The 140966-nt window shown below is 44.2% G+C and overlaps 11 protein-coding genes and 2 long non-coding RNA genes across 20 annotated transcripts in view; 8 read left to right on the plus strand and 5 right to left on the minus strand.

Moving 5' to 3' along the window:
- Positions 1–477, plus strand: part of LOC116322128 (RNA-binding protein 39-like) — a 14104-nt gene extending 13627 nt beyond the window's left edge. For all 4 annotated transcript variants that reach the window (XM_031742136.2, XM_031742139.2, XM_031742137.2 and 1 more), the window contains one exon: positions 42–477. In XM_031742136.2, coding sequence (XP_031597996.1) covers positions 42–145 — 104 coding nt within the window. In that variant the 3' untranslated portion in view covers positions 146–477. The remainder of the gene's footprint in view (positions 1–41) is intronic.
- A 1688-nt stretch (positions 478–2165) lies between these two features.
- On the minus strand, positions 2166–9020 carry LOC116322138 (pyruvate dehydrogenase [acetyl-transferring]-phosphatase 1, mitochondrial-like). Of its 4 annotated transcripts, XM_031742150.2 has the most exons (8): positions 8478–9020; positions 8105–8251; positions 7933–8008; positions 6885–7089; positions 6408–6815; positions 6105–6205; positions 5457–6022; positions 2166–2995 (listed from the first exon to the last, which is right to left on the minus strand). In XM_031742150.2, exons 4-8 carry the CDS (start codon positions 7071–7073, stop codon positions 2727–2729), a joined length of 1533 nt encoding a protein of 510 aa, XP_031598010.1. In that variant the 5' UTR covers positions 7074–7089; positions 7933–8008; positions 8105–8251; positions 8478–9020; the 3' UTR covers positions 2166–2726. The 4 variants fall into 4 exon arrangements, with proteins under 4 accessions (XP_031598010.1, XP_039468113.1, XP_039468112.1 ...); XM_039612179.1 differs by having other exon boundaries at positions 7933–8005; positions 8105–9020; XM_039612178.1 differs by having other exon boundaries at positions 7933–8035; positions 8105–9020.
- A 520-nt stretch (positions 9021–9540) lies between these two features.
- On the minus strand, positions 9541–11582 carry LOC116320681. Its single transcript, XR_005613079.1, has 2 exons — positions 10542–11582; positions 9541–10460 (listed from the first exon to the last, which is right to left on the minus strand). It is a non-coding gene; the product is annotated as an uncharacterized LOC116320681 (long non-coding RNA).
- A 10098-nt stretch (positions 11583–21680) lies between these two features.
- On the plus strand, positions 21681–24795 carry cnbpb (CCHC-type zinc finger, nucleic acid binding protein b). The gene is made up of 6 exons (XM_031742142.2): positions 21681–21760; positions 21856–21972; positions 22159–22224; positions 22294–22492; positions 22566–23293; positions 24700–24795. The coding sequence occupies exons 1-5, from the start codon at positions 21712–21714 to the stop codon at positions 22681–22683; spliced, it is 549 nt and encodes a 182-aa protein (XP_031598002.1). The 5' UTR covers positions 21681–21711; the 3' UTR covers positions 22684–23293; positions 24700–24795.
- On the plus strand, positions 24732–32098 carry isy1 (ISY1 splicing factor homolog). Its single transcript, XM_039612180.1, has 11 exons — positions 24732–24864; positions 25893–25915; positions 26058–26109; positions 26505–26570; positions 26656–26698; positions 26785–26897; positions 28230–28347; positions 28424–28546; positions 28723–28835; positions 29669–29758; positions 31920–32098. Exons 1-11 carry the CDS (start codon positions 24862–24864, stop codon positions 32025–32027), a joined length of 852 nt encoding a protein of 283 aa, XP_039468114.1. The 5' UTR covers positions 24732–24861; the 3' UTR covers positions 32028–32098.
- Positions 32099–67619: 35521 nt separating this feature from the next.
- pcif1 (phosphorylated CTD interacting factor 1) lies at positions 67620–75111 on the plus strand. The gene is made up of 16 exons (XM_031742143.2): positions 67620–67741; positions 69222–69381; positions 69458–69582; positions 69662–69787; positions 69984–70117; positions 70184–70341; positions 70539–70686; positions 70869–70952; positions 71036–71135; positions 71231–71390; positions 71472–71641; positions 71862–71948; positions 72049–72233; positions 72316–72409; positions 72488–72663; positions 72774–75111. The coding sequence occupies exons 2-16, from the start codon at positions 69255–69257 to the stop codon at positions 73099–73101; spliced, it is 2202 nt and encodes a 733-aa protein (XP_031598003.1). The 5' UTR covers positions 67620–67741; positions 69222–69254; the 3' UTR covers positions 73102–75111.
- A 6981-nt stretch (positions 75112–82092) lies between these two features.
- LOC116322146 (deoxynucleotidyltransferase terminal-interacting protein 1) lies at positions 82093–90915 on the plus strand. The gene is made up of 13 exons (XM_039612835.1): positions 82093–82386; positions 82865–82935; positions 85095–85191; positions 85277–85375; positions 85505–85564; positions 85632–85688; positions 85765–85820; positions 85900–85942; positions 86132–86190; positions 87753–87813; positions 87956–88027; positions 88828–88883; positions 90656–90915. Exons 1-13 carry the CDS (start codon positions 82303–82305, stop codon positions 90762–90764), a joined length of 924 nt encoding a protein of 307 aa, XP_039468769.1. The 5' UTR covers positions 82093–82302; the 3' UTR covers positions 90765–90915.
- A 7630-nt stretch (positions 90916–98545) lies between these two features.
- Positions 98546–100353, minus strand: polr2j (RNA polymerase II subunit J). The gene is made up of 3 exons (XM_031742145.2): positions 100160–100353; positions 99528–99636; positions 98546–98731 (listed from the first exon to the last, which is right to left on the minus strand). Exons 1-3 carry the CDS (start codon positions 100300–100302, stop codon positions 98630–98632), a joined length of 354 nt encoding a protein of 117 aa, XP_031598005.1. The 5' UTR covers positions 100303–100353; the 3' UTR covers positions 98546–98629.
- Positions 100354–105026: 4673 nt separating this feature from the next.
- On the plus strand, positions 105027–107792 carry ube2c (ubiquitin-conjugating enzyme E2C). 2 transcript variants are annotated; one of them, XM_031742146.2, is made up of 7 exons: positions 105027–105178; positions 105515–105639; positions 106930–106957; positions 107073–107159; positions 107233–107437; positions 107518–107577; positions 107673–107792. In XM_031742146.2, exons 2-7 carry the CDS (start codon positions 105533–105535, stop codon positions 107708–107710), a joined length of 525 nt encoding a protein of 174 aa, XP_031598006.1. In that variant the 5' UTR covers positions 105027–105178; positions 105515–105532; the 3' UTR covers positions 107711–107792. The 2 variants fall into 2 exon arrangements, with proteins under 2 accessions (XP_031598006.1, XP_031598007.1); XM_031742147.2 differs by having other exon boundaries at positions 105060–105178; positions 105512–105639.
- Positions 107793–118204: 10412 nt separating this feature from the next.
- zgc:109913 (regulator of G-protein signaling 9-binding protein) lies at positions 118205–121912 on the minus strand. Its single transcript, XM_031742135.2, has 4 exons — positions 121697–121912; positions 121387–121590; positions 118658–118800; positions 118205–118490 (listed from the first exon to the last, which is right to left on the minus strand). Exons 1-4 carry the CDS (start codon positions 121893–121895, stop codon positions 118329–118331), a joined length of 708 nt encoding a protein of 235 aa, XP_031597995.1. The 5' UTR covers positions 121896–121912; the 3' UTR covers positions 118205–118328.
- Positions 121913–122080: 168 nt separating this feature from the next.
- On the minus strand, positions 122081–124488 carry LOC116322136 (E3 ubiquitin-protein ligase RNF182). Its single transcript, XM_031742148.2, has 6 exons — positions 124382–124488; positions 124081–124234; positions 123893–123960; positions 123687–123813; positions 123116–123354; positions 122081–123030 (listed from the first exon to the last, which is right to left on the minus strand). The coding sequence occupies exons 1-6, from the start codon at positions 124427–124429 to the stop codon at positions 122848–122850; spliced, it is 819 nt and encodes a 272-aa protein (XP_031598008.1). The 5' UTR covers positions 124430–124488; the 3' UTR covers positions 122081–122847.
- On the plus strand, positions 124198–124690 carry LOC120440327. The gene is made up of 3 exons (XR_005613173.1): positions 124198–124255; positions 124359–124466; positions 124593–124690. It is a non-coding gene; the product is annotated as an uncharacterized LOC120440327 (long non-coding RNA).
- Positions 124691–127024: 2334 nt separating this feature from the next.
- On the plus strand, positions 127025–131738 carry snrpb (small nuclear ribonucleoprotein polypeptides B and B1). The gene is made up of 7 exons (XM_039612653.1): positions 127025–127167; positions 128566–128717; positions 130209–130320; positions 130405–130557; positions 130647–130776; positions 131372–131503; positions 131586–131738. Exons 1-7 carry the CDS (start codon positions 127165–127167, stop codon positions 131624–131626), a joined length of 723 nt encoding a protein of 240 aa, XP_039468587.1. The 5' UTR covers positions 127025–127164; the 3' UTR covers positions 131627–131738.
- Positions 131739–140966: the final 9228 nt, after the last annotated feature.

Consider the following 140966-nt stretch of genomic DNA (forward strand, 5'->3'; position numbering starts at 1 on the left):
ATCAGAGAGCACCTCTGACGCACTCTCACCTGTCCTTCCAGGTAAAATGATCACCGCGGCATACGTCCCCCTGCCCACTTACCACAACCTGTTCCCGGAGTCTGTCACCGCGACGCAGCTGCTGGCCCCACCCCCACGCCGGTGACTCGCTGTCAGTGCTGCCTTCTGATTGGATACTGTAATTCAGAGCCTGCCCCTTTCCTGCTGGTTGTCTCACATGCTCAGTGTGGTTCCCGAGGTCAAAGGTCGGCAGCCGTTTGTTTGATACAAACTTGTTGCTCACTCTCGATTGGCTGGTTCCCCACGCCATCGTTTCTTCCAGTTGTAGATTCTCTGAGCGCCCCCCCATCCAGTGATTGAGCTCTGTGAGCTGCGAGGGTGTGGCCTGATGACATGATTGGTTTGCCGTTTAAATGTTTTTGTAAACGAGTTTGATTTTGTAAAAATTGTTGATTAAATTTTATTTTCTGTCACTGAGCTGCGGCGTCTCATTCTGACGGGCACAGGCCCGATCTGATTGGCTGTGAGCAGAGCAGGTCATTCAGGAGCAGGTCACAGTATTCAGATTACAGTGGGTCAGTGATGATGGTCTCTATTTACCCAGATATCAGAGTTTGCAGTGTCACCATAACTAATACTGGTCTCTCACTGGACACTGGACTTTAGGGCCCGCCCTCTCCTGCTGGTTCAATAAAACATTGTTCTCTAAGCTTCTCCACAAAGTCCAAAACATGATCTCCATCAGCCAGGAGGGAGCATTAACACCTGTCCGCTCTAGTTGGAATGATTATTCCGGACTGCGCAGCAGTAATCCTTAAAGCTGGACAGCTCCACCCCTCCTCTTCCTCAGTGAGTTGCACTGTTGTTAATGTAACCCGAGCTTTCTGCTGCAAGCGCCTGAAATCAAAAGAGCTGCCATGGAAGGATTTTTATCTTTTCATTCAGTGAGACTGAGGAAGGAAATAGAAAATTAATGGTAATTTCATGGCTTCTCCACTAATAATGAAGCTTCTTTTGGCAGATAAACTGAACAAAAATATAAACACATCACTTTTGTTTTTGCTCCCATTTTTCATGAGCTGAACTCAAAGATCTGAAACATTTTTTACAAACACAAAAGACTCATTACTCTGATATCGTTCACAAATCTAAATCTGTGTGAGTGAGCACTTCTCCTTTGCTGAGATAACCCATCCCACCTCACAGGTGTTCCTTAGACTGCCCACGCTAAAAGGCTGAAATGTGCAGTTTGTCCATATTCCAAGGATCTGTACACAATTCCTGGAAGCTGCAAACTTCCAAGTTCTTGCACGGCCAGCACTCTCGGACACGTCACCCATCAAGCATGTTTGGGATACTCTGGATGCGACAGCGTGTTCCACTTCCTGCCAACATTCAGCAACTTCACACAGCTATTGAAGAGAAGTGGACCAACATTCCCCCACGATCAACAACCTGATCAACTCTGTGACGGAGAGGTGCTGTACTGCGTGAGGCAAATGGTGACCACACCACATACTGACTGGTTTTCTGCCCCCCCATCGACAGTACCTGAGAGTCATGGGTCTTTGTGTTTGTAGAAAATGTTTCAGATCTTTGAGTGTTGCATTTCTATTTTTGTTCAGTGTATATTCCTAAAGTTCTGATCCCATTTAAGGTGGAATTTCTCTGAGTTGTTTTTGTATTCTCTATATCTACCAAACAGATCTGGCAGTAAACTCATAGCATCACTTAACTATATTAACACAACATAAGGTGTTACTTTGTGCTCTTCTACATTTACACAGCTACATTAATGCTAGCTACTGGTCTGCTATTGATCCCTTTATCTTTGCGTTTGGATGGCTTTACGTAGGAAACTTAGAGTTAAAAGCATTGAGGCCGATCACAGAGGCCTGAAGATAATTATGCTGCATATGGTTGTGCGCACTGACTGACATGTGTCCGTCTGATCGTTGTGTTTAAGCTCTGGGACAATCTGAAGTTTGTCCTCTGAAGAACATTTTAGAATTGTTGTGATCAGGGTTACACTCTGGGCATGAAGTCATACCACTCTGAAGGGAAGACACATGTTTGTGTTCAGCCTGTAGATGGCGCTGTTTAACCCAACTCCTCTGCTACAGGCAGGTAAGTTTTCACATCTTTTTTCAATGCTGAAACTCTGGAGAAAAACCAGGCTGGACCTTCTGGAAGTCAAACAGGAACTTTATTAATGAGTAAAAACAGCATCAGTCTGAGAAGCACAGAGAGAAGCCACCATCACCTCCTCACAGGAAGTCCTGCTGTGTCTCCGATTCTCAGGAATTGGGCGGGATAGTTGGCCATGAAAGTCATTGGCTGTATTTTCAGCGTGCCACCAGGGGGTGGCGCCACTTCTCCGCTCCAAGTGGATTCCCCTGAATGTTCACCTGCAGAACATCAACTCACTGAGCATGCTCACTGTGTCGCTCCACACCTGAGGAGTGAGGTTTCAGAAGTGTGAGGTTAGCTCGGGTGTCGTTCGTGGAGCTTTTCTCAGACCTGCATGTGTCTAGTTCTGGTCTTCTTGAGGGCAGACAAAATAACAGAAACACCTGATCAGTGACCTGTCCAGGTGTGTCCCACCCCTCGACCACTCAGAGCTGGGATATGGTTAAGGAAAAGGATGGAGATGAGCTCTGGAATGAGCATGCCTGCTGCTGATTGGTCAGCGGGGTGGTTACCAAGCAGGTAATCTCCTACAGGTGTTAGATCTCATTCAGGTGAATGATGGTGATAGTGATGTCATCACGGTACCTCCGGGCCAGATCCACAGGCAGACTCAGCATCTTGGCGAGACGATTTGGAGCTACTGCTCCGTACCCGTCGTCGCCAAGGGCGTGGCGGATCAGGTGGGTGGCGGTGTTCTGGTCCTCCAGCACCGACAGGACCCGCCCCCTCCTCTCCAGCAGGAGGCGCTGCAGGCCGCCCAGCGTCGTGCCCTCGCCAGGAATTATAGGTCTCTGCTGCTGGAGGCCTGCGCAACGACAAACCCCACACAGAGTCAGGACGATGACAGGAAGTAAAGACAGGTGGACCAGTACTGCCTCAGAGTCCGTCAAACAGTCACAACACTTATTCTGCTATAGACATGTCTGAGCGTGCTCACACCTCGTGCACTTTTTGGAGCACTGTGAGTGATTAGCTGTGACCTCAGTCCTCAGTCTTCAAAAGAATCTCCAACACTGAAAACATGGATTAAACAGGTGAAGACTGGCATGTGATGAGATGCTGGGACAGCTTAATGTAAAAGAAAGGTGGCCAAGAGGGGGCAATGGGACAGTTTCAGAATAAGGTTGTGGTTCAGGGTAAAATATGGATTGAAAAGTGAGTGGAGAAGCAACATAAGTTTTTCTCGTGGGATTATCAGGGCGTTTTTAGGACTTCCTGATAATAAAGAATTACAGTAGTCCAGCCTGGAAGTAATAAATGCATGAACTAGTTTTTCAGCATCACTCTGAGACAGGATATTTCTAATTTTAGAGATGTTGCGCAAATGGAAGAAAGCAGTCTTACATATTTGTTTAATATGCGCGTTGAAGGACATGTCCTGGTCAAAAATGACTCCAAGGTTCCTCACAGTGTTACTGGAGGCCAAGGTAATGCCATCCAGAGTAAGAATCTGCTTAGATACCATATTTCTAAGATTTTCAGGGCCGAGTACAATAACCTCAGTTTGATCTGAATTAAGAAGCAGAAAGTTAGCGGCCATCCAGGTCTTTATGTCTTTAAGACATTCCTGCAGTTTAACTAATTGGTGTGTGTTACCTGGCTTCATGGACAGAGAGCTGCGTGTCATCTGCATAGCAGTGAAAATGTATGCTATGTCTTCTAATGATACTGCCTAAGGGAAGCATGTATAATGTAAACAGAATTGGTCCTAGCACTGAACATCCACACTACCAGGCTATACAGCAATGACATTGGAATGTCGTTCGGACTGGAGAAGTGTAGTCGGATGGTAACAAAGAGAGGGAAGGTAGTCAGAACTGAGGGGATCGCACTACCAGAAGGCAACATTGCAGACATAGAGGACAGTTACAAGTACCTGGGGATCCCGCAGGCGAATGGGAACCATGAAGAGGCCGCTAGGAAAGCTGCAACCACCAAGTACCTGCAGAGGGTCAGGCAAGTCCTGAGGAGTCAGCTGAATGGTAAGAACAAGATCCGGGCTATCAACACCTACGCCCTGCCCGTGATCAGGTACCCTGCTGGGGTAATAGGCTGGCCAAAGGAGGAGATAGAAGCCACTGACATAAAGACAAGAAAGCTCCTTACCATGCATGGAGGGTTTCACCCCAAGTCCAGCACCCTGAGACTGTACGCTAAGCGGAAGGAAGGGGGCCGGGGACTGGTGAGTGTCAGCACCACAGTCCAGGATGAGACAAGAAACATCCACGAATACATCACGAAGATGGCCCCAACTGACAGCGTGCTCAGTGAATACCTCAGGCAGCAGAAACCCAAGAAAGAGGAGGAAGGCGAGGAACCATCATGGAAGGACAGGCCCCTGCACGGTATGTACCACCGGCAGATAGAGGAGGTGGCTGATATCCAGAAATCCTACCAGTGGCTGGACAAAGCTGGACTGAAAGACAGCACAGAGGCACTAATCATGGCAGCACAAGAACAAGCTCTGAGTACAAGATCCATAGAGGCCGGGGTCTATCACACCAGGCAAGACCCCAGGTGCAGGCTGTGTAAAGATGCCCCAGAGACAATCCAGCACATAACAGCAGGGTGCAAGATGCTAGCAGGCAAGGCATACATGGAGCGCCATAACCAAGTGGCCGGCGTAGTGTACAGGAACATCTGTGCAGAGTATAACCTGGAAGTCCCGAGGTCAAAATGGGAAATGCCCCCAAGGGCGATGGAGAATGACCGAGCTAAGATCCTGTGGGACTTCCAGATGCAGACGGACAAAATGGTGGTGGCTAACCAACCGGACATAGTGGTGGTAGACAAACAGAAGAAGGCGGCTGTAGTGATAGATGTAGCGGTTCGAATGACAGCAATATCAGGAAGAAGGAACACGAGAAGCTGGAGAAATACCAAGGGCTCAGAGAAGAGCTCGAGAGGATGTGGAGGGTGAAGGTAACGGTGGTCCCCGTGGTAATCGGAGCACTAGGTGCGGTGACTCCCAAGCTAGGCGAGTGGCTCCAGCAGATCCCGGGAACAACATCGGAGATCTCTGTCCAGAAGAGCGCGGTCCTGGGAACAGCTAAGATACTGCGCAGGACCCTCAAGCTCCCAGGCCTCTGGTAGAGGACCCGAGCTTGAAGGATAAACCGCCCGCAGGGGCGTGCTGGGTGTTGTGTTTTACGTACGTGTGTGTGTGTGTGTGTGTGTGTGTGTGTGTGTGTGTGTGTGTGTGTGTGTGTGTGTGTGTGTGTGTGTGTGTGTGTGTGTGTGTGTGTGTGTTTTTAAAGGACTCTGACCTGTCAGCTGATCCCCCACAAGCTGGATGACTGTCTGGCGATGCATCAGCTCCCACAGTCCATCAGTGGCGAGGACCAGGAACTTGTCTGCTGGTCCAACACAGTGTTGGGTGATTTCTGGTTCAGCGCTCAGATAGGGTGGGGTCAGGTAGTGCGGAGGCATCGTCCGGACTGCCTCACTGACCGCGGACAGGACGTCTGGTCGAGTTTCATAGACCCGACTTAGCATCTCGGCGCTCCATTTGAAGCGGACGTCACCGAACGCCCGGAAGGGCAGCAGAAGGCCCAGTAGGCGGTCGTGGCGGACCACCGTCCTCTGCTCCGCTGGGTGCGCTCCCAGAATCCTTTGCAGCTCTTCCGGATTCTGTGCATTGTGGTCGTTGGTGAGGTTGATCGCAGACCAGCTTCCGTCTGCCTCCTGGACGCCCAGGACTGCCCGACTGTCCCCCAGGTTGGCCACGTGTAGAACGCTGTTGGAGATGTGGACGACACAGGCTGTGCAACCAGACAGCGCCACCCTGAGGGGGGAGGTCACAGACAACCCCTCACCAGGGAGAGACACCCGCCTGTGGGCACAAAGAGAGGCTTAACCTGCTGAAACAAACTCACCTGCAGGTTCTGCTGAAGAAAACACAACTTTGTTCTTACCTGGGGGAGGTCAGGGACAGATGCACCTGGGCTTCTACAGACAGGTCGTAGTCAAGGCGATGGAATGCATTTACCAGAGCCGATGTCATTCTGTTGTCATCCTGCAGCCAATCAGATAGGATAGATAATGATATCACCACAGGTGAACTTTCTGCTGAAACCAAAACAGGAAAATCAGTTTCTGAAAAGTCCACCTGCACCTGGTTGAGACCAGGTGCATTCATTCAGGCACTTTTTAGAAGATGGTTTGGACCTGCACTGTCCGTGGATGTGATTCTGTGATGTGTCAGGACACCTGGTTACCTCCTCCTCCTCCTCGGTCTCCAGCCTCTCCTGCCAGTAGTTCCGGAGGCTATGGAAGGAGGTCACTCCTCCATCGGGGTAGCTGAGGTCTTGGGGGTATTTATGCCATTCCAGCAGCGGTGTTACGGCCCGTTCCTCCTCCACCGCTCGTTCCAGCTCCGCCAGTGTCCTCAGTGGTAGCGCTGCCACGGCGATGTAGTAAAAGAGCCTCTGACTGACAGCATGGGCGCAGGCCAGCCCCGCGTGACCATCGAACACACCAAACAACACGCCTCCACGGCCCGCTAGGCAGGTGGCGCTGCTCTGACGGTCCTCACAGGGGAGGTTGGATGGCAACATGTTGCTATGAAAACCCAGGACACCATGGGAGGCGGGGCCTCTGGGGAGGGTAAGGCTGTATTCATTGGCCTGGAAACAAATGGTCATTAAGATGTGTGATGTCACCACTTAACGCTTTCAGAGTCTGATTTTTGTCACCTTTAAGATCCGGTCGACCTGAGCTGAACTTATCTGCCCCGCCTCCTGCTCCGCCCTCAGCTTCCAGCTCCCACTGCCTGCTGGGTAATGGAGTCTGTGCAGCTCAGGTGGACGGCGAGGTGGCAAGGACAGGAAACAGCACTGCTGAAGTCTGCAGCGTCCAGTAAGGAAGGAAGTTCGCCCCAACATGGCATGAAAGCTGGACCTGCAAGAGGATCAGAGCATTTTGGTTGTCAGGTGTCTAAAGTTTGACCTCCCTACATGACCACTGGTGAAGGCCATTAGTGACTTCCTGTTCCACAGGGGGCGCCCTCGAGCTCATGCAGAATGAATGGGACTCAGTGGAGCTGTTCATGACTCTGATGGAAAGGCTCGGGACATTAGATACTGTTCTATTCTTGACGTTTCTACTGAAATTTGTACTTTTTGTGAGTATCAAGGACATCAGAGCATCACCAGTCACTTTACTGCATCCTCCATGTTGATTTAGGGCATGAAGCCACCAGTGGGTCTCATGATAGCTTCACATTCAACCACCACAACCAGCTGCTTCTGCTGTGCTTTAGCTACGGTCCTGACGTCTGCTGGAGGCATCGTTTAGAAACGGGTGCTATCGAGGGACAACGACGTCCTGCCCTAAGTGACCAATCAGCAGGCAGCAGTAGAAAGCTGAACTGATTCAGCTTCACTGAGAAATAAAATGAATAAAATTCTAGACGCAGTTGGAAATCCTCAGCTCAGAGTTCCCCCTGCTGCACCAACAGCTTAACTGCAGCCAGATTTTTGGAATGGACAGGAAGTGACAGCAGCTCTGTTCAGCAGCTGTTTCAGGTGAATTTTGATTATCAGAGAGTGACATCAAAGGATCAGCAGAAGAATCAGAACAGTGTCCAATAAACAGATTCATTTATCACACTGAAAATAAATCAATGTCCTGTGACTGAGGTTCGGCTCTAACCCAGAAACCAGGTTTAGTTAAACAGGATCAGCTGACGATCAGCTGTGGTTCCAGTGGAAAGTCTGGACTAAGCATGACGCTGAAACTCACCGTGCCTGCCTGACGCCTCGTCTTCCTGATCACTCCTCCCGCTGCTGCGTCTTTGTTCCTGTGACCTTTGACTCTGCTGGTGACGCACTCATTAATCAGTTACCTGTAAACCGTCACCTCACTTTCTTTACCATATTAAACATGCGAGAAAGCAGCCAATGTGTTTAATTACCTGAGAGGGAGGAGGCGGGGTCAGCAGCAGCTCTCAGGTCTGTCTGTGTGCAGGTGTTTTGTGGAGATCAGACACTGTGCTGCTTCATAATTGTGTCAGACAGCAGGTTGTTCCCACTGACCGTACACAGAACCTGCTCAGGTTCTCCTGTTTGTATCAGCGCACAGGTGAGTTCAGCACAGGTGAGCCAAAACATCAGCTTTAGGCTAAAGGTGAGTAAACAAGGTGTGTGTGTGTGTGTGTGTGTGTGTGTGTGTGTGTGTGTGTGTGTGTGTGTGTGTGTGTGTGTGTGTGTGTGTGTGTGTGTGTGTGTGTGCGTGCGCGTGCACGTGCACACAGACCGCATGTGGTGCAGAGCAGCATCCAAACAAACCTCCACAGTTTCGGGTCTGAGGTGAGTCGGAGCTCCGGCGGCTCGATACGCTCTTTTCTGCCCGCAGAGGGCTCACTCCTGCCGGCTCCCCGCTCCGCCCCGGGGAAGAGGCGCTGCTGAGCGGACGGTCTCGGTGTTTCCTCCGCTGCAGAGCGTATGCTAAGCTGCTAGCAAGCTAGCTGCCATGACGGGCTGTTTACAGGCTTACAGGCCGGAGCGGGAAGCCGTGCCCCGGGCAGAACGGAGCTCATCCACCGGGGAGCCTTTGGCTGGTGGCGGCACAGAGTGGCCTGTTAACGGCGTCGGGCTGCCATGAGCCGCGGGAGGCGGTGCAGGTTAGTACAGTTGGTGGGACGGGAGGACCGGAGAGGATCGATACACGATCGATCAGCTGTTGCTCTGTGAAGAGGCAGCTTGTATTACATGATCAACAAGAAGAAGGAGTTTGATCATGGTGAAGACCTGAGACCAAGGGCGTAGATTTGGTTTTGGCGTTGGTGGGGACGGATGATTCAACCACCGAACGCTGCCCTGTTTCTTTTTTTCCTTTTTGTCTTTGCTTCATGATTTAAAAAAAGAAAAAAAAAAGGAAGAAATATACTTGCCTACATATGCTATTCTACATGCTTTTAAACCATTTAAAATCACAATTCATAGTTTTCTATGTGAATTATATAATGTTAAATTACTACTAAACAAATGACTAAGTATTTTAGGCTTTAGTTTACTTCAGCCATATTCCATATAATCAGGTATCATACAAAAATAAAAATAGTCATGACAATAAAAGAATATGACTTTAAGGACTTAACAACATTACTTCAGTTATAGTACACCAACATCTCTGATACATTAGCACTAAGGGAACACTGATTGACCTGGTTGTTTTTTGTCCATAAAACTACTCATCTAAGTGTGACCAAGTGGTCGGCGGGGTTCTAAACGAAATAATAAAAATGACAACGCCACCTGGGGGGAAATTCTAGCCCCCAGGAAATATGAAAAAATAAAATGTAATTAAAACAACGCTCGCACAGGTTCAGGGATGCACACTGAGGCCAACTCAAATATAAACACAATTTTATTTATTAATGTAAAATGAAAAACAAAACAACAGCGCACTGAATATCTAAAACGGTGTCCCAAATTACAATAAAAATAAATACAACTGGGACTTACCAGCAGCGGTGGACCAAAAGAACCACACAAAGAAACCTACTATAGTCTATTCACCTGGTGCTGTACAACAAAAGTAGTGTGGAAAACGACCCACCACCTGAGGTCCCACGGCCGCTGGTAAATCCTCAGTTCGCTGAAATAAAAGCACGAGATAAACACATTAAAAAGGATAAAAACATGGGACATAAACAAGCTCTCAACCTAGAAAACAAAAGAAAGAAACAATTAAAGGAAAACAAAAGTCGGTGATACAACACACCCAGTTATACACCACAGAGCACTGATTAAAAATACTTTCACTCGGCGAACCAGCCCACAACTGGTGCTGGGTCCGATTATCCTTGGTCTGCTCGGTCTCACACAACTTCACAGCTGGGAGAAAGGGGAAAGGCAGTACCAGTTCGTATAACCGGCCCAGTATACGGCCGAGAATCGCCCCGGCCAGCCACAAAAGCTGGAGCGAACAATAGTCCAAAAGGGCGTGGAAAGGCAAGCTACAGGGGAAAACTGGGCCGCCGACAGATTAACCGTAATATAACAAAATCAACAAAACAAGACAGCAGCAGGGCAGGTGCCTCAACTCTTCGCTTAAAAATCAGGCAGTTGATCCCTGAGAGGGTGCGGCAGCAATCAAATCCTACAAATAAGAAAAGGCAAAACTAACCTTAATCTTCTTTAATTTACAAAACTAGCAGCTATAAAATAAGCGGCTTACCCCAGAACTTGGAGGCGCTGTACTGCACGGCGGATGCACTCACGCGTCTCCTCACCACGGCTGGAGCAAAGGAAAGAAAAACAGCCGCGCTGTAGCGGGCCGCAGAAATATAACTACTAATTGCTACGTCGGCACGTTAGGGAGAAATCAGAGGTCAGAAGGAGGCCTACCTGTAGCGGTCACACGATCCGATCGTAAAATTAACCGATAGGCCAGCATTTACTGCTGTGTCGCACCAGAAGCTCGGGAGGAATGATCCAACAAGAAAAACCGGCTTCCCTTTATACAGGTAAACACCACCCTGTAATCAATATACAGGTGGGTTCCTAATTAGCGTAGTTGCGCAGCGAGAGCGAGCGCAGGAGAGAGCGAGCGCAGGAGAGAGCAGTAGAGTGAGCGAGAGAGAAAAGAAAGGCGAGTAGCCCATCCGGCTACATCAGATTACCACAAAGTAAAAGGTCTCTCAGCAAAATTATGCAACATTTTAGGCGCACTGTTGCCCCGATCAAGTCAGTGAGCTGGGATTTTTTATTCTAAACATGAACTACTTGTTATGAGCTCGAGGTAGATGCCAGTGCTTTGGGGGCTGGTGCAGTGCTCCTGCAGGAGGATGAACATGGCCTTGACCATCCCGTCTGTTTCTTTTCAAAAAAATTCATAAAACACCAGCTACATTACAGCACGATTGAAAAGGAGGCTTTAGCCTTGCTGCCCGCCTTGCAGCATTTCGAAGTGTACCTTGGGTCCAATCCTCTTCCAACAATGGTATTTTCTGACCACAACCCCCTTGTGTTCTTATCTCGGATGCAGAACAGCAACCAACGCCTCATGCGCTGGTCTTTACTCCTCCAAGACTTTAACATTGAAATCCGTTACAAGAAGGGCTTAGATAATGTCATGGTTGACGCGCTGTCTAGATCAGTAGCGGTTTTAGATACGGGCGACACGGGCGGTTGCCCAGGGCGGCATCGTGGTGGGGGGCGGCATCACGAGTATCGGCAAAAAAAAAAAAAAAAAAAATGCTCATACTCATGCTGCCCCGACATCAGCCAGCGCATATCGGGAATGTCGTAGGCACCGATCGGGTTTCTATCGCCCATTTGCTGGGAGTAAGGGCGCCCTCCGTTTGCGAGGTGCGCCTGCTGCTTACGGCACAGGGAGGAGAGGGCGGGGCGGCGGGGGATTCTCTGGCTGGCTGGAGCAGCATCTAATAACCAACTCGCAAAACAAAACAAAACAAAAACAAACCAACAAACACGAAAACACCAGACTTATAATTTGCACCGATGTTTTTTCAAAATTCTATAGGCGAAAAGTGAGCGCGAGAGCCCTCGGTGCGCCTGCTTGCTGCTGAAGTCAAAGTAAACTTTATTGTCATCTCTGCTACATACAGTCCAGTATATAGAGAGACGAGACGACGAGGCTCCAGTTACAGCACTGCAAGTAAACGAACAATAAATATTTAAGAGTAAAAAAATAAATATACACCTTAGGACTCGGGGTAAAGGGATCAATAACAATTTAAAATGTATATTTTATGTTTTGTTGATTTAAAGTCTCACACACAACCCGTTTTTAAAGTTTAAAAAAAAGAGAAAAGAAGAGGAGGAGTGTAGCGACTTCCACAGTCGCTAGAGGCCGGGGACTGAGCCTGCCTATTTGCCTGATGCGCTGTCAACTGTATGCAATAATGCGAGAGGTGGAATTGCTTGCTTGTTTATTAAAGTGCTTGAAAAGTTTACAGAGCAATGTGATCGGCTCATGATTCAAACTCTTAAAACATCACAGCTCTAATGCAACAAGGGAAACTCGTTGTGCTGCGCGGTCAACAAAACTACAGCTACCCAGCCCTGCTCTGTCAAAATCAAACCAGTGAAAGACAGACTGACAACGCCCTCTTAATGTCACTGCTAGCACCCACGTGACTCCCGTTACACATCACCATAGCAACCAAACAAATGAAAACCCAGTGATCATTAAAATTCAATACATTTAATTATGGCTCCTACAAGGAGAAATGAGCAAAAGATACAGGTAAGCAGAAGTGTCATTGGATAATGGCAGGTCATGTATCCTAAAACATTAAGAGTCAGAATACTTTCTTAATCTCTAAGGAAATTATGTGGGTTATGTTCCTCCAAGAAGAAATGGTAAAAATAGTAGCAGTAACAGACTAAACTCCAAACAATATATACAATAATATAATATTAATTAGTCAGAGTCAATTGTTGATTTGTCCTGTTCTCATTGTATGACGAATTATGATGTCTGTTTAGTAGCCGTTTGCATGCATACTCTCTCTCTCTTCATATGTGTATGTGTGTGTGTGTGTGTGTGTGTGTGGGGGGGGGGCGCCAAAGGGAGTGTTCGCCCAGGGCGCCAAACAGGCTAGGACTGCTACTGGTCTAGATCATGACTCGAACTTTCTGTTCAGGACGAAAAGTTTGTTCTTGGTTTGGGGGGTATGTTATGATTCAGTGTTATGGATATTTTTGTACTGTGTTTTTTGGTCTGCCACACCAGAGGGTGGCATAGTTTGTGTCCTGTGTTATTGCTGCTATGTGAGTTCCAGGTGGAGGCTGACCATTGGTGGAGGACTGGGAGAGGCCGGCTATAAATGAGGACCCTTCTCAACTGGCACACCCTCCGCCTACTTCCTGTTCCCAACGAACTGTGCATGTGGCTGCGTGTGAATTTGTATTCTGGAAGCTTTTGCCGTGTTGTAAATAGTTTGTTGTAAATAGATGTAAATAGTTGTCAATATTTAATTTTACTCGGTAGCTGTAGGGGTGTGAAGCCATTTTTCTTTGGGAACCTTTTCTCCTGTTTTTGGTTAGGGAGGCAGGTAAGACACCTGTAATTTTCTTTTGGGGTTTTCTGTGAAGGTAAGCCAGCTGCATTTCTTTTCTAGAGTTTTTGGTTTGTTGTTTTGGCCATGCTCACCCTGACGCCCGCTACCTTTTGGGCCTTAGTAAACTGACTGGCTGTTGTGAAATCCGTGGCAGTTGTCTTTTTGGTTCGTCTTCCTTGAGAGCAGGGAGTGTGGGGGCAGTTCTCCTTATTTTTATTTTCCTTATGTTGCACGCCGGGTTTCCCTGGGCTGGGGTGTAACATACTGTTACAGCAAGAGATGTGGACTACTGGTGCCCCACACAACAACTCAATGTCCACTATGTGAAGGAGCCAAACACATGCCTTCTCCTCTCGTTAACGGAGATAAACTGCTGCCATATTTGTTTTACATCTATACTGTCCAGTCACTCCTGGTGGACATGGCATACAGCAGCATTGTTTAATCTCATTGGAGTCACTGTTGACCTTAGCCATGTTTTTAGTCTTCTGAGAGCACTGAAGCTTCTTTCAGCCTCAGTACTTGCGTTTTATCCTCAGATTAAAATTATTATTCTGTGCTTGATGTGCCTCACCTTTTGCCCTGGCTCTTCCCCTCTGACTGCACTAGGACATATTGCCACCTGATAAAATAACACATTGATTGGTGCCATATAAAAAGTGAGACATGTCAATTCAGCTTCTTTGTCAAATATACACTAATGAATCAATTTACATCAGCAGCCTAACAATTGTCATGATAATAAATACTAGTTAATCTATAGCACCAAATCATCAGTCAGTCACCTGTGACCTCGCCTCTCCACCTCTGTCCAAGCTACAACATGGCAGAGCTGCCTCTGTCAGCTGATAAATAACAGTGAGACATTCCAAATACATGCAGTCACACATGTGCTTCAAATACAGTAATGAACCATCAAGTTATCATCCAATGGTTCTTCTGTCCCCTGACAAATAGGACATACATGACAATAAGAATAAAATGTGCAGCTGCTTCAGTGTTTCTGTCAATTTATGCAGATCTTGACTCATCAGTAATGTTTGTAGGGTGAGTGCATTTTTAAAACAATTTGTGCAAACTGCACTACAAGGTGAAATATTTGCAAAATCATGACTACCTCATGATATTTTGTCTCAAAAATCAACCCTATGAATATGTCCGTACCATTAGGATGAAATTATTGTGTCACCAACATTTTAACGTTAGACATGTAATTTTAACAGCCTCTGTAAACTAATATCCTGGCTTGCTCGAGGCTGCCGTTTTCTCTGACAGTTTCAATCAAAATTAGAAATGCTGCTCTGAGACTGAGAGAACTAATAGTGCTGCATGTTGTGCATTTAGTTTCCAACACACGTTATTCATGGTTACATACAATTTTAGAGTGATGTGGGCCAAAGCCTAGCATAGCCTGTAACATTATGAAGACGGACACATTTTATGAGTGAGCTTGACTTTAAGTGACTTAAAGGTTTCTTTGAAAAATACTTTCTTATATCAGGTTCTTCCTTTTTGCTGCCATCCTCCTCTCCTCCTTGCAGGTCCGCGCAGCGCAGGCTTGCCGCTGCTAAAACTAAACAGAGCTCCCTGAAAGGCACAGCCAATCACATTGGCCATATTTGTCACATGAGGTAGGACTCCAGTAGAGAACGTAATTTAACTCTTTCTGCACCGCTACGTGAATGGGACGTTGACGGATCGTTTTTTTCTTTCTATCGGGTTTGTTTTTCTTTACTCGAAGAGATCAAATTATTGGTGGGGACAATTCAATAATTGCTGGATATTGGTGGGGACATGTCCCTTCCGTCCATGCCAAATCTACGCCCTTGCCTGAGACAGTCAGAACCTGTCCTCACCTGTCTTCTTGTGGTCCCCTATCTGTCCGCATTAAAAGCAGTTCTACAGCTTCCACAGGTGTCTCACATGAGGGTGTCAGAGTGAATCTGATGGGACCCTGCTGCTCCATTCAATTCAGTTTATGTATATGACACGAAATCACAACAACAGTGGCCCCAAGGCTCTTTGTGTTGTAAGGTAAAGACCCTACAATAATACAACAGAGACAATCATTTGACCCTTATGAGCAAGTTTGAAGCCTAATGTTAAAAATGGAGACGGTACTACAACTTCATTAAGATAAGATGGGGCCTGATTATTTAAGACCTTGTATGTGAGGAGCAGGATTTTGAATTCTGGATTTAACGGGAAGCCAATGAAGGGAAGCCAAAACAGGAGAAATCTGCTCTCTCTTTCTAGTCCCTGTCAGGACTCTTGCTGCAGCATTTTGGATCAGCTGAAGGCTTTTCAGGGAGTTTTTAGGACATCCTGATAATAATGAATTACAGTAGTCCAGCCTGGAAGTAATGAATGCATGAACTAGTTTTTCAGCGTCAATCTGAGACAGGATATTTCTAATTTTAGAGATGTTGCACAAATGGAAGAAAGCAGTCTTACATATTTGTTTAATATGTGCATTGAAGGACATGTCCTGGTCAAAAATGACTCCAAGGTTCCTCACAGCATTACTGGAGGCCAAGGTAATGCCATCCAGAGTAAGAATCTGCTTAGATACCATATTTCTAAGATTTTCAGGGCCGAGTACAATAACCTCAGTTTGATCTGAATTAAGAAGCAGAAAGTTAGCGGCCATCCAGGTCTTTATGTCTTTAAGACATTCCTGCAGTTTAACTAATTGGTGTGTGTTACCTGGCTTCATGGATAGATAGAGCTGCGTGTCATCTGCATAGCAGTGAAAATGTATGCTATGTCTTCTAATGATGCTGCCTAAGGGAAGCATGTATAATGTAAACAGAATTGGTCCTAGCACTGAACCCTGTGGAACACCATAATTGACCTTAGTGTTAATGCGTAAACAGGCATTCACACTATTGAGTTCCTGTTTCTCTTTATTCTTTATTATTCTAGTTGCTTCCGTACGTTTTTCGCCGTGGAACTAGTCCCACAGTTTTTATCTGATTTTCGCCGTTCAAATCTTAAAAAATTCTGCTATTTCTGCTATGTCTTTTGGTGCTCATATCTTCTATACTTTTTGAGATATTGAATTTTTTTTGCAATATTTTTGCCCATTGAAATGAATGGAACACATTATCAATGTGGTCTCTTATTTCTGCTCACCGGGCTGAGCTGTGGTTTAGCTCAGTTAGATGAGCAGCCGTTCTCAGACTTGGAGGCCCGGGTTCAAATCCCGCTTATGGCAACATTTTTTTCAGTTAACAGTTAAACTTTGTTTTACTCTTTTTAACAGAAATTTTATGTTCTTTATTCCTTTTCAGCACATATCTCAGCTTTTTAGCTGTTTTAAGCAGAAATCTGTTTTCAGCAGAAATTCTGCTGATTCACCTCTTTTCAGCGCAACCTTCTGCTTCTTTACCTCTTTTCTGCAGAAATTCTGCTGATTCAACTCTTTTCAGCAGAATTTTCAGCTTCTTTGCCTGTTTTCAGCGGAATTTTCAGTTTTTCACCTCTGTTCTGCACAAAGTTCAGCTTATTCAACTGTTTTCAGTAAAATTTTCAACTTCTACACATGTTTTCGGTTAACTGAAAGCCAGTTTGGCTCAGTGAGCTGAGTAGGCGTTCTCAGAGTGGGAGGCTTGGATTCAAATCCTGCTTATGGCAAAAAAAATTTTAGTGAATGCTTTGACTTTTTAAACTCTTTTCAACGCAAATTTTAGCTTCTTCACCTCTTCTCAGCAGAATTTTCAGTTTTTCACCTCTTTTCTGCAGAAATTTCAGATTTTTCAGCTGTTTTCAGCACAAACTTCAGCTTCTTCAGCGCTTGTCAGCAGATTGTTCTCCTTTTTCTGCTTTTTTCCCATTCCACTGCGAGGCATTCACACAGCATGCCCTCAAAGGCATCCACACTATTGAGTTCCTGTTTCTCTTTAAACTTTATTCTTCAAGTTGCTCCCCCGTTTTTTGGCACTTAACTACTCCCTCAGTTTTCAGCCGATTTTCTCCATTCAAACTCTAAACTGTTCTGCTATTTCTGCTAATGCCAGCTATATCTTTTGGTGTTTATTACTATTATACTTTTTAAAATATTACACTTTTTTCCTTTTTTTTGTCCCATTGAAATGAATGGAAAACTTCCACAATTCTGCTAAAACTTGCTTGTTTTTCAAACTTAACTACTTTCTCATACTTTCACCTAGAAACTCCATTCAAACTTTAAAATGTTCTCAAATTATTGGGCTATTCCTGTATGATTCAGCTTTTTCAGACCTTCTACCGTTTTAATCTTATCCCTCTTTAAGTTTTCAGTTGCAAAATTGTGATTTTTCAGAAAATACATGCGTTGCTATGGTTGCTATTCAATTAACTCAGAGTGAGCGCCGGTCCGTTCTGAATTTTCTCTTCATGTCTAAACAACTTCTTGCTACTCGCTCAATTTCCACTCAACCCCCACAAATTATACATCAAAACGTAGGTATTTTTGCTGGCTTTCAGAAATTGTCACTATCACTGTTGTGGAAGTTACAGATTTTTATCAAATCGCCTCAGAGCAACACAAAGTCTTAAAACTCTCCATAGAAAGTCAATGGAGAGTCTGTTCAAAATCAGCGCTGGGACTCTCTAATGAGAGGCATTTTCAAATCGTCATATCTCCTTAACGAAACAAAGTTGAGACATGACGCTTGTGCCAATATATCTTCAGACACCCCTGATGCTCACAATTCAAGAATTTTTTTCTCACCTATTACCGTTTGGCCATGAATTACATTTGTTTGAGGGTAGGAAATTCGTGCCTTGCTCAGATCTCTTCAGATTTCAAACTCTGGAAATGAGGCACTTTTTTCTCTCGTCAGATCTTTTTGATGGATTTCCACAGAGACCTGAAAATTCCCATGACTGTTCACCAAAGCCTGCTGTTTCTTATGGTGAAAGAATGATTTTGATGCTCCATATAGATTTAGAGTTACAAAACGTTGTTTGAGGGCAAGTCAAGGCAGTTTTGCTTCGCCTCTACTCAGTTACAGTGTATTACAAGTCATATATCTTCAATGATTTATATTTTATCTCTGAATTAAGAAGACCTGCAGATTCCCCCGTCTCTTCTGAACAAAACGGTGTCAGAATGAGCATTCTAGCCCCTACAGTTAGGAAATTATGGCCATTTGTTCGAGGGGAATCCTGAATGTGAGAAATACACTACAGAAAACTCATACCTCTCTCTGTGTCTGTGTGTGTAAGGGCTGATTACACCAGGTGCAGCTAATTTAACTGACCTAGATATACCAAGCCCAGACTCTTAACAGCCACTGCTCCCTTTAGGCTCTGTGTATGTGTATGTTTGTGTGTGTGTATCAATATTTCTCTCATGTTAAAGTATTACTCCTCCATAATAGTATTTGTGCTAAATCAAAGTACTTCTACTACATCTTAGTACTTCTGCTGAATCATAGTATTTTTGCCAAATCATGGTATTTGTGCCAAAGCATAGTATTTCCACAAAATAACAGTATTTCTGCTGTTATATTATTACTGCTCACAGTATTTCTGCCAAATCACAATATAACTGCAAAAAAAAGGTTTTTGAGCCAAATCATAGTGTTTGTACTAAATCCTAGTAATTCTGCTCAATGATAGAATTTCTGCTATGCTGTAGTGCTTTTTGCTAGATTATAGAATTTCTGCTAAGTCAAAGTATTTCATGTAAATCACAGTATTTCTACCAAGTCCCAGTGTTTCTGCCAAATCATAAATCATAAATAATTTTAACAAAGCAAAGTTAAGACGAGAGGCTTGTGCCAATTCATCTTCAGACACTGCTGACACTCATGGTTGGAGCAGTTTTTACAGTCATCTTACTGTTGAGCCATAAATTACGTTTGTTTGAGGGGTGGAAATCTGTCCTCCTCTCAGTTTTCAAACTCTGAAAATGAAGCCGTTTCTTCTCTCGTCATATCTCCGCGACGGAGGTACAAAGAGCAATGAAAATCGCAGTCAAAGTACACCAAAGTCCGCTGATTCACCCAGTACAAGAATTATGCTTCTATCCCACCTAGTTTTTGAGTTACACGATGTTTTGTAACTCCAAAAAACGGTGTCTTTCGCCTCTTACCGTGATCTATTTCTGACTGCTCATCAATCTTTTTTCCAGCCGCCCGCCCCCTTTCCAGGTGGCGCAATTGGTAATGACACGGGTCTGCAGCTCAAAGGTCGTGGGTTCAATTCCACCTTCGTCCACATGTTTTTTTTCACTACAAATTTATACATTATCACAGACCTGTAATTTATATTGCTAATTTATTACAATTCTGAAAAGTTTTATGATTTTAGCAGTTTGTCTAATATGGACCTCAGATTCTTGTTAACGCTCCATGGCAGAAATACATACAAGTACACAGCCTGATGAAGCAGACAGAAGCAGTACCTCTGATTGCAGAAAGTATTACTCCTCCATAATAGTATTTCTAAGTAGTAGAAGTACTTCTACTACATCTTAGTACTTCTGCTCAATCATAGTATTTTTGCCAAATCATGGTTTTTGTGCCAAACATAACATTTCTGTTATGTTATAGTATTACTAATAAGTGGAGGAATTTCTGTCATGTTATAGTATATGTGCTGATTACAGTATATCTGCCAAATCATAGTATTTATGCCAAATTACAGTATTTCTGCCAAAAAGCAGAAATAGTACCTTTTAGCAGAAATTTCGGTCAAAAGATATTAGTTATGTTAAAACATAGTATTTCTGCTAAATCATAGTATTTCTGCCAAATCAGAGTATTTGTACTAAATCATAGTACTTGTGCCTATTCATAGTATTTGTACCCACTCATAGTATTTCTGCCATATCATCATATTTGTGCCAAATCATGGTATTTGTGCCAAATTAGAGCATTTGTGCCCAATTAAAATTTCTGTTATGTTATAGTATATCTGCTGAATATAGTATGTGTGCCAAATCATAGTATTTATAGCAAATCATTGTATTTGTGCTAAAACATAGTATTTCTGCCACATTATAGTATTTGTGTAAAACCAGAATGTCTGCAAAATCATTATATATCTGTGATGTTATAGTATTACTACTAATGCATAGTATTTCTGCAAAATCATAGTATTTTTGCAGAAACATAGTACTTCTGGTAAATCATAATATTTCTACTAAATCATATTATTTGTTTCAAATCATAGCATTCGAACCAAATCATAGTATTTGTGCCAAAACACTGTATTTGTACAAAGTCATAATATTTCTTCTAAATCATAGTATTTCAATCAAATCTCAGTAGTTGTGCTAAAATGCAGTATTATTGCCAAATCATAGTATTTGTACCCAAACATATCAGTTCAACTTATTTAACTCTTCTCAACAGCCCAACACCTCTTCTTCACCCCGTTTCAGCAGAATTGTGAGTTTTTTCACCCCTTTTCAGCACAAATCCCAGATTTTTCAGGTGTTTTCAACAGAAATCTCTTTTTTAGCAGACATTCTGCTGATTCACCTATTTTAAGCAAAATTTTCAGCCTTTCACCTCTTATCAATACAAATCTCAGTATCTTCTGCTCATTTCAGAAGGAACCTTTTCACCTCTTTTCAGTACAAATTTGAACTTCTGTACCCCTTTTAAGCAGAGTTTTGCCTTTTCACCTCTTGTCAGCAAAAGATTCTGCTTCTTCACTTGTTTTCAGCATAATTTTTCAGTTTCTTTACTGCCATACAATTTTTGCAGCTTTTCATCTTTTTCAGTCATTTTCAGCAGACAGCTTCAGCGTTCCGGCATCCACACAGCATTTTTGCAGGAAATGCAAATTTTCTAGTGGGATATTATGGTCAACAGTATCGAACGCAGCACTGAGGTCTAGCAGGACAAGCACAGAGATGAGTCCACTGTCAGAGGCCATAAGAAGATCATTTGTAACCTTCACTAAAGCTGTTTCTGTGCTGTGATGAGCTCTGAAACCTGACTGAAACGCTTCAAATAAGCCATTCCTCTGCAGATGATCTGTTAGCTGTTTGACAACTACTCTTTCAAGGATTTTTGATATGAAAGGAAGGTTGGAGGTTGGCCTATAATTAGCTAAGACAGCTGGGTCTAGAGATGCTTTTTAAGTAAAGGTTTAACTACAGCCAGCTTGAAGGCCTGTGGTACAGTAGGAAGAGTTCTAAACAAATGTTTGTCGTCCTCCAGAAAATCTTATGTACGCTAAAGGGCGTTGCAACTTCTTATCTGGTGCGCTTCTTTTATTTTGACAGCGAATGCGCACCTGCGGACCACTTATGTGCACCCCTGATTATGAGTCATTTTTTTTCTCTAATGCTTAAAATGTTATTCATGAAGTCATTACTAGTTAACGTAAAACAGTCCTGGAATTAAATCCTTAATCTAGTTACAGCACTTTCAGAAAAATATCTACTGTGTTCAACTCTATTCCTCACTGCTGTGTAATCAATTAATGTAAACTCTACCTGTGTGGGTGGGGCCAGGACTGAGGAGAATTCATCTCAGGTGTTCCTGATGTGTTTTTCCTTTTCCTCCGTGGTTTTTATTCTGCACCTTCATGAAGGTAAAGTTTCACATCTGAATCTCCTGTCTGTGGTTCCATCTGTCTGTGGTTGTGTCTGTGATTCTGTCTGTTGTCGTCTTCGTCTGTGGTTCCAGCCGTGGTCGTGGCGATGAGCAGTAACGAGTGCTTCGGTTGCGGCCACTCAGGCCACTGGGTGAAGAACTGTCCGAGTGGCGGCCGAGGGCGAGGGAAAGGTCGCGGCAGAGGCAAAGGTGACACCCACCATCAAACCTCCATGAGTTTATTTTAAAGTTTATTAAAAACCATGTAGTTTTTACAGAGGTCGCCATGGAGATGTGGAAACCTGTTTCCATTTTCAGCTTCTGCAGAGGTGCTGTTCTTGTGAACAGCTGACCATGTGACACACCCGGCAGTTCACACCTGTCGTATCGTTGCAGACCTGTTCTGTTACCGATGTGGCGAACTCGGGCACGTGGCCAGAGACTGCGAGCGCACAGAGGATGGTGAGGACACACGCTTACAGATCACAACAGTTTAAAGACAGGTGAGCACAGGTGTGATCTCTCCTGCAGCCTGCTACAACTGCGGCAGAGAAGATCACATCTCCAGAGACTGCAAGGAGCCCAAGAAGGAGCGCGAGCAGCTGTGCTACAACTGCGGCAAGGCCGGTCACATGGCGCGCAATTGTAACCACGCCCACGAGCAAAAGTGCTACTCCTGCGGCAGCTTCGGACACATTCAGAAGTGCTGTGAGAAGGTCAAGTGCTACAGGTAAACTAATACTAAAGCTGAGCATGAAAACACAGGTGAACGGTCCAGTGTAACCTGTCCGTGTGCCCTGCAGGTGCGGGGAGATCGGCCATGTTGCGGTGCACTGCAGCAAGGCATCCGAGTTGAACTGTTATAACTATGGGAAGTCAGGTCACCTGGCGAAAGAGTGCACCATCGAAGCCACTGCCTAGCTGGCCTCTGACCCCTGACCCCACGCTCCCAAACCTCTTCTTTAATCTCTCTTCATGCACTCTGATCTTCCTCTTGTCATTGGTCCAGAGGCCTGTTGGTCAGCCTCGTAACAGCAAGTCAGAGCAGACGGAGGGGGGAGGAGAGGGCGGACTATAAAAAACCCTTTTTTCTTCTGTGTTTTAGTTTGGTAGCTGTGTTACGATGTACAGAGCTTTTTTAGACCTGAGAAGAGTGATGTATGAAGGCCAAATTAGGCCCCTCCCCTCTGCCCTTTGGCTGGGCCTAACAGAGCGATGGAAGTTTGTGTCTTGCCAACTTCATTTTTGTCTTTGGACTAAATAAAATGATTGGCCCCGCCTCCAGCAATCATCCAATAGTATCGCAGGATTAACACCTCACGACCATCTCCCGATCATCAATCATATGGTCGCAAGAAAATCAAACCTGTCGGCTGTCGTGAGGGTGTCACTGCAGCCTCTCACACTGCGCACGCGCAAACACAGAAATGAAAGTGAAAAGACGGAGCAGTGCGGCAGTGCAGCGTGTGATCTGGACAAGCGATGGAGGCACAACTTGTTGAACTTTGGCTCATCCGAGCCTTTTCGATGTGTATGGGCTCAAAATGTGGTCATAAATATTTTGTACTTGTAAATCAGTTTTGTATGTGTAAAAAGAATTTGTGTGTGTGTAAAAAAGATTTGTATGTGTAAAAAGAATTTGTGTGTGCGTAAAAAAGATTTGTGTGTGGACTTAGCCAAAAAAAACACCTGCAAGTTACAAGTACGAATTTTGACCCTAGTTTTCTTCCTTTCATCTGATTGGTCAATGTCATGTCAATCACAAATGTAACAATCCAATCAGAGAACAGATGGGTTTGGCTGTCGGAGGGGCGCTTTTTTGAACTGCAGGTCCTCGAAGGGTAATACAGTTTGAAGCTGGAGGATCTCTATATAAATATCCGATAGCAGCTAGGTCCGCTAACTTTCAGCAGCTGTTGAAAGGATAAAGTTGTGGTATGTCAGTGGTTAGAAATACCATTATTACTTTAGGATTAGTTTAACACAAAGTCAGGGCTGACCCGGGACCATTGCTGTGAGTCACAGTGCGCAGCATAAAGGTCCTTTCACAGCACAGCATGTGCTGCTAATGCTAACTGCTAACTAAAAGCCAAGGATCCAGAATTTGTTGCGCTGCCTGCTGAGCTCTGTGGGTTTTTGCAGCAGCTCTACCTGTACTAGATGCACCTGCTCCTTGTCGTTTCTATCTCTGACTTTATGTCCTCTACAAGAGTTTGTTTTTTTGCTAGTTCTTTAGATGTTCAATAAAAACATGTATGCTAATTCATAACGAAGAAAGCTTTGTAGTGAAGACTGTCATTTCCAAAACACTGCCCCCCCCTCCCCTGCGGTCTGCAGCGCTGTTGAAAAGGCTGTGGAAGTCCCTGTATTAAGCACGTAAACCTGTGACACAAAAATCACCAAACTCAGACGACCACAGACTGTTTTCCTTCGTGGTGATGAAGGAAAACGCTGGGTTGGCATGTAAAAGGGCATTTATTCCCTTCGAGGACCTTCAAATCTTTTTTACGCACACACAAATTCTTTTTACACATACAAAACTGATTTACAAGTACAAAATATTTATGACCACATTTTGAGCCGATAGCGCTGTGTTTGTTCAGAGTCACACTCTGTGTACACTTATGTCTGCAGTTTGATTTTGTTACATACGAACACACTGATAGCAGCAGTGCTGTCACGTGTGTGAAGACAGAGGACCAATATGTGTTTGCTTGGTCGTTCACTGAAAGGCTTCAGTTTCGTCTTCTTATACAATATTTGACATTTAAAACAACAAACAAGACATTTTAGGAAATACTTGTGGGCGTTTCCTTGTTTGATTGTTTGGTAGCACTTGAACGCTAAAGTGACCGCCCAATCAGATCTCACACAGATCATGTAAGTTTGAGAGCTCAGCGTGCAACAGTTCTTATTTTATTTTACATGTCGTTGTAGGGGGGCCGCTCGTCCTGCAGGGGGCAGTAGTGCAGACATAAACCCGGATGCAGTGGTGGTGGAGCCGGTGACGTGTTTCCTGTTAGTGTGCGTGCTGTGTTCGTGTGTGTTTGGATGGTTTCTGCTCGGTTGTTGGATTAACGGCTAAACTCCGCAGCAGACATGGTGAGAATCAGCATTTTAATCTGTTATGTTCACTGACATCACAGCCGCGTGCACGTTAATTAATATTCATTATTAATCAGTGATCAGGAAGCGCTCGGCAGGGCTCAGCGGGCTCTGTGAGGAACCACTCCTCCGACTCCAAACCGTGTTAAAACACTCTGAGTTAAAATGGCAAATTTTTTTATGGAGACTGGTGGAGCTGCTGAAACATGGAGACGACTGAGCAACCAGAGCAGACCGCGATCAACTGGTGTATCGATCAGCTGGCTGTATTGAACATTAATGCTCAACTTGATTAAACTGCTGATTTTTTGAATGGAGTCTGGTGGGAGCATCAGTCTGGCTCTTGCCCAGGTGTCATCCTTGCTTGGATAACACCTCCAGGCCCAGCTGCAGGCCAACAAGGAGGGGTTCAGAGGAGGTTCTTGGTGACCTCACGTGTTATTGGTTACCATGACATTGCCTCCTCTTTGAGCTCCATGTTGTTAAATATCCCAATTCTTTTATCTTTGGGCTGAAGGAAGAACAACATTCGGTGTATAAATGCTCAATCAACAATCTCTTTATTCCATACAATTCTCGTTATTCCATACAACACTTTGAGCATAAACGTCCAGGCGGGAGATGTGGACAGGAGGGTGTCCGCCAGATCTCGAAGTGTCTGACCGTTTCTCACATTCTTAAAGCTTCAGCCCCCATCCAAAGTCATAAAACCTAAACATCCACATTCTTTCTCTCTCAGTGAACCTAAGTTACCACCTTGGCTTCCTGTTCAGTATGTTTTGTTCTTTCTAATCAGAAAAGGAAGGCCATGATTCTACACAAACAGCATTTCTTATAACTCAGCAGTATAATGCATCATAAAACAGTGTAATGATTTCACAATCTTTAATCCAAGGCATAATGTGGCCTATAGCCATATAATGATTCAACAATTCTTTGATTAGAAGTAGAGGTTGCATAAGATAGTATAATAATCTCACAACATGTTTCCAGATGTTTCTCACTCTCATCTTCTCTCTGTGCAGGCGAGGAATGCTGAGAAGGCCATGTAAGTACTTCCTGTCAGAGATGTGCTGTATGACCCCCCCCGGTCCTCCTCTTCCTGTCCTCCTCTTCCTGTCCTCCTCTTCCTGTCCTCCACTTCCTGTCTTCCTCCACCGGTAAATGTGTCCCTCTGCTTTGTCTGTCAGGACGGCCCTGGCTCGGTTCAGACAGGCTCAGCTGGAGGAAGGAAAAGTCAAGGTGAGTTTCAAGGTTCAAAGCGTTTATTTTCATGTGTACAAAGAAAAGCTTTTCTCTGAACAATGAAATTATTTCTCTGCTGTCCACAGAAGCCGGTTAATATGTACAGATAGAACAACAACAGATAATATACATGTGCAAAAATTATTACTGTTAAAATAGGTCAGCTGTTCAAGAGTCTGAACCTCCGTCCTGAGGGCAGAAGTGTGAACAGTCCGTGTTGGAGGTGTGTGGGGTCTCCTCTGGACTTTGTGATGGTAGATGCTCTGCAGAGAGGGCAGCGGGGTCCTGATGATCTTCTCCGCAGTTGTTATCACTCTCTGCAGGCGTTTACGGTCCATAGCAGTAGTGCTGCCGTCAGATAAACACCTGTCTCCCTGATCTCTCACCTGTAGGAAAGAAGACCCTTTCTGGCCTCAGAGTGCAGTGAACTTCCTAAAGCTGAAAAATGGAGACGACAGGTAGTCACACTGCAGCACTAGTATCAGTAGTGGTGATGGTACCTGCAGTCAGGTGTGCTGAGTGTGTCCTGTGTGCCTGTTTCAGATTATCAGTGAAATCTCGAAGAAAGTCGCTCAGATCCAGAACGGTGAGTCCAAGTCTCTTACTCACCTGTGTCTCACCTGTGTCTCACCTGCGTCTTACCTGCATCTCACCTACGTCTCACCTGTGCAGCTGGTCTGGGTGAGTTCAGGATTCGGGATCTGAACGATGAGATCAACAAGCTGCTGAGAGAGAAAGGTCACTGGGAGGTCCGCATCAAAGAGCTCGGAGGACCCGACTATGCAGTAAGAGACATACACAGGAGTACACGGCAGTATGCAGAAGTACACGTTTAATCGGAGCCATCAAAGGGTCCGATTAATAGAACTGTAACTGTCGGGGGAAATCTCCCAAATAGAAGGCTGCCAAAGTAAAACAGAGACACAGTGAGACAATATAATCAATCACATGTACATGGGTGAACGTCTCGAGAGAGAGTCACACCAGTACACTTCTTTATTGCAGGTTATATAGGCATGTAGGTTACTCAACAGGGCGGAGGCAGTCTCCGCCTGTTCTCAGAATATAGATTGCAAATGCATATCTTGCTAAAGAATGTAGATTGCTTAACAGGCAAATTCATATCTTGCTAAAACGTTCAGTTCATACTTAGACTAAACATCTGCTTAAGTGGAACTTTCCGTTCCTCTTTACACAGAAACTTGTCTTCACAGGCATTTGATAAGCATAGGCAAGGCTTCATGTTTACCAGGGTGAATCGTCATTCAGAGTTTACACAATCACAAGCAAAGCATATTTGAATAATAAACAAAATCTTTTCACAGTAACCATAGTAACCACTGATTTAAAGCCTGCTGTGATGAGTCATGTGACTTTGAATGTTGTAATCTGTGTAACATCGTGCTGAGAGACTTTTGTCAAATCCTGACTTGATATTGATAATCCCGACTTCTTGATGCATTCTCAATCATCCAGGAAAGTAAATCTCCAAAAGTTGAATCTGTTCATCTGGACGTAGCGTTTTGTGGGAGAAACGTTTCGTCACTCATCCAAGTGACTTCTTCAGTCTCAGCTGACTGCAGGTTTCCCCAAACCTTATAAACAGTACATTTGCATAATGACTGAAACCAGCCCACTGAGGGAACAATGGGCTGTGAGGTCAGTTCCTTAATCATAATTATGCAAATTCCCATGACCATTGATCAACAATCACTGACCAAAACCCACTGATCAAAGAACACTGATCAATGGCCATGAGTCCCATTCACAGAGAGTTGGGGAATGGCTGCAATCACAGCATTGTAAGATGGCGAAAGATGTACCCTTAGGCCCCCTCCTCGATTCAGAGATGGTCTTTCCCTTTTCACGTAACGTGAAAAGGGAAAGGGAAATAATGGGAAATAATGACTGGTTTCAGTCATTATGCAAATGTCCTGTTTATAAGGTTTGGGGAAACCTGCAGTCAGCTGAGACTGAAGAAGTCACTTGGATGAGTGACGAAACGTTTCTCCCACAAAACGCTACGTCCAGATGAACAGAATCAACTTTTGGAGATAATCCCGACTTATTTATTGATCGGTGCGATCGAAGCAGCTGACCGCGTGTTTGTGTCGCAGCGCATTGGGCCAAGGATGTTGGACCACGAGGGGAAGGAGGTGCCCGGAAACCGCGGCTATAAATACTTCGGAGCGGCCAGAGACCTGCCGGGAGTCCGGGAACTGTTCGAGAAGGAGCGTACGTATTCGCATCACTTCCTGTTTGATGTCACACTGTCACACCATCGGTCCTCACCAAGTATGCGATTTCCCAGCTGCCCCAGCGCCGAGGAAGACGAGGGGGGAACTGATGAAGGATGTGGATGCAGAGTATTACGGCTACAGAGACGAAGACGACGGCGTCCTGCTTCCTCTGGAGGCGCAGTACGAGAAACAAGGTTCATAATTCACAGATTATAAAACAATCAAGAGAATATGTGAAAATCCTGGATGATGGAATTATTGGATTATAGTTCAGCAGATATGGAGCTTCTGTTCATGTGTGTGACACTTCAGGTAACCTCACCTGTGTGTGTGTGTGTGTGTGTGTGTGTGTGTGTGCGTGTGTGTGTAGCTGTGCTGGAGGCGGTCCAGAGGTGGAAAACAGAGAGAGAGTCTCGAGTGTCTGGAGAGAAACAGCAGGAGGAGGAAGAGGAGGAGAGCATCTACACCGTCCACAACGAAGAGGTGAACTGTCTCTTTACCTGCTCAGCCAATCAGCTTCTGTCAGCTAACCTCAGCACACCTGAGAGTGGTTCACTCGTAGAAACACACCATCTGGTCTGAACGTGCGACTCTGATGTCGCCGATGAAGCTTCACAGGTCTGGACATATAATCCAGATAAAATGATCCGGGTTTTCCTTCCATGGATCATGTAATCCAGATCACTTTTGTCCCGGTCCTTTATAAAGAACTGAATAGGATCATTTTAATCCGGGTACAGGTTTAAGGATAAATCCAGATTATCAGTACTTGTACTGGGGTGAGATCGTCACGAAATGCGATAAGTTTGATGTTAACAGCTGGATTATTGCATTAGCCATGTTTACCTCGCCTGCTTTATCATGATACAAGTACGAGCTGAAGACACTGAAACATTTTTCAAACGCTGAGGTAGACGTCATCCAGGTGAGGAAGTCCCAGAAGGTTGACTCTGTTCATCGTTTTCAGTGAAACGTTTCAGTGTCAGCTGGTCTTTGATCAGTGGTTATGATAATTTGCATATTAATGATGATGAAACTGACCTCACAGCCCGTTGTTAGTCAGTGCTGCTTGTTCATAGGGTTAGAAACCTGCAGACAGCTGAGACTGAAGAAGTCACATGATGATGATGTTTCAGTGAAACATCATCATCAACGAGATATGGGTTATTTACAGAAACATGGTGGACGTTTTGAGGGTGTCCTGAAATCATCAAAGTTAAATATGTTTAGAGAAGAGAAAAATAAAGACTGATTTACTGACACACACACACATCAGAGACAGGAGATATGCAAACAATCTTTTTTGATCTCTGCAGCCTGATGATGAGGGGAACCAGGAGGAGCAGGAGGGAGAGGATGGAGGACTCTCCTTCATCGCACACGTACCTGTTCCATCTCAGAAAGAGGTGAGACACACAAACACGTTTTCCTGCAACGTGAGGACCGTCACTGCCAAGGATGAAGCCTGATTCTAACCAGAGCCTTGAAAGCAGCTCTGGACTCATACTGTGTCCCACTTCATTTAGTTGTCCAACCTATATAGAGCCAACAACATGGCCTACCTGAGTGGGCGTCACCTGTGCAGGTGGTGTTATATTTATATTTCCCAGGAGGTGCAGGTCAGGCTACCATGCAGGGTTTCAGAGTTTGATCTGTTCAATTCAGTTTTATTTATACAGCGCCAAATCACAACAACAGTCGCCTCAAGGTGCTTTATATTGTAAGGTAGACCCTACAGTAATACAGGGTGGGCCATTTATATGGATACACCGTAATAACATGGGAATGGTTGGTGATATTAAAGTCCTGTTTGTGGCACATTAGTATATGTGAGGGGGCAAACTCCTCAAGATGGGTGGTGACCATGGTGGCCATTTAGAAGTCGGCCATCTTGGATACAACTTTTGTTTTTTCAATAGGAAGAGGGCCATGTGACACATCAAACTTATTGGTAATGTCACAAGAGAAACAATGGTGTGCTTGGTTTCAACGTAACTTTATTCTTTCATGAGTTATTTACAAGTTTCTGACCACTTATAAAATGTGTTCAATGTGCTGCCCATTGTGTTGGATTGTCAATGCAACCCTCTTCTCCCACTCTTCACACACTGATAGCAACACCGCAGGAGAAATGCCAGCACAGGCATCCAGTATCTGTAGTTTCAGGTGCTGCACATCTCGTATCTTCACACCATAGACAATTGCCTTCAGATGACCCCAAAGATAAAAGTCTAAGGGGGTCAGATCGGGAGATCTTGGGGGCCATTCAACCTACCCACGACGACCAATCCACTTTCCAGGAAACTGTTCATCTAGGAATGCTCAGACCTGGCACCCATAATGTGGTGGTGCACCATCTTGCTGGAAAAACTCAGGGAACGTGCCAGCTTCAGTGCATAAAGAGGGAAACACATCATCATGTAGCAATTTCAAATATCCAGTGGCCTTGAGGTTTCCATTGATGAAGAATGGACCCACTATCGTTGTACCCCATATACCACACCAAACCATCACTTTTGTTGTTCCAACAGTCTTGGAGGGATCCATCCAATGTGGGTTAGTGTCAGACCAATAGCGGTGGTTTTGTTTGTTAACTTCACCATTCACATAAAAGTTTGCCTCATCACTGAACAAAATCTTCTGCGTGAACTGAGGGTCCTGTTCCAATTTTTGTTTTGCCCATTCTGCAAATTCTGTGCGCTGATCTGGGTCATCCTCGTTGAGATGCTGCAGTAGCTGGAGTTTGTCGTGAACCAGTTTCACGAAACTTAGCAAACTGCTTGCTAACTGTAGCATGGGAGATGGGTGGTCTCGTAGGGTGTCTTGCATTGAAATCTGCTGCAATGACCCGGTTACTGCGTTCACCAGATATCAACACAATTTCGATCCGCTCCTCACGTGTTAACCTCTTCGACATGTCAATGGCTGTGAACAAAGAGAAACTTGTAAATAACTCATGAAAGAATAAAGTTACGTTGAAACCAAGCACACCATTGTTTTTCTTGTGACATTACCAATAAGTTTGATGTGTCCCATGGCCCTCTTCCTATTGAAAAAAACAAAAGTTGTATCCAAGATGGCCGACTTCTAAATGACCACCATCATGGTCACCACCCATCTCGAGGAGTTTGCCCCCTCACATATACTAATGTGCCACAAACAGGACTTTACTATCACCAACCATTCCCATTTTATTACGGTGTATCCATATAAATGGTCCCCCTGTAGATACAGAGAAAAACCCAACAATCATATGACCCCCTATGAGCAAGCACTTTGGCGACAGTGGGAAGGAAAAACTCCCTTTAACAGGAAGAAACCTCCGGCAGAACCAGGCTCAGGGGAGGCGGGGCCATCTGCTGTGACCGGTTGGGGTGAGAGAAGGAAGACAGGATAAAGACATGCTGTGGAAGAGAGACAGAGATTAATAACAGATATGATTCGATGCAGAGAGGTCTATTAACACATAGTGAGTGAAGAAGAAACACCCAGTGCATCATGGGAATCCTCCAGAATGGCCTAGTGATGGTACGTAATTCAGGGGTAACCTGTCTGTCTGTCTCTCAGGTGGAGGAGGCTTTGGTCAGGAGGAAGAAGATGGAGTTGCTGCAGCGTTACGCCAGCGAGACTCTTCAGGCTCAGAGTCAGGAGGCCCGAGCTCTGCTGGGGCTCTGACCCATCTGTCTGCTGCTGTAAATAAAGGCGTGTTTTTGTACCTTTTCTTAATAAAAACTTTCTGCTCTTCAGTTTCTTCTCGTCTACTTTTCTTGCTTATACTGAACCTCAGGTCTGCCCCCTGCTGGACAGTGAAGTGAACATATTTCATTGAGGGGGAAAAAAATGTTGCTGACAAATGTAGGTTTAAAATTCCACAGAGAAAATAAACGAAGCTCATCAGCCAGTATGCAGGGTTGGCGTAACATTACCACAGCAGCCGGTCATGCCGACATGACGACAGTTTTATTGGTAGAAGCAGTAGCGGTTTTTGATACGGGCGACACGGGCGGTTGCCCGGGGGCGGCATCACGGGCATCGGCAAAAAAAAAAAAAAAAATTGCTCGTACTCATGCTGCCCCGACATCATGCCAGCGCATATTGGGAATGTCGTAGGCACCGATCGGTTTTCTATCGCCCATTTGCTGGGAGTAAGGGCGCCCTCCGTTTGCGAGGTGCGCCTGCTGCTTGCGGCACAGGGAGGAACGGGCGGGGCGGCGGGGGATTCTCTGGGTGGCTGGAGCAGCATCTAATAACCAACTCGCAAAATAAAACAAAATAAAAACAAACCAACAACACGAAAACACCAGACATCATGATACAGACTTATAATTTGCACCGATGTTTTTTCGAAATTCTATAGGCGAAAAGTGAGCGTGAGAGCCCTCGGTGCGCCTGCTTGCTGCTGAAGTCAAAGTAAACTTTATTGTCATCTCTGCTACATACAGTCCAGTATATAGAGAGACGTGACGACGAGGCTCCAGTTACAGCAGTGCAAGTAAACAAACAATAAATATAAGAAGAGTAAGAAAATAAATATACACTTTAGGACTCGGGGTAAAGGGATCAATAACAATTTAAAATGTATATTTTATATTTTGTTGATTTAAAGTCTCACACACAACCCGTTTTTAAAGTTTAAAAAAAAGAGAAAAGAAGAGGAGGAGTGTAGCGACTTCCACAGTCGCTAGAGGCCGGGGACTGAGCCTGCCTATTTGCCTGATGCGCTGTCAACTGTAGGCAATAATGCGAGAGGTGGAATTGCTTGCTTGTTTATTAAAGTGCTTGAAAAGTTTACAGAGCAATGTGATCGGCTCGCGATTCAAACTCTTAAAACATCACAGCTCTAATGCAACAAGGGGAAACTCGTTGTGCTGCGGTCAACAAAAACTACAGCTACCCAGCCCTCTCTGTCAAAATCAAACCAGTGAAAGACAGACTGACAACGCCCTCTTAATGTCCCACGTGACTCTCGTTACACATCACCATAGCCAAACAAATGAAAACCCAGTGATCATTAAAATTCAATACATTTAATTATGGCTCCTACAAGGAGAAACGAGCAAAAGATACAGGTAAGCAGAAGTGTCACTGGATAATGGCAGGTCATGTATCCTAAAACATGAAGAATCAGAATACTTTCTTAATCCCTAAGGAAATTATGTGGGTTACAGTTCCTCCAAGAAGAAATGGTAAAAATAGTAACAGTAAGAGACTAAACTCCAAACAATATATACAATAATATAATATTAATTAGTCAGTGTCAATTGTTGATTTGTCCTGTTCCCATTATATGACTTAATTATGATGTCTGTTTGGTAGCCGTTTGCATACTATGCATACTCTCTCTCTCTTCATATATAGGGTCATATACAGTTAAGCCCATAATTATTCATACCCCTGCCGAATTTTGACTTAAAATTACTTTTGTTCAACAAGTTCTTTTTTGAGCAGAAATGACACAGGTGTCTCCCCAAAGATAATAAGACGATGTACAAGAGGCATCATTGTGGAAAAAAATATTTCTCAGGTTTTATTTATATTTTAGCAAAAAGTATCATGTCCAGAATTATTCATACCCTTCTCAATAATCAATCAAAAAAAAGCCTTTATTGGCTATTACAGCAATCAAACGCTTCCTATAATTGCAGACCAGCTTTTGCATGTCTCCACAGGCATTTTGCCCATTCATCTTTAGCAATGAGCTCCAAATCTTTCAGGTTGGAGGGTCTTCTTGCCATCACCCTGATCTTTAGCTCCCTCCACAGATTCTCAATTGGATTCAAGTCAGGACTCTGGCTAGGCCACTGCAAAACGTTAATGTTGTTGTCTGCTAACCATTTCTTCACCACGTTTGCTGTATGTTTTGGGTCATTGTCGTGCTGAAATGTCCACTGGTTCCCAAGGCCAAGTTTTTCTGCAGACTGCCTGATGTTGTTGTTGAGAATCTTCATGTATTGCTCTTTTTCATGGTGCTGTTTACTGTGATTAGGTTCCCTGGTCCATTGGCTAAAAAAACACCCCCAAAGCATTAGGTTCCCACCACCATGTTTGACAGTGGGGATGGTGTTCTGTGGGTTGAAGGCTTCTCCATTTTTATGCCAAATGAAGGCAACATCATTGTGACCAAATAATTCAATTTTTGTTTCATCTGACCATAACACTGAAGACCAGAAACCTTCTTCTTTGTCCAGATGAGCATTTGCAAAGGCCAAATGAGCTTTGGCATGCCTTAGAAGTGCCTGGAGAAGTGGCGTTTTCCTTGGTCTGCATCCGTGGAACCCAACAGTGTCCGTTGGACTGTCTGCCTTGAGACATTGCCACCAGCAGAGCCCAGATTCACCAGAATGGCCTTGGTGGTGATCCTTGGATTCTTTTTCACCTCTCTCACTATTCTCCTGACCAACACAGGTTTCACTTTTGGCCTCCGACAACGTCCTCTGAGATTTTCCACAGTGCGGAACATCTTGTATTTTTTAATAATACTGTAGCCCAGTGGTTCCCAAACTTTTTTTGCTGGGCCCCCCTTGTTTAACAAGAAAAATGTTCGCGCCCCCCCCCCCAGCGTGCACGCCGCCGCACGCACACGCACAAACACATCCTTCAACCACGCAAACCCATATTTTGCTCCATTGCGGTTTATTTCAGACCTCAAACATTTATTAAACAATTAAGCAAATACAAATAATCTGCAATAAATTGCAGGTAGTAAGAAAATAAACTACCAACTCTTTTACGCTCCGTCCGCACCTACACGGGTATTTTTGAACGCGCAGCTGTTTCGGGCACATGTAAACGGCGATCGAATCACCGAGAACGGAGATTTTTAAAACTCCTTTTTTTTTGCGTTTACGTGTGGACGAGGAATACAGAGTTAAATCACGCAATGTCAAAGGTATGTGCCCTTTTCACGTCACACTGTGCGCCACGTTATTGTTTACATGAGATGAATTGCAGAATGGCAGATAGAGACAAAATACTGTTAATCTGACTCTGCAGGTTTTACACGCTTACATATACAGGCCATTACTGTCCCTGCATTTAGAAAGGCAGAGGCATCACGGTGTAATTATTTTACATGTAGTTGTTTTTTTCCTGTGTAATAATGTTCAACATTGCTATCAATACATTTTCAAAAAACCCTCTACAAAATGGGTTCAAAAACATAAACAACTGTGGGATACTGTTTGTCCGTGATTTGAACAGCCCAGCGCTGCTCGATGCAGGGAAAACTAATTCTGCAGGGAGACCTACCTCAGCACTTGTGCAGGTGAAGCCAAAGGAAGATATGCCTCACCATATTTTCTAGTCTTTGGCTTAGAATGAAGTTGGTTTGGAAACATATTCAGCATTGCTTCATCTCCTGCTTTGCGTTTGTGTGGGCGCCCGTGCTAGCATTGTCAAGCGTTGTTTTTGTTTTTTTTCCCTTTTCATGCCGCGCCCCCCCTGCAATAGCTCTGCGCCCCCCCTAGGGGGCGGGCCCCACACTTTGGGAACCACTGCTGTAGCCACTGGAACTTGAAAACATTTGGATATGGCCTTGTAGCCCTTTCCTCACTTGTGAGCAGCCACAATGCACAGCTGCAGGTCCTCACTGAGTTCCTTTGTCTTAGCCATGAATGTCCACAGACCACCTGCAGAGGGCTGCTGTTTTTCACCTGTTGAGTTGATCAAAACAGCTATTTCCAATTAATCAGGGTAATTAGGATGCTTTAGAACAGCTTTGACTATTTGGAATGGTATGGAACTTTGGATTTTCCCAGAGACTGTGACAGTTTGTAAAGGGTATGAATAATTCTGGACATGATACTTTTTGCTCAAATGTAAATAAAAGCTGAGAAATATTTTTTTCCACAATGATGCATCTTGTACATCATCTTATTATCTTTTGTGAGACGCCTGTGTCATTTCCAGTCAAAAAATAACTTGCTAGTTGAGTAAAAGTAACTTTAAGTCAAAATTTGCCAGGGGTATGAATAATTATGGGCTTAACTGTGTGTGTGTGTGTGTGTGTGTGTGTGTGTGGGGGGGGCGCCAGAGGGCGTGTTCGCCCGGGGCGCCAAACAGGCTAGGACCGCCACTGGGTAGAAGAAACGTTGACATTAGCTTTGTCCTCTGTGATGGAAACAAATGTCAGCCGGGACGTCCTGGCGAGGAATGCCAAAGACAAAGTGGTGCCACTGAAGAGAGCGTGGGGGTGGTTCGGCTTCCTCCGGTCAGACGGACAAAGTCCGCTGCTGCGACACACGTCAAAGGCACCGTCCACACGAGCATCAAACACAAATCCCGCTGCCTCTCCGACAGCGAGTCTTCTTGCCGCAAGTCTGCCGCTGGCTCAGCCTCTTCGGTGCAGGAGGAACGTCATCACCTGCAGATCAGCGTCTGCTAAACCTGACGCTGGGAGCAGGCTCGTCTTCAACGCCAAAAACCTGCAGAGCGTTAAGCCCCTTTTCCATTACAATAGAGTACCTCCTAATATGTGTGGTCGTCGTCATAGCAGCACAGTCGAGCGTCCTGTGATGTCATTGGCATGTGACACGAGCGCTACAACAAAGGTGGACGTGGACGATACACCTGCTGCTCGGTCTGTGGCTTTCCGTCAGACTCGGGAACACGTATGGGCTCAAAATGTGGTCATAAATATTTTGTACTTGTAAATCAGTTTTGTACTTGTAAATCAGGATTTGTATGTGTAAAAAGAATTTGTGCGTGCGTAAAAAAGATTTGTATGTGTAAAAAAGATTTGTGTGTGTGTAAAAAAGATTTGTGTGTGGACTTAGCCAAAAACCCCCCTGCAAGTTACAAGTACGAATTTTGACCCTATTTTTCTTCCTTTCATCTGATTGGTCAATGTCATGTCAATCACAAATGTAACAATCCAATCAGAGAACAGATGGGTTTGGCTGTCGGAGGGGCGCTTTTTTGAACTGCAGGTCCTTGAAGGGTAATACAGTTTGAAGCTGGAGGATCTCTATATAAATATCCGATAGCAGCTAGGTCCCCTTACTTTCAGCAGCTGTTGAAAGGATAAAGTTGTGGTATGTCAGTGGTTAGAAATACCATTATTACTTTAGGATTAGTTTAACACAAAGTCAGGGCTGACCCGGGACCATTGCTGTGAGTCACAGTGCGCAGCATAAAGGTCCTTTCACATCGGACGCAGGATGTGCTGCTAATGCTAACTGCTAACTAAAAGCAAAGGATCCAGAATTTGTTGCGCTGCCTGCTGAGCTCTGTGGGTTTTTGCAGCAGCTCTACCTGTACTAGATGCACCTGCTCCTTGTCGTTTCTATCTCTGACTTTATGTCCTCTACAACAGTTTCTGGGTTTTTTGCTAGTTCTTTAGATGTTCAATAAAAACATGTATGCTAATTCATAACAAGAAAGCTTTGTAGTGAAGCCTGTCATTTCCAAAACACTGCCCCCCCCCGCGGTCCGCAGCGCTGTTGAAAAGGCTGTGGAAGTCCCTGTATAAAGCACGTAGACCTGTGACACAAAAATCACCAAACTCGGACGACCACAGTCCACACACAAATCTTTTTTACACATACAAATCTTTTTTACGCACGCACAAATTCTTTTTACACATACAAATCTTTTTTACGCACGCACAAATTCTTTTTACACATACAAATCTTTTTTACACACACACAAATCTTTTTTACACATACAAATCTTTTTTACGCACGCACAAATTCTTTTTACACATACAAATCTTTTTTACGCACGCACAAATCTTTTTTACACACACACAAATCTTTTTTACACATACAAATCTTTTTTACACACACACAAATCTTTTTTACACATACAAATCTTTTTTACGCACGCACAAATTCTTTTTACACATACAAATCCTGATTTACAAGTACAAAACTGATTTACAAGTACAAAATATTTATGACCACATTTTGAGCCCATAAACACGGCGTTGCTTTTGTAGCTGTTTCCTTCGTTGCCGAGTTTCAAAAATAGCGGTTTTGATTTCTGTGAATTAGACGCTCTCATGACTCACTAAGTGACGCCACTGACCAGCCAATCGGTGACATGCAGTCTGACGTCAGATTTTAGTACCTGCTTGGATGGAACCGAGCAGGTGCTATTTCAGTACACAGTACTACGACCTGATGGAAAACCCTGAAGACTGTTGAGAATTGTGACAGGTCGATCCCAGTAGGTACTAATGGAAAATGGGCTTAAGAGTGCACCTGTGCTTCAGTCATGTGATGGGAGGAAAGCCCAGATTCTTATCTGAGACTTTTAAGAGACTATTGGCAGGGTGGCTGTGGCTCAGGTGGTAGAGCAGATCAGCTAGTGATTGGAAGGTTGGTGGTTCAATTCCTGGCTCCTCCAGTCTGCATGCCAAATATCCTTGGGCAAGATACTAACCCCAAATTGCCCTCCGATGCGTTCATCGGAGTGTGAATGTGTGTGAATGCTTATTAGTTGCACTCGAGTTTAGAAGTGCTTGTATGAGTGGGTGTGATTGGGTGAATGAGGCATGTTGTATAGAGCGCTTTGAGTACTCTGGGAGAGTAGAAAAGCGCTATATAAGAATCAGACCATTTACCACTACACACGGCACCAAACCGCAGCAGTCTCCTCTGGGCGCTTTAAACGTAGAGACTCGACAGCAATTTAGTGCAACTGATCTCAAAATTGGGAAAAAGAATCACAAACGTCATGATTTTTAGGAAAAAGTTCATTTTAGCATAAAGATTTTTAAGAGCCCTGTGACAGACTGGCCATCTGTCCAGGTGTGCATCCTCTCACCTATAACAGCTGAAATAGGCTCCACCCCCCATGACAGTGAAATGGATAAGCAGAAGAAAATGGCTGGAACATGTTTGTGCAGCTAAACTTGTTTTATTCTTTTGGTTTTTGTTTTTTTTGTTTTTACACGTTTTCATTTCCTTGTTAATTTGAGGTGAGCATCATAGTAGCTCAAAACTATCCTTGAACTCAGGAGAGAATCCACAGGTGGAAAGAAAGGGCTCAGCCCTGGAAATAAGCACAGCAGTTCTTCCACAGTTTACGGACTCTTCTAAGACCACAGTCCTGATGTCACCTGGTTTGTCATGGGCGAGGTGTTTTGACTGTTTAACATTCTCACTGTCTACATTAAACCAAAGCTGAGGAAACTGTAAGAAATGAGCCAGAATGTCTTTTTGCTGCATGGATGTCTCAGAGTCTAGGTCAGTCCGTATGGCAGTAGAGACACACCCAAGGCCTACACCCACCGAACAGGAGTTCAGTAGTTTCCATAAACCGAAGCTTGATGTTGGTGTTAAGGCTGTACTGTGTTTGTGGGTCCTGTGACAGAAGCCTGAAATCACTCTGCAGGCATCGGTGTCACCGTCTGTTTGTAAAAATATAGATCTTTATAGATCTTTTTTATCTTTATAGATCTTTTTTATAGAAAATATAGATCTTTTTTTAAAAGATTTGCCTTAAAAAGACTGTTGCATATGCTTTATATCAGGCAGAAAAGACACAGACACACACATCAATGCAAGGTGTTAATTATGTATTAGACCTTATATTGTTTGTAATTAAGATTTATGTTAAAATTATCTTTAATTTTCTAGAAACGGTCAATTCAGTCACATGAGCATGCACTTTGGTGACAGTGGGAAGGAAAAACCTCCACAGAACCAGGTTCAGAGAGGAGCGTCCACATGCTGCGACCAGGTGGGGTGGGCGGAGGAAGACAAAGGCCATGAAATACATGAATCTGAGTAAAAGATCTGAATATTTTTCAAGAGCTCAGCAGCTCTGGAGGAACACAGCATGGCAGGTAGCTACACCTGTATCTACACTGGGTATCTACACCAGTATTTACACCAGTAACTGTTGCAGAGCCTGATCGAAACTGCCCGGGTTACCCCAAAAACTCACTGGTGCCCGATATTGAGCTCAGAGTAAAGCACAGGAGCAATAAGTGGGAGCTGAGAAAGATCCCACTCACAGGTGTGTTTCCACTCAGCACAACGTGGACAGCAGCAGGGAGAGAGAGCGGTGGAGTGTAACACATGACTCATGTTGGATAAATGAGGTCCTTATATACAAACATTCTTCTCAATCTCTGACATTCGCTCAGGCTGGACCTGGATATCACAAAGGTTTCATCGCTATGGTAACAATGCTCTGCTTCTTCTGTGTTGGCCCTCATATTCACACTTCCTTAAACCTCAGCAGCAGCAGCAGGGGTCAAAGGTCAGAGTACTGTTCATCAACAGTACCACGCTTACTGTCAACACTGAGGTTACTGCAGTACTTCAGTCTGTGTCATCATGTGGCTTCAATCTGCCTGCTGATTGGTTTATTGGTGGCAACATTCTGCAGCATGTGGCTAATTAATAACCTAACGCTTCATGTGATGTCATGTGAGGATGAAACGGCTGTGTGTGTGTGTTTGTCTGTGTGTAAGTGTGTGTGTGTGTGTGTCCTTCCTCCACAGCACCAGGAGCACTGAAACCCAGCAGGACTCTGGTTCTGGTTCTGGTTAGGTGGCAGTCTGTTTCAGCGTCCTTATCTCCAGTGAACCAAATGTGATACTGAACCTCAACTTGAACCTGAACCTGAGGTGCTATCCAGGTGACTCCTCCCACCTGTACAGGTACAGTTTACACTTCATTCATAGATCACATGTCTGACACTTACAGCTGAGTGTTTAGCTCAGGTATCGGGATCATTTTAAAATTCCTGTTGTCAGCTTAATACAGGAGCTAATTAACTAATGACCAAACTAACATGACCAGGTTATCTCGAGGCCACGCCTTCTTCTCTTCCACAGGTAACAAGTCCCTCATCTCAGCCTGTGTCACAGGAAAATACCGTACCGTCAGTTGAACAGAAGCTTGTATTTGTGGTGACATCACAGACGTTCTGCATCAGGCTCCTCCCACTGGTGACATCTCAGCTGTGTGGATATAAAGAGCGATGAGTGGCAGAGGGACCTGCGCGTCATGTGGTGTCGAGGTTTCCTGCAGCAGACGGTCAGACATGTTTCCAGCAGGCAGGTCAGTGTGTGTGTGTGTGCGTGCGTGTGTGTGTTATCATATCCTATGAACCCAAACTGATAACTTTTGATAATCTATTGATCATGTCTTACTGTTCTTCGGAGCACAGTAGGCTTCTTCACATGATGGAGAAAAAGTGAGTAACTTTTCTCTCTCTCTCGTACCTGTCCATCAGGCGGGCGTCATCTTTGATGTGGATGGCGTCCTGGTGCGCGGGGCAACCGTGATCCCAGCTGCTCGGCGAGCTTTCAGGAAGCTCCTGGACAGAAACAACAACTTCCTATTTCCCACTGTCTTCGTCACCAATGCAGGAAGCTGCCAGAGACACCACAAAGCCCAGCAGCTGTCTCACCTGCTGGACGTCCAGGTAGGCGGCTGCAGAACTTCCTGTTTTGATTCCAGCTGTCTAGGCGCCGTTTATCGATCGATTATTGAAGCTTTTTTGGACTCTTACATATAATTTAACACAGTCAGCCTGTTTCCTCACTCTGAGCTAGAGAACTGGGCTCCTCGTCATCATCAGTGGATCCATCTCTGCTCTGTGTCAGACTCACCTCTCAGTGAGCCTCCTCCCTACTTGTGTGTGTGCCTCAGGTGATTCTGGTAAAGTTTATCTGCGCTTGCCGTGTTCTCACTGTGGAAGCTGTGACATGGCTGCAGAAACACACCGAGGGCTTCTCCATGTTCATGGGACTCTGTTGGGCTTTAATGTCATTAAGTTATAACTTTAAGAGGTCCCATGACTCTAAATTCAACTCAGGAGGTGATGAAGAGGAGAGGAGGAAGACAGCCCTAACATCACATGACTGTCAAATGGTGTGAGAGGTCGGCTGTGGTCAGTAGAGCTGCTGATACCAGTACCAATACTTTTACTCTTTATAGGCAGCTGATGCAGAAGCGCAGTGTGAATCATCTATCTCAGGGGTGTCCAACTCTAGGCCTCAAGGGCCGGTGTCCTGTAGTTTTTAGATGTGTCCGTGATCCAACACAGCTGATTCAAATGGCTAAATGACCTCCTCATCATGTCTTGCAGTCCTCCACAGGCCTGGTAATGAACTAATCATGTGATTCAGGTGTGTAGATCCAGGGTGAGCTCTAAACCCTGCAGGACACCGGGCCTCGAGGCCTGGAGTTGGGGACCCCTGATCTATCTGCTAATTCTAAACACATTTTACTGACCATTAAATCACTGTGACTTTTACTTTACACAATAATGAGTTAACACAATAAAACACACCTTTCATCTTTTAGCTGACCCGTGTCACGACTCTTATGTGTGTTAGTCTTGTTGTTGTGAATGTTATGAATTTAAGACCTTTAACCTCAGTTACAAATGAGCCCGTGTGGCTCAGTACTGTGTAACATGATGTTAGACAGTGGCATTTATTAAAATTAGTTCATTATTTTAACATGAACATTTTTTAAGGCTGTCAGTGCTAACATTGACGTGATTCAAATTTTTAGCACAATAACCCATGTGGAGCGCAGAACGGACAAACTTTGGACAAACTGCCTGATATGCATTGACAGAGACATTTCAGGGATTTTGATTTCATTCTGCGCTCCAGATGGGTTAATTGTGTTAAAAATTTTAATCGCGTTAATCGTAAAGCCGGATTAACGTTAACGTTGACAGCCCTAATATGTTTTAATTGAATGTGTTGTTGCTCATATCTGTGCTGTGATTGGACATTCAAGTCCTCCTGACTTGAATGTAGAATCATGGGACCACTTCAAGTCTACAGCGCCTCCTAGGGTCCATTTTTAAAGCCTGGCTTACACTAAAGAACATCAGTACGTCACTTTATCTTGTGGCGGCTCCGCCCCCTCTGTCAAATATCACACAAAACAAGAAAGTCGTCAGTGGCTGGGTCCATCTTTTATCTACAGCTGTTCTTTGGACCACTCATGCCTCTCTCTGTCTGTAGATCACACCGGAGCAGGTGGTCCTTTCCCACAGTCCTTTGCAGATGATGACGAGTTTCCACGATAAATGCGTCCTGGTGTCTGGACAGGGGCCGGTGACACACATCGCTAACACGTATCCTCCTCAAAGTTCATCAGGGTCAGAAAACTGCAGAGAGGACCTCATCCTGGTGCTCACAGAGAGATCACGATGAGTTCCAGGAAGCAGGTTTAGCTGCAGCTCTGAGTGCGTTAACCCTGAGATGAAGGAAACTTTTCTGTTCCAGAAACACTGTTAACGTCTACTCTGAGTCAGTTACCCTGGTAACAGACTCCAAACTAACCTGGTGGCTGCCATGATTTCTCTCTGACTCCTCCCCTCTGCTGCACCTGAACCAGCCGACTGACTCATTTCCTCATTCAAGTCAATTCTGTCCAAGCTCAGAGCAGACAATTCATCTGTAGATGTTTTTACAAAAACTATTATAATCAATCACACCAATCATTCACCTGATTCATTATAATCAATCACTCTGATGGATAAATGGATCTTATGTGAGTGACGTTCAGGCTGAGATGGCTTTAAAACTAAAGCTGAACTAAATGTGTTTAAAGTCACTGCAGACAGTCTGACTGTAATCTGATTACATTTCACATTGAAATGTAATTAGATTGAGGTTCGGTCATTTAAAGTCAAACTGAGCCTTGGCAGATTTTCCACGGAAAATCACCTGAATCAGCCTTTGCGGGTCGACGCAGAACCAGATCAGCCGGAACATGGGCTCCGTGATGGATCAGCAAACCAAGTCCACTTGCATGGCAGGACGGATTCCAACGGATTTTTGATCATGGATTCGGATCGGATCAGTCCCAGATCCAGGTCTGCTCGGTCATTCCCCAGTTGATCACGTCTGGATCTGTTTGCAGCTCTGCTCTGATATCTATTCCTGATTTAAAATGTGTCATTCTTCCAAAACTATCCTGAAATATCCTGATCCTGTAGAAGCTGAGACGTCTGTAATATGTTTGTCTTTATGATCAAACTTTAGATCCATCAGAGAAAGCTCTCCTGCATTGTTTTGTTTTGTTTTTTAAACTTTTTTTTAACTTGAAGCTGATATTAGAGCGACATTATCAGCAATTTTATCCAGTTAGGACAGATCTCATGGAATTCTTTAGTATTACTGGAATTTTTGAAATAATGAAATGGTCATTAACTGTAGCAAACAGTCCAAAAACGGACTCGAGGGCAGATCCCTTTTGGATTTCAGCTGAATAATTAGATTTAAAATCAAATCTAAAATTAGGATTCAGGATTCAAGTCGTGATAGCTGACATTATTGATCAGCTGTTCAGGGCTGATCACCTCAGAGTTTGTTCTTAAACTCAGAGTTTGATGAACACAGTTTCTGGAATACGCCCCAGGTTAACCTGAATCCTGATTGTTAATCTGATCTTTAAAAATGTTTCCCAACGTTTCTCTGGATGATGAGACATTGTGAGGTGTTTTTCACTCAGACAAATTTTTTGATTGTGGGACTTTAATTGTCGGAACGTCTGAATGAAAAATCGAGGTGTTACAATCCTGAATGGCTCTTCCAGTTTGGGTTTTCAGAAGGTGGTGACCATGGAGCAGCTCTCAGAACACCACCCCCTGCTGGACATGGTGGACCACAGCAGGAAACCCACACTTCCTGTGAGTCCTGCACACATTAAACTCAGACACATTTGTGCAAACAGTTTTGGATTGGTCAGAATTGAGACTTCGTTCTATCTGGTAAACAGTGCTATTTTTTAAAAAAAGAAAAAAAGGACAGTAATCAGTAAGTTAAATTGCACTGCACATGCTCATTACTTTCTTCTTCCAGAGTTATGTTTGTTCATTCCATCATTGCTTTGTTTGTTTCAGTCATCTCCACCACAGAGTCTCCCCCAGATACAAGGTAAGACAGCCAACACACAGGAAGTGGAATGGCATTTCTTCATCAGCTCCTTTTCTGACTTTCTGTGTTTCCACAGCGATCATCCTGTTTGGGGAGCCAGTCAGATGGGAGACCAATTTGCAGCTGCTGATTGATGTGCTTCTGACCAATGGCAGGCCAGAGTGTGGGTACGACACCCAGCTTTCAGCACAGCTGCCGGTCTTAGCCTGCAACACGGACTTGCTGTGGATGGCCGAGGCCCCATCACCACGGTAACAACCACAGACTTCCCACAGGTTCTAGAGTGGAGGCGTCGTGCTGATGGCTCTGACCTACTCTGTGTTGCTGTAGGTTTGGCCATGGGATGTTCTTACTGTGTCTGGAGTCAGTCTACAGGAATCTGACGGGCCGGGAGCTGGAGTACAAGACACTGCTGGGAAAACCCAGTCTGGTCACGTACCAGTACGCCGAACAGGTGTTACGGCAGCAGAACTGCAACCGCAGGCTGAACACCATCTATGCCGTGGGGTAACCGTATCATCCATATTGAAATTTCTAAGAAATAAAAAAACACTGTAACCCCATCTGTAACAACATCTATAACAACTCCATCTATAACAACTCCATTTATAACAACTCCATCTGTAACAACACTATCTATAACAACTCCATCTATAACAACTCCATCTATAACAACTGCATCTGCAACAACACCATATGTAACAACATCTATAATGACATCTATAACAGCTCCATCTGTAACAACTCCATCTATAACAACTCCATCCGTAACAACTCCATCTATAACAACTCCATCTGCAACAACACCATCTGCAACAACACCATATGTAACAACATCTATAATGACATCTATAACAGCTCCATCTATAACAACACCATCTATAACAACTCCATCTGTAACAACTCCATCTATAACAACTCCATCTGCAACAACACCATATGTAACAACATCTATAATGACATCTATAACAGCTCCATCTATAACAACTCCATCTGTAACAACTCCATCTATTACAACTCCACCTATAACAACTCCATCTATAACGACACCATCTGTAACAACATCTATAATGACATCTATAACAACTCCATCTGTAACAACTCCATCTATAACAACTCCATCCGTAACAACTCCATCTATAACAACTCCATCTGCAACAACACCATCTGCAACAACACCATATGTAACAACATCTATAATGACATCTATAACAGCTCCATGTATAACAACAGCATCTATAACAACTCCATCTGTAACAACTCCATCTATAACAACTCCATCTGCAACAACACCATATGTAACAACATCTATAATGACATCTATAACAGCTCCATCTATAACAACTCCATCTGTAACAACTCCATCTATTACAACTCCACCTATAACAACTCCATCTATAACGACACCATCTGTAACAACATCTATAATGACATCTATAACAACTCCATCTGTAACAACTCCATCTATAACAACTCCATCCGTAACAACTCCATCTATAACAACTCCATCCGTAACAACACCATCTGTATCAACTCCATCTGTAGCAACACCATATGTAACAACATCTATAATTGCATCTATAACAACTCCATCTATAAGAACTCCATCCGTAACAACTCCATCTATAACAACTCCATCTGTACCAACACCATATGTAACAACTACATCTGTAACAACTCCATCTATAACAACTCCATCGGTAACAACTCCATCTATAACAACTCCATCTATAACAACTCCATCTGTAACAACACCATATGTAACAACATCTATAATGACATCTATAACAGCTCCATCTGTAACAACTCCATCTGTAACAACACCATCTATAACAACTCCATCTGTAACAACTGTATCTATTACAACTCCATCTGTAACAACTCCATCTGTAACAACACCATCTATAACAACTCCATCTGTAACAACTCCATCTATAACAACTCCATCTGCAACAACACCATATGTAACAACATCTATAATGACATCTATAACAGCTCCATCTATAACAACTCCATCTGTAACAACTCCATCTATAACAACTCCATCTGTAACAACTCCATCTATTACAACTCCACCTATAACAACTCCATCTATAACGACACCATCTGTAACAACATCTATAATGACATCTATAACAACTCCATCTGTAACAACTCCATCTATAACAACTCCATCCGTAACAACACCATCTGTATCAACTCCATCTATAACAACTCCATCTGTAGCAACACCATATGTAACAACATCTATAATTGCATCTATAACAACTCCATCTATAAGAACTCCATCCGTAACAACTCCATCTATAACAACTCCATCTGTACCAACACCATATGTAACAACTACATCTGTAACAACTCCATCTATAACAACTCCATCCGTAACAACTCCATCTATAACAACTCCATCTATAACAACTGCATCTGTAACAACACCATATGTAACAACATCTATAATGACATCTATAACAGCTCCATCTGTAACAACTCCATCTGTAACAACACCATCTATAACAACTCCATCTGTAACAACTGTATCTATTACAACTCCATCTGTAACAACTCCATCTGTAACAACACCATCTATAACAACTCCATCTGTAACAACTCCATCTATAACAACTCCATCTGCAACAACACCATATGTAACAACGTCTATAATGACGTCTATAACAGCTCCATCTATAACAACTCCATCTGTAACAACTCCATCTATAACAACTCCATCTGTAACAACTCCATCTATAACAACTCCATCCGTAACAACTCCATCTATAACAACTCCATCTGCAACAACACCATCTGCAACAACACCATATGTAACAACATCTATAATGACATCTATAACAGCTCCATCTATAACAACAGCATCTATAACAACTCCATCTGTAACAACTCCATCTATAACAACTCCATCTGCAACAACACCATATGTAACAACATCTATAATGACAGCTATAACAGCTCCATCTATAACAACTCCATCTGTAACAACTCCATCTATTACAACTCCACCTATAACAACTCCATCTATAACGACACCATCTGTAACAACATCTATAATGACATCTATAACAACTCCATCTGTAACAACTCCATCTATAACAACTCCATCCGTAACAACTCCATCTATAACAACTCCATCCGTAACAACACCATCTGTATCAACTCCATCTGTAGCAACACCATATGTAACAACATCTATAATTGCATCTATAACAACTCCATCTATAAGAACTCCATCCGTAACAACTCCATCTATAACAACTCCATCTGTACCAACACCATATGTAACAACTACATCTGTAACAACTCCATCTATAACAACTCCATCGGTAACAACTCCATCTATAACAACTCCATCTATAACAACTCCATCTGTAACAACACCATATGTAACAACATCTATAATGACATCTATAACAGCTCCATCTGTAACAACTCCATCTGTAACAACTCCATCTATAACAACTCCATCTATAACAACTCCATCTGTAACAACTCCATCTATAACAACTCCATCTGCAACAACACCATATGTAACAACATCTATAATGACATCTATAACAGCTCCATCTATAACAACTCCATCTGTAACAACTCCATCTATAACAACTCCATCTGTAACAACTCCATCTATTACAACTCCACCTATAACAACTCCATCTATAACGACACCATCTGTAACAACATCTATAATGACATCTATAACAACTCCATCTGTAACAACTCCATCTATAACAACTCCATCCGTAACAACACCATCTGTATCAACTCCATCTATAACAACTCCATCTGTAGCAACACCATATGTAACGACATCTATAATTGCATCTATAACAACTCCATCTATAAGAACTCCATCCGTAACAACTCCATCTATAACAACTCCATCTGTACCAACACCATATGTAACAACTACATCTGTAACAACTCCATCTATAACAACTCCATCCGTAACAACTCCATCTATAACAACTCCATCTATAACAACTCCATCTGTAACAACACCATATGTAACAACATCTATAATGACATCTATAACAGCTCCATCTGTAACAACTCCATCTGTAACAACACCATCTATAACAACTCCATCTGTAACAACTGTATCTATTACAACTCCATCTGTAACAACTCCATCTATAACAACTCCATCTGTAACAACTCCATCTATAACAACTCCATCTGCAACAACACCATATGTAACAACATCTATAATGACGTCTATAACAGCTCCATCTATAACAACTCCATCTGTAACAACTCCATCTATAACAACTCCATCTGTAACAACTCCATCTATTACAACTCCACCTATAACAACTCCATCTATAACGACACCATCTGTAACAACATCTATAATGACATCTATAACAACTCCATCTGTAACAACTCCATCTATAACAACTCCATCCGTAACAACTCCATCTATAACAACTCCATCTGTAACAACACCATCTGTATCAACTCCATCTATAACAACTCCATCTATAAGAACTCCATCTGTAGCAACACCATATGTAACAACATCTATAATTGCATCTATAACAACTCCATCTATAAGAACTCCATCCGTAACAACTCCATCTATAACAACTCCATCTGTACCAACACCATATTTAACAACTACATCTGTAACAACTCCATCTATAACAACACCATCTATAACAACTCCATCTGTAACAACTTCATCTATAACAACTCCATCTGTAACAACACCATATGTAACAACATCTATAATGACATCTATAACAGCTCCATCTGTAACAACTCCATCTGTAACAACACCATCTATAACAACTCCATCTGTAACAACTGTATCTATTACAACTTCATCTATAACAACTCCATCTATAACAACTCCATCCGTAACAACACCATCTATAACAGCTCCATCTGTAACAACTTCATCTGTAACAACACCATCTATAACAACTCCATCTGTAACAACTCTATTTATTACAACTTCATCTGTAACAACTCCATCTATAACAACTCCATCTGTAACAACTCCATCTATAACAGCTCCATCTGTAACAACTCCATCTATAACAACTCCATCTGTAACAACTCCATCTATAACAACTCCATCTGTAACAACACCATCTATAACAACTCCATCTGTAACAACTGTATCTATTACAACTTCATCTATAACAACTCCATCTATAACAACTCCATCCGTAACAACACCATCTATAACAGCTCCATCTGTAACAACTTCATCTGTAACAACACCATCTATAACAACTCCATCTGTAACAACTCTATTTATTACAACTTCATCTATAACAACTCCATCTATAACAACTCCATCCGTAACAACACCATCTATAACAGCTCCATCTGTAACAACTTCATCCGTAACAACACCATCTATAACAACTCCATCTGTAACAACACCATCTGTAACAACTCCATCTGTAACAACATCAATAATTACATCTATAACAACTCCATCTATAACAACTCCATCCATAACAACACCATCTATAACAACTCCATCTATAACAACTCCATCTGTAATAACACCAAGTGTAACAACTCCATCTGTAACAACATCTATAATGACATCTATAACAACTCCATCTGTAACAACTCCATCTATAAAAACTCCATCCATAACAACTCCATCTGTAACAACATCTATAATGACATCTATAACAACTCCATCTGTAACAACTCCATCTATAACAACTCCATCCGTAACAACTCCATCTATAACAACTCCATCTGTAACAACACCATCTGTATCAACTCCATCTGTAACAACATCTATAATTACATCTATAACAACTTCATCTATAACAACTCAATCCGTAACAACTCCATCTATAACAACTCCATCTGTACCAACACCATATGTAACAACTCCATCTGTAACAACTCCATCCATAACAACTCCATCTATAACGACTCCATCTGTAACAACTCCATCTGTAACAACTCCATCTATAACAACTCCATCTGTAACAACTCCATCGATTACAACTTCATCTGTAACAACTCCATCTATAACAACTCCATCCGTAACAACACCATCTATAACAACTCCATCTGTAACAACACCATCTGTAACAACTCCATCTGTAACAACATCTATAATTACATCCATAACAACTCCATGTATAACAACTCCATCCATAACAACACCATGTATAACAACTCCATCCGTAACAACTCCATCTATAACAACTCCATCTATAACAACTCCATCTCTAACAACACCATATGTAACAACTGCATCTGTAACAACTCCATCTATAACAACTCCATCCGTACCAACTCCATCTATAACAACTCCATCTGTGACAAAACCAAGTGTAACAACTCCATCTGTAACAACACCATACGTAACAACTGCATCTGTAACAACTCCATCTATAACAACTCCATCCGTACCAACTCCATCTATAACAACTCCATCTGTAACAACTCCATCTATAACAACTCCATCCATAACAACTCCATCTGTAACAACCCCATCTGTAACAACACCATGTATAACAACTCCATCTATAACAACTCCATCCGTAAAAACTCCATCTATAACAACTACATCTATAACAACTACATCTGTAACAACCTCTATAATGACATCAATAAGAGCTCCATCTGTTACAACTCCATCTGTAACAACACCATCTATAACAACTCCATCTATAACGACACCATCTATAACAACTCCATCTATAACAACTCCATCTGTAACAACTCGATCTGTAACAACACCATCTATAACAACTCCATCTATTACAACTCCATCTATAACAACTCCATCTATAACGACAACATCTATAACAACTCCATCTGTAACAACTCCATCTGTAACAACACCATCTATAACAACTCCATCTATTACAACTCCATCTGTAACAACACCATCTATAACAACTCCATCTATTACAACTCCATCTATAACGACACCATCTATAACAACTTCATCTGTAACAACTCCATCTGTAATAACTCCATCCAAAACAACTCCATCTATGACAACTCCATCTATAACAACTCCATATGTAACAACATCTATAATAACATCTATAACAGCTCCATCTGTAACAACTCCATCTATTACAACTCAATCTGTAACAACTCCATCTGTAACAACACAGTGTATAACAACTCCATCTGTAACAACTCCATCTATAACAACTCCATCTGTAACAACTCCATCTATTACAACTCCATCTGTAACGACACAATCTATTACAACTCCATCTGTAACAACTCCATCTATAACAACTCCATCTGTAACAACACCATCTGTAACAACATCTATAATTACATCTATAACAACTCCATCTATACCAACTCCATCTGTAACAACTCAATCTGTAACAACTCCATCTGTAACAACACAGTGTATAACAACTCCATCTGTAACAACTCCATCTATAACAACTCCATCTGTAACAACTCCATCTATTACAACTCCATCTGTAACAACTCCATCTGTAACGACACAATCTATTACAACTCCATCTGTAACAACTCCATCTATAACAACTCCATCTGTAACAACACCATCTGTAACAACATCTATAATTACATCTATAAGAACTCCATCTATAGCAACTCCATCTGTAACAACTCAATCTGTAACAACTCCATCTATAACAACTCCATCTGTAACAACACAATGTATAACAACTCCATCTGTAACAACTCCATCTATAACAACTCCATTTGTAACAACACCATCTGTAACAACACCATCTATAACAACACCATCTATAACAACTCCATCTGTAACAACACCATCTATAACAACTCCATTTGTAACAACACCATCTGTATCAACATGTATAATGACATCTATAACAACTCCATCTGTAACAACTCCATCTATAAAAACTCCATCCATAACAACTCCATCTGTAACAACTCCATATATAACAACTCCATCCAAAACAACTCCATCTATGACAACTCCATCTATAACAACTCCATATGTAACAACATCTATAATAACATCTATAACAGCTCCATCTGTAACAACTCCATCTATTACAACTCCATCTGTAACAACACCATCTGTAACAACATCTATAATTACATCTATAACAACTCCATCTATACCAACTCAATCTGTAACAACTCAATCTGTAACAACTCCATCTGTAACAACACAATGTATAACAACTCCATCTGTAACAACTCCATCTATTATAACTCCATCTATAACAACTCCATCTGTAACACCACCATCTATAACAACTCCATCTGTAACAACTCCATCTGTAACAACTCCATCTGTAACAACTCCATCTATAAAAACTCCATGTGTAACACCACCATCTATAACAACTCCATCAGTAAAAACACTATCTGTAACAACATCTATAATGACATCTATGAAAGCTCCATCTGTAACAACTCCATCTGTAACGACATCATCTATAAAATCTCCATCTGTAACAACTCCATCTGTAACGACACCATCTATAGCCACTCCATCTGTAACGACATCATCTGTAACAACTCCATCTGTAACGACACCATCTATAGCCACTCCATCTGTAACGACATCATCTGTAACAACTCCATCTGTAACGACACCATCTATAGCCACTCCATCTGTAACGACATCATCTGTAACAACTCCATCTGTAACGACATCATCTGTAACAACTTCATTTGTAACGACTCCATTTGTAACAACACCATCTGGAACAACACCATCTGTAAACAACTCCATCTATAACAACTCCATCTCTTGTCACACATCTGTCACACCCTCTGTAATAACACCATCTGTAACAACACGTGTAACAACTCCATCTATAACAAATCCATCTGTAACAACTCCATCAATAACAACACCATCTATAACAACTCCATCTGTTACAACTCCATCTATAACAACTCCATCTGTAACAACTCCATCTGTAACGACATCATCTATAACAACTCCATCTATAACAACTCCATCTGTAACAACATGTATAATGACATGTATAACAACACCATCTGTAACAACTCCATCTGTAACGACATCACCTGTAACGACATCATCTGTAACAACACCATCTGGAACAACTCCATTTGTAACGACTCCATTTGTAACAACACCATCTGGAACAACACCATCTGTAACAACACCATCTGTAACAACACCATCTGTAAACAACTCCATCTCTAGCCACACATCTGTAACAACGTCTGTAATAACACCATCTGTAACAACACCTGTAACAACTCCATCCATAACAACACCATTTGTAACAACTCCATCTCTAGCTACACATCTGTAACAACCTCTGTAATAACACCATCTGTAACAACACCTGTAACACCTCCATCTATAACAACACCATCTGTAACAACAGCTGTAACAACTCCATCCATAACAACACCATTTGTAACAACTCCATCTCTAGCTACACATCTGTAACAACCTCTGTAATAACACCATCTGTAACAACACCTGTAACACCTCCATCTATAACAACACCATCTGTAACAACTCCATCTCTAGCCACACATCTGTAACAACCTCTGTAATAACACCATCTGTAACAACACCTGTAACAACTCCATCCATAACAACACCATCTGTAACAACTCCATCTCTAGCGACACATTTGTAACACCCTCTGTAATAACAACACCTGGAACAACACCATCTGTAACAACTCCATCTATAACGACACCATCTATAGCCACTCCATCTGTAACGACATCATCTGTAACAACTCCATCTGTAACAACTCCATCTGTAACGACATCATCTGTAACAACTCCATTTGTAACGACTCCATTTGTAACAACACCATCTGGAACAACACCATGTGTAAACAACTCCATCTATAACTCCATCTCTAGCCACACATCTGTCACACCCTCTGTAATAACACCATCTGTAACAACACCTGTAACAGCTCCATCCATAACAACACCATCTGTAATAACCCCATCTCTAGCGACACATTTGTAACACCCTCTGTAATAACAACACCTGGAACAACACCATCTGTAACAACTCCATCTGTAACAACACCATCTATAGCCACTCCATCTGTAATGACATCATCTGTAACAACTCCATCTGTAACGACATCATCTGTAACAACTCCATTTGTAACGACTCCATTTGTAACAACACCATCTGGAACAACACCATGTGTAAACAACTCCATCTATAACAACTCCATCTCTAGCCACACATCTGTCACACCCTCTGTAATAACACCATCTGTAACAACACGTGTAACAACTCCATCCATAACAACACCATCTGTAACACCATCAGTAAAACATGATCTACAACAGCAACGTCATCTATACCAACATCTGCTGATAGCTTCTTCTCTATTCGGTTGTCTTGGTATTGTGACAGTTTCACTTGTCCAACAGAGAAATAAAGCAGCTCCTAATTGGGAATTGGTCAGATAAATAAAAAATTACTTATAATTTAATCATGGCTTTGTTTGTAGTTGTACTGGAAATTTCCTTTGATGTATCAATCACATATTTTAATCATGTCATATTAGTAATAGTAACATCACTTTCTCACTTTAGTATAGCAAGATAATACCTGACACCAATTGTATGCATGCATGTAGAATGTTATCACTCACCTGGTGGTGCAATTTCATTTAAGATTTTCCACAACAAAGTTCTGAATGCTTTTGAGTTTAATTATAAATTTTGATGGTATTTTACACTGCCTCTTGCAGCTCACCAGCAATCACTTGATGGTGTGACCCAGCGTCACAGCTTGGGAACCAGTATCTACTTTGTTGGCTAATCCAACTGTCTTCTTGTTGCCTAGTGACAACCTAATGACCGACATCTATGGTGCTAACTTGTACAACCGTTACCTGGCTCAGCAGCATGCTGCTGTGACAACCACCACCAGGCTGGTTGCCCGGGGAATGGGAAGTGAGGTGATGGCAGAGGAGGAGCCGATGTCTGCAATTCAGTGCCACTCTATCCTGGTACGTACATCACCTTTGAGGTAATAAACCTCAAAGGTGACGTATTCTTTCTTTTTTTGAAAGGTGGATATTCATTAAAAAATGAATTTAAATAATGAGGTCGAAGTGCAAAGGCTGGCATCTACATGAATGTTAAAATCACCCACAATAATTATTTTATCTGAGCTGAGCACTAAATCAGATAAAAAGTCTGAGAAATCAGACAGAAACTCTGTGTAAGGCCCAGGTGGACGATAGATGATAACAAGTAAGACTGGTTTCTGAGTTTTACAGCTGGGGTGGGCAAGGCTAAGCATCAGGCTTTCAAATAAATTAAAAGTCTGTCTGGGTCTTTCGTTGATTTTTGGGCTGGTGTGAAAAATTGCTGCCACACGACCTCTCCTTTAAGGAGAACATGCGGCTAAACATGTCACTCCTGGTCTGATTGGGGAGGGGACCAGAGAAAACTGCAGAGTCCAACATTGTTTTAGCAAAGTTACACACCGATTCAATATTGATTTTAGTGACCTCCGATTGGCGTAACCGGGTGTCATTACTGCCGACGTGAATTATGATTTTACTGAATTTACATTTACCCTTGTCTTCAATTGGAAGACAATTGACTATGGTTGCCGGTGTCTCTAGCTTCACATGTCTGAGAACAGAATCACCAATTACCAGAGTTTGACCCCCGGCGGGTGTGTCGCCGAGTGGGGAAAAACGGTTAGACACATGAACAGGTTGGTGGTGTACCTGGGGCTTCTGTTTAAGACTATGCTTCCTCCTCACCGTCACCCAGCCGCCCTCTTTCCCCAGCTGCTTGGGGTCTGTATTGAATTGAAAAAGTATTGAATCAACTTCTTTACTCAAGTAAAACTGAAAAGTACAGACTCTGAAATGTACTCAAAGTAAGAAAATAAAAAGTAGTTCCTTGAACAGCAATTCTACCATCTACTTTTATACAAACTGAGCTTTGTGCATTATCAATATGATTATTATGATTATAAAATAATAATTTTTTTTGGTTGCCTACATTGTAGCAGGTGACTTTACCTCCACATCTGGACACAAAAATGAGTACAGTCATAGGTTAAAGTGGGATTTAAAGGACTACTATGATCATGTCTGCACTCACTCGAACCTGCTCCAACTTCCCAGTATAAACACTATAAATTATATCATTGACCCTAAAGTAATGAAAACGTAAGGAGCAAAAAGTAGTAAGTAGTAAGTAATTAAATATCTGACACAAGGAGCAGGAAAGTGCAGAACGAACAGGTGAAGAGGCCCTGCTGCTAGCGACTCGGCTACAAGCTAAGCTAAGCTAAGCTAGTGAATCCCTAAAGACAGTGAGTGAATACTGTGACTATAATTAGTGGGTGAATCAACAGAGAGTGCTCTTTGGACTTATCTTATGATCACACCATAAGATAAGTCATTATCCAAAACTAAACAGGCTAAACAAAAACACTGTGAACTGTAACAGGAATAGGAAGTGATACTGTATTGCAGAGAGAGCTAAAACCAAGTCAGTAAATCGGGGCTAATAAGCCTAATTTTGATTTTGAGCATCAGTGATTTAGTCCTTCAAAATAAAAGCATGTGGACATCTGAATTCAAAATAATGAGACTGGAAAAATGCTTATCTTCTCATGTACCTGTCCTCAGGTATGCACAGGTCTCTACAATCCCAGTTTCCCACTGCCAAGTGACCAGAATAGCAGCATCATGGAGACGGTGTTTCACGGTCACAGAGACCTGGTACCGGAACCCGACCTGATGGAGCCGAGTCACATGGTGGAGGACGTGGAGGCTGCTGTGGACCTACTGCTGCAGCAGGAGGGCTCTGACCTCTGACCTTCACAATGAGAAACCTGCTCCTGGTTCTCATCAATATACTCCTCTGCCTTTAATCAGAGCTGGTGATAAATTAGATTGCCTGGAGGGACACACTCTCTCCTACTCTGATTGGTTGTTTTGCTGTCAGGTGATGCTCTGATGTTGGAAAAAGTCCTGCAGCAGCTGATCATCAGTGTGTTGAATAAAGTTTAGAAATCTGTGACTTGTGTTTTTATTTTGATATTTCTTGACAGGTATCATCACGTATCCTGAGGGGAGAATGACAGAAAGAGAGCAGCTTTATCTCCATTTGTACATACGCAGACAACTTCTGCTCTCACTGTCACGGTCAGCCACAGATACATACTTCATCCACAAACATTCCAGACATACATAAGTACTAATAACTTTCCACATTCATGGGTCAGAATAAAGCTTTTATAATAAAATTAGATGTTTATTAGTCTTTGAATCTTTAAACGTAGAGCTGTGGAGCTTAGAGACGTGTTTGTTTCATTTAAACTCAGTCTTATCGAGTTTGAATGTTGTTGATAATCTCTCTGTGCGAGCAGCTACGTATGAAAGACAAGATGATCTCGTAAATATGAAGATTCATGTTCTGGAGTTTGATGTGAAGGCCAACAAATTGTGTGGTTACACTGTAACCTTGGTTCTCTGAGTGAGAGACTATTGCTCCACTCCGTTACATATTGCACCTGTACAGATAGGTGCGTTTGTGCCTTTTGGCAGCAAAGCAGGGTTGGGCTGGAGGACCAATCCAGCAGTCCCTGTGGACTGACAGTGCATGGAGCTCACTAAGCACACACATGCACTACCAAGTGGACATCAAGCAATCACCGGTTTCACTTCTGCACAGAGCTGCAGGGCGTGGCCGGGCTAGCCATAGTGTGTTAAAGAAGTATCCACACGTGTGTGTCAATACTGCAAATTTTGTTATCGGTCGGATACCAAGTAAATACATGACCAGTATTACCGATAGAAACACTTTTAATCCTTAAGGTGACCTGTCGGGGAGAGCAGTGTGTCCTGATTTATAAGCTGATTCATCATCAGTCATTTTAAAGATCATTAAATCACTGTAACTTTTACTTTCCACAAACTTGACATAACACAATAAAACACACCTTTCAGCTTTTATTTTGGAGAGCTGGACGTCTCTAATGCAGGCTGTAAATAAAACATGCACCACAGAAAGGTTCAGACATGTTTCACAGCATGTTTGACGGATATTTGTTCTTTAAAAAAGATTTCACACAGTTCAGAGGGCACTGATTAACAATAATGTGAAATTACGATCTGATATTGTAGCAAAAAGACTGAAGTCATGTTTGGATACCATTAGAGATGACCCTCAGCCTTTATGCAAGGAACACATCTAAGTACCAAAGTCAGGTTGATTCTGGATGTGACGGATCAGAACTGAAAACAGGTTTATCTTCTTTATAGATACGTTTAAAGCCTTTGAGCCTGTAAACATCAAATTCTTAATCAATGTTTTGGACTAGATTTTGGTCAGTACTTCAAAAAAGAATTAAAACATTTTATAATGATGGTAATATTTTGGTTAAACATTGGTGGAAACCACTCGGAGAGTTTCTCAGGCATTAAACACGGAGGTCCTGCTGAACCTTTCTTCTTTCTGTTAAAATAACACATTTGAAGGATCACCGTCTCAGGTCAGGAAATGAAATGCTGTCAGCTCGCAGGTGATACAGCTGTCTTCATTAAAAATGAGTTCAAAACAAAGATGATAAACTGCATTAATGCTTTCTCTGGAGTATCAGGTCTGACTTTAAACATGAAAATGTGTCCTGTTCCTGTCGGAGAGGCTCGTGTCCATAAAGAAGGTTTTCCTGTCAAAGAACAGATGACTTATTTGGGAACTAACATCTGTCGAGATCAATCTGAGAGGGTCATTTCTAATTTTCAGCATTTAAATCCAAAAATGAAAAACAGATTTGATCTGTGGCTCATGAGCCATCGATCACTGATCCTTTTATCTTAAACAGGGATTGTCTCACTCAGTGCATCCTGCAAAAGTAAAAATGTTCCTAAATCATTTGTAAAACAGTCGATGCTGCACTTCATTACTTTGTGTGGGAAAACAGAAATATGCTGTGAAGGTTCTCAGCCATCCAGGTCATTGTAGTCTAAGGAGCTTGGAAAGAAAAGCGTCTGGACTTCTTTAAGTTTAATCCAAGAAGCTTCTTCAGTTCTAAGGTCAAATGATGGAGAGTTCCAGATTTAAACCCTTTGGGAGTATCCCCCCCCCCCAAGAGGGACAAAAGGACCCCCTGATGATCCTCTACCTAATCACATGAGCCAAGATGTGAAAATGGGTGTAGGTCACAATCAGCCAGGGTTTCAGGTGAGCTCATTGTGAAACCTAGCCCCACCCTATCATGTGATTTCCTGAGGTCAGATGGCCCAGGGTGTGAGTGGGCATTAAGGCGTCTGGGGAGGGAACTCAAAACTGGATTATAGATGGCAGACAGTTGTTGTCGTAAGCCACTGTTCTTTTCCTTAAAATCGCTTGGGAAAACACTATTTCACATCATTACAGTGCTGGTTAAGGTTAAGAATAAGGTTATGGTTAGGGTAAGGGATAAGGTTGTGGTTAGGGTTAGGGAAAAGGTTAGGTTTAGGGCTGCAATACAGGGCTGGAACGTCTATTACCGTGGGAGCGTCATTCCACTGGATTTAATCCATAACCCGGCACGTACCATAAGAACTCGGAAGGTCACCTTTCGCGTTCCTCACGGCACCGCGGGACGTGACAAAACGTCGGGATGTTACGCCTCGGGAGGGAGAACGGGCTCGACAAAACACGGTTTAAATAATCAAGATTTCTTTAGATGCTGTGGAGATTCAGAAATTCTTTTATTGCTGCCATATAACCTGCATTATTATAATTGCATTAATAACATGTTTTACAGCATTATTTTATTAGTAATATTTCTTACAGGGTTCATATTGTATTGAAGATGTTTGTCATCACATTGACCTTTTTATTTACAGGCTTAGTTATGATCATTTTATATACATTGCATATTTGTGCTGATTTGAAGTTGATGTTTCATCCAAAAGGGTCTTAAGTTTCACTGGAGAACATAGAAGGTTGACTGCATGCATGCTTACAATACACATAAATTTAGTGACGAAGGCCCAAGTGTCTTCTGCTTCTTTTTGTAACCTGTTGCCCTTTAGTCTACTTGGTGACTGATGACCAGAGTCAGTGACCAGCCTCAGAGACCCTGGGGGCTTGAAGTTTATTGTCTTATTTGGTAGGTGTTATAGAAAAGAGAAGTTATATGTCTGTGTCTAGCCATTAAAGATGTACAAGATGTACCGTTGTCTGTAAACAATGACTGTACACAATGTATTTTTGACCTGTAATTGACGCACGTGGGGGTGTGATCCTCAGTGCTATAAAACCAGCATGTATTTTTGGAGGGAGACTCATGCTGAAATTTCTTCTTCTGTGTTAATAAACTCACCGTTTGATTGCACTTTTCTGGGGCCTCCGTGGTTTGTTTCACTGCTCTACATTGATTGATTTCGCAACAATGCCTACAGATGAGAACCAGATGTAATGAAATTGTGGGGACCAATGCTCAGGAAAAGAGCAATAGACTTCTGAAAATATTTCAAATTTTTATACTTATACTTGTACTATAGTTCGGAAAATTGTTCAGAAAGTTTTATTGAGGATTTCAAGAAAACAAATCCACCAATACCTTATATGTTAAAAAGAAATGGGAGAAAGAAACAGGCTCAGTAGGTATTGAGGTATTTGTTATGTAAAATGCAAAAGGAACCAACCTGTTCATCCAACTGGGGAGAGTTCGGCTGGTTTGTTTTTTCCCAACCCCAGACCAAAGAATCCCTTCAAAGTCCAAAGGTGAATCACTGCCATGCATTCTGGTCCTGCCCCAAAGTTACTGAGAAGATATCCACAAATGTTTGGAGAAGATTTGCTGTACCCCAAATTCCCTTTGATTGCTTACATATGTACTTAGGCCAAATATAACTAGTCCATAACATAAATATCTACTGAGAATTATTTTAGTGTTCCTGACTAGGAAGTGGCTCCAAGCAGACATACCAGGAATAAAAAAACTGTACAATGCTGTTAGAAAAAGACAAGAATAAACAAGACAATACAAAATACAATACTACTGTAAATGATAGATTATAAATTATACCCCCCTTTACAAGATATTTATATTGCAGATGTCGTACAGTTATGCACATTTCTGAGCTTTGTTATTGTTGCACATTATTCAGTAGTTTTTGTTTGCAGTCTGACTGTGGTGGGGAGGAAGCTATTGAAAAGCCTGTGTGCAGTTTCTGAGCAGGGAGTGAGTCCCTGATAACTCCATCTGCTCTTCTCCAGCAGCTCTGTGCGTTTATAGAGTCCAAGGATGGATGTTTGGTCATAGAGGTTTGTCTCCAGTGTTTAGCAAAGTTGTGCATGGACAAATATAAACGTCAGGTTTCTTTCTCCAGGAATGTTGTAGCGCTCCTACAAGACCATCAATAAAACTCAAAATGTAAAAAAGTAAAAGTGTTCTTATTTTAACAGCTGACGTTTAATTAAATCTCACATTAAAAATGACGGTGATTTAACCCAGGAGGAGAAACATCATGTTGATGCATGGAGATGCTGAACACTGCTCCACACATGATCAAATGATGCTTTCATATTTGTTCTCCTGCAAACCCTGTCAACTAAAGTAAAAATAAAAGCATTCTAACATCTGACCTGTTTGTTGTTATCCAATACGCAGCGTGATCTGTGCTTACTGTCTAATATTCTATCAAGAGGCATGAAGTTTGTGTTTCAGTCATGTAGTGATTTCTGCTGAAATCATGAAGCTGAAGTATGAAGCTTATTAGACACGGTGAAACAGATCAGATGTAAAAGCCAATTTTGTGCTTAAAAAACTCTTTAAATGATTTTTTTCCTTCAAAAATCAGCTGATTTCATTATGTGTAATTTCCATTGCAAATATTAATCACAGATCGTTTAAAGGGGGATGGCAGAAAAAAGTAATTCTGTTTTTTTTTTACCAACCGTACTTTATTTGAAACACAGAACACTGCAGAACAATGTTCTTGTGCACATCTCGATAAACGATGTTAGCAGGTGTTAAACAACGATAATAAACAGAGAAATAAAAGAAATAAAGTAATGGCCACAAAAATAAGCCATCTCTGGTGATGACACTCATGAATGTTGCAAGGGGAGAAAAACAATTCAAACATAAATAAATAAAATACAATAATACTGCACTAACGCCTCCAGAAATCGCTACCTTATCGTGGTGGAGGGCTTTGTATGTCCCAGGGATCCCAGGGGCTCAGGGGATATAGTCGGGCTCACCTAAACGCACGACTCGGGCTCTGGAACCAGGCTCCTGGAGAGGGGCTCTGTCTCAGTGTGGAGTTGCCCCTGGTGAGAGGCGGCGCCCTGGGGTGGGTATCCTAGCTGCCTGCACGTTGGGGTTTCTCCCATTGGACGAGAGGGTCGGGGAACGGGTCGATGGATAAGCCTATGCTAGTAGTGGGGTTAGGTTAATTGGTAACTCTAAACTGCCCATAGCTGTGAATGTTTGTCTGTCTCTCTGTGTTGGCCCTGCGACAGACTGGCGGCCTGTACAGGGTGTACCCCGCCTCTCACCCAGCTGGGATAGCCCCGTCCCCCCGATGATGGATGCATGGTTGGATGGATGATTCTATGCAAACAACAGTTTACAGCAAGATTGTTTAAGCCCTAGGGGGCGATAACAGACTACAGAGAGAGGCCTCTACAGTTTTAATTGTGTGGATGCCCTAAAGGGCTTCCACACTATTGTTTTCCTGTTTCTCTTTCTTCTTTATTATTATTCCCCTAGTTGCTTCCGTACACTTTTTGGCACTTATCTACTCCCTCAGTTTTCAGCCGATTTTCTCCGTTCAAACTCTAAACTGTTCTGCTCTTTCTGCTAATGCCGGCTATGACTTTTGGTGTTTATTACTGTTATACTTTTTAAAATATTACACTTTTTTCCTTTAATTTGTCCCATTGAAATGAATGGGAAACTTCCACAATTCTGCTAAAACTTGCTTGTTTTTGAAACTTAACTACTTTGTCATACTTTCACCTAGAAACTCCATTCAAACTTTAAAATGTTCTCAGACTATTGGGCTATTCCTGAATGATTCAGCTTTTTCAGATCTTCTACCGTTTTAATTTTATACCTCTTTAAGTTTTCAGTTGCAAAATTGTGATTTTTCAGAAAATACATGCGTTGCTATGGTTGCTATGCAATTAAGTCAGAGTGAGTGCTGGTCCGTTCTGAATTTTCTCTTCATGTCTAAACAACTTCTTGCTACTGACTCAATTTCCACTCAACCCCCACAAATTATACATCAAAACGTAGGTATTTTTGCTGGCTTTCAGACAATGTCACTATCTTTATTGTGAGATTTACCGTTTTTTTGCAATTTGCCTCGGAGTGACACAAGGTCTCAATACTCCCCATTCAAAGTCTATGGGGAGGTTTTGAAATTCAGAGCTGAAATTCTGTAACGGGAGGCATTTTAAAATCGCCATATCTCTTTAACAAAGCAAAGTTAGGACATGAGGCTTGTGCCAATATATCTTCAGACACTGCTGACACTCACAGTGGAAGCAGTTTTTACAATTATCTTACCGTTGAGCAATGAATTACGTTTGTTTGAGGGGTGGAAATCGGTCCTCCTCTCAGTTTTCAAACTCTGGAAATGAAGCCGTTTCTTCTCTCGTCATATCTCCACGACGGAGGCACAAAGAGCAATGAAAATCGCAGTCAAAGTACACCAAAGTCCGCTGATTCACCCAGTACAAGAATTATGCCGCTAGCCCTCCTAGTTTTTGAGTTACACGACGTTTTGTAACTCCAAAAAACGGCGTTTTTCGCCTCTCACCGCGATCTATTTTCTGACTGCTCAAGTATCTGTCTTTCAGACCGCCGCCCCCTTTCCAGGTGGCGCAATCAGTAATGACACGGCTCTGCAGCTCAAAGGTCGTGGGTTCAATCCCACCTTGTTCAACATTTTTTTTTTCACTACAAATTGATACACTATCACAGACCTGTAATTTATATTGCTAATTTATTACAATTCTGCAAAGTTTTATGATTTTAGCAGCTTTTCTAATATGGACCTCAGATTCTTGTTAACGCTCCATGGCAGAAACAAGTACACAGTCTGATGAAGCAGACTGAGGCAGTACCTCTGATTGGTGAATTTGAGCAGAACCAGGTTGTTCTTTCATTTCATTTATGTATTTATTTCACACATGGTTCAACAGTGTTTCTTTTTCTACATACAGAACCTTCTGCCTCTTTTCAGCAGAAATTCTGCTCATTCACCTCATCTCTTGTGTTGGAGTGCCCTCTCATGGCGCCTTTTGGGTAGTGCCTTAGTAAACGTGAACACTGCAAAGAAGTGGTATCAGACTGGTTTGTAGTGGAGGAATTTGTTGCCAGTTTCTTTCATCTTTAATCCGTATTCATGTTGTAATGTAGTAGTACCACAATATGGCAGAAACACTATGTTTTGGCACAAATACTTTGATTTGGTATACTTTAGCTTCTTCACCCCTTTTCAGCAAAATTTTCATTTTTTTCACCCCTTTTCAGCACAAATTCCATTTATTTTGGCTGTTTTCAGAAAAAAAACCTCTTTTCAGCAGAAACTCTGCTGATTCATCTCTTTTCAGCGCAAGTTTCTGCTCCTTTGCCTCTTTTCTGCAGAAATTCTGCTGATTCACCTCTTTTCTGCAAAATTTTCAGCCTTTTCACCTCTTATCAGCACAATTCTCAGCAGCTTCTGCTCATTTGAGCAGAATTGTCTGTCTCTCCTCCTCTTTTTTGAGGGAGAGAGTTTAGCTCAGTGACATGAGCAGCTGCCTTGAGACCAGCAGGGCCAGGTTCGAATCCTGCTCAGGGCGACATGTTTTTTTTTCACCACCATGCATCTTTTTGCAACTTTTCATCTTTTTCAGCTTTTCAGCAGACAGCTTCAGCGTTAAGGCATCCACACAGCATTTTCGCAGGAAATGCAAATTTTTCTAGTTGCTTTTGGGTTTTCTGATGATTGAACACATTGAATGTGCTGTTTGAATTCATTTTTAAAGGAAATAATGCATGGCTTAGTGCCTCTGAATGTACACTTATGTATATAAAACTTGTCCATAATAATAACCAGGTCAGTTATATTTATTTTTATCATGCTTCTTTTATAGATCTGTACAGTTTTCTGTAAGGCCAAACAGAACATCGAGTCTGATGGCGATAATAAAGATTGGGACGTGACCACATACAAATTCCCGATGATATGGATAATATTTTAATTTTAAAAGATATCTTAATTGGAATTGGATCCACTGCTTTAGTCTGCTTGAGACTTCATTTTTAAGGATGTCCTTCTTTGTTGATCTTTAGTAATTATTATTCCAAGTATCTCACTTCATTTTTAACCTGTATATTACAAATAGATGTACTGGAACATTCCTTAACAGCCTTAAGTTCACACTCGTTAATATTCATATCTAAGGCAGAACACTTTTACTGCTTCCAGAGCTGCAGACATTTGGGTTTCATCTTTAGAAAAACAGTAGTAGCATCAGCCAGCTGAGTGATGATCACACTTCTGTCCAGCAGAGAAATACCTTGAATTTTACTGGATCTAATATGGTCTGCTAAGAGTTGGATGACTAGTAAAAAGAGGTACGGAGAAACAGGCCATCCTTGGCTGATGCCTGTTGATCAGATCTAGGAAAGGTTCCACCAGTTAGTGTCACTGAGCTATTAGCGTTTCTGTAGAGTCTCTGTGGATGAACAAAAGTCACTTTATGCAAGGACTATGAAATGAACTGGTGTTCCACAGTGTTTATAAAAATCTAAAAGTAACATAAATCCATTATCATCAAAAAGTTGACAGTAGTCTAAAAAGCCAGCACTGATGTGATATTGTTGGTTATATGTCTGTTAGCCATAAAACCCAATTGTGTTCATCCATGAGGGAACTCGGGGCCATTTTGAGTCTCTTTGCTAAAATTAGAGTCTTATAATCATTTTTTGATTGAGCTTTTTTTGTTTTCCTGTTTCAAATGTAAAAAGTTTATTCTGAAACAATTTTCTTTGGTAGCCTTTGTCCAGAATGTAGAGATCAAGTCTTTTACTTCCATCTAAATGTAAATTATTGTTTACTAGTGAGCTACTGAGTTTCTAGCAGCCCGAGTTAGTAGCAGGTTTAGAGATAGTGGATATGTTTAATCAGTATAGTTTTGTGATCAGTGAGTGACATAGCGTACATGTCTACTGTAATGTTGTCTTTCGCTGAGCAAAACATTGCTCAAATCTATGTTATAAAACAGCCACGCCACCTGAGTTCTGTGCCTTATTAAAGAAATTAGGGCTGAAATGTACCTTTGAGGGCGTCAGCCTCACGTTCATGGATGTGTGAGTGTGTTAAAACTATTTGTTGGGTGTTTTTGGTGACAGCTCTTGGCTTTCAGCCTCTTTGACCTCTTCAACATGGCGCCCGCAGTGGGACACCTCGGGACAGGAAACAGGTCGGGCGCTGCGCCTGCGCAGTTGCTCTGTCCGGGTCCCTGTAAAGATGTCTGAGCAGGCGGGGAGGGAGCGGAGCGGAGGACCCGAAACAACGCGCAGAACCCGCAACTGTCCGCGACTTAACCGGCCAAGGTAAGCGCCGACGGTCCCGCGGGCCGGCTCTGGGCGCACCGACACGCGGCGGAAGGTGTCAGCTCCCGGTGGGAGCTGGACAGCGGCGCGCGGGGCGGCCCAGCTCGGAGCACGGAACAGAAATGTTAGTGAGGGCGCGCGACGCTGTGGCAGGGGCGTGTCCGCCATCTTGTGAGTGAAGTGGCGCCTGAACAGCCGCGGCTCTCTGAGCCTAATGGCGGCTAACTGCCGATGTGACCGCGCGAAGGTTCCGAACCCGCCCTTTACTGCGCGTGCTGCCCAGCGTGGCCCCACCGCAGAGCCGGACCGGCCGTCACCGCATGTCCGTGTCAGTCCCGGGCTCCCGAGCAGCCGCCGCAGCCTTTTGTTGTCCTCCTCCCCCTCTCTCCCTCCTCCCTGTTTGTTTGGGAAACCTGCACCGCGCATGCGTGTAACCATGGCGTTCGTTTCTGCGTGTAAGAAAACACGATCAAACGTGTCGACAGCGCGCTTAAATCTGTCTGAGCCCATCGATCACTGTGATCAGTTTAACCACCGATCGGCTGTTTGCCGCCGTCTGACGTCAGCGCGCCACATTAACCCGCGGGAGCGGAGCAAGCACCGAGACCGCCACAACACACACGCACACAGATGCCTGAATACATGCACGCGCAAACACACACCTGAACGAGCACCTGTAACGTTGATCAAACTAGTGATGAGTTTGTCTGATCTGTATGGCGCTTTGAGCAGGGCTGGGTGTCCTCACTGATTTTCACTCAGTCATAAAAATTCTAATTCTTATCATTTATCAGAACATGTCCATATTTTTATATCTTTGTATAAAACAAAGCTGACACTGAGACTCCATCAGAGGTGTGAGCATCACAGCAGAGGCCTTTGTGTCAAAGTAACTGAGGATAAAACAAAAAACCATGAAGCAGATTTTCCTGGCCTGACTTTTTATAGCAGATAGCCTTAAAAATATTCTGCAGTAAATCAAAAACTGAAGAAAACCATGAATCAACATGTGAACATTACCTGATGCTGCTGAAGGGAACCAGAGCACACTGAGAGAGAGAGAGAGAGCTGTGCAGGAAGTGTGACTTTATCGTAGTGGAATCAAAACAGCCAAAGTCAGAGAAAACTCGTGACCATGTATATCAAACGTGAAGCGTAGTTTGGATCTTCTGTTGCTGCTGGTTCAGTGAATTTTGGTCTGAGAGTGACGAAGAGATGTCGGCTTTCAGCCCCGACGGTGTGTAGGTACCGTGGACCATCATCCATCTGTGTTTACATTTTTTTTACCTGCTCGTTAATCGTTGCTGTTTGGCGAGTGTTGAAATGAGCTGAGATTCTGGCGTTTCTGTCAAAATACATTTATATTTCAAATCGATACCAGATTATTCAAACTCAAATAAATTTTTTAGAAACCCACCCCTACTTCTGAGTGCAGCTGCACACCTGTCTGACTCAGTCACACCTGTGTTTTGTTTTGAAGGCACGTGATGTCATTCTGACTCTAACAGCCAAGATGTCGAATGACAGCCAGGGATCGGCGAAGGGGGAGGCGGCCATGATGCTGGCTCCCTCTGGCTCTGCCTCATCTGGGGGACCACCCCTTTCTCCGTCCATTGCCTCTAAAGCACCTGAGCTCCCAGGTATGCCCGACTGCCTCTCACCTGTCCCACTCACCGGACTCTTACTCTGATGACCCTCTCTCTCTCTCCCCCCCAGATGAGTTGGTTCAGGCTGGATGGTCCAAGTGTTGGTCTCGGCGGGAGAATCGGCCATATTACTTCAACAGATTCACCAATCAGAGCCTGTGGGAGGTGCCAGTGCTCGGCCAGCATGATGTCATTGTGAGTATCGCCTGTGGTTATTGGTTACAGTTATTGATCGATGTGCAGTTATTGATCAGGTACCGATCTGTGTCTGCAGTCTGATCCTTTAGGTCTAAATGCGGCTCCTGCAGAGGGCGGGGACAGTAACCTTGGTAATGGTCAGAGGAAGAGGAGGAGCTCCGAGGAGCAGGGGGGAGGACCTAACAGCTTCAAACGTGCAAAGGTAAAACTGAGTCCTAGGTTGGATGAGCCAGAAAGATGGTCTGCTGTGATTGGCTGACGTACTGACCTTACATTTCCTGTGCCACGATTAGTAACCTGACAACCAATCACAGCAGAGTGTGAGTAGGGTGATGCATGTAGCTAAAGATGCTCCGAGTGCAGGTGAGCGAACCCTGACCAGGTCTGTCTGTTACCAGGTGGAGCCGACCACGCCCATCTCTCCTAGCACTCCTGGGGTCAAACCCTGGAGCTCCGCCCCTGAGGACAAACAGGCCCAGTCCGTCACACCCACTACACCGAGCCCTGCCCCCGCACCATACAGACCAGCTGTGTGAGTACTGCATGTTGTTTTGTTTTGTTTTGTCGAAGGACTTTTTTGATTGGTCGGTGTTTTCAGGATCTACTGGGACCTGGACGTGCAGACCAACGCCGTGATCCGAGAGCAGGCCCCCGCCAGCCACCACCTGCCCCCCCACCCCGAGATTGAGCTCCAGCGAGCGCAGCTGGTCACCAAGCTGAGGCAGCACTACCACGAGCTGTGCCACCAGAGGGAAGGTATGCCACACTTGCAGGTTGTGTACAGGTAGCTCCTCCCCCACAGGTGAGAGGTGGCGGGAGAACACATCTTCAGATAGGGTGAAGGTCAAAGGTCATCAGAGACTTTGGAGCCGTCCAAGCCCGAGTGTTCATTGATGGGTATGACAGGCATGTGTGAACGTGAGCTCTGACCAGGTGTTGGTTCTCTGCTTCAGGTATTGATCCGCCCCGGGAGTCCTTCAACCGCTGGCTGCTAGAGAGGAAAGTAATTGACAAAGGTCACGACCCCTTACTGCCCAGTGACTGTGACCCTGTTATCTCCCCATCGATGTTCCGAGAGGTCATGAACGACATTCCCATCAGGTGACTTTAAAATCGAGAGGCGTTTGCGTCTCGTGCTCCTGACTTTCGTTTGCTGTGAGGAGAACATGAGATTTGCTTTTAGTTGAGTGATAAATCTCTGACACTAGAAATTGAGTGAATTTATTGATCAGAGATCACGTGCAGATTCATCTATTGATCAGTGATTGGTTTGTGTGTGACAGGTTGTCTCGCATTAAGTACAAAGAGGAGGCTCGGAAGCTGCTCTTTAAATACGCCGAAGCTGCCAAGAAGATGATCGACTCCAGGTAGGACCCAGCTGACCAACTGCAATCCTGCTGAGATAACCAGATGGGCCCGCACTCTGACCTCTGACCTGTCACCCATGCAGGAATGCGAGCCCGGAGAGCAGGAAAGTGGTGAAATGGAACGCCGAGGACACGATGAACTGGCTGCGCCGAGATCACTCCGCCAGCAAGGAGGACTACATGGTAACCTGTGACTTTCGCTTCATCTGTACTCATTACACGATTGCTTGTAGATCACCTGTACAAGTCGCCTGTGACTGTCACTGGTGTATCTGCAGGACCGTCTGGAGCACCTGAGGCAGCAGTGCGGTCCTCACGTTGCTGCTGTCGCCAAAGATTCTGTAGAGGGAATCTGCTCCAAGATCTACCAGCTGTCTGCGGAGTACAGCCGCCGCCTGCGCCAGACACACCTGAGCCTGCTGCAGGACCCGCCCACTGGTACACACACTTCAGCTGCTGTCCTGTGTATTATTCACCTGGCTGTCTGAGCCCATAGTGTTCTGTCTCTGCGTGTTTCAGAGGCGTGTGCGTCCCCGCCGCAGTCCCGCCTTGTCTACTGTTACCCAGTGCGTCTGGCGATCCCGTCGCCGGCGCTGCCCCGTGTGGAGCTTCACTTTGAGAATGACATGGCGTGTCTACGCTTTAGAGGAGAGATGGTCAAAGTTAACAGAGGACACTTCAGCAAGCTGGTCAGTGGTAATCTGATTACCTTTAAAATTGTAATCCGAGTACATTACAGCAACCTAGTCAGTACCCCCGGTGTAATCGGTTTACTTTTTACATAGTAACACAAGGACTCAAAAGAGTAATCAAAGTACTCATCAAAAAGCTGGTCAGTATCGCACTGTAATCAGATTACTTTGTCTAATCTGTCCCGTTTGTCTCTCCCTCTCACCTGTCTCGCTGCAGGAGCTGTTGTACAGGTACAGCTGTATAGACGACCCTCGCTTCGACAAGTTCCTGTCCAGAGTCTGGTGCCTCCTGAAGAGATACCAGGTCAGCTGACGGCGTGCTCGCTCTGTTTACCTGCCTCATCAGCTGCTCAGAGCTAAATAGGTGTGTGTGTGTGTGTGTGTGTGTGTGTGTGTGCGTGCAGGTGATGTTCGGCAGCGGTGCTAACGAGGGGAGTGGCCTGCAGGGGGCGTTGCCGGTGTCGGTGTTTGAGACGCTGAACCGTCAGTTTGGTGTTTCTTTCGAGTGCTTTGCCTCGCCACTTAACTGCTACTTCAAACAGTTTTGCTCCGCCTTCCCTGATACCGATGGCTTCTTCGGGTCCAGAGGGTGAGGTGACACAACTGGACACTCCGCTGCACAGTCTGTCCACTCTCCCTGTCCCAGCGTAACAATCTGGCGTGTGTTTCAGGCCCTTCCTGTCCTTCTGTCCGGTCAGCGGCTCGTTTGAAGCCAACCCGCCGTTCTGTGAGGAGCTGATGGACGCCATGGTGACGCACTTTGAGGTCAGTACTAGTCTCTGATCCGGCCTCTGAAAGGGACTGTGATCCAGGGTTTCTGATCCGGTCTCCTGTTTCTGTCAGGACCTGTTGGACCAGTCCTCGGAGCCTCTGTCGTTCATCGTGTTCGTGCCTGAGTGGCGTGACCCTGTGACTCCAGCTCTGACTCGTATGGAAGCAAGTAGATTCCTGCGTCATCAACTCAGCATTCCCGCCTACGAGCATGAGTACCGATCAGGGAGTCAGCACATCTGCAAAAGGTACTCGCACTATAGTGCTGTAGTACTACTGTAATACTAATACTGTGTACGCTGAATTACTCTGATTGACCTGTAGTACCCTATACTCTGATTACTTTATATATTTTCAGGGACGAGATGTACTACCGGGCTGTACACGGTACTGCGGTTCTCTTCCTGCAGAACGACGCCGGCTTTGTGAAGTGGGCGCCTACTCCAGAGCGTCTGGCCGAGCTGACAGCAGCGTACCGCGCCTCTTCCACCCGTACTTCCTCCTTGTCGTCCCCTGGCCCTGCCCACATCTCTCCTGGAGATAGAGACTCCGCCCCCAAAACATCTGATAGGACACAGAGTAGCGTATTGTCACCCGGTGGCCATGACAACAACAACAACAACAGCAGCGGTGATAGTGGCAGCGGAAGCAGCAGCAGTCCTCGAGACAAAGTGTCGACCGTGTAGGCGGGACTTGTGGAGGACACGCCCTATCACCTATTGGACAGTTGTTTAAAGTTTTGTTTTCTGACTTGTCTCGTTCAGATTGTCCCTCACCAGCACCTGTAGCAACTGTTTATCCATAATGCCACATACCACCAGGGGGCGGGCGAAGCCTGAATTAGCCCCACCCTCTGCTGGCTTAACCCCGCTCTGTTGTGATTGGTCAAAGCTCTGGAGCTTTTTTATTTTTTTTTATTTTTTTAAACCTGCAGCTGATTCTTGTTCAGCTGTGGCTTCTGTTGCTCAGCAACAAGCATCACAGCCAATCAGTGAGCAGCGACTTGGAGCTGCGGCAATAAACCCCTCCCTCACCTGTAATGTCACTTGTGACCACGGAGGACTCTGGTCCCCGCACCCATAGGGCTTTCTGATTGGTCAATAAGGCAGCTACTGTTTCTATTGGACAGATCTTTGTTTTTCGTGGGTTTGATTTTGTTTTTGTTTTTTTCAGTCCTGCTTCTGGTCCCGCCTACTCATAATGGCCCGGCCAGTCAGTGCGGGGAAATGGACTACTCATGAGGTGGAGGAGGTGGAGGATTAACAGTTAGGTGGGAGGAGGTGGAGTCAGATTCAGACTGATGCTCGGAGACAGACGCCTCAGAGTGCGGGGTCACTGAGGCTGAGGGGGTGGGGTCTCATGTAATCAAACTGACAGACATTTGTGTGAACACGACAGCTTGTCATTAACGTCTTTTTTTTTTTTTCAGGTTCATCAAACGTTTGTCAGAAAAATTAAAGTTTTTTTTTAATTTAAACTTTTTGGAGTTTTCTTTGTGTGTGTGTTTTTTGTTTGTTTTTTTTTTGTTAAATGTGTTTCAAACATTTTTTCCCGCTTTTCTCCTCTCTGGCTCCTCCCACTCAGTAACCTGACACTACAACAAATGTTTGTTCTGTGATTGGCTGGCTGTGGTCCAATGAGGCGTCTGTTTCCAGGGCTGGCAGCAGTGTATATAGTGTACAGCTTGTTGATGTTTTAATTTAAAGAGACGGTGTGAAACCAAAGCGACAAAGCTGCGATAGACAGACTCCTCCTCCTCACCTCATCTTCATCATCATCCGCTGTGCGTGAACTATTTCGAAGATGTTCCTGAACCTCAGAGCGAGCACCGCCATTCTTACGTTCCTTTTCCCGTTCAGCACGAGGTCATGTGTTCAGGTGTTTCGTGCCGCTGCAGCTTCACTCGTTTGGTCACATTAAGAACGTTTGTCACGGCTTCGACATGTGACAGTAATGTAAAGCACCACAGGACGCCACTGTGGACGTGTTATTGGCATCAAACCCTGACATGAACTGTCTTAGTCGCCGTTGTGTGATGGCGTGCCTTTAAATGCTGCCCTCACTATGAAACTTTTCGCACTTTTCTTGGCGAGCCGAGTCGCTCACAGAGATGCCATCATAATCTGTCTCCATGGGAGCAAATTCACCAGGAGAAACGTGACGCAGGACGCGATGGAACAGCGGATTTTTATATGTGAACGTAATTGTCGTTGTGACGTTCGCTCACATGTAAGAATGGTAGTGGATTAACTCAAAACCAGGAGTGTGCACGTGAGCAGAGCACTGTGGTTCCACCATCCAGTACTCACTGCAATGATGTCACAGTGAATACTGAGCTGTGATATGCTGTTCTGGCAGCCACATGATGCTCCGGTGATGCAATCACAGGCTCATCCACTGGCTCCGCCTCCATAGGTGTGTGTCTTGGTCATAGCTGCGTCCATGTGCCCAGTTCCTTGTGCACAAACTCCAAGTGTTTGTCAGAGGGCAGAGCTAAAAGTGCTGCAGACATCTCACTTCATCCATCTCACCTGCTGGGTTCACTCATCTTTAACTGTCTGTTATGTAGATGCCTTGCTGGAGGTGGCGGCTCGCCAGAGCCTGGCTGTAAACAGGAAGTGGTCTGTCTTGTTTGTTGTCCCCTCTGCAGGTTGTAAATAGTGTCTGTACTCCAGTAAAATCTGAAACCAGTAAAACCAGTGGTGTTCCTCTTTCTGCTACAGTCACATGACCTCACACAGTCACACCAGTGTAAATGTTTGTCATCTACAGTAAGAATATCTGCAGGTTTTATTTGTCGTTCCTGTGTGATGACAGTTTAAACAAACTTCACGTTTAGTCAGTTTTCAGTGTTACACTCTAACCTGTAAGCTCACCTGTGATGTCACCCTGGAGTCTGCCTGCCAGGGTCCATCACCATGAACAGGACAGACTAAAATAGCGAGTTTTCTCTGAGAACATGCAGTGGTTGGTGCACATGGTAATGACATTTTGATGCATTTATTCTTCGTCACACTGCACAGCAAAAAAAAACTGTGCTGGATCTTAGAAATAAAAAACAAAACAAACTGCAGTAATCATCTGAGTGACAGCTGAGATGCTTTTATCTTCCTATACCTGCTGACAGCACACCTGTCCACGTTTATGATTTGTCCTTTTACAGCTCGTGCACTCGCATTAAAAAAAGAGTTCAGTGATATGATGACATCTAATTTTGGAATTTGTGTAATTTTTAACATTTTGTATAATTTTAGTATTTATGTTTTACATAATATTGTAGCGGGCCAGGGCTGTTTGGGGTTTGTTCTGACAGTTATGTTTTGTTGTCATGTTGCCATGGTTACAGAGGACGCGCTCTCTCGGCGTCTGTGTGTTTTTCCGGGTGAGAGAGCGCCTTTTTTTGTTGTTGTTGTGCTAGTGCTGCGCTGAGCAGTTTGCTAGCGGCAGTGTTCTCCAGTTAAAATCCAAATAAACAGCTGTGCTCCCTGGCTAACACGGCGGGAAGCAAGACCGAACGAAACCTCTGTCTCCTCCTTGTCTGAGCTCGCCACATTGGTGTCAGAAGTGGGATAGCTCACCCTCGCCATAATGGAGAGAGACATTCAGAGGCTGGAGCAAGCTGTCAAGGAGAGCATCCGCTGCTTGGGAAGCTGGCGATTGAAGAGAGAGGAAGCGAGCGGCCATGTAAGTCCCCCGACGGGTCCCGATGGCGCGAGCGCACCGCGGCGGCGGCCCGTCGCGACAGACGCTAGGGCAATGCTTCATGGGCTGCCTCTGTCGACCGACACACCGAGTCCCCAACTGCGAGCAGTTATGCCTACAACGCCAGCTAAGGTACCGAAATACAACGGGCTAACCCCGCTAGAGCCCTACCTCTCACAAGTTCGGCTAGCCGCAAGACATAGTGGCTGGAGCGATGAGGAGGCTGCTACACACCTAGCGCTAGCATTGGAGGGAGATGCACTGCAGATCAGAGCAGCATGAGCTCCAGGCCCTCACCGTGGCACTCGAGAGGCGATTCGGGCAGCGGCACTCCACTGATCAGAGCAGAGAGCAGCCGACCAACCGGAGCCGTCGGCCGGGGGAGAGCCTGGGCACCTTTGCGGCGGACGTGTTGCTGTATGCTCATCGTGGCTACCCGGAGTTCCCAGCAGCAGCCCGTGAGGAGCTTAGCCTGCATGCTTTTCTGCGAGGACTTTTTCCAGAGCGACTACGCCAACACCTCCTCCTGGCCATGCCTCAAACTCTCCATGAGGTGCTCCTTGAGGCTGAAAGGGCCGAGCTGGTGCTCACCTCGCAACATAACCAGCAGGTGCCCCCCACAAACTACCCCCAAATCATAGCCGCAGACTGCGGCGGGGAGGGGGAGGTCGCGGAGATATGCCAGCTGCAGCCCTCAGTGCCTTGGAGGTGCCCTCGTCGACCGACCAACCGCTGCTACCGGTGCGATGAGCCTGGTCACGTGGCACATGACTGCCCAGCACCTGCCCCGAAGGCCAGAACTACGCAGCCTCAGGGAAACGGGGTGGGAGCGGTGTAGCAAGGTGACCACCGCTCCAGCTTCCTGTCCCCCTCCAAGGACGAGGCACGGTCGTGGGCCGAGTTGGGCACCTCAAGGGACTCTACCTGAGCTGCTGTGTTATGGACCAGCCATGCCAGGCCCTGGTGGACACGGGGTCTACCATTTCCTTAATACGACCTGGCGTGCTCCCTGGAACGTCCGGGCCACTGGTGAAGGGTTGGTCGCCCACCGACATCCAGCTGATGACAGTGACGGGGGAGAGAACTGATATGTGGGGGAAGAAACTGTTGCGGATCCGAGTGACGGATCTGGAGCTGGTGCACGACTTCTGGCTTACTGACATTCAAGACCAGTGCATCATCGGCCTTGATCTGCTGACCCGCTGGGGGCCCTGTGTCGACACCGCAAAGCTGGCTATCACTCTTGGCACAGAGACTCTTGCCCTCCAGTGCGGTCAAAAGCAGGTAGCGGAGGGGACAAGAGCCAGACGAGACAGGTGTCAGGCAGCTGCCGCTCAGCAGATTTCGGGTGCCGGTGGCTCCGGGTCATCTCTACTCACCTTAGCCCCAGCCTCTCAGCCCAACAAATCTCCCTCGACCGAGACAACCGAGGCTGTTGGTGACCTGTGGCAGCGCAGCAGCGTAGGTCTCAATGTTGACCAGCGCCAGCGGTTGAGGTGCCTCCTGGATGAGAATGTGGACATCTTTGCCGCCAGTGACAAAGACTGCAGGCAGACGTGGCTGGTCCAGCACACCATCGACACCGGCTCTGCTCAACCCATCTGTCTGCGCCCACACCGGCTGCCCCTCTCAAAACGGCAGGTGGCGGAGGAAAAGATCCGTGAGATGGCTGCGGCTGGGGTAATCGAGCCGTCCAACAGCCCATGGGCGGCACCCGTGGTCCTAGTGGGAAAGAAGGATGGCAGCCCGAGGTTCTGCGTGGACTTTCGCCGTCTCAATGCAGTCACCAAGAAGGACTCGTACCCGCTTCCACGGATCGACAAGGCCCTAGATCATGTTACCGGCTCCAGCTGGTTCAGCTCCCTCGACCTACACAGCGGTTACTGGCAGGTGGAGCTAGCCCCCGAAGCAAGGCCTAAGACTGCATTCACCATTGGACAGGGGCTGTGGCAGTTCAGGGTCATGCCATTTGGGCTCTGCAATGCGCCAGTGACGTTTGAGAGGCTGATGGAGAGGGTGCTCGTGAACATCCCTCATAGCCGCTGTGTTGTGTACCTGGATGACCTGTTGGTGCACTGTGGCGACTTCGACAGTGCACTGTCTCACCTGAGCGAGGTCTTCAGTGCCATCCATCGAGCTGGGCTGCGGCTCAACCCTGTGAAGTGCCGGCTGTTGGCGAGAGAGACCACGTTCTTAGGCCATGTGATCAGCGCTCAAGGTATCGCCACCGATCCCGCAAAGGTGGCTGCAGTCCGGGACTGGCCGACACCCTCGAACGTCAAAGAACTGCGGAGCTTCCTGGGCCTAGCCTCCTACTACCATCGGTTCATCAAGGGGTTCGTGACGATAGCCAGCCCCCTCCACCGCCTGACTGACAAGGGCCAGCCGTTTGGCTGGGGTAATGCCTGCGCTGCGGCTTTTGCACAGCTGAAGGAGGCCCTCACCAGAGCCCCAGTCCTGGCCTACCCCGACGCCTGGCGACCTTTCATTGTGGACACTGACGCTAGCAATGTAGGAGTCGGGGCAGTCCTTTCCCAGCAGGACGAGGCCGGAGAACGAGTGGTGGCATACTTCAGCCGTGCTCTGGGGCGAGCCAAGAGGAACTACTGCATGACCCGGCGGGAGCTGCTGGCCATAGTGCTAGCGGTGCGGCACTTCCGGCCATACCTGCATGGCTGCCGGTTTCTCCTGCGCACTGACCATGCATCTCTCACTTGGCTCCTGAACTTCAAACACCCAGAAGGTCAGGTGCCCCGCTGGCTGGAGGTCCTTCAGGGCTACGACTTCAAGATCCAACATTGGGCAGGTCGACAGCATGGCAACGCTGATGCCCTCTCCAGACGGCCCTGCATGGCCGTCGAGTGCCGCTACTGTCTGCGACAGGAGGAGCGGGCCCAGGAGGCGTTGGGCGTGGCTACTGCTCAGGCCACAGCCAGCGGAGGGGGATGGCTCCCATTGACCACGCAGCAGCTGAAGCGGGAGCAGGAGGCCGACGCGACATTGGTTCAGGTGGGGGCCTGGCTGGAGGCGGCGCAACACCCAGACTGGACGGGGGTGTCGGGACAGGAGCCCAAAGTGAAGGCCTACTACTCCCAGTACAACAACCTGGAGACCCACGACGGCCTCCTGTACCGGAGATGGCGGGCCCCTGGTCAGGGCAGAGATCTCCTGCAGCTGTTGGTGCCTCGGTCGCTGCGGTCGCAGGTGCTCGAGCTTGTCCACGGCTCGGTGGGGGCCGGCCACTATGGGAATGCCAAAACTCTCCGCCGTCTCAGGGGACGGTTCTACTGGCCTGGCTGTCGACGGGATGTGGAACTTCACGTGCACTGCTGTGACACCTGCACGGCACAGAAGGGCCCGACTCAACTGCCCCCCTTCAACAGTACCTGGTGGGGGCCCCGATGGAGCGAGTGGGAGTGGACGTCCTAGGGCCTTTCCCTGTTATGGAGTCAGGGAACCGGTATGTGTTGGTGGCTATGGACTATTTCACAAAGTGGCCGGAGGCCTACGCAGTGCCGGACCAGAGTGCAATGACGACGGCGGAGAAGCTGGTGGAGGAGATGTTCACCCGTTTTGGGGTCCCGGCTGAGCGCCACAGCAACCAGGGGCGTAACTTCGAATCGAAGGTCTTCGGGGAGATCTGCCGGCGGCTGGGGGTGGAGAAGACGTGAACCACACCGCTCCACCCGCAAAGCGACGGCTTGGTCGAGCGCTTTAACCGCATGCTGGCCACCCAGCTTGCCATTCTCACCAGCCGTCACCAGCGGGATTGGGACCGACATCTGCCCCTGGTCCTTTGGTCATATTGGACTGCGGTCGAGGAGTCCAGCCAGTGCACACCTGCCGCTTTGATGTTTGGGCGGGAGCTCCGGACGCCTGTGGATCTGGTGTTCAGGTCCCCCCCCGAGCCGGAGATTGATGGTGGGCCAGAGATGGACTACTACAGGAGGCTGAGGGAGCGGCTGCAGGTGGTTCATGACTACACCCGCCAGGCCCAGGCCAGCGCCGGAGTACGACAGAAAAGAGCCTACGACACCAAGTGCCGGGGGGAGGGGTTCTCTGCCCGGTTCGCAAGAGAGGAGTGTCCCCCAAACTCTGCAGTCACTGGCAAGCACCGGCGGGGGTCGTGGAGCGGCTAACAGAAGTGGTGTACCGTAGCCGCATGCCGGGCCCGGGGCGCATGGTGGTGTTGCACCAGGACAGGCTTTCACCATACCGACCCCTCGCGCCAGCAGACACCGGGGCAGGGGATGCTGGTGGCACCCCATGTTCTGATCCGAGTGACTTTTCCCCCGCCGGTCGAGATCGGCCGGTGCGCCAGAAGAAGACACCTGGACATTTGCAGGACTTTGTGTGGGGTAATGGGGTTGTCGGGGACGAATGACCCCTTAGGTGGGGGCTATGTAGTGGGCCAGGGCTGTTCGGGGTTTGTTCTGACAGTTATGTTTTGTTGTCATGTTGCCATGGTTACAGAGGACGCGCTCTCTCGGCGTCTGTGTGTTTTTCCGGGTGAGAGAGCACCTTTTTTTTGTTGTTGTTGTGCTAGTGCTGCGCTGAGCAGTTTGCTAGCAGCAGTGTTCTCCAGTTAAAATCCAAATAAACAGCTGTGCTCCCTGGCTAACACGGCGGGAAGCAAGACCGAACGAAACCTCTGTCTCCTCCTTGTCTGAGCTCGCCACAATATGTTTGGTGCCTGTCAGTATTTATCTCCTTTTTACATTGTGCTCAGTATGAAATTAGTGAGTCACGTGATGATAGCGATCAGGTTTGTACTTTTGATTTGGCACACCTGTTCAGGGCTGAATGTCGCCACTGATTTCTATAACTGATTCGATTCATTTTTGACTCAGACTGTAACTACAGGGGTCCAACAAAGAATGGCCGCACATCATGATGTCTTCGGAAATTTATTTCTCTCTCTCACACACTTTTATTGTCTTCAGACACCGTGAAAACTGAAGAAACACAAAGTTTACAACATAAATGTTTTGAGCTTATCAGTCTCTCATGTCAGTGTCCATAAACAGTCTTGAGCAAGCAGAACAGAAAAAATGCAAAATAATGGATATCAATGAAAATGTCCTCTTATTACCAATGTAGAACACACATGCAACATTATATAAACAATATATATGAAACCATACCGTGTGCACCTCTTGGACCACATGCAGAATAACATTAACGTTGAGGCTGTATATGCATCTATAGCTCTGTATCCATGCTAGCTCTACAATGCCATGGTTGTGCTCTCAACCAAACTCCAAACAAACTTTACCTCATACAAACTTACAGCACTTTACATATTTAACAAACCCATATTTTGTAATCAGATATTTTAGACATGTTTTTTAATCAATGTTACACTTTTATCATCTTATCTTATAAATAAAAGAACTAAATTAAGCATGAATCTATCACAGAAACATATGAAATAACTAACTTTATTTTAACTGTCTCAGGGACAGTTACACAGACAGTCACAAGTATTCTAATTCTGATCATTTATCAGTAAAATTTTTTTATATCTGTGTATAAAACAAAGCTGACACTGAGACTTCAACAGAGGTGTGAGCATCACAGCAGAGGCCTTTGTGTCAAAGTAACTGAGGATAAAACAGAAACACATGAAGCAGATTTGCCTGGCCTGACCTTTTATAGATAACCTTAAAATTATTCTGCAGTAGATCAAAAACTGAAGAAAACCATGAATCAACATGTGAACATTACCTGATGCTGCTGAAGGGAAGCAGAGCACACTGAGAGAGAGAGAGAGAGAGAGAGAGAGAGAGCTGTGGAGGAAGTGTGTTTTTGTCGTGGTGGAAAGTCAGAGAAAACTTGTGACGATGTTCATCAGATATCACATTATTCAAAATCGATTTGAATCGAGAAGTCGATTTTTTAAACCCATCACTTACGATCACAAATCCTCAGGAAGGAGGTGCTTTTATTGTGAAGCGATGACAGGAAGTGCAGTTGTATTCGGTTTTACCGGAAGTGGTAGAAGCAGCAGCGAAGCTTCCGGGAAACAGACAATAAACAGGCAGAGTGGTAGTCACGTATCGATTATTGATTGGTGAGTATCAGTTGATCGTCGGTCAGCTCGGGGCAGTAACCGTAAACACTTTTAGTGCCCGCTGATTGACGTTAGCGCGGTCTTTGGCCCGGTTGGACCCGGATCGGAACAAATGGGGGCGCACCGCAGTGACGGAGGCCGGGACTGGCTGCAGCAGGACGGGCCGGAGCAGCCGGACCACCCGGAGCAGAGCCCGGTGAGGCCGCGAGCCACCGCACAAACATCCGGTCACACGACACCGTGAATATTTCTTTTATTAAAACTGATGACGTCACAGTCACGGAATAAACCTAAACACGGTGGCCGGGGTAACTCCAGGAAATAGACGGAGCCCCGGCCCCCGCTTTTTGGTGTGATTTTGTCAGAGTTCGCTGTCAGGTGGTTTGAGTCACGTGTCTACTGTCAGGATAAGCCAAATACCTGCTCAGGTGAAAGTAATCCATTACTCTGTAGGAAGCAATCTTTTACTATATGTTAATATTTGTCGGGAAACACAGGTGCGCTTCACCTGAACACCTGCACACGGTCACACTCTGTGTTTTCTAAATAACGTTGGGTTGAAAATGTCCTGGTGTGCTTACCTGTCCTGTGGCCTCTGCTCTTACCTGCGCACACTTCATACAGTTACACTCATCTGTGTGTGTGTGTGTGTGTGTGTGTGTGTGTGTGTGTAGAAGCCGTGGAACTTGATGATCAAACACAGACAGATCCAAAGACGAGGACGGCGCTCTCACATGATGGTCAGGTAAGTGGACCGTTGGATCTGATTGGCTCGTACTTCCTGTGATGGCCGCGGCTCTGTACTATGACGAGATCCAGGATTTCTTTCTGTTGGCTGGATCCACGTACCCTGAGTTTGGTGATCCAGATTGGAGGTCACATGAAGCTGGTTATCACCTCACTAAGTTCACCGAGGCTTTCTCCTGCACGTTCACATGAAAGGGGCAGGTTTTTTGTGATTGTGACCAATTGCAAACGGGCATTTCACGTCTCACATCACTGTTCGTCCACAGAAAACGATCCCTATGAGCGCCACCTACTGCAAAGATCATTAAAGCATATCAGTAAAATGCAAATGAGACAGTTGTTCAGACTTTTGTCGCACTCCGTAAACATCTTGCCTCTAGTTAATAGTTTTGTCACTGAGCGCGCTCACACTGCTGTTTGTTTCTAAGGTGGCGGCTGCACGTTAAAGCTTCCTGTCCCTCAGCCTGATGAAGGAAACAATGCGACGTACGGTTTGTGCTTCATTCAGTTGGTTTATTAAAGTACGGCCGCTCGTGAATAACAGACCGAGTGAAAACGTCCCGCGCTCCTGACAGCTGTAGTTGTTATGCTCTCAGCTGCAGACTCGCTGCTGTGTATGGCTTAATACAAATCTGACCTGGGTTCAGCCGGAACAGTGCAGGTGTGCTGTTTCAGGATCACATATTAATGCTCGAAGATACAAACTGTTTACTACCAACAGAAAACAATCAAGAATTGAAGCTGAGGTGATTTATCATTGGTTACTGATGGTCGTCAGGGAAACACAAAGACATTAGCTGTGTCCAAATTCATGGGCTGCATCCTCCTGAGGATGCATTTGTAGACCGATTACGTCACAGCGACGCGCCGAAGGCTGTCCAAATTCGTAGACTCCTCCGAATGCAGCCGACAAATGCGTTCTCCTTTTCCCCGAATTTGAAGGATGGGTCGGATGTGTCCTTCGTGGCCCACCATATCCCAGAATTCATAGCGCGGCTCAGCCAAACTCCACTTTCCGGCAATGGCGGCCGCTACTAAGTTTTAAAATTACTCTTATTAATCTTTCTGGGTCACAAAATAAACTTTTAACATATTTTCAGGCGAGAATGTAGCTGTGTAAACTTCAAATATCTGCTCGGTTTATCAAGATATCACATATTTGCAAAAGTGCTTCGACATTTTCGGAGACATCTGTTACCCACCAGCTCGATAGCTAGCCGGGAGCTCCAGGGCCACTGAAGCCGCCGAGAACGGCACAACTCCCGGCACATCATTTTCAGATCACCGCGGACTTTCGCTACTCTGGTTAAACGTAATATATAAGTCACTTAGACAACCTAGAAATGTTATTGTTTGGCTTTTTTTCAGTGTTTTGTTTGTTCATGAGTAAATCGGTTTGGCTGAGATTAAAGTTATTAGATTAGATTAGATAAAATAAAACTTTATTAATCCCCCGGGTGGGTTCCTCCTTGGTTTTCACACAGCTGAATAAACGTCAAACAGAAAACTGATTAAACAGAAGTGTGAGACGGTCGAGAATTTACGCCAGTGTCCTGTTATATTTTAGATAGCAAGGAGCAGACGGCTGAGTTTATTAAACTCCACCGAGACAGCGGTGACACAAATCTGAAGGCTAGACCGTCCAATTTCCCCAGCCGTTTACTTCCGGCTTACCCAACCTTCTGAGGACCCGGCCCACGTAGACCGCGAAGGCCGGGTCCTCAGGAGGATGCAGCCCATGAATTTGGACACAGCTATTGTTGTTAAAATCCTCACACCCTCCCACTGTCCCCGCAGCCGTCCGAGGGATCTTCCAGGGATGCTGACGCTATTTACTGGAGTGCTCATTGATCAGTAGGAAGTGATGTCTTACTTTCTGATCTCTGATCTGCATCTTAACCTGCTCTGGAGCAGGTGAGGTTCACAGTGTTAGTTACCATGGTGATGAAAACCAGGGTTAACCACCTGGATAAGCCAGGCTTCGTAGCGCAGACCTCTGAGCTCACAGGAAGGGAAAGGTAAACGCGGCCATTCAGTTTGTTTTTAAAAAAACGTTATCAACAACACTCAGACAACGGGAGTCCAGGTGTGTCAGTGTTTCACCTTGAGCAGGACGTGGAGACAGACCTGCTCATCTGTCCTCACCTGTCTGTGCAGCTACACGGATCCTCAGGTGTCCATGGACCTGCTGCGCGCCGTGCTCCAGCCCAGCTTCAACCAAGACATCATGGCTGTGTTCAGTAAATATCAGAAGGTCAGCAGTCACACTGAAAGAGGAGGGGGTGGAGTTATTTGGTTTGACCTGTGCACGGGTTCGAGCAGGTGTGTTTGTGTTGCAGTTCTTCGAGAAGGCGGCAGAGAATGTGAAGGAGAACGTTGGAGACGACATTCAGACCGATCACCTGATTAAGGAGGCGTGCAGGAACGTCCTCGAACACGTGAGGCATTCTGATGCTCATGAGACCACCTGAACTCACCTGACAGGTGTACCTGTGAAGCCGGATTAGTGCGTTAGTGAGCTGTGTTGAGTTTAAAGCCTGATCTGTTTCCTGTGATTTCATCTCCAGGCCAAGCAGCTGTTTCCGGAGGCTGAGGTGAAGAGGGTGGTGCCAGAGGCGATGATGAAGGTAGGTGTAGGAGCAGGCAGCTTACCTGGGAAGGTAGTCACATGCCTCACCTGTTTGTTTCCCACAGAGGCAACGAGTTGCTGATGACGACTGCAGCCAGAGAGGAAGCCCGCTGCACAAGAAGGTAACTCCACCCCCCAAACACACACACTCACGCACGACTGATGCAATCATTGACTCTGATCACTTCCTGTCCTTAGAGGAAGATGCGTCCAGGTCCTGTGGCCTCATCTGATCGACCTCTGACCTTCTCTGTGTGAGTATCTAATAAGTGACATCATTGTCAGTGCACAGGTAGATGAACACACCTGACTGATGTCTGTCTGTGTCCTCAGAGTGAAGCCCAAGTCTGAGCCCATCAAGAGGGAGGGGCCCAAGGTGAGTCATTGCTTGAATTGACAGGTGAACTCACCTGAAATAAATGTCTTCATCATCATCATCATCAGAGACCTAATAACACGGGGGTAGTGACCTGATGGGGGCGCTGTGCTCTACAGCGTTGTCTTCATGTCAGGGGTGTAAAGACGCCGCTGTGATGATGTCACAGTGATGCTGTCTGTGTTTCAGTGGGATCCGTCCAGACTCAGCGACAGCAGCACGTTCGTGCTCGGGTCCAGAGCCAACAAGTGAGTCCGCAGCAGCAACGCCAACAGGAAACGGCATTCACACAACATTCAAACGTTTAAATAACACGTAAACCTCCACATAACAGCAATACAACGTTCAAACTAGAGATGGACCGATCCGATATTACGTATCGGTATCGGTCCGATACTGACCTAAATTACTGGATCGGATATCGGTAAAAAATAAAAAATGTAATCCGATCCATTAAGTATCAAAAAAAGCACCTCACAAAACTTGCAACACGGCGTAACTCGGCTCATAACCGTAGCACGTCGGAGCAGTGTGCTCACGTGATAGAGCGGCTGTGTGTATTTGTAGCCTCGCTACCAAACCAGCATTTCATCTCCGAGGAAGTTATCCCAGAGAGAAGTAAAGCAAGTGTGTAAGTTCATCTCTGAATGTTTGTAAAGCGTTCCCATGTTAAGCTTAACAACCGATATATGGAGCGACTGCCTCTCTCCCTCCCTCACCTTCCTGCCGCTACTTCAATCGTGAAACTGATCAATGATCAGCTGATCGGCTTTTCTGTCACGAGTCCGTCTCTCTTCTTTGTTTTTGGCCCACTTTGCACCAGAAAGAGGAAACCAGCGGCTGAACAACAGCAGCACGTTTAAGCTTGATAAGCTGTTGTTAGAATGTATTTAATATTACTTTCTACACCAGGATCCTTTTCTACGTAGCTGACGGCTGGTAACTGTGCAGGGGCGGATCTAGCAAAGTGCAGCCAGGGGGGCCGATAGGGCATGAACAGGGAAAAGGGGGCACAAAGACATACTTTTCTTTCTTATTCTCATTTAAAATATCTAGCTTTTAATAAATAATTATCTGAATCTTACACCCAAAGTTTTAATCTGATGTAAAATGTATAGAAGTCCATTACTGTATATAGTAACTGTTAAGTCTATATACCCTAGTAAGCTATAGTACTTTTTCCTTTGGGAAGGTACCGTCTGTGAATTCTGCAATTCTGTTGAAGAAAGAAGTTGAATCTATTTAATTATTCTTGAAAAATAATTTGTTTCTGTGCATTTTTTTTCACCCTGCATCAAATTAAAGTTGATTACATCGATTAAGCATCATGAGGTGGAGGGTGGGTGGTTCCCTATTTTTTTTTTTTTTTTTTTTTTTTGCTGGGAGTTTGCAACCCTATTAGTTAGGTTGCTTAATATTTCTGCTAAGTACTCTTTAAAATACCAGAATAGGGAGGATGGAGTAGGTTTAAGTTAGGTTTTAAGTTAGGTAAGGTTTATTAGATTGATCAGTGTTGCTGAACTATGAAATATTTTGGGTGCAGTGTATTTTTTACACACAGGTATAACAGAATAGCTTTAGTGTTGTTGTTTATTTAAACTTGAGTATGAACTTATACAAAATGCAGCAAGATATTAAAACAAACAGTTTTATTGATTAAAAAACACAATATCGGATTCATATCGGTATCGGCAGATATCCAAATTTATGATATCGGTATCGGTATCGGACATAAAAAAGTGGTATCGTGCCATCTCTAGTTCAAACGACATTAAAATAACAAACATCATGTGTTGTGATGTCACTGCAGGGCGCTCGGAATGGGTGGAACCAGAGGACGAATCTACATCAAACACGCCGACCTGTTCAAGGTAAAATGCTGCATGATGTAACAGGAATGTGACATCATACTGTCTACATCCATCTTTGGTATACAGTCTGTGGTCTGACTGCCAGTGAAGGCCATGCTGAGTCTGCCTCACCTGACTCTGTGTGTCTGTGTGTCTGTGTCAGTACGCAGCTGATGCCAAGGATAAACAGTGGCTGGCAGAGAGACACCACATGAGGGCGACAGGAGGGAAGATGGTGAGAAACTATGAAACATGTCATCTGTGGCTCGCAACATCTCTAAAGTTAGAAATATCCTGTCTCAGAGTGATGCTGAAAAACTAGTTCATGCATTTATTACTTCCAGGCTGGACTACTGTAATTCATTATTATCAGGATGTCCTAAAAACTCCTTGAAAAGCCTTCAGTTAATCCAAAATGCTGCAGCAAGAGTCCTGACAGGGACTAGAAAGAGAGAGCAGATTTCTCCTGTTTTGGCTTCCCTTCATTGGCTTCCTGTTAAATCCAGAATTCAAAATCCTGCTCCTCACATACAAGGTCTTAAATAATCAGGCCCCATCTTATCTTAACGACCTTGTAGTACCATATCACCCTATTAGAGCACTTCGCTCTCACACTGCAGGCCTACTTGTTGTTCCTAGAGTATTTAAAAGTAGAATGGGAGGCAGAGCCTTCAGTTTTCAGGCCCCTCTTCTGTGGAACCAGCTTCCAGTTTGGATTCAGGAGACAGACACTATCTCTACTTTCAAGATTAGACTTCAAACTTTATTTTTGCTAAAGCATATAGTTAGGGCTTTAGCAAACACTTGCTCAGTGGGGGGTCGACTGATTATTGGGCCTATCTCTGTGTTATTGTATGGTCTACCTTATGATATAAAACACCTTAATGGTGACTGTTGTTGTGATTTGGCGCTATTTAAATGTGACTTCTTCAAGTGACGAAATGTTTCTCCCACAAAACGCTACGTCCAGATGAACAGATTCAACTTTTGGAGAGTTAGGGCTATATGCTAACCCACTTCCTGTCTCTTGCTCAGGCCTACCTGCTGATAGAGGAGGACATCCAGGATCTGTCCCGCAGCGATGAGTACAGGTAAGTGTGTCACCTCCTGCCTCCTTCTCTCAAGAACTTTTCTCAATGGCGAAGTAAAGATGTGAAGGAGAAGTGATGACGACTTTCAGCCCTTTCCGGCTTGTTCTGGCCGGGCTCCGTATTTGGGTTTTCCATTAGGTGGTAGTAGTTGGTACAAGGTGCTTTTTTTTTTTAAAGTACCTGTGATCTGAAAACGTGACATCAACAGACCGCATGTCACTGATTGGCTAGTTGGTGCCATCACTTGATGAGTAAAGGGGGCGTGTCCTTCACAAAAATCAAAAACGCCATATTTAAAACCCGGCAACAAGGGAAACGCTGCACAAACCAACACGAGACTCCTGATTTCTGCAGGTCAGGGTCTGGTTGCCTTGGTAACTCTCTAATGTATGACTGCCAAGTCACATGTCAGTCACGGTTGTTCTTCACTCTCATTGGTAGTTGCTTCAGTTGCTCACTTGGAAGTTCAGTTAGGGCTGGACCAGGTGACCCTGAATCCTCCCTTAGTTATGCTGCAATAGGTGTAGGCTGCTGGGAGATTCCCATGATGCACTGGGTGTTTCTTCTTCACTCACTATGGGCGTTTATCAATATGCGTACTTGTGCGTACTTGCGTTCTCGTGTACTCGTGATACGTCATCAGTCGGAGACCAAGTACTGTTCCAATTGGCACGCATCAAGCCGAGAACGAAAAAAGTCCCGGATGTGTTCTCGATCCGCCCATTTTATCGAGCATGCATCGGTGTGGACTTGGGACAGCTATATATCCCAGAATGCATTTCGTCCAAAACTCAACAGCGGACTCCCGGCACATCGTTTTCAACCCCGCCCCCGTCATGGTCTTCTCACTACTCAGGTTAAAGAAACCCCAGCAGCTGTCTATAGTATTGAGTGTCCACTAGAATAGAAATAAAAGCGTTCTAACATCTCACCTGCTTGTTTTTATTAAGGTATGTACACGTATGTACATGTACACTATTTTTATCAATAGAGGTTTCACTACTGAGGTTAAAAATGATATATAAGTCACTTAGATCACTTCTAAATGTTAATGTTTGGTTTATTTCAGTGTTTTATTTGTTCCTGAGTAAACCGGTTTGGCTGTGATTACAGTTAAGCTTCATAACATGTTACTCACAGTTAAATTAGGAGGGGACGGCAGTAAAACCTCCGGACCTGTGACATCATCACGTACGCAGGTGTTCCAATTGTACATATCGCGAGTCCGTGCTCGCGTTCTTGGCGGGTACGTACTCCCGTGCGTTCTCGGCGAGTACGTACTCGCATACTTGGGCATTGATAAACGGCCTATGTGTTAATAGACCTCTCTGCACTGAGTCATACCTGTTATTAATCTCTGTCTCTCTTCTACAGCATGTCTTTATCCTGTCTTCCTTCTCTCATTCTAACCGGTCACAGCAGATGGCCCCGCCCCTCCCTGAGCCTGGTTCTGCCGGAGGTTTCTTTCTGTTAAAAGGAAGTTTCCTTCCCGCTGTCGCCAAAACACTTGCTCAGTGGGGGGTCGACTGATTATTGGGCCTATCTCTGTGTTATTGTATGGTCTACCTTATGATATAAAACACCTTAATGGTGACTGTTGTTGTGATTTGGCGCTATTTAAATTCCTCACACCACTCTGATTGGCTGATATCAGCTCATACATATTGATCCTCAGCTCATTTATCAGAGGCGCCGCGCTGATTTCAAACAGACACGATTGTTTTAGTTCAGTAACAAGTCTGACCTGAACACGTGTGTGTGTGTGTGTTCAGGGACTGTCCGGACGTCAGGATGGACGAGCTGAAGCCGTTCTCAGTTCCTCAGTGGATGGTGGAGAAGATGCAGAGAGCCATGGAAGCTCAGAGAGACACTGACCCCTGACCCTCACACCCCACCCCCGGCACCCCCGCAGATCTGTAGTAACCACAGATTAAATAAGAGATTGCCGTATCAGAGTGCAGGATGGCGATCATGTGACCAGCTGTTTTTATTTGTACTGTTTTTAAAAAATAAAAAATGTTTGAGTCTTTGAGGTGCTTGTGATCCGTCTGTTAAAGCGGTTTAAAACACTTTCAAGTAACAGGAAGTTCATCAGGTCTGAGCTCAGCCTCTGTGGCCTCATACTGTACAGCAGGGGTCCCCAATCTCAGTCCACGAGGGCCGGTGTCCCTGCAGGTTTTAGATCTCACCCTGGGTCTACACACCTGAATCACATGATTAGTTCATTCCCAGGCCTCTGGAGAACTTCAAGACATGTTGAGGAGGTAATTTATCCATTTAAATCAGCTGTGATGGATCAAGGACACATCTAAAACCTGCAGGGACACCGGCCCTCGAGGCCTGGAATTGGGGACCCCTGCTGTACAGGCATTCATGCTACAGACAAACGTTTTCACTTTCTACAATAGGAATTTCTGAGTTATTTCACAGGTACAGTCAAGAAAAAAAAGCTGGACAGTCAACGAGCTCCTTACAGTTTAAAGAGTCGTACTGACAGATGTTTCTCTGTCACAGCAGCTTTTCTTCATCACGTAGAATAACAGTTAAATATTTGAGAGTTTCACTGGTCTGGCCAACTTAAGATCAAAGTGGTATGAAGATATGGAAAGAGTTGCTGAAGCGAGGTGATCATCAGGGGTAATAATAACTTAGATTTAAAGAAACCCCAGGACGCTTTATAGAGTCACAATGAACAACAACAGGAAAAAGGTGCAGGTTGAAGAGGTGAGTTTTGACAAGTTTCCTGAAAGACTTGAGTGATGGGTGATGTGATGCTCATATGGGTGAGACTTCCAGAGGGTGGGGTTCTGTCCTCAGAGGTGTAGCGGCTGGTGTGAGGGACAGAAAGCACACCTGGCTGAGGCCACAGCATCTGAGACAGGTTCTGGGGGCAGGGCACTGAGAGAAGGGAGGCGTGACTTAACCAGGACCCAACGGAGATTTCTGAGGGTGGGGTGATGTGCTCCCAGAGCTTAGTGCATGTTACAAACCTGGCAGTTAAGTTCTGGACGTACTGGCGCCTCTCCAGGGCTTCAGTGTAAATCCCAAACAGGACCCACTGCAGTAATCCAGGTGGCGGGGACAAAGGTGTGGATGAGAGTCTCACAGAATAAAAGCAGAGGCCAAAATGACACACAGATTGTAAACCTCAGAGAAAGGTGACAGGGTGGAGGGTTTGTCTGTCGCCAGCATAGGAATGGAAGCAGAGACCATGGCGATGGATGATCTGACCAACGGGGAGCATGTAGATGGCAAGGAGAAGAGGTCCAAGCACAGAACCCTGGGGCACGCCGTGGTTAACTGGAGCAGAGGTAGCGCGAGAGCCTTCCACGGTGAAGCTGTTCCAGTACCAGTGAGGCCAAGATAGTGGGTTAGGTGGGAGAGAAGGATGGTGTGAGAAAAGTGTCAAAGGCTCCAGGAAGGTCCAGGAGGATGAGGAAGCTGATGTAGCCAGCGTCAGCTGCAATAAGAAGGTAATTAGTCACTTTAATAGGAGTAGTCTCTGTGCTGTGGTGTATTCTGAGATTGGAAGGGTTCATAGAGCTCGTGGTTTGACATTGTTGATGGAGTTGAGCGGCCACTGCCTTCTTTTCCAAGAGGAAATGAAGATTGGAGATTGGTTGGCAGTTACAGTCGTCAGGCTTCTTGGCTTTGAAGATGGAGGCACCGTTCTTGACAGGAGAGGAAGAAGAGAGCTTAGATTTAAAAGAAGGATGCTCATTTAAAGCTCACATGGAAGACCTCATGTTTCTAAATCTGTACGTGTCACATAATGTTTGTTCATAAACCTGCTGCTAAACAAACTGAGGCAGACTGACTGTTATTTAAAGGCTGCAGGTTAGTGCAGGATGAACAGGTGAGTTTGCTGCACTGTGATGGGTTTAAAGTAAAGAACAGTGTGTGACTGCTGCACAGTGGCTGTGGGTTCATGATCACAGTTAGCTTCCATCAAGTGTAGCAGAGAATCATTCACTGAATTTCACCTTCATACCAGCTTTATAGCAAAGACAGCATAAACAGTGTGCTGTCAGTGTGGAGGATGGACTCAGCCAGGACGGCTCAGGAAACATCTGCTCACATCTGGATGAATCCAGGTGTGTACATCCACAGAGAGCAGCAGGTCAGCTGATCAAAGCCTGCACATTAAGACTGGAGCTCTCAGTAGAGATAATTGTGAGTATCTCCCCACACAGAGCCATTGCAGCTGATGTGACTGTGCACATTGTTCTGTTTAGAGGCAAAGTCACGCTCTACAATGGAAGCAACAGGAAATAGAGACATTTTCATTTTCCTTCTGATTCAAGCTGAGTTTAATACAATTTAAAAAGAGATTAACATTTGTATTGCATCTACTGATATTACTGACATTAATGTAGCACAGGCTCAGCTTTGCACAGAAACAGAAACGCCCAAAGAGCTTTCTTACTTTGAGCACATTTCAGAGCTTTTACTTCAACTTTTCCTGGAGTGTTTTTAACAGTAGTATCTGCATTTCTACTTAAGTACAGATTGTGTATAGTTTTGCCACCTGTGATGATCAGTGAGGAGCAGAATGATGATACTCTGATGTGGAGCGAGAGCAGGAAGCAGATGGAGGTATCCTCTGGAAGAAGAAAAGTCGGTAGAAATAGAATACATAACAATGAGCTGTCTGATTTATGGTAACCCACTCAGAGTGGGGTTTGTTTTTGTTTTTAACCTTTATTTATACATGCAGCCCCATTGAGAGTCATTGTCTGATTTAAAAGAGACCTGTTAAGTTTCCATGACCTCAGCTGCTTCCTGCAACAGGATTGTGGTAATAGAAATGTCTTGGTGGAATGAACGAAACTTTCATCACATGAAGCTGAAAGTATAAAATGCCCCTCCCGGAGGACTGTGGTGTTTGAGAGGGTGTAGGTGTCTACCCCATCAGTACTCTGATGGTTTCCCACAAACGTAGAGAAGTCTGTGGATTACAGCAAACTAAAGATGAAACAGGCTGGAAGGACAAAAAACTCAGAGGTTTAAAGAATTCATTTCTAACATCTTCAGTTCAAACCAGAAGAAACATCTATGACCTCCTCCAGTGGTCTCAGGAAGCTCTCAGGAAACCCAGCTGAGTTTCTACTGATCACCTGAGGTCGTCATTACCTGGTGTTTTTGTTACCCAAACGTTGTCCCTCACTCCTCCCACCTGCTGCACAAAGTCACTGAGTGTAAACCGTCTGATTCCTGTAAATCGAGAGCCAACAAAACCAGACAAACAGCTGCAGGTAAAGCAGGCGCAACACCTGAAAGACGAGAAATTCAACGTCATTTTCGAGAAGTGAAAATGAAAGTGTGAGAGCTGCAGTCGAGTCCTGTTTGGACTTCCTGCTCTGACTGATGTTTACTCCCATCACATTGGCTTCCTGGTACATCCAAAAGTACTTAAAACACCATCACTAGACCCAGCAGTCTTAGCCAATAATCCGGTTGTTCAGTCTGACGTCACTGGCCGTGTCTGGGCCTAAACTCCGCTGCAGGTCCATATATCAAACGATCACTGTGGCATTACTGAGAGTTGAAAAACTGTCTAAAGTCTTTCATCTTTAATAAAATGATCAGTGTTCTGCTCTACCAGGTGTAACAATTGAGTTTAACATCCAGGCATCCATGAAAATGGAATTTATGACATTTAACGGCGTTAGAAGTTAGCAGGAAGTTAGCTCGCTAGCTTCTATCTAAATACAATATAGCATGTCCTGACTGCGGGGTTTTGGAAAAAAATTCAAACGTACAGCTCTGCTATAACTTCCAACATAAATGAAGACAGAAAACTAAACAGCAGTGACGTTTGTAGGGTTACTGAAGTTTGGCTAGCTGGTATATAATGATGTGCTACGTGACCGCTAGCGACACAGCTATGTTAGCATAACATAAACAAGCTAACTTTTTTTCCACTCGATAAAAGTTAACGTGAGTGTTCTCGGTGGTCAGGAACAAATGTAATCGCATGGCAGGATGCTGTAAAAGGACTAAACTTCAGCCAGGAGAACAAGTGAGATAATCCATCCACAATACGAGGTTAGTCATTCATATACTGCTGCATGGGCTGTGCTGTAGTTACATCGTAAGGTTTTAAAAACTGAGCTTAAATAAATGATTAGCAGTAATAAAAGCCGAGGGAGGTCAACAGTGATCACTGACTGTTTTAGGACCTTTTTGAGATTAAATAGAAGAAAATACAAAACATTAAACATGTTAACAACACAAAAGCCATATTAAACGCAGACTACTTTAGGCCCGGAAGTAGGATTCGTCACGTCATCACTGAACAACCGGATAGGCTAGTCTCCAACCGTCTTTTGAACTCAAAACTCTTGACAGACTGGTTGTAAAACAGCTAAGTTACGAGGGGTCCAGGCAGTGAGCTTAGAGAAACACACCAGTCTGCTAAAGAACAACGAAGAGCTTTGGCTGTCTGACCATAAACAGTAGTTCTTATAAACGAGGAAGGAAAAGAGAAGTCTTGATATTATTTTCAAACTCAATAAAAATTTGCTGTAGAAAAAAAAAAATTAAAGAGAAGGAAGGAAGCTATATAGTGGTTAAAAGCACCCTGGTTGGTGTGTGTGTGTGTGTGTGTGTGTGTGTCTCTATATATCCCTAACACCTATTTGATGAAACAGCTATAGAGTTGGTTTACTCGATAACACATACAATAAAATAAATATAAATAATAAAATACACCCAAGAGCAGACTTCTTTCCTGAACACAGGCAAAGATTTAAAGAATGCAAGTGTGACCAAGTGGTCGGCGGGGTTATAAAAGAAATAGTAAAATGACAACACCACCAGGGGAATTTCACCCCCAGGAAATGGTAAATGGCCTGTATTTATATAGCGCTTTTCTAGTCCCTAAGGACCCCAAAGCGCTTTACATATCCAGTCATTCACCCATTCACACACTGGTGATGGCAAGCTACGTTGTAGCCACAGCCACCCTGGGGCGCACTGACAGAGGCGAGGCTGCCGGACACTGGCGCCACCGGGCCCTCTGACCACCACCAGTAGGCAACAGGTGAAGTGTCTTGCCCAAGGACACAACGACCGAGACTGTCCGAGCCGAGGCTCGAACCTACAACCTTCCGATTACAAGGCGAACTCCCAACTCTTGAGCCACAATCACCCCACAATCGCAACAGAAATATACATTTATTCCTTTTATCTATTTTTCTTAAAAGAGGCCGCACAGATTCAAGGATGCACACCGAGGCAGGTTGGCTCCAATATTAATATAGTTTTATTTGTAGTTAAATTAAATAAAATATTAGAAAGCAAAATGTAGCGTCGTTGTTGACAGTGTCCTAAAAGTACAATAAAACAATCATGGAACTTGGACTTAACAGCAGCCGCGGACCCAAAAGAAAATCACACAAAAAGAAAATCACTACACCCCCCCGGTGCTGTACAAAGGAAAGTGTGAAAACGACCCACCACCTGAGGTCCCAGGGCCACTGGCACGTCCTCCGTTCACTGAAATATATATATATATATATATACATATATATATATATATAATCTTTTTTTTTAATTATTTATCGCTTTTATAGCCGTGGTCTCTCATCTTGATTACACGAAGTAATTTACTATTACTACTCTAAAATATGGATTACATCTGAAATAATCAAATACATGAAATAGAATGATTAATAGTAACATTTCCCTTTTTTAAGGAAATGACCTGTATGTATCTGTATGAAATCAATAAAAGAATCAAATACTGCATTATCTTTAGTTACATTGATAATATTTATTTATGGTAAAACAGTGGAGAAATATCGCTGTTGCTTTCAGTATAAATGAAGCGGACATACCTGAGTGGCGCGATCTAATCCTGTTTACATAAAGTAAGCCTGCTCCCGAGCAGGTTTACGCCACGGATCTGTTGCTATGACAGCAAGTCCCAGATGAGCTTCGGAGAACCGAACGATCCAAGATCACGCGAAATCGTCAACAATCAAATCCGGCTAACTTACTTAGCGAGGTACGAAGAACGGACCCCAGAAGGAACAGGAAGTGGAAAACTGATCATCTGCAGAGAAATTGTTTATTTTTTGCTAAAGCATATAGTTAGGTCTGGATCGGGTGACCCTGAATCCTCCCTCGAAGGCTGCTGGGGGATTCCCATGATGAACTGGGTGTTTCTTCTTCACTCACTATGTGTTAATAGACCTCTCTGCTGAATCACACTTGTTATTTGTGAAATTTGTGTCTGCAGGTTGATCCCTCCTCTTAATCAGTTGGACTTACTAAGGAACCTCAAGAACAAATCAGGACTCTCATTCAGGTCTGAAAGTTTCCACACAACGACTGCGCCATAACTGCACCAGTGAGCCAAAAACCCTCCTCGAACTAACCTGAGAACACCTGAGAACATTTCAGGAGCTAAAATGCTAACAGACACTTTGCATTTAATAGTTATTATTAATCTCTGTCTCTCTTCCACAGCATGTCTCTATCCTGTCTTCCTTCTCTCACCCCAACCAATCACAGCAGATGGCCCCGCCCCTCCCTGAGCCTGGTTCTGCCGGAGGTTTCTTCCTGTTAAAAGGGAGTTTTTCCTTCCCACTGTCGCCAAAGTGCTTGCTCATAGGGGGTCATATGATTGTTGGGTTTTTCTCTGCAGGGTCTCTACAATATCGGCTTGAGGTGACTGTTGTTGTGATTTGGTGCTACATAAACAAAACTGAATCTTCTAAATTTGTGACACGCCATTTCCTCTCCAGCTTACAAGTTATCTGCTTTAGGCTACGTGTTTGAGAATTATACCATGGAGTCAGGTACATCTGATTTGAGGCCTTAGTTTTCACCGGAGCTACAGTATCCAGAGTCGTACGTAGTGAGGAGGTAAAATTATTAACCAGATGATCGACCTCTGTTGGCGTAGCGTTCAGGTAGCTGCTCTGCTCTGTGTTGGTACAGGGCATTGAAGACGATAACAGTGGGCGGATTATATCCTTAACCCTCTGCGTCGCATCTATAACTGCCAGTCTTTGACTACTTTGATTTCACTTTGACTGTTTTTCCTTGCCTTGCTCTCATTCTTTTCAGCACAACCTCACGTTTCATTTTATAGTTATTTTTTCATTTGGACATAAAGTATAAATACAATTGACCTAAAAAGTAAATAAATAAAACCCAAGTGGGAAGAGTTGGACTTTTTCTATGAAAACATATTTAATGAATCATTTTCATAACTGGAACGCAAATATAAATTATAAACTGGTAAACTCAGTATGAACAGGAGCTTTTTTTTTTTGGCAAATATTTTTATTAATAAAAAGAAAACAACACAGTACTTGCACTTACCGAAATACAATTAACCTTTCTTCATTTTCCTAACTAAATATACTTATATATGAAAAAAACTGAACCGGAGCTTTAAGCTTTGAGGTAATCAGGTCACTGCACAGCAGGTTTGTGATGTAGATGAAGAAAAAGCTGTTTTTGTAAGGGTGATAATGATCAGAGTATTTCTTCTCTCTATTATTGTTTGCAAACAAATAATTTGTGCTAAGTTCTGTCTAATGATCTGTTAAAACAAACACAGGAAAATGTTGACCAGCACTTTAAACTTCAATCAGCTGCAAGCAGCCACCGCCTGAGCTACAGGTATGTCACACACACTCATCAGGATATGGCATCACAGGCTTTATTTAAAAAAAACAGAAGACAAACAGAGGACAGGTAACTGGAAGTGACATCACGATGGGGCGGGGTCACTCTATGCCTTCCTGTTTGTCTTTGATGGCGACTCTGAAGCGTTCCTCCAGCAGTGACAGCTCGCTGATCAGGTCAGTGATAGCGTTCGTGAACGCTTCCTGTCAGGAACAACATCATTTCCTGTCATTTAATTTCACTTCCTGTAACTAAGAGCTGTAATCAGAAGTGTGTTCCAGGAAACAGGTTTAGTTTAACCCTGAGATGAGGGAAACTTGGGTTTTCTGTTCCAGAAGGTCAGTTACCATGGTAACACTCTTATTATAATCAATCACTCTGATGGATAAATGGATCTTATTTGAGTGACGTTCAGGCTGAGATGGCTTTAAAACTAAAGCTGAACTAAATGTGTTTAAAGTCACTGCAGACAGTCTGATTGTAATCTGATTACATTTCACATTGAAATGTAATCAGATTGAGGTTCGGTCATTTAAAGTCAAACAGCCTGGGCAGATTTTCCACTGAACATCACCTGAATCAGCCTCTGCGGGTCGACCCAGAACCAGATCAGCCAGAACATGGGCTCCATGACGGATCAGCAAACCGAGTCCACTTGCACGGCAGGACGGATCCAAAATGGATTTTCGATCACGGATTCAGATCGGCTCAATCCCAGATCCAGGTCTGCTCGGTCATTTCCCAGCTGATCCCGTCTGGATCCGTTTGCAGCTCTGCTCTGATCTCTATTCCTGATTTAAAATGTGTCATTCTTCCAAAACTATCCTGAAATATCCTGATCCTGTAGAAGCTGAGACGTCTGTAATAGGTACGCATGCACATAACTCAGTGGGAACACACTCAGAGCTGAATGAACTAACTGATCACCCTTCTGGAACAGGAAACTCAGAGTCTGATGAACATACTTCCTGGAATATCCCACAGGTGTGTGCGTGTTACCTGTGGGCTGTAGTCAGGTGTGGTCTGCACTCTGATGACGATCTTGTGCTCCAGAGGATGAGGAACTTTATAACCAGCAAACAGAACCTGAGGGTCCTTCAGCAGCTGACTGACCACACACACACACAGAGAAAGTCATTTGATTGGTGGACAGACTGTAAGGATGAGCAGTTTAGTGTGAATGGTGTGTGTGCAGCTCACATGACAGTCTGACGGAAGAATATTTGAGGATCAGTTCATTAACTTTGCTGATTTTATGATCAGGCACTGGGACAGCCACCTGTGGTGGCTTACACTAAGACCTGTTTCCCATCAGCAGCATGTCATGATTTATTAAAAAACAAAAAGCAAGTAGAGATCAAATATTCCAAGACTATGTTCTGGTTTTCTGTAAAACACCTCCTACGCTACCTGTAAGATTGAAACACCTGCAGGCTGCGTGTTAGCATCTATCTCTGAGCCGCTGCTCAGCATTTGTGTGGCTGTTAGCCTCAACTTAGCCAGCTGTGAAGCCGGGTCTGGGACCCTTACGCTCGGATGACTTTAGCGGGCTGTTGTTAGCCTGAGGTTAGCCTGTTGTTAGCCTGGATGTAGCGGTGTGATGCCTTTGCGGCCGTGTCTCGGGGCCTTACGCTCGGATGATGTTGCCCAGCGTGTGGTCCTCCTTGTTCAGGGTGAACAGGCAGGCGTTCGGGACTTTGGTGTCCTTGCTGATGCTGATCTTTTTCTCCCCTTCGAACAGCAGGAACGACTCGAAAGCGGGAGGCGCGTTCATCTTACCTGTTCACTGCTGCTGCGGCTGCTTCTTCTTCTTCTTCTTCTGTATAGGGTTTATTGGCGGTTGGCAAACAACTGAATGGTGCATTACCGCCTCCAACTGGTGTGGAGTGGGGACTGGAACGTCGCTCAAAAAACCCCCCAAACCCCTCAAATGCTCCCAAGCAATTTACTCTCTTTTAAAAACTGGGATAAGGCCTGATAACTTTCACTTCTCGAGTCCTTTTGCAGAAAATCAATAAGAACTAGTTTCATTTTCATATTGCTGAGGTTTTGGGTCAGTTGTCTTCTCTCCACCTGATACTTCTGACAGTCTAATATAACATGTTCTATCGTTTCCTCTTCTCCACAGTCGTCACAATTCCCTGTATTATGTTTCCCTATCATGACTAGTGTAGTGTTCAAACCAGTATGTTCTAATCTTATTCTCGATATGGCCACCTCCTCTTTCCTACTCCTTTCTGTGCTCCTCATTTCTCCTACCCTCCTTTGGATTTTATCCAACCACCGTCCCCTCTTTTCCTCCTCCCACTGTTTTTGCCATCTTTTTTTTGTTTCTTGCCTTACCATACTCTTTACCTCTGTCTGACAGAAGCTAATACCCAGGTCAACTACCCCATGTTTTGTGGCTTCCTTTGCAGCTCTATCTGCCATTTCATTTGCTCTGACTTCACAGTGAGCTGGAATCCATAAAAACACACCTGTAAGTCTCGTCATGTGTATTCTGTGAAGTGTTGCTGAATCTCTGCTAGGACATGTGCTCTGCTTTCTGAGCAGCTACTCTGTAAACTGACCAATGACGAGCCTGAGTCTGAACAAATAACTGCTTTTAACGGTTTCATGTCTTCTGCCCATTGAACAGCTAACAGTATTCAAGAGCAGCCTGTGAGGTCCTGCACACTGTAACCAGCAGACTCCAAACACAGCACCCTCAGGCCCTTTTCCTGATCTGTGGGGACTTTAATCACATCTCCCTGTCCTCCACTCTCCCCACCTTCATCCAGTATGTTACCTGCCATACCAGAGACAATAAAACATTGGACTTATTGTATGCCAACACCAAGGAGGCATACAACTCATCACCTCTCCCTCCCCTGGGGGGCTCAGATCACAACCTGGTTCATCTCCAGCCTGCGTATAAACCTCTAGTACAAAGAGAACCAGTTGTGAAACGCACAGTAAGGAAATGGTCGGCAGAGACTGAAGAGGCCCTGAGGGACTGTTTCCGTTCTACTGTGTGGGACAACCTCTGCAGCCCCCTGGAGGATGACCTCAACAGCATCACAGACTGCATTACGGATTACATGAACTTCTGTGTGGACAACACCGTACCCATCATAAAGGTACAGTGTTTTTCAAAAAACAAGCCATGGATAAATCCTGAAATTAAGGCTCTCCTCAAGGAGAAGAAGAGAGTCTTTAGATCTGGAGACAAACAGGAGCTGAGAGTTGTCCAGAAGAAGCTGAAATGGAAGATAAGGCAAGGAAAGGAAAACTACAGGAGGAAGATGGAAGAGCAGCTGCAACAGGACAACATCAGAGGGGTTTGGAACAGCCTGAAGACAATCTCAGGACAAAAACCAACCCCCCAGGCTGCAGGAGACTTGGGGTGGGTGAATGACCTAAATCAGCGGTCCCCAACCTTTTTTGCGCCACGGACCGGTTTATGCCCGACAATATTTTCACGGACCGGCCTTTAAGGTGTCACGGATAAATACAACAAAATAAAACTAGTACCGGTACCGAAAAAAAGATTTATTCATAACACACATGAAAAGACCCAGGAAAACCGAGTTAACAATAAAAACGATAACAGAATAACGCTGAAAACCGATAAAAACCCTGAAAACCATACATTTCACACCTGAGCCTCAACTCTCGTGGCCCGGTACCGGTCCGAGGCCCGGGGGTTGGGGACCGCTGACCTAAATAAATATTTTAATAGGTTTGATCAACCACCCACCCCTCCCCCAGCATCGTCCCCCCTGCTGCAATCTCCCTCATCTTCAGGGACTGCCTGTCCTTCATCTCAGAGCTTCACACCTCTCAGCTTCACACCTCCCAGCTCCCAGTCATTACACCCACCCCCGGCTTCTGTGGACTCCAACATACACCCCCTCCCCCAAAATCCACTCTTTCTATCTCAGCACTTCAAGTGAGGAACGAGCTTCGCAAGATCAAGGTGCGGAAGGCTGCAGGTCCAGATGGCATCAGCTCCAGGCTCCTGAGGTGCTGCGCAGATGAACTGTGTGGCATCCTAGGATATCTGTTCAACCTGAATCTGTCACTGGGGAAAGTACCACAGCTGTGGAAGACATCTTGTGTGGTACCGGTACCAAAGACCTCCCATCCCAAGGACCTCAGCAGCTACAGGCCGGTAGCCCTGACATCGCATCTGATGAAGGCCCTCGAGAGGTTGGTTCTGAACCATCTGCGCCCCCTGGTGAGGTCTTCATTGGATCCACTGCAGTTTGCTTACCAGCCTGGCATCGGGGTGGAGGACGCCATCATCTACCTCCCTCACCGAGCTCTGACTCACCTGGAGAAGCCTGGAAGCACTGTGAGGATCATGTTCTTTGATTTCTCCAGTGCTTTCAACACCATCCAGCCACGACTTCTGAGGGACAAGCTGGAGCTTTCGGGAGTGGACCACCACATGTCCCAGTGGATACTGGACTACCTCACAGAACGTCCACAGTATGTGAGGTCACAGGTCTGTGTCTCTGACACGCTGGTCAGCAGTACGGGGGCCCCACAGGGGAGTCCAAGGAGCGCTTCTTTTAAAGACCTTCTATGACTCTGTGGTGGCATCTGTCATTTTTTACAGTGTTGTATGTTGGAGCAACAGTTTATCGGCAGCTGAGAGGAAGAGGTTGGATAAACTCATCAGGAAGGCCAACTCTGTTCTGGGATGCACCCTGGACTCAGTGCAGGTGGTGGGAGACAGAAGGACTCTGGCCAAAATAACATCTCTGATGCACAGAGTCTCCCACCCCATGCATGTAAATGCTGCTGAACTGCAGAGCTCCTTCACTGACAGACTGCTGCATCCTCGATGCATGAAGGAGTGTTTCCGCAGGTCCCTCCTCCCTGCAGCTGTCAGACTGTACAACCAAAACTGCTCCCAACAAACATAGAGGTTTACATCAGCGCTGTAACTTGCACTATTTTATCAGCCGATTTACACTATAACCAGGGTTTGCCTCTTATCTGTATTTCATTTTATTTAATTTAATAACGGTACAGTACTCTGTTTTTGGTAACCATTGTCGTTGATGTAAATATGTAAAAATTGTGTATGTTTCTGTTCTGTGTCTTGTGTACTGTTTGTTTGTATATGTGTCCTTCTTGCTGCTTTCTTTCCAAGCTCCTTAGACTATGACCTGGATGACTGAGAACCTTCACAGACAATGAAAATAAAAAGAAAACATTAAATGTAGTGTATGTGTTAAAAAATGAAATACATCATTCAAAAAGATGTAGAATTGTTTCACTGACTGTTTTACAGTTTTACAGTACAAGATTCATCCAGATCATTTCTATAGTTTTAATAAATTGGTTTGTTATTCGACGTTGTTGGTGATTAAATACTTCTTATTGTAAGTCCATATCAATGACTCATTAATATTCATAAAGTTACTGTTCCAGTAAAACTCACAGTGAGGAGTTATAGGACAATGAATCATATATGTTTTATCCAGTATATTAATGGCATCTCTGAGAACATCTTTATTCAGTGCTGTCTGTATATTTGGTCCATTTGTGTCATCATGAAACACTGTACTGTGTTCGCTCACAGATATGGGAACATCACAGGTCCTCACAACACAGGATATGGAAGAAAATTACCTTTTTCCTTCACTAGCTGGGACACATCATTAATATTATTTTTCTATTTCTCATATAATATTGATTTATTTCTGTTTTCCCACACAAAAGAATAAAGTGCAGCATCGACTGTTTTACGAATGATTTAGGAACATTTTTACTTTTGCAGGATGCACTGAGTGAGACAATCCCTGTTTAAGATAAAAGGATCAGTGATCGATGGCTCATGAGCCACAGATCAAATCTGTTTTTCATTTTTGGATTTATATGCTGAAAATTAGAAATGACCCTCTCAGATTGATCTCGACAGATGTTAGTTCCCAAATAAGTCATCTGTTCTTTGACAGGAAAACCTTCTTTATGGACACGAGCCTCTCCGACAGGAACAGGACACATTTTCATGTTTAAAGTCAGACCTGATACTCCAGAGAAAGCATTAATGCAGTTTATCATCTTTGTTTTGAACTCATCTTTAATGAAGACAGCTGTATCACCTGCGAGCTGACAGCATTTCATTTCCTGGTGGAAACTCTCCGAGTGGTTCCCACCAAAGTTTAACTGAACTATTACATCATTCTCACTGTGGATCTGTGCTCTCAGCGCCTCCCCATGACATCATCTGATAGTCACCTTTCACTAATATAATAATAAGTTATTCTGAAACAGAGCTGTAATCATACACAGAAGGTAAAACGTTTATTTACAGGCATATTTATTATGACAGGTAAGTGAATACACAAATGTATATTTATGTAATTTTATTTGTTTACTAAAACCGATTTCTGACTTGTTGGGCTCTGTTATGACGTCAGAATTAAATGACGTTTGGATCATTTCGTCGTTCACGCTGCCTAATCACAACGCACCTCCTTTTACTTGGCAGGCCTGTCATTGGCCAGCCAAAGCTGGTTTGTTTTTAAAGGTCGGGCGCTGATTGGCCGACTGTGTAAGAAACAGTCGGTTTAAATCGGGGGGCGGGAGCATGTTCCGTTTGAATCCAACAGACAGTAGCGATACTCTGACCGACAAACCCCGACCGACAACCGGTGAGTCCGTACTGGGAAAAGTTTTTGTTTGTTTATAGTCTCCCCTGGGTAATAAACAGGCTAGCCACAGAGCTAACGCTTAGCCGACCGGTAGAGCTAACAGTTAGCACCGTTAGCACGAAGTCGTCACAGTGAAGGTGAGCCTCGTCTGTTACTGGAGCGAGGTCTGAGTAAAACACCCGAACGGTGGCCTGAGAGGCGGATACAGCTGGAGAAGAGTCCTCGGAGCTGTATCCGGTGCCAGCGTTTAGCTGCTGTTAGCTTAGAGAGAGAAACACGGGAGGTGATCCGCAGAGGAACCCGGGCCTTCTAACCTCAGTTTGTCTGATTCAGCAGAACCGGACGGTAACGCACATGGCCTCCCAGAACATGGACCCCGCAGCGGCTGCAGCTTCCAGCGCCGCCGCTCTGAAAGGCAGCGAGAGCGGCGGCAGCGCGGCCAGAGGCTCTGTGTCCAAACGGTGGGTGTGTGTGTGTGTGTGTGTGTGTGTGTGTGTGTGTGTGTGTGTGTGTGAGAGAGGGAGAGAGACTTTTCCTACTGTGTGTTTTCATATTGGGTGTTTGTGTCAGCTCTCAGTGCCAATTTCTGACTCTACGTGTCGTACAGGTGTTAGCAGGTACACTTCCTGTTCACGGTTGATTACCAGCAGCCTTACTAATAAAGTTTAAACAATGGTTTGGTTTCAATGTGCTGTGCCGCCGTTCTATTAGACCAGTGGCCCTGTCCCACTAGTACAGGTGTTCTGGGAATCCATCCGACCTGACAAACCATCCTACCCATTGTTTCTGCGCATGCGCACAACACGAAATTAAGTGGCGAACCGTCCTACCCTTTATGAATATTAGCTAGAAATATACTCTGACGGGTAAAGATATCATCCTACCTTTGTGAATGTGACCTACAAGCATACTTTAACAGCTAAAATTTAGTGGCAAATCATCCTACCTTTGTTAATAAGAGCTAGAAAAATACTCTGACGGCTAAAATGAAGTGCCAAACCATGCTACCTTTGTGAATGTGACCTACAAGCATACTTTAACGGGTAAAATTAAGTGGCTAACCGTCCTGGCTTTATGAATATGAGCTACAAGCATACTCTGATGGGCAAAGTTAAGTGGCAAACCATCATACCTACTTAAATTTGTGCTGGAATTACTCTATGACAGCAGAAATGTCCATAAACTACTTACGGTAGGACGTTTTGCCAAAGTAGGATGGTTTGTCAGAACAGGTTTTTGTTTTTTGTTTTGTAGTATGTGCTATCCTAAAATGTGACATCAACGGACTGGATGCCACCCATTGGCTAGTCAGTAGCGTCGAATGATGAGTCATGAAGGCGTGTCATTCACGAAAATCAAAGCCACCATATTTAAAACCCGGCAACGGGGGAAACCAACAACCCCAGAAACCGAAAACTACTAGAGTCGAGCTGAGTAGATACCTGTGTGAAAGGGCTAAAAGTGACGCTGTTCAGCAGGTGATGGGTGGGGGCCAGCTCCTACAGGTGTGGAGTGACAGGCAAACGTAGTATCATAATTGCCTCAGTCTGAGTCAGACAGGTGGGCAGGTTTACCTGATCCTCTCTGCACAGCACCTGTCTGAGCTGCAGTTTCATGAAGCGCTGAGGTGAGTTCAGGAGGAAACACCTGAACAACAAAGGAGGCAGGCTCCTCCTTAGTCTGAGCCAACAGTGAAACACTGAACTGAGCATGTACAGCAGATTCTGAGCTTCCTGTTTGTGTGTCTGCAGGCTGCAGCAGGAGCTGATGACGCTCATGGTGAGTCCAGTCTTCATCCTCATCAGTGTTCTGTTCTAACCTGTAACACCTGAGGTCATCTGACACCCCCATGTGTCCTGAAGTCATGTGACCAGTCTCTCTCTCTCTGGTGCAGATGTCAGGTGATAAGGGGATCTCGGCGTTCCCAGAGTCAGATAATCTGTTTAAGTGGGTTGGAACCATCGATGGCGCTCAGGGGACGGTATGTACACACGGATCATTTGGGTTTCTCTACTCTCAGCAGAAAGTTAAACTCTGCTCTCTTACCTGTTCAGGTGTACGAGGGCCTCAGGTACCGCCTCTCTCTGGAGTTTCCTGCCGGTTACCCGTACCAGGCCCCACGCGTAAAGTTTGTCACGCCATGTTTCCACCCCAATGTAGACGAGCACGGCTTCATCTGCCTCGACATCCTGAAGGACAAATGGTCGGCACTCTACGACGTTCGCTCCATCCTGCTGTCCATCCAGAGCCTCCTGGGAGGTAAATGCGTCATCACCCCAGCACTGTCCAAGCTCTGCACTCTGACCTATGACCTCACTGTCACTCTGCTTCCTCCTCAGAGCCTAACAACGACAGTCCTCTTAACGCTGTGGCGGCCGAACTGTGGGACAACCAGGAAGGTGAGACCACGTAAACACCGCGCTGTGTTCAAACACGTTAACAGCTGCGTGCAGCAGGACTGATGGAGGTTGTTTGTTTTTCTTTTTTCTTTCAGCCTTCAGAACTCATCTACACTCAACCTTCCAGAAGTGAATCTCCGCCGCCTCATGTTCGTCTGTCTTCTGTGTTTGTATCATATTTTTATGTTTGTCAATAAAGTTCTTAATTCAACACAGTGTGTTATTTATCGGAGTGGCTGAAACAGGCTGTCCTCCCTGACACACCGCATGCAGGCTGGACTTCTCTTTTTAATATTCAGCTGCTTTTACTTTGAAAGAGTAGGAGGAAAAGGAGGAGCCTTGGGTGGGTGGGGTTTTTTGCTGCTGCATCATGACATCAGAGCGGTTTGTCAATATTGAAGTACACTTTGTAGTAGTGATGGGGAGATGAAGCCTCGTGATGAACTGAAGCTTTCCATCTAAGTAGTTGACTCATGGTTCGAAGCATTGTCATGATTCATTTGCTCTACTGCACCATCAAGTGGACGATTCAACTGAAACAGGTTGAGTGATTATAATGTGATTTGTAAACCGCTAAACTGAATAAATTGTTTTTATGGTTATTTATCCTGAATATTGTCTCAGTATGTCTGATACAAAAGAGAAAGTGGAAACTATCAGGACAGTTTGTGGGATGATTTTGTAATCATGCTTGTGTACATCTGGATAATGACACAAACTAGTGTGTGGTGCTTCAAGTTGAATAAAGAAGTTACTGTTGTTCATGACACCAATAACTAAACTATAAATATTAGTTATATTTAATATATTAATGTTTGTGTATAATACATTGGCAGCTTAACACAGGAATGTACATGGAAACAAAAAGGGAGGGAGTTGTGATGTGAATGTGCTTGTGACTTTATAACAGTGCTTATGACACTAGGGAGAAGTTCTCATTTGTTTTTATTCAAAAATGGCAGCTTTTCCACAGTGCTGGGCTTAAGACGGTTCCTCTTTTTTGAGAGGATTTCTCCTGCTTTTGAAAATACCCTTTCACGGGGCACAGATGAAGCAGGGGTTGCAAGAAAAACCACAGCAAGTTTATACAAGTTTGGATAAACAAATCTGTGTCCAACCCAGTACTCCAGCGGATTCTCCAGTCTGCCGATGTTTGGTTCATGGAGGTATTTCTGCACTTCAGCTGTTGCATCAGCAGTAGCATTTGGGGTCTTTGTCTCCATAACAGTGGTGTCCAAACGATGCCACAGTTTGCTACCTAAAACAAACAGAATGTAAGTAACTAAATACAATATAATAATCAAAATGTGCTCATATACCTTGAGTCACAGGCTGAGAAGCTTTTGATGATGAAGCTGCTGCTGATGAGGGAGCCAAGTGCCGCAAAATAGCAGCACATTCAAAAATAAGTCTCTTCTCACCATCCAGTGCTTTATTTGAGCTAAAGAAGACTTTTTTTTTTTTAACCTTGGATCCAGCAATGTTGCCAGTGACATGATGCTCATTGACTGCAATGTGTAGAGCTTCTCCTTTAATTGTCTCCTTAGACACTCAACCATGGTGGAGCTCTCTGGAGTTAGGACAACTCCCATTTCCTCTTCATTTAGTGCATGGTGCAACATTGTTAGAAGTGGAATTACTTTGGATCCAGGCACTCGCTTTTCCTCTGACAGCTCAGTGGTGGCATCATTAAATGGGGAGAGCATTTTGAGACATTCTGCCATAAGCTCATACAGTTCAGAGGATAGTGGGCAAATATCAGTGTGCAGGCCAGCTAACGATGCTCCAATAGGTTCCCTGAGTTCATGAACACGTTGAAGCACTTGGAATGTGCTGTTCCAATGTGTATCCACCTCTTGAATTAACTTCAGTGCAGGCCGGCCCATTTGCTCCTGCACCTCTGTCTGCCTCTCCTAAGAAAACAGCCAACACAAACTGATTAATTGTGTGGATGCCTCAAGGCATCCACACTATTGTTTTCCTGTTTCTCTTTATTCTTTATCTTTATTCTCCTAGTTGCTCCGTTCTTTGCCGATTAACTACTCCCTCAGTTTTCAGCCGATTTTCTCCGTTCAAACTCTAAAAAATTCTGCTTTTTCTGCTAATGTGTGCTATGACTTTTGGTGCTCATAACTTCTATACTTTTTGAGATATTGAATATTTTTTGCAATATTTTTGCCCATTGAAATGAATGGAACACATTATCAATGTGGTCACTTATTTCTGCTCGCCAGGCTGAGCTGTGTTTTAGCTCAGTGAGATGAGCAGCCGTTCTAAGACTGGGAGGCCCGGGTTCAAATCCCACTTATGGCAACAATTTATTCAGTTCACAGTTAAACTTTTTTTTTAACTGTTTTCAACACAAATGTGAGCATCTTCACCCCCTTTCAGCAAAATTTTCAGTTTTTCTGCTGTTTTCAGAACAAAAACCCTCTTTTCAGCAGAAATTCTGCTCATTCACCTCTTTTCAGCACAGTGTTCTGCTTCTTTCCGTCTTTTCTGCAGAAATACTGCTCATTCTTCACCCCATTCTTCAGCAGAATTGTGAGTTTTTTCACCCCTTTTCAGCACAAATCCCATCTTTTTCAGGTGATTTCAGCAGAAACCTCTTTTCAGCAGAAATTCTGCTGATTCACCTCTTTTCTGCAAAATTTTCAGCCTTTTCTCCTCTTATCAGCACAATTCTCAGCAGCTTCTGCTCATTTTAGCAGAATTGTCCATCTCTCCACCTCTTCTTTTTGAGAGTGACTTTGGGTCAGTGAGATGACTAGCTTCCTTGAGACTAGGAGGGCCAGGTTCGAATCCTGCTCATGGCAACATTTTCTTTTTCACCACCGTATAACTTTTTGCAACTTTTCATCTTTTGCAGCTTTTCAGCAGACAGCTTCAGCGTTCAGGCATCCACACAGCATTTTCGCCTGCTATGACTTTTGGTGCTCATAACTTCTATACTTTTTGAGATATTGAATTGTTTTTGCAATATTTTTTGCCCATTTCTGCCATATCATCAGTGGCGTCACTGATTTTCCTTGCCGGGATGACCTGTGTTTTAGCTCAGTGAGATGAGCATCCGTTCTCAGACTGGGAGGCTTTGTTCAAATCCCTCTTATGGCAACATTTCTTTCAGTTAACAGTTAAACTTTTTTAACTCAATTTCAGCTTTTTCACCCCTTTTCAGCACAATTTTCAGTTTTTTCACCACTTTTCAGCACAAATCCCAGCTTTTTCAGCTATTTTCAGCAAAAACATCTTTTCAGCAGAATTCTGAAAAGAGTTCTGCAGAACTCTTTTCAGCAGAAATTCTGCTGATTGAACTCTTTTCAGCAGAATTTTCACCTCTTTTCAGCCCAAATTCTGCTTATTCACCTCTTCTGCAAAATTTTCAGCCTTTTCACCTCTTATTAGCAGAAGTCTCAGCTGTTTTCAGGAAAAACTCTTTTGAGCAGAAATTCTGCTGATTCATCTCTTTTCAGCGCATCTTTCTGCTTCTTTGCCTCTTTTCAGCATAAATTCTGCTGATTCACCTCTTTTCTGGAAAATTTTCAGCCTTTTCTCCTCTTATCAGCACAATTCTCAGCAGCTTCTGCTCATTTCAGCAGAGTTGTCCGTCTCTCCACCTCTTCTTGGTCAGAGTGAGGTTAGCTCAGTGAGATGAGTAGCTGCCTTGAGACCAGGAGGGCCAGGTTCGAATCCTGCTCAGGGCAATGCTTTTTTTTTCACCACCATACAACTTTTTGCAAGTTTTCATCTTTTTCAGCTATTTTCAGCAGACAGCTTCAGCGTTAAGGCATCCACACAGCATTTTCGCAGGAAATGCAAATTTTTCTAATTGTGTGGATGCCCTAAAGGGCTTCCACACTATTGAGTTCCTGTTTCTCTTTATTGTGTGGATGCCCTAAAAGGGCTTCCACACTATTGAGTTCCTGTTTCTCTTTATTGTGTGGATGCCCTAAAAGGGCTTCCACACTATTGAGTTCCTGTTTCTCTCTATTGTGTGGATGCCCTAAAAGGGCTTCCACACTATTGAGTTCCTGTTTCTCTTTATTATGTGTGCCTATGCCAGGAGGCACACATATTATTATTCCTCGGATTTATTATGTGTGCCTATGCCAAGAGGCACACATATTGCTATTCCTTGGATTTATTATTATTATTATGTGTGCCTATGCCAAGAGGCACACATATTACTATTCCTCGGATTTATTATTATTATTCTCCAGTTTCCGCCTGAAATTTTGCAGCGAATCTCGCCCCGCAGTTTTGAGACAAGCTTCATATATGTTACCTCATTTTGTGCGGCCGGATCTGGAATGGTGTGCTATGACTTTTGGTGTTTATGAATTTTATAGTTTTTTAAATATTAATATTTTAGTGAAAATTTTCCCGCGCTCCTCTGCCGAACAGTTTTGACATTAGGGTTACATATGTTAGATCATTTTGTGCGGCTGGAGCTGGACTATTATGTCATGACTTTTGGTGTTTATGACTTTTATAGTTTTTAAATATTAATATTTTAGTGCAAATTTAGGCCAATTCATCTTTTGGCGCCAAATAAACAGACTTCATTTGTGGTGTGTTGGCGCCATCTTTTGGTCCCATTGAAACAAATTTCAAACTTCATTTGTGGTGTGTTGGCTCTCTCTAGTGGTATGCCGGGAGTGGTACAGCCTGTCTACCCTTATTTGGATACCGTAATGATGACAATATCAATGGCGCACACAGCCTCGCTGCTTTCAGGAACCATTGAGGTTTTAAGGTTGCGCGAACCATTGAATAGTTACGGTAAACACAATGGCTTCTATGCTTGGTGGAAAACTCCATATCCCACAATTCATAGCACACCTCTGCCGAGTTAAACAATGGCGGCCACCACTTCGTTTTATATGTCTTTTATTAGTGTTTCTAGGTCACAAAATAAACTTTTAAGATATTTTCAGGCGAGAATGTAGGTGTGTAAACTTCAAATATCTGCTTGTTTTATCAAGACATCCCATTATTAGCGACAATGCTCTGACGACCTCGGTCCTGCCTGACAGCTAGCCGGCTACCTAGCTAGCTGCCGCACTTGGCTGCAAATGGACAGCGAGGGACTCTCTCTCCTTTCACCTCCCGGTCTCTCGCAAATGCTCGCACAGAATCGGAGTTACAGCTGGATGTGGAAAAAATAACTGAGTTGTTTGGTGGTGCTATAATGCGGAGCTACAACAGTGGGCAGCTATCCACTGGTGTATGACAGAAAGGACATGCCGCGACCGCCGATCGACCGGTGTTTGCTAACGCGGAGGTCAATCGTGGATCAGGGAAAGCGAAGGCAGGAGCGTGAGGTGAACTGAATTTCAGGTAAGAAGTTATGACCTGCACTCTATTTGGGTCAGATATAAACCGAGTTTAGGTGTAGTTTATTTAGCAGCAGTTCTCTTATGTGTTGCTGATAGCCGGCTAGCTAGCTAGCGCCGCTAGCATAGTTAGCGGCGCCGCTAGCGACCGTGAAAAAGCACCCAGGCTTGGCTTATATTGAGGCGGGTGAAACTCGTGTCAGCACCGGTCGCTCGCCGACAGTATGTGTTTTAGCTGGACTTATTTTTCGTTTATATGGGCCGATGATGCTGGAAACCGAAGGCAGGAGCGTGAGGTGAACTGAATTTCAGGTAAGAAGTTATGACCTGCACTCTATTTGGGTCAGATATAAACCGAGTTTAGGTGTAGTTTTTTTAGCAGCAGTTCTCTTATGTGTTGCTGATAGCCGGCTAGCTAGCTAGCGCCGCTAGCATAGTTAGCGAGCGCCGCTAGCGACCCTTCGTGAAAAAGCACCCAGGCTTGGCTTATATTGAGGCGGGTGAAACTCGTGTCAGCACCCGGTCGCTCGCCGACAGTATGTGTTTTAGCTGGACTTATTTTTCGTTTATATGGGCCGATGATGCTGGAAACCGAAGGCAGGAGCGTGAGGTGAACTGAATTTCAGGTAAGAAGTTATGAACTGCACTCTATTTGGGTCAGATATAAACCGAGTTTAGGTGTAATTTATTTTCGTTGACCTTTTACAATCGTACTGCCACGGGAGTTTATATACAGCTGTGTGCGCACTAAGTTACTGACGTTGGACTTTATTTTATTCATTAGGGTTAGTTCATAGAGTTGCCGTGCCGTATAAACGGAATCGCCCCACATTCAGAGAAAACATTATGATTTATTCTGTCGTTACGAAGCCTCCCCTGTCATTCTCTCGCGTGTTGAAACGTCAATCATGAAACTGATCAATGATCGGCTGTTCGCTCTTATTTATCGCGCTAAACAACAGCAGCACGTTTAAGCTTGATCAGCTGTTGTTAGAATTCTTTTGATTTTAATTTCTAGTATCAGCTGATGTTTGCTGGAGCATGAAGATGAAATCAGGAGATGTCCTTACTGAATCATCAGAGCTGAACTGGTGATGGAGAAACAGGTTTACACTTTAGGTGACATGAATGAGTTGAAGGGAAGTTATGAGTTGTTTCTGAGAGACAAAGACCAAGCTCCTTTTTTTGTGTAGCTGACAGCTGGTAACTGTGCAGGGGCGGATCTAGCAAAGCTTTTACGGGGGCAGCTAGGGCATTAACAGAGAAAGGTGGACACAAAGATATACTTTTCTTTCTTACTCTCATATAAAATATTTAGCTTTTATTAAATAGTTATCTGAATCTCACAACCAAAGTTTGTATAATAATACACAAGATTGGCTGTAGACCATTGTTCATAATTCAGAACACTGTGTAAAAATAACAAAAACAAAAAGTGAATGCATGTGTGAAAAGTGGTCCATAATGTAATGCTTCAAAGCGTGTTCATGCAAACATTGTCGGGTCTGCCGTGGTACAATGGGACTTCTGCTCATGAACCTGTGTGCACTGGCGTCTGCAAATCGGGCGCTGTCTGAAGTAACTTCATCTTTACACAAAACTGTAAGCTGTCATCTGTGAAGCGTGAGCGGTGTTTGTTTTTACCATAGTTCATGGTGGAGAATGGCTGCTCTTCTGAGTTTTGCTCTCTGTAGCCATATGAATGGCAACTACAGTGATTAGCAGCGGCATAGGCACACATAAAATTTCTTCTGAAATTTTCGCTTTCTAGTTCTTTATTATACTTTATTCTGGTTGCTTCCGTACGTTTTTTGCCGCTTAACTACTCCCTCAGGTTTCATGCTATTTTCACCGTTCAAACTTTGAAAAATTCTGCTCTTTCTGCTAATGTAGGCTATGACTTTTGGTGCTCATAACTTCTATACTTTTTGAGATATTGAATTTTTCATGCAATATTTTTTGCCCATTTCTGCCATATTATCAGTGGCCTCACTGATTTTCTTTGCCGAGATGACCTGAGTTTTAGCTCAGTGAGATGAGCAGCCGTTCTCAGACTGGGAGGCCCGGGTTCAAATCCCGCTTATGGCAAATTCTGTCAGTTAACAATTAAACTTTTTCAACTCTTTTCAACACAAATTTCAGCTTTTTCACCCCTTTTCTGCAAAATTTTCAGTGTTTTCACCACTTTTCAGCACAAATCCCAGCTTTTTCAGCTATTTTCAGCAAAAACATCTTTTCTGCAGAATTCAGAAAAGAGTTCTGCAGAACTCTTTTGCAGAACTCTTTTCAGCAGAAATTCTGCTGATTGAACTCTTCTGCAAAATTTTCAGCCTTTTCACCTCTTATTAGCACAAATCTCAGCTGTTTTCAGAAAAAACTCTTTTGAGCAGAAATTCTGCTGATTCATCTCTTTTCAGCGCAACTTTCTGCTTCTTTACCTCTTTTCAGCAAAAATTCTGCTGATTCACCTCTTTTCTGCAAAATTTTCAGCCTTTTCACCTCTTATCAGCACAATTCTCAGCAGCTTCTGCTCATTTCAGCAGAATGGTCAGTCTGCCCACCTCTTCTTTGTGAGAATAAGTTTGGCTCAGTGAGATGAGTAGCCGCCTTGAGACCAGGAGGGCCAGGTTTGAATCCTGCTCAGGGTGAAATTTTTTTTTCACCACCATACAACTTTTTGCAACTTTTCATCTTTTTCAGCTTTTCAGCAGACAGCTTCAGCATTAAGGCATCCACACAGCATTTTCGCAGGAAATGCAAATTTTTCTAGTTCAAGCTGTGTTACTGCAGCAGCACCTTAAAGCAGTAATGAAATAATGGAAAAAACCTTAGCAATTGTACTGCTCTTGAAATATCCCACTATCCTCCTACAGGTGGTCCGTATCTCAGACAGTGCGGTGTGTTGATCAAGAGCTTTTTTGACCATTAGGTTCAATGTTTGCGCCACACAATTACTGTGACGTAAACAAAGCTCCTTAGCACAAGCACCCATGTTTGCTGCTCCATCAGTCAAATAACACGTAACTTTGTCTGTAATGCCCCACTCTGACATGAGCGCTGCTGTTACTTGTGACAACCTGATAGCAGTATGTGCTTGAGGGAAGTGCTGAACACGTAACACTACAGAATGCAATGCAGTGTTAGAATCGATGAAATGGCAGGTGACGGCTAGGTAAGCCTCTGTGTTAATGGAGGTCCACATATCAGATGTCAAACTAACCGCAGAAGCCTTTGCCACAGTCAGTTTTTCTTTTTGTTTGGACTCTTTGTATCTTTGGTCCACCATAGCTTTCAAAGCCTAAACAAAAGAAAGTACAGTACATAATATGGAAATATAGGCAAAACATGCTTCATATTTTAAGATACACACCTGCCTCATGGGGAGAACATAGTTAGGGTTCAAAGCTTTAACAAGCTTCCTAAACCCACTGTCCTCCACAATAGTGAAGGGCTGGGAATCCTCTATCACCATGTTGACCAAGGCCTCATCCACATCATTCTCCTGATAAAACAAACAAAAAAAACCATTAAGAAATTACATATATCAGTAATTACAACCCAAATATAAATGAATGACATGGGGAATATAAATGTATCAAATGACTCTATCCTTAAAACCTAAAAAAAACTCACCTGAGCTTGGTCCACCTTGGTTAGTCTCCTTGTTCTCATGCAGGGCTCTGTAATGCCTCAGCATAGATGAAGTGTTGTTGCTGTATCCAAGTTCTTTGGAGCACAGCAAACACTTCACCTTTTAATAAACCAAAAGACAGAAATTTGATTATAGGATCTGGTTTATTTATATTATGGTACTTATCATTTGTGATATTTATTACTGTGTGTATACCTTATTATGAGAGATGAGATCAAAATGTTGCCAGACCGGGAAAAATTTTCTTTTCCTTGCTGGTTCCATCGAGGGAGGAAATGCTCAAGTAACTATGTAACACGTACATAATCCAATTCCACAACACAATGTGATGGGGGAATCAGCTGTGTTTTGCAGCCCATTTTATTTCAAATCTGGCGCGAACCGGCAAACCAGTTCCTGAATCAATCACGTGGTACGGACTGCCCGCGAGGCCTCGAACGTCACTGCATACGTAATCAAAGCAAGCCTCGATACGCACTTCACAAAAATTCCCCCGAAATTACCCGACACACGCATTGAAGCTTCGACACACAGGACACATCACTACTTTGTAGTTCACCTTAGCGCAGGTGAATTCATCCTTTGATTGGAATGGCAGTACCTGATGACATCACAGCTCAGTCTCAGTGTGTTTTTATTGATGCTGCCCTTAATTTCATTGAATAATATTGACAATGGAAATTGAACTGCAGGAATGTCTTAAAGACATAAAGACCTGGATGGCCGCTAACTTTCTGCTTCTTAATTCAGATCAAACTGAGGTTATTGTACTCGGCCCTGAAAATCTTAGAAATATGGTATCTAACCAGATTCTTACTCTGGATGGCATTACCTTGGCCTCCAGTAACACTGTGAGGAACCTTGGAGTCATTTTTGACCAGGACATGTCCTTCAATGCACATATTAAACAAATATGTAAGACTGCTTTCTTCCATTTGTGCAACATCTCTAAAATTAGAAATATCCTGTCTCAGAGTGATGCTGAAAAACTAGTTCATGCATTTATTACTTCCAGGCTGGACTACTGTAATTCACTATTATCAGGATGTCCTAAAAACTCCCTGAAAAGCCTTCAGCTGATCCAAAATGCTGCAGCAAGAGTCCTGACAGGGACTAGAAAGAGAGAGCAGATTTCTCCTGTTTTGGCTTCCCTTCATTGGCTTCCTGTTAAATCCAGAATTCAAAATCCTGCTCCTCACATACAAGGTCTTAAATAATCAGGCCCCATCTTATCTTAATGACCTTGTAGTACCATATCACCCTATTAGAGCACTTCGCTCTCGCTCTGCAGGCCTACTTGTTGTTCCTAGAGTATTTAAAAGTAGAATGGGAGGCAGAGCCTTCAGTTTTCAGGCCCCTCTTCTGTGGAACCAGCTTCCAGTTTGGATTCAGGAGACAGACATCTCTACTTTCAAGATTAGGCTTCAAACTTTCCTTTTTGCTAAAGCATATAGTTAGGGCTGGACCAGGTGACCCTGAATCCTCCCTTAGTTATGCTGCAGGTGAATCCATGCATTGTGTGTTTCTTCTCAGTATGTACCTCTCTGTCACCTCCTACTAAAGGAAAGTTCAACCATCCAGTGGCATTTTTCTTCTGTGACATGTTAATCATTAATCACTGCAAATATTGATCTGCCAGCTTTATTTAGACTTATTTAATATTGATTGTTTAAACATCACAATGACAAATGAACCCAGGTTTTCTCCTGTGTTTCCCCTAAAACATGATTCTCCCATTTTAATGGAAACACTTAAATCTACATCTACGCAATGCAGCCCAGCCCACAGCATGCCGTCTTCTGGGAACCAGCAATGATCTCAACCTCCATCAGGTCCTCCAGGCTCTCCACCAGGTCATCTGGCTCACCGCGGGCTTCAGCCCACGCCGGCTGGGTTGCCTCCACCGACCAGAACGCCACGGGAACCTGCAGAGCAACGGTGAGACACTCAGAACAAAAAACAAAGTAGCGGCACAGAATTCAGCCGTTTATAAAGCAAACTAAAGAGCAGACAGGTGACCGAAAACGTGGGTGACTCTGCAACAGTTAAACCTCACAGTCCAACAGGAAGTGTTCCACATGCTTCCCCTCACCCTCTGTTGCATCTCGCTCATCATAGTTTCCAGTCCTGTGATGTGATTGGTCAGATCTGGGCTTGGTTCCACCTCCGAGGTGAGCCATGGCAACTGGACTGAGGCCACCCGAGCTGCCACACCCACCACGCCATCAACACATCCTATAAATTCAGAAGGACAGGTGAGACAGGTGAGGAACAGATGGTCAGGTGGATGAGAAAAAACACTTCCTCAGGTAAGTTCAGCTTCTTGGTGACTGAGGTCCTGGAATTTATGAAGGACCTCGCAGACATAAAGTAGATCAGTAAGAGGTCGATAACGGGTCAGTAGCAGATCGATAACAGCACAATCTGATATCCCCGTGCTGGTGTTGTTCCTGGATAATCAAAACTAATGCTCGTCATGGTTCAACATTGCAAGTCACAGTGCGTCGGCTTATAACACGAAATCTGTCTCTCGCTCTCCCTCTCTGTCTTTCACTCTCACACACACACACACACACCACCATCATCAACTTTGCTAAATTGCTAATGAAAAAAACTGATCAGGCAGCTGTGATTGAGCAGCAATCTCCATCCAACTATTTTCACAGTTGTTGTGGTCGTGATAAATTTTATGAGGCCACATCGAAAAGGCTCAGATGAGCCAAAGTTCTACAAGTTGTGCCTCCATCGCTTGTGTCCAGATCACACGCTGCACTGCCGTGCTGCTCCGTCTTTTCACTTTTATTTCTGTGTTTGCGCGTGCGCAGTGTGAGAGGCTGCAGTGACACCCTCACGAGGGGCGACAGGATTTCAAACAGGTTTGATTTTCTTGCAACCATACGATTGATGATTGTGTGTTAATCGCTTCTCGTTACTCCATGTATACTACACGATGCACGACTAAGGCGAAACTCCGGCCAAAATGGGACAAAAATCACAGTGTATGCCCAGCATTAGGTAAGCTTTTGGTTATAGCAGAAAAATAACCTCTGTGACACACGTTAGCCTATAAAAAAAACCTGAGGTCTCCATGGTAACGTTCCTACATTGGACAAGAAAGCGCAGGTTACACATACACTACAAGCTAAAAGTTTCAAAACACGCAAGTTTCTCCAGTTTTTCATTAAAAATGATGCAGTTTGATGTCTCATTGCACTCTGAAGTGAAAGCGCAGCACAAATAAGCAATTGGAGTAAAAAAAAAAAAAAGAAAGAAAGAATGGAATCAGTTTATAGACCAAAGTGTATTGTAAACTTTGACTCATCAGTAGCCTCCTTTGGCAATAGAATGCAATAGAAACACATATTCTCCCATATCTGTAGCAGAAGTTCCCATAAATGTGAACCTTGTAGGTTGCTTTGCTTTCACTCTTCTGTCCAGTTCAAACCAGCTCGATGGGGTTTCAGTCTGCAGACTGTGCTGGACACTCCATGTTTTCAAGCTCACCATCTTGTTCTAACCCCTTCTTGCACAGCTTGGACTTTTGCTGTGGGTCATTATCTTGCTGTAGGATGAACCCCTGACCAACTAGGTCCATACCAGAGGGTACTGCATGCAGGATGCTGTGGTAGCTGTTTTGGTTCAGGGAGCCTCTCACTCTGTACGAGTCACCGACCCTGGATCCAGCAAACAGCCCCAGACCGTCACACTTCCTCCTCCATGTGTGACAGTTGATGCCACACACTGTGGAACCATCCTTTCACCTACTCGACAGTGTACGAAGATCCTGCGTGATGACTCATCAGTCCATAAAACCTTCTTCCAGTCTGCAGTATTACAATGGCGGTGTTTCATGGCCCAGCCAAACCTCTTTGTCTTATTCTGACGTCTTAGTGATGTCCTGTCAAACCTGCAGCTCGAAGTCTTCTCTTCACAGTTCAAAGTCAACTTTATTGTCAGCTCTGCTATATACAGTACAGTACATAGAGAGACGAGACAATGAGGCTCCAGTTCCATTCAGTGCAAAAGAAAAACAATAAATACAGGAAGAGTAAGAAATAAATATACAGTTTGAGACTGAGGTAAGGGGAAACTGAGACTTGCTTACTACGACCACTATTACTCTGTGCTTGAAGCTGTTGTCCTTTGAGCCGCCTGTCAAGCTGTTAACACTCAGAAACTTGTCCTCTGGTTCAGTTGTGTCTTTGGGTCTGGCAGACCTCTTCTTGTCACAGTTTGGAAAGACCTTTATAAGTGTTATGATGGTCTGTCTCTCTTCCATTGTTAATCGCCTTTTTCTCCCCATTTTTGTACCAACACACTACTGTTCAGCTGATGCTCACCAGGGTACATCAGTGTGTTCCAACACTGCTTTTATGCAGAGGGGGAAGTAATCCAGGAAAGTTGGAACACCTGTAGGAATTAGTAGCACCAGCTTTCAAGGCTTGACCAAACTCCATTGCTGCAGAACAGCTTTAAACTTTTAACACGTTGTGTGTTTCCTTGAAAAAGGCCTTTTTGTATAATTCTGATAGAAATGTGCATTATTTTTCAGTTTTAGCTAACCTTACCTTTTTTAACCTCTGGCAGTTCACCGCTTACCTTTGTACCATTTCAAGCTGTTCATTGGACTGAACGACTTGAATTGCAATAAAAACTTGGAAACATGAGGGTGTTCTTAAACCTTATATCGGTAGAGTACTCCTCAATTTAGACATTCAACCAAAAACACTTGCAAGTGATTTACCGGTTCAAGACTCGGCCACAACAGACATCTTTTACACAAAGTTAGCCAATCTCACAGCAGAACCAAAGTCAGCTGACCTGTGTTGACCAGCAAGCGCCTGTTGCTGCGCTCAGCCAGGGGGAACTGCCCAATTAGGTCACAGGCCTTACGCAGGTCATATAGGAAGTGCTCCAATGCTGACAGGAAGAGAACCCACAGACGCTCCAAAACCTGCCTGTCCTGCACCCCTGAGGGGGCGGAGTCAGAGTCTGAAAGCAAGCGCAGCAGCCGGCAGGACAGCCCTGAAGACACATAAGGGAGATGGAGCAATGAGAGAGTCAGGTGAACACATGAGACAGCGAGAAACACACAGGTGAGAAGGACAGGTGAACCACAGACAGGCGTTACCACTGCAGATCCGGTGAGCCACAGTTCTCGTCTCGTCCAACTCATCTCTCAGGAAGCTGCCGTCAGCTGAGCTACCGAGCGACGCAACCAGCTGCTGGAAACATGAAGTGACCCGACTGAGTGCATCCTGAGCGCGCTCACATTCATGCTGTCGCCGCCGTGCAGCCAGCTCGTCCACTGAACGACGCCAACGACTCATGATGTCGACCACCTGGAGGGAGGAGAGAGGTAGGACAGGTGCTGTTCAAACATCTGAAACTTTATATCTAAATCTGGGTGATGCTTAGACAAGTAAATGTAAAATCACCTGTATGACCCACCTGTGGATGTGCCTTTATAGAACACCTGTATAAAAGAAGATGTACCTGCTGCAGCTTCTGCCTCTGTGGTGGAGAGCAGTTCTTGCAAGGTTTCTATAAACACTCTTGCTCTTCTCTCTGAGGATAGCGTGTTTTTAATTAACACGCAGCGACCAGCTGATGCCCAAATGCTCCAGGGACTGCACCCACAGGTCCCAAAGGTGTCACTCATGTGACAACTTTTCACCTGAGAGGAACTCGCAGCAGAAAATGATTCAAACGCTTCATGTCACTTATGTTTATTTATTTCATCACAAAACTAAACAGCTGATTCTCCAAAGGCTCCGCCCACTACACGGACAGGAAGTGACACTCATCATCATCACAGGGTTCATGAATCATTTTACAGACAGGACATCAGGACTGTTAGCATAGCTTAGAATAAGCACAGCTTCAAAGCTAAATACACATGCTAAGCTAGGCTAGCACTTTCCCTCTGTGATTAGTGTTTGTGCTAAGCTAGGCTAACAGCCTGTCAGGTCATGTGACTGTGGGATAAACAGGTGATACAGGTACAGGTGTGTTCTGTAATCAGCAGGTAAAACAGTTTTATGATTGGTGCACAGAGCAGTAACATGTCTCTGATTAGTCAGCAGATGTCTTCTGACTGGAGAGGACTGTCTCCACTTCCTATATGTGTTGATGTCATCACGTAGTTCAACACTGATTGGCCGTATTTCCACCAAGGGGATGTGTGAGGGGGACTTGCTGGTATTCACAGAGGGCGGGGTCAGAGTGATGTCAGAGTGTGATGGCTCAGTCTACAGGCTTTTCTATGGCTACATTTTGTTGTCACGGTAGTGAGTGCGTGCGGGCAGCAAGCGCCTCCATTAGCTCGTGGCAGAGACACTGACAGAAGCCGTAAAGGACGAGCAGCAGCAGCGTGGACGGGACGAGACTGACGAGGACCACGCCCAGCCATAGCTGACCAATCATCAGCAGATAGATCCCCAACGGCAGCGAGCTAAAGTACACCTGCACACACAGGGGGAGTAGCCGCACACACCAGTTACACTGGTTCTGATTTAGTTATGTTCAAACTGGTTAAACTGGTACTTACCAGGCAGAGTGCCCCCAGCAGGCAGCGTGGGAAGCTGCGGGATGTCCAGGCACGACACTTCTGACCCGGGAGGTTGCAGGGCAGCGAGTCCAGGCTGGGAGCACGGTACAGACCCACTACATTGAGCATGCTCAGTGAATCTGAGGACGGCGACTCCTCTGGGAGCTCCATGATGGTGATGACGAGACAGTCCGAGGAGCGGTGGGATGCCTCCTCGCCGCTGCCTGCAGCTCCGCCCCCTGGGAACAGACGCAGAGCTTTACCAAGAGAAATTCCAGACACTATGTTATTTTGACTTTTTAAGGAAGGCTGGAGAGCAAAGTGCTCTTTTTACCCTCCAGGTGGGCGTGTCCCCCCGAGCGCTGATGTCATGTGAAAACTATGGATAAACCAACCAATAATCAATACCTATATCTAAAGTATCCAATAAAGGATACCGCTGACCAATGACAGCGAAGAATACCGCTCAATAACTCAAACAGGTCACTTTATGGCGGAGATTCCCGATTGGATAAATCTACCAGCTGGCTGTGATTGGCTGACTATCTCGCTCTAACTGTCAGGTTTTTACCTGTCAGACTGCTGGGACTTAGCACTACCTCCCCACCGCTCCCACTTCCTGCTCCACCTCCTCGCCGAGCACGATCCTGACACGACAGGACCGCCAGGATGTGCCGGTCGTCCTCCATCAGCCACACCTGAGGAAGAGGGGGAGGAGACAGTGTGAGTTCAGGTTGTCAGACTCTGACCGTCGAAGAGGAGGAAATGAGGCCACACCTCTTCGTCGGGGACATACGTCTCGTGGCGGCAGAATGGGCAGCTGATTATGGACGGCGAAGACTCTCCTGGAATCACATGATACAACAGGTGATGTCACCAGGTAATGGTCATGCTGGCATCTGCGTGATCCAGCAGCTGACTAGCTGACTATGCTGTAAGCATGTCTACCTGCCAGGTGAACTCACCCATGTCGACCATCTTCTTCAGACACTTGGCGCAGACTCGGTGCAGACAGCCCAGCAGTTTGGGCTTCCGGCTGCGCGTGTCATAGCGGTTATAGCAGATTTTACACTCGAGTTCCTCCAGCGTGTACACCAGAGACTGAGCCCAGGTCTGCACCTGAATGCACCACAGCAACAGGTAAGTCTCCCCGAACACATCGTGGTCTTTGTTCGATCTCTCCAAACTTTACTTGAAATGTTTTCGCTAAATAAATCTTTTCTCTCTCTCTGCGACACCGCAGAGATGCATGATGGGTAGTCTCACCTTTCCCTCAATTTCCTGTCCTGGCTCCACCTCCTTCAACAGGCTCATCCTGCTGACTGTTGTCTTCACCTGACGTGAGGGGGAGGTGGGTGCTGGGTGGGGCTTAACTGAGGCTGTTACCTGACTGTGAGACAAACAATGAAAGACATTACTAAACACGTCGAGTACTGTAACTGTGACCGAGCTACAGTTCTGCGTTCCTTGTCTGCAGGTAGAAACACACCTGAGTCCAGGTCAGCTGATCAGTGAGACAGTCTGAAAGGACGTCCATCCGTCCAGTCAGAAGCAGACGTCCTCCTGGAGAGAAACAACCGTTTACTTTCAAAATAAGAGCACGAGGACTGTCACTCTCATTGATCAGTTATTGATTAGTTATTTACCGATCAAAGTGAAAAAATAAAGTATGAACAGAATAAAAGCTGGACCGGAGCTTCTGTTGTTTCTATCTGCGCTGAACGCTGCTCAGGTGTGTTTGTTTGTACCAATAACAGAGCAGTATTCACAGCAGGTGAAGTGTTCTGCTCAAGCTCCGCCTCCTCACAGACAGGTAAGTTTTTTTTAATCCTTCCCTCACCTGGATGGCCAGATGATGTCAGCACTTGATGATTCCTGGTCCTGCCTGACTGAGATTAAACCATGTGACTCACCTATAGTTTAGGCCGTTTTTTAATCCTGAGGTTTATTGATTCTGTTTGATCTTCTGATGGATCAATGTTTAAGGATGAGCTCTGCAAACACACCTACTACATGTACATGCTACCTGTTACCATGACTACAGGTAGGCGCACCACCTGCAGCTTTAAAAATCAGTCATCAGATCGGTAATAGTTTTCTAACATCTGCCTGAACATCTGTGCTCACTGATTTCTGATCAGATTATTGATTATCAGACGCTCCCCCCCCTCACACACACACACACACACACACTCTCATGTTGCTCACCTGCTGTTGGCAGTTGCTGTAGCGGCAGGTTGCGTTGCTGTGAGTGAAATCGTAGCTCTGTCACTGGTTGCTCTTCATGAAGTTGCTCTCTGTCTCCCAGGCTGAAGCAACGTGCTGATGCTCACATGTCAACTGGATAAACTCCAGGTTGCTGGAGTTGCTGCTGCTGCAAATGTTGTAGGTTTTAGTTGCTGCAGTCCCTGCTGAAGACAGAAGGTTGAAGCAACATGTTGGCGTAGGATCAGTTGCTGTTTGCTGCAGAAACAAATCAGGACGTGTTTAATTCTGCACAGTTGCCGTCTGGTTGTTGCTGCTGTCTCCGGTTGCTCTCGTGTAGTTGCTCTGCAGTCAGACTGTAGGGCGATGTTGCCGCTGCCCTGCAGCAGGCGATGCTGTTGCTGTTGCTGCTGTCTGTTGCTGTGATGTCACTGCGGTAGTTGCCGTCATCAGCCTCATTTACAGTCCGTAGGCGTCTCGCGCCTCCGGCTCACGCGGCAGCGGGATGCTAACATGCTAACGTGCTCTCGGTGTGTCGGTTGCTGCTGTCGCTCCGTCGGTTACCGGAGCTGTTTTCTGTCGGTGACTCACCGTCTCGCCTCCGTATCGCGGCGGCGCGCGTCCGGCGGCGCGGTCACGGTTACCATGGAAACCGTTCAGCAGCGGAATGACGGGAAACTCTGGACGAGACGAACAGGATCGATCTGCTGATCGATTCTGATCGCAGGTTCATTTACCTGTCACACATCTCAGCCTTCACAGGCTCAGCGTGGATTGGACGGTGATTTTAAATATTAAACACCAAAATAAACCAATCAGAGAGTAGAAACTTCAGGATTGCCCAATCAAAAGTAAATACAGACTAATCCAATCCAACTTTATTTATAAAGCACTTTAAAATACCCAGCACAGGACCAAAGTGCTGTACAGTAAATAAGTTAAGAACAATAGAATTAAACAAAACAGAAAAAACACACATAATACATACAATTAAAATTAAAAGAGCTTTTTTAAACAGCATAGAATCAACTAATAAAAACTAATATAAATAAACTAAAAAAAATAAATAAATCAGGTGTCAAAGGCCAGGGTGAAGAGATGGGTTTTCAGAAGTGACTTAAAAACAGAGAGAAGAGGCCTGTCTAATCTGTAAAGGCAGCATAAGAGCCGCTACAGTAAGTACCAGGCCAGTATGTTTAAGATAGCTGATGTGGTGGAGAGCAGTGAGGCATGAGATCCATGCTGTCGGGACAGGACTGATACTGTGTTTCTGTCCTGTAAGTTCATGTATGCACTGTACATAAAACATGTCTGTGGGCACTGAGTTATTTACATCAGTTAGCACATTTAAACTACAGCAGCCGAGCTGAGTGCCTTAGATCTCATAAATCAAGACGCACTGCTCTCCTTACATCAGTGCTGGCCCTGGGTTCACCTGGTATCAGACGGGTACCAAAATTTGCAGCAGTAAAAATAATTCAGCTGATCTCAGACCAGCAGCCAGCTGTTTGGTGATTCAGTATCAAAGTGAAGCTGCTTCGCTGAGTGCAGAAGATTTCTTTATTTTAATGACATCAGAAAGCATGTACATGCAAACGATCCGTGAGCGGTGAACGTGAAACTTTATTTGAACTTGTTAACGTTATTTAACGTGATTAACAACTTGAGTCTTCGCGCAGGAACTGTTTGTTCCTCGCACAGGGGGAATCTTTTCGGCGTTGCCACAGTTTCCGGTCGGCTGTGCGTCATTTCCTGTAGTTCCTGTTAAAGGCGGCCTGGCGGGATCTCCGCGGGTCAGAATTTTTTTTAATCCGGTGTAAATCAGAGCCATCGGAGTCACAAACATGGTGAGTACCGTTTCCGGCGATGGTTCGGGTCCCTGTCGCTGCGGACAGCGCGGTATCGGTTCAGTTACCGCTCATTTAACAGTTTACAGCGGGGAGAGGGAACGTCGCACAGACGTCAGGGAGTAGGTGGTGTTATTGATCAGACCCGGCTCTATCTTCAATGCCGAGTTCGAGTCCACCTCGGGGCTTCACCGAGACCTGGGGGTCCCGGGGCAGTGTCTGGGTTTTACCAGGACACTCTCCTGGTCTCCGTGCCGGTAGGCCTGGTCTCCCCGAGCTGCTGGAGTGGCGCACACGATGAGCGAACTCGGTGGCAAACAGAGAGGCTAAAAGCTAACGGCTAACAGGGTCGAGCTAACTTTATTTAAATAACTATATTTAACTTGTGCTACAGACAGGTCACAGGTCAGAGAGGTGCACTTTTATTGGGAAAGGGGCTTACACCATTGGGTGGCTGTAGCTTAAAAACAAAGCAGGGCATGGGAAGGTTGCTGGTTCAATCCCTGCTGCTCCAGTCTGCAGGTTAGATTGAAGACACTATCTAGAGTCCTACTGTTTTACCATTGATATGTGCCGACCCTTTGTTATGAAAGGGTCTTACCCGTGTGCTCTAACACCTTATCGACCTGTGCTAGCCCAGGTTACAGGTGAATTATTCTTCAGTTCTACATTGTAACTTAAGCCATAACCTGATGTGCACCTCCTGAGAAATGTTCCTACACATCGCGTTGACGCAAACTTGGCGTGGAAGGTTGCGGTGTAGGGATACAGTAACATCAGAACGTAGCATTTCCACAGAAGTCGAGCTTCAGTTTACTGTAGTCTTTGTTAGTTCAGCAGGGTTTTATTCTGAAAGGGTGGGACAGTGACCACTTTCCTTCCTGTCCCGGTCACAGCTTTGAGCTTTGTTTCTCTGTCACCAAAGGAAGTTGTTCCGTTAGGTTCATCTTGTGGAGGTCCTCTCAGCTGCCAGTTGCCTTGTAATGCCTTGTGCCTTGCTCTCATTGGCCGGTTTGGTTGCTCACCTCAAAGCTGTGAAGTTCAACTTGGGACCGCCCACTTTGTTTTTGTTTCTGGCATTGTCACCTGCAAGTGGCTGAATGCCATTGGGCGTCTCATCACTGTGAATCACGTTGCCCTTGACGTGAAGACGCGTAACCTCTGATAGGCTGATGGGGAGCCCCTGGTTTGTGACCTCTTACCTGTCTTAGCTCTGAGAACTGGAGACTTCTGAGGAGTCTAAAAGAAGATGCTGATGATGTAACCGGCGTGTCTCTTTGATTGGTCAGATGCTGATGATATTGATGTTTTTAATGATGGTATTGATAATGTAACGTGGTGGCTCCAATGGTCAGTCATGATGATGATGTAACACAGCGCCTCTTTGTGATTGGTCAGACGGTGGGGAAGAGCTCAAAGATGCTGCAGCACATCGACTTCAGGATGAGGTGCATCCTGCAGGATGGCCGGATCTTCATCGGCACCTTCAAGGCCTTCGACAAACACATGAACCTCATCCTGTGTGACTGCGACGAGTTCAGGAAGATCAAGTAAGTGCTCTGGCTCCGCCTACACACTGCATCAAGGGGTGGAGCTACAGGTGTTAAAAGTCACACGGGGAAAACCAAACGAACCAGAGGCTGCATGTCATTAGCCAGGGTTAACTCTGGGTTTTATCAAGGTGGTTCGCTTCTTACTATCACGTGACTATTCTTCCACAGACAACTATTCCAGTGAGTGTAATCTGATACAATCACATAAGTGTCTGAGCTGAACCAGCAGAAACTGGTGATCTGGTGATTTTTGGCACAGAGCGGGAAAATAAAGATTTCAGTTACAGTGAATGATTTTGTGTCTGAGCGGGCTCAGTGCTGTTGTTTGTTTCTAAGGTGATGGTTGCACATCAGAGCAGGGTAGCTTTAAACTGTATCCATGGAAACATTAAAACTTCCTGTTCCACATCTTGATAGAGACAGAGCGCACATACCTGAACATCTTTTTGACCAGTCACATTCATTCACCCTGATCTGATTTCATCTTTGCAACTGAATGACAGAGGGGGTGTCCAAATTCATGGGCTGCATCCTCCTGAGGATGTCACAGCGACACGACGAAGCCTGTCCAAATTCGTAGACTCCTCCGAATGCAGCCGACAAATGCGTCCTCCTTTTCCCTGAATTTTGAAGGATGGGTCGGGTGTGTCCTTCGTGGCCTACCATATCCCAGAATTCATAGTGCAGCCCAGCCAATTGCAGTTTCCAACAATGGCGGCCGCTACTAAGTTTTAATATTACTCTTATTACTCTTTCTGGGTCACAAAATAAACTTTGAAGATATTTTCAGCCAAGATTGTAGCCGTGTAAACTTCAAATATCTGCTCGGTTTGTCAAGATATCACATATATGCAAAAGGGCTCCGATGTTTTCGGAGACGTCTGTTACCCACCAGCTCGATAGCTAGCCGGGAGCTCGAGGGTCACTAGAGCCGCTGGGAAAGGCAAAGTCCCTGCACATCGTTTTCAGATCACTGCGGTCTTTCGCTACTCAGGTTAAACGTGATTTATAAGTCACTTGGATAACTTAAAAATGTTATTGTTCGGCTTTTTTCAGTGTTTTATTTGTTCCTGAGTAAATCGATTTGGCTGAGATCAAAGTTATTAGAATAAATTCAACTTTATTAATCCATCGGGTGGGTTCCTCTGGGGTTTTCACACAGCTGAATAAATGTCAAACAGAGAACTGATTTAACAGAAGTGTGAGACAGTCGAGAATTTACGCCAGTGTCCTGTTATATTTTAGATGGCAAAGAGCAGACAGCCGAGTTTATTAAACTCCACCAAGACAGCTGGTGACGCAAATCTGAAGGCTAGACTGTCCCATTTCACAGCCTCGCACTTCAGGCCTACCTGACCTTCTGAGGACCCGGCCCACGCAGACCGCAAAGGAAGGGTCCTCAGGAGGATGCAGCCTATAAATTTGGACACTACAATGTGGTTGCCCTGGTAACCACACCGTGACTGATGCCTTCTGGGTGTTTTCCAGGCCAAAGAACTCCAAGCAGCCGGAGCGTGAGGAGAAACGTGTTCTGGGTCTGGTGTTGCTAAGGGGGGAGAACCTGGTCTCCATGACGGTGGAGGGCCCACCCCCTAAGGACGTGAGTGGCCCCTGCAGGAAGAGCTTCTTGGAACTGTGTTTGTTTGTGTTGAATTAATTCTGACCTCTGACCCCTCGCCTACAGACGGGGATCGCGCGTGTCCCGTTGGCGGGCGTGGCCGGAGGGCCAGGCGTGGGGCGGGCAGCAGGTCGCGGTGTTCCCGCTGGTGCTCCGATGCCTCAGGCACCAGCTGGCCTTGCGGGGCCGGTCAGAGGCGTGGGCGGACCATCGCAGCAGGTAAATATGATGATGCCAGCTGGTCTCAGAGTGTGTGTGTGTGTGTGTCTGAGCACGCTCAGTGATGACAGTTTTCTGTGTTTGGGCAGGTGATGACGCCGCAGGGTCGAGGGACGGTTGCTGCCGCAGCAGCAGGCGCCAGCATCGCTGGGGCGCCGACCCAGTACCCACCTGGGCGAGGAGCCCCGCCCCCCATGGGCAGAGGAGCCCCACCTCCAGGTCAGTGATGTCACTGTAAGACAACTTGGCAACAAGACCAAGTTTGATGTGATGTTTCTTTAAAAACAAATAAAACCCCAAGAAGCTACAGGTGAGGCACCAGGTGTGTTCAAGTTCCTCAGTCATGTGACCTGTAGTCTCCTCATGGTGCTCAAGTGGTTCCTTTCTTGCCCGCTGTAGAGAAGGAGACACTGGACCTGTAGTTCATAGGGCTGACCATCAGAATGTGACCTGCATAAACAAAATCACACCAGAAGAAGAAATCAATGGGAGGAGTCAGATGTGGGTTCGTTAGTCCGTCTTCTAGGTTTTGTAGTTTAAACATGGCGGGCATGCAGCGTCACACTGAGGAGTCTCTGTTGGTGTGGTCGTTGCTCATCTCTCCTTTTCTTCACCTGGAGACTGAGTGAACACCTGCCCAGGTGTGAGGCTTCTGCTCTGTGGCCCTCTATGAGCACAAGAGGAGGAGCCTCTTAAACAAAGCGCTGCTCAGTGATAATGTGACCTCTGCATTATCAAGAATCAGTTTAGTCTCTTACAGGGTCAGCTGTTCCCTGATGATTGGTCCATTTTAATCTCTCCCCCCTCTCTGCAGGTATGATGGGACCGCCCCCTGGCATGCGACCACCGATGGGTCCTCCAATGGGCATGCCACCTGGTCCGGGTCGCGGCGCTCCAATGGGTATGCCCCCCCCAGGCATGAGGCCGCCTCCGCCTGGGATGAGAGGTAAGATTTCACTCTGGAAACACCCAATCGGATCACATCGTGGTATTTATCAGACCATGTGACTTGTGCTCTGCTCTTTCAGGACCACCTCCTCCTGGGATGAGACCTCCCCCACGGCCCTGAAGAAGCTCCACCCCCTCACTCACCTGTTGTATAGATTTTTTTTTTTTTTTTTTTTTTTTTTCTAAACTTCTGGTTTGTGTGTTTTGTTTTTAAATAAAGTTTCTCAGTTTGACTCCACTTAGTTTGTGTAGTTTTTATGGTTATCACTTCAAGAAGCCAATCAGAGCCTAGGCGGTGTCAGCAGAAGGCGGAGCCTGTGGCGTCCGAGAGTGCGTTGTAATTGTCCCTTTTGCTCAGGAAGGTTCCTCACTCAGAGATGTGCTCCAAAGTATCTGCATGGTGGCGATAATCAGCTGTTACAAACACTAAGGAAAGGAGCTTTACTGCTTCCTTTAGATGAAAGTATTCTTAATTAGGTCAGCGAAGTCGGTCTGTGTGACTGTTGGAGGCTGAATAATCTGCATCTCGTTACACTTGGTTCAATCTAACAATGGTCAATGTTCCAGGACTGATTAAGATCTAACAGTTTGATGAACGACATCTCCAGGTGTGAAGATTCAGCCTCTTACTGACCACGGTTTGATTTCCTTGTCCATCTCATTAACTAAAGAGAGACATTGATCTCTTACTTGGAAATTTAATAACAGCCTTCTGCATAATGACAACTTCTGTATTGAAGTGAAAAATCTAATGGTGGAAACTGGATATGTCACAAGTGAGCAAATAGGAATGGTTCAAATTCCAAGTGAAACAGATGGCAGTTCAAATGAGCAAATCTGCCAATAAACAGAAGACCGGAGCAACAAACTATTATTGAGGGCATTAAGCTGTGCTGGAAACAGGATTCATCACTGGGCGAACAATTACAACTAAATAATTTTCAATCCCAATGTGACAAACTGTTAGAGAAAGCTAATGGCGCCTATGTTTGTTCAAGAGCTGGATGAGAGGGAGAGAAAAACTCTTCCCACGTCTTTAATTTAGAGAAACCGATGAACTGAAAAGAGGATTCAATCACTGGATATCGAGGAGGTTTGACTGAGGACCAATACAAAGTAAATGAGGAAATATTACAATTCTGCAGCAACCTTTATAAGTCAAACTATTCAGCGGAGAATGGTACTGTTTCCTGAGAGTCTTAGAGGCTTTATTGGAACATTGGACAAAGGTATGAAGCAATCGAACAAACCCAAATCAGCAGGAACTGATGGGCTAACGGTGGAATTTTACTCCTTTTTCTGGCATCACATTAGATCATTGCTCTACAGTGCTTATTGTGTGGATGCCCTAAAGGGCTTCCACACTATTGTGTTCCTGTTTCTCTTTATTGTGTGGATGCCCTAAAAGGGCTTCCACACTATTGAGTTCCTGTTTCTCTTTATTGTGTGGATGCTGGAGGCATCCACACTATTGAGTTCCTGTTTCTCTTTATTCTTTATTATTGTGTGGATGCCCTAAAGGGCTTCCACACAATTGTTTTCCTGTTTCTCTTTATTGTGTGGATGCTTTAAGCATCCACACTATTGAGTTCCTGTTTCTCTTTATTCTTTATTATTGTGTGGATGCTGATTAAGCATCCACACTATTGAGTTCCTGTTTCTCTTTATTCTTTATTATTCTTCATCTTCAAGTTGCTTCCGTCACGCTTTTTTGGCCTTTAACTAGTTCCACAATTTTTGTGCTATTTTCACCGCTCAAATTTCACAATATTTTGCTATTTCTGCTCTTTCCGGCTATGACTTTTGGTATTTTATACTCTTATACTTTTTAAAATATTACGTTTTTTTCCTTTAATTTGTCCCATTGAAATGAATGGGAAACTTCCATAATTCTGCTAAAACTTGCTTGTTTTTGAAACTTAACTACTTTTTTTCCTACTTTCACGTAGAACTACCATTCAAACTTTAAAATGTTCTCAAATTATTGGGCTATTCCTGTCTGATTCAGCTTTTTCATATCTGTTACTGTTTTCATCTTATCCCTCTTTAAGTTTTGAGTTTCATCTTTGTGATTTTTCACAAAATACATGTGTTGTTATGGTTGCTATGCAGTTGGTTCTGTGTGAGCCACTGTACCTTTCATAATTTTCTCTTTATGTCCGAACAACTTCTTGCTACTCGCTCAATTTTCACTTAACTTCCACAAATTATACATCAAAACGTAGGTATTTTTGCTGGCTGTCAGAAAATGGCACTATCATTGTTGTGGGATTTACAGAATTTTGGCAAATCTCCTCAGAGCAACACAAAGTCTCAAAATCCCCATAGAAAGTCAATGGAGAGTTCGTTTAAAATCACCGCTTGATTTCTGTAATGAGAGGCATTTTCGAATCATCATATCTCCCGAACAAGCGAAGTTAAGACATGAGGCTTGTGCCAATATATCTTCAGACACTCCTGACGCTCACAATTCAAGAATTTTTTTCTCATCTATTACCATTTGGCCATGAATTGGGTTTGTTTGAGGGTAGGAAATTTGTCCCTCGCTCAGATTTCTTCAGATTTCAAACTCTGGAAATGAGGCACTTTTTTTCTCTCATCATATCTTTTGATGGATTTCCACAGAGACCTGAAAATTTCCATGACTGTTCACCAAAGCCTGCTGTCTCTTACGGTGAAAGAATGATATCGATACTCCACATAGATTTAGAGTTAGAAAGCGTTGTTTGAGGGCAAGTCAAGGCAGTTTTCGCTTGCCTCTACTCAGTTATGGTGCATTAGAAGTCAAATATCTTTAATAATTCATATTTTAATGATAAATTGTCAACACTTTAAGATTCCCCGATCTCTTCTGAACAAAACGGTGTAAGAATGACCGTTCTAGCCCCTACGGTTAGGAAATTATGGCCATTTGTTTGAGAGGAATCCTCACTATGAGAAATTCACTGCAGAAATCCTGTCTCTGTGCTCTGTGTGTGTAAAACGGCTGCACCTGTTTTGGCGGGAAAAAGTACACAGCCTCTCTGATTGGTGGATTCAAATTTAGCAGCTCCCAGGCTGCTTGACTGACCTAGAAACTTGATTTTTCTCCTCCTGTGTGTGTGTGTGTGTGTGTGTGTGTGTGTGTGAGAGAGAGAGAGAGAGAGAGAGAGAGAGAGGGCGAGAGAGAGTTTTATGGGAGCATCTTATTGTATGATTTAAATTCAATATATTTAGACTGGTTGACTGAATTTGATCCTGTGTGTGTCTCTCTGTGCTTGTGGGACTTTTTGCAGCTGTCCATTTTGCTTTTCCAATTTTTCTATTTAAGTTATTACTATTGTGCTAAGTCATAGCATTTGTGCTGCTTTTCAGTATTTGTGCTAAATACAGCATTTCTGCTAAATCATACTATTTCTGCTATTTTATAAGATTTGTGCTAAATACAGCATTTGTGCTAAATCATACTATTTCTGCTATTTTATAGGATTTGTACTTAATATAATATTTCTGCTTAATTATAGTATTTCTGCCATTTTATAGTATTTGTGCTAAAACATAGTATTTCTACTAAATGCAGTATTTCTGGGTAATCATTGTATTTCTATATATTTCTGCCAGGTCCCCAGGAGTCAGTCCTAATATTCAAATTTACATATCAGGACCTGGACGGCTTCCCAGCCAGCCAATCATATCTGAGTCCTGGCACATTCAAATTTGCATATTGGGACCTTCATGGCTTCTCAGCCAGCCAATCATATCTGAGTCCTGGCACATTTAAATTTGCATATTGGGGCATTCATGGCTTCCCAGCCAGCCAATCATATCTGAGTCCTGGCACATTCAAATTTGCATATTGTTGCCTTCATGGCTTCCCAGCCAGCCAATCATATCTGAGTCCTGGCACATTCAAATTTGCATATTGGGACCTTCATGGCTTCTCAGCCAGCCAATCATATCTGAGTCCTGGCACATTCAAATTTGCATATTGTTGCCTTCATGGCTTCCCAGCCAGCCAATCATATCTGAGTCCTGGCACATTCAAATTTGCATATTGGGACCTTCATGGCTTCCCAGCCAGCCAATCATATCTGAGTCCTGGCACATTTAAATTTGCATATTGGGACCTTCGTGGCTTCTAAGCCTACCAATCATCTATGTCATATATCTCTAATATTTCATATTTTTATTTTAAATGGTCAGCATTTCAAGATTCCCTATGTCTTCTGAATAAAATGGTCTAAGAATGACTGTTTTAGCCCCTACGGTTAGAAATTTATGGCTGTTTGTTTGAGGGGAATTCTCACTATGAGAAATAGACTGCAAAAATCCTGTCTCTCTCTGTGCTGCATGTGTAAAAGCCTGCACTTAGTGAACCAGTTTTGGCGGGAAAAAGCACACAGCCTCTCTGATTGGTGGATTCAAATTGAGAAGCTCACAGCTGTTTGACTGACCTAGAAACATGCTGTTAACAGCCCCTGTTCACTTTCTGATGCTGCTGTCTGTCTGTCTGTCTGTCTGTCATTTAAATTCAATATATTTAGACTGGTTGACTGAATTTGATCCTGTGTGTGTCTCTCTGTGCATGTGTGTTTCCATATTTTTCCATATTTGTGATTGTGTGACTGTTATACTTTTTTTTTTTGCTGATTTTTTTTCATTTCACAATTACATTTGAGGGACCCTTAGCATGTTCAGGATTTTTTCAGCTGTCCATTTTGCTTTTCCAATTTTTCTATTTAAGTTATTACTATTGTGCTAAGTCATAACATTTCTGCTGCTTTTCAGTATTTGTGCTAAATATAGCATTTCTGCTAAATCATACTATTTCTGCTATTTCATAAGATTTGTGCTAAATATAGTGTTTCTGCTAAAAATAGTATTTCTGCCAAATATAGTATTTTTGATTAATTATAGTTTTCTACCAAATCATAGTACAGTTTTACTGCTTTTTATATGGCTTCTAAGACAACCAATCATATCTGAGGCCTGGCACATTCAGATTTGCATATTGGGACCTTCATGGCTTCTAAGCCAACCAATTCTCTATGTCATATATCTCTAATATTTCATATTTTTATTTTCAGTGGTCAGCATTTCAAGATTCCCCTATGTCTTCTGAATAAAATGGTCTAAGAATGACTGTTTTAGCCCCTACGGTTAGAAATTCATGGCTGTTTGTTTGAGGGGAATTCTCACTATGAGAAATAGACTGCAAAAATCCTGTCTCTCTCTGTGCTGCATGTGTAAAAGCCTGCACTTGGTGCACCAGTTTTGGCGGGAAAAAGCACACAGCCTCTCTGATTGGTGGATTCAAATTTAGCAGCTCCCAGGCTTGCAAGACTGACCTAGAAACATGCTGTTAACAGCCCCTGTTCACTTGCTGCTGCTGCTGCTGCTGTGTGTGTGTGTGTGTGTGTGTGTGTGTGTGTGTGTGTGTGTGTGAGAGAGAGAGAGAGAGAGAGAGAGAGATACACAGAAAGACCCTTTTAGGGTAGCATCTCATGGTTGGATAAAAATGTAATATATTCAGACTGGTTGACTGGCATAGACCCTGCCTGTGTGTCTCTCTCTGTACATTTGTGTATCTATATTTGATTTCTTATGTATCTGTTGACTGTTCTTATTTGTTTTTCTTCTAAATGTATTTTTGTTTTATTTTTTCACAGGTGAATAACAAATAGTTTTCAGCGAACTTAACCATGTTCCTTTTATTCAGCTTGTCATTTTACCTTTCCAATATTTTCACTTAAGTTATTACTATTCTGCTCAATCATAGTATCTCTTCTAAATCATTGTTATTAAGCTATATTGTAGGATTTCTGCTAAATCATAGTATTTCTACTGTATTATATTTTTTTCTTTCTAAATATAGCATTTCTGCTATAGAATAGTATTTCTGCTATGTTATAATATTTGTGCTAAACTGGAGTATTTTTGTTAAAACATAGTATTCATATAAAATAAAAATATTCATAGTATATTACAGTGTCTCTGGTAAATCACAGCATTTCTGCTATGTTGTACTGTTTTTCTAAATCATAGTATTTCTGTAATGTTTAAGAATGTCTGGCTAAATATATTCTTTCTGTTATCTTATACAATTTCTCCTAAATTCTTGTATTTTTGAGAAGTTATCGTGTTTCTGGTAAGTTACAATATTTCTGCTAAGTTCTGCTATGCTATTGTATTTCTGCCAAGCATTATGTTTCCTCTAAGATATTGCAGTTCTGCTAAGTCACTACATTTTAGCAAAGTTCCTTTGCTTCTGCAAAGTTTTTACAATTTCTGCAACTTTTCAGCTTTTTCAGCTAGTTTCAGCTGACAGCTTCAGCGTTCCAGCATCCACACTGCATTTTCGCAGGAAATGCAAATTTTTCTAGTTATTATTCTAGTTGCCACTTTTTTCAGTTTTTTGGCACTTAACTACTTTCACAATTTTCAGCCGATTTTCACCGTTCAAATTTTAAACTATTCTGCTATTTCTGCTAATTCCGGCAATGACTTTTGGTATTTTATACTATTATACTTTTTAAAATATTACGTTTTTTTCCTTTAATTTGTCCCATTGAAATGAATGGGAAACTTCCGCAATTCTGCTAAAACTTGCTTGTTTTTGAAACTTAACTACTTTTTCCTACTTTCACGTAGAACAACCATTCAAACTTTAAAATGTTCACAAATTATTGGGCTATTCATGAATGATTCAGCTTTTTCATATCTGTTACCATTTTCATCTTATCTCTTAAAGTTTTGAGTTGCAAAATTGTGATTTTTCAGAAAATACATGTGTTGTTATGGTTGCTATGCACTTGGCTTCCAGTGTGCCACTGTAGGTTTTGCAGTCTTCTCTTCATGTCCGAACAACTTCTTGCTACTTGCTCAATTTTCACTCAACTTCCACAAATTATACATCAAAACGTAGGTATTTTTGCTGGCTTTCAGAAAATGTCACCATCATTGTTGTGAGATTTATAGAATTTTGGCAAATCTCCTCAGACCAACACAAAGTCTGAAAACTCTCCATAGAAAGTCAATGGAGAGCTTGTTCAAAATCACCGCTTGATTTCTGTAATGAGAGGCATATTCGAATCGTCATATCTCCTTAACGAAGCAAAGTTAAGACATAAGGCTTGTCCCAGTATATCTTCAGACACTCCTGACGCTCACAATTCAAGAATTATTTTCTCATCTATTACCGTTCTGAAATGAGTTAGACTTGTTTGACGGTAGGAAATTCGTCCTTCGCTCAGATTCCTTCAGATTTCAAACTCTGGAAATGAACCACTTTTTTCTCTCGTCATATCTTTTGTTTGGATTTCCACAGAGACCTGAAAATTTCCATGATTGTTCACCAAAGCCTGCTGTCTCTTACGGTGAAAGAATGATATTGATACTCCAAATAGATTTAGAGTTAGAAAGCGTTGTTTGAGGGCAGGTCAAGGCAGTTTTTGCTTTGCTCTACTCAGTTATGGTGCATTAGAAGTCAAATATCTTTAATAATTCATATTTTAATGATAAATTGTCAACACTTTAAGATTCCCCATCTCTTCTGAACAAAACGGTGTAAGAATGACCGTTCTAGCCCCTACGGTTAGGAAATTATGGTCATTTGTTTGAGGGGAGTCGTCATTATGAGAAATAGACTGCAAAATCCTGTGTCTCTCTGTGCTGCGTGCACCTGTTTTGGCGAGGGAAAAAGTGCTCAGGCTCTCTGATTGGTGGATTCAAATTCAGCAGCTCCCAGGCTGCTTGACTGAGCTAGAAACTTACTTCTCTCTCCTGTGTGTGTGTGTGTGTGTGTGTGTGTGTGTGTGAGAGAGAGAGAGAGAGAGAGAGAGAGAGAGCTTTTTATGGGATGATCTCATTGTAAGATTTAAATTCAATATATTTAGACTGGTTGACTGAATTGGATCTTGTGTGTGTGTGTGTGTGTGTGTGTGTGTGTGTGTGTGTGTGTGTGTGTGTGTGTGAGAGAGAGAGAGAGAGAGAGAGAGAGAACGCCTTTATATGGGATGATCTCATTGTAAGATTTAAATTCAGTATATTTAGACTGGTTGACTGAATTGGATCTTGTGTGTGTGTGTGTGTGTGTGTGTGAGAGAGAGAGAGAGAGAGAGAAAGCCTTTTTATGGGATGATCTCATTGTAAGATTCAAATTCAATATGTTTAGACTGGTTGACTGAATTGGATGTGTGTGTGTGTGTGTGTGTGTGTGTGTGTGTGTGAGAGAGAGAGAGAGAGAGAGAGAGAGAGAGAGAGAGAGAAAGCCTTTTTATGGGATGATCTCATTGTAAGATTCAAATTCAATATATTTAGACTGGTTGACTGAATTGGATCGTGTGTGTGTGTGTGTGTGTGTGTGTGTGTGTGTGTGTGAGAGAGAGAGAGAGAGAGAGAGAGAGAGAGTGAGAGAGAAAGACTTTTTATGGGATGATCTCATTGTAAGATTCAAATTCAATATATTTAGACTGGTTGACTGAATTGGATCTTGTGTGTGTCTCTCTGTGCATGTGTGTTTCCATATGTGTCCATATTTGTGATTGTGTGACTGTTATACTTTTTCCTGATTTTTCTTTTCATTTAACAATTACATTTGAGGGACCCTTTGCATGTTCAGCATTTTTCAGCTGTCCATTTTGCTTTTCCAATTTTTCTATTTAAGTTATTACTATTGTGCTAAGTCATAGCATTTCTGCTGCTTTTCAGTATTTGTGCTAAATACAGCATTTGTGCTAAATCATACTATTTCTGCTATTTCATAAGATTTGTGCTAAATATAGTGTTTCTGCCAAATATAGTATTTTTGATTAATTATAGTTTTTCTACCAAATCATAGTACAGTTTTACTGCTTTTTATATGGCTTCTAAGACAACCAATCATATCCGAGGGCTTGCACATTCAAATTTGCATATTGTTGCCGTCATGGCTTCCCAGCCAGCCAATCATATTTGAGGCCTTGCACATTCAAATTTGCATATTGGGGCATTCATGGCTTCTAAGACAACCAATCATCTATGTCATATATCTATGATATTTCATATTTTTATTTTAAATCGTCAACATTTCAAGATTCTCCCATGTCTTCTGAACACAACGGTCTAAGAATGACCGTTTTAGCCCCTACAGTTAGGAATTTATGGCTGTTTGTTTGAGGGGAGTCCTCACTATGAGAAATAGACTGCAAAATCCTGTCTCTCTCTGTGCTGTAAAAGCCTGCACTTGATGCACCAGTTTTGGCAGGAAAAAGCACACAGCCCCTGTGATTGGTGGATTCAAATTGAGAATCTCACAGCTGTTTGACTGACCTAGAAACATGCTGTTAACAGCCCCTGTTCACTTGCTGATGCTGTGTGTGTGTGTGTGTGTGTGTGAGCCTAAATGTGTGTGTGTGTGTGTGTGTGTGTGTGTAAGAGAGAGAGAGAGAGAGAGAGAGAGAAGAGACACACAAATAAGACGCTGTTCTTATTTGTATTTCTAA

The sequence above is a fragment of the Oreochromis aureus genome, linkage group 5, assembly GCF_013358895.1.
Source record: "Oreochromis aureus strain Israel breed Guangdong linkage group 5, ZZ_aureus, whole genome shotgun sequence".
NCBI classification, from domain to species: Eukaryota; Metazoa; Chordata; class Actinopteri; order Cichliformes; family Cichlidae; genus Oreochromis; species Oreochromis aureus.

Bases quoted from the DNA above. Each gene is read 5' to 3' on its own strand.
- polr2j (XM_031742145.2), bottom strand. From the start codon at position 100,302: ATGAACGCGCCTCCCGCTTTCGAGTCGTTCCTGCTGTTCGAAGGGGAG. The intron at 99,637-100,159 runs GTAAGGCCCCGA...GTGTGTGGTCAG, and splicing joins CTGGGCAACATCATCCGAGC to TCAGCTGCTGAAGGACCCTC. The intron at 98,732-99,527 runs GTAACACGCACA...TGTTCCTGACAG, and splicing joins CACCTGACTACAGCCCACAG to GAAGCGTTCACGAACGCTAT.
- LOC116322146 (XM_039612835.1), top strand. From the start codon at position 82,303: ATGGGGGCGCACCGCAGTGACGGAGGCCGGGACTGGCTGCAGCAGGAC. The intron at 85,376-85,504 runs GTGAGGCATTCT...TTTCATCTCCAG, and splicing joins GCAGGAACGTCCTCGAACAC to GCCAAGCAGCTGTTTCCGGA. The intron at 85,689-85,764 runs GTAACTCCACCC...TCCTGTCCTTAG, and splicing joins GAAGCCCGCTGCACAAGAAG to AGGAAGATGCGTCCAGGTCC.
- isy1 (XM_039612180.1), top strand. The intron at 25,916-26,057 runs GTAAGTACTTCC...TTTGTCTGTCAG, and splicing joins AGGAATGCTGAGAAGGCCAT to GACGGCCCTGGCTCGGTTCA. The intron at 26,699-26,784 runs GTGAGTCCAAGT...TCACCTGTGCAG, and splicing joins AGTCGCTCAGATCCAGAACG to CTGGTCTGGGTGAGTTCAGG.
- ube2c (XM_031742146.2), top strand. From the start codon at position 105,533: ATGGCCTCCCAGAACATGGACCCCGCAGCGGCTGCAGCTTCCAGCGCC. The intron at 106,958-107,072 runs GTGAGTCCAGTC...TCTCTGGTGCAG, and splicing joins AGGAGCTGATGACGCTCATG to ATGTCAGGTGATAAGGGGAT. The intron at 107,160-107,232 runs GTATGTACACAC...TTACCTGTTCAG, and splicing joins TCGATGGCGCTCAGGGGACG to GTGTACGAGGGCCTCAGGTA.
- pcif1 (XM_031742143.2), top strand. From the start codon at position 69,255: ATGTCGAATGACAGCCAGGGATCGGCGAAGGGGGAGGCGGCCATGATG. The intron at 71,136-71,230 runs GTAACCTGTGAC...GTGTATCTGCAG, and splicing joins CCAGCAAGGAGGACTACATG to GACCGTCTGGAGCACCTGAG. The intron at 71,949-72,048 runs GTCAGCTGACGG...GTGTGCGTGCAG, and splicing joins GCCTCCTGAAGAGATACCAG to GTGATGTTCGGCAGCGGTGC.
- zgc:109913 (XM_031742135.2), bottom strand. From the start codon at position 121,895: ATGAGTCGTTGGCGTCGTTCAGTGGACGAGCTGGCTGCACGGCGGCGA. The intron at 118,801-121,386 runs GTCAGCTGACTT...CTGAATTTATAG, and splicing joins GCGCTTGCTGGTCAACACAG to GATGTGTTGATGGCGTGGTG. The intron at 118,491-118,657 runs GTGAGGGGAAGC...GTTGCTCTGCAG, and splicing joins TGAGCGAGATGCAACAGAGG to GTTCCCGTGGCGTTCTGGTC.
- LOC116322136 (XM_031742148.2), bottom strand. From the start codon at position 124,429: ATGAGCCTGTTGAAGGAGGTGGAGCCAGGACAGGAAATTGAGGGAAAG. The intron at 124,235-124,381 runs GTGAGACTACCC...TGGTGCATTCAG, and splicing joins GACAGGAAATTGAGGGAAAG to GTGCAGACCTGGGCTCAGTC. The intron at 123,961-124,080 runs GTGAGTTCACCT...ATGTGATTCCAG, and splicing joins GAAGAAGATGGTCGACATGG to GAGAGTCTTCGCCGTCCATA.
- snrpb (XM_039612653.1), top strand. The intron at 128,718-130,208 runs GTAAGTGCTCTG...GGTGTTTTCCAG, and splicing joins GACGAGTTCAGGAAGATCAA to GCCAAAGAACTCCAAGCAGC. The intron at 130,558-130,646 runs GTAAATATGATG...GTGTTTGGGCAG, and splicing joins TGGGCGGACCATCGCAGCAG to GTGATGACGCCGCAGGGTCG.
- cnbpb (XM_031742142.2), top strand. From the start codon at position 21,712: ATGTGTTTTTCCTTTTCCTCCGTGGTTTTTATTCTGCACCTTCATGAA. The intron at 21,973-22,158 runs GTGACACCCACC...GTATCGTTGCAG, and splicing joins AGGTCGCGGCAGAGGCAAAG to ACCTGTTCTGTTACCGATGT. The intron at 22,225-22,293 runs GTGAGGACACAC...TCTCTCCTGCAG, and splicing joins CTGCGAGCGCACAGAGGATG to CCTGCTACAACTGCGGCAGA.
- LOC116322138 (XM_031742150.2), bottom strand. From the start codon at position 7,073: ATGTTGGGGCGAACTTCCTTCCTTACTGGACGCTGCAGACTTCAGCAG. The intron at 6,206-6,407 runs GTAACCAGGTGT...GATTGGCTGCAG, and splicing joins AGACCGAGGAGGAGGAGGAG to GATGACAACAGAATGACATC. The intron at 2,996-5,456 runs GTCAGAGTCCTT...GTCGTTGCGCAG, and splicing joins TGTGGGGGATCAGCTGACAG to GCCTCCAGCAGCAGAGACCT.